The sequence below is a fragment of the Balaenoptera acutorostrata genome, chromosome 7 (assembly GCF_949987535.1).
Source record: "Balaenoptera acutorostrata chromosome 7, mBalAcu1.1, whole genome shotgun sequence".
NCBI classification, from domain to species: Eukaryota; Metazoa; Chordata; class Mammalia; order Artiodactyla; family Balaenopteridae; genus Balaenoptera; species Balaenoptera acutorostrata.
The window spans coordinates 19,163,916-19,308,094 of NC_080070.1; the positions used below are offsets into that span (position 1 = coordinate 19,163,916).

The following is a 144,179-nucleotide window of genomic DNA, read 5'->3' on the forward strand; positions in this document are numbered from 1 at the left end:
TTTATGCAATTAATTTGACTGATACAAACTCCAGCTGCGTCTTATTCCCCACCTAGGTCAGCATTACATCAAATGAAGTTTCCTCTCAAGTGGATGCAGGACAGTGTGGTTGGTGGATGTGCCCTTTTCAGTATGTGTGTGGCTAGAGTGAATTCATAAGAAGTTCTTGAGTAAACTCTCTGCAGCAAAATAGCTCCTTCTGGACTTCCCTGGTGGCGCAGTGGTTAAGAATCCGCCTGCCAATGCAGGGGACACGGGTTCGAGCCCTGGTCCGGGAAGATCCCGCATGCTGCGGAGCAACTAAGCCCGTGCGCCACAACTACTGAGCCTGCGCTCTAGAGCCCGTGACCCACAACTACTGAAGCCTGCATGCCTAGAGCCCGTGCTCTGCAACAAGAGAAGCCACCGCAATGAGAAGCCTCATACTGCAACGAAGTGTAGCCCCGCTCGCCGCAGCTAGAGAAAGCCTGCGCACAGCAACGAAGACCCAACATAGCCAAAAATAAATAAATTTATAAAAAGAAAAAAAAAATAGCTCCTTCAGCTGCAGTTGCTATCAAATGGCATATGTCTTTTGCAGACTGGAAGTGGGGCACTGGCTGTTTGGAGACAAGCTTATGTCACTTTCTGGTCTATGCTGAAGTTTTTAAGAACTTGGCTTTGCAGAGAATTAAATGAAGCTGTCTTGAAAAGGTAGAGTTTCCTTCATGAAAACACGATCGTTTTCGTGAACGTTGTTTTTAAAGTAAGAATAGACTTCAGGCTTAAGTGGTCAACCACAACATAAATAAAAGGCCAATCTTTAGTGCCAAGAGAACCTATTTGACTTCTGCTTTGGGCAATGAGAAGCATTCACTACAGGCTATTGACCCTCAGCAGTCTTAACAGAAGGAAGCATGGAGCAGCAGTAGAAATCATGGCTGCTTTGAGGTCACATGGATTCAAGCTGGGCGATGGCACTGAGCTGAGTGACACAGGGGACATGGGAGGTGGCCGCTGCAGGGAGCTAAAATCGAAGGAAACGGAGGCCCAGAGATTAAGTAGAGTTTAGGAGCCAAACGGTGGCATTAAGAAGGTATGCCATCCTAAGGTACTAAAAGATTAAAGTAGAAGGTTTTGTATCAGGAGAAATTCTATTTGTTCAGCTACAAGGTGATGGCAATCATAATCCTATTTTTGACTTGTATTAGCAGAGAAGCTAATTGTCTGATACATAACTGTAGCACTAGACCTAGTAGAAAAAAATGAGTGTACAACTTGTTTCTTGACAATACAGACTAAAGAAGTTTTTCCTTTACTAACAAAAACTGAGATTTCAAGAATAAAATGTATAGAAACCAGGCACCTTTATCCAGTCACTGCATATAGCGAAACATGTTTTAGTGACTGTACTTAATACAAGGTTGTTTTAGTTGCTTCTTTGTCAATATTTATTTATTTGGGGGGAGGGTTTATCTTGGAAAATGTCAAACCTACAGAAAAGCTGGAAGAATAGTACATTATTAACTCTTTCCTCATCAATTATAACATTTACTATATTTGCTTTCTGCATCTCTTGAAATATATAGGAGCAATTGTGTTGGCTCAAACATTTTAATGTGAGCTGCAGACATAATGACACCTCACCCTTAAATTTTTCAGGCCCCCAAAATATCCTCTATAACTTTTAATTAAAATATCGAATTAAGGTTCAAATCTTAAAACCCTAATCCCCGGTGTGATGGTATTTGGAGGTGGGGTCTTTGGCAGGTGCGCAGATTTAGATGAGGTCGTGAGGGTGGATCCTTCATGATGAGAACAGTGTCCTTATAAGAGGAAGTGACCAGAGCCCCCTCCCTCTCTACCACGTGAGGACACAGCAAGAAGGAGTCTTTCTGAGCACCAGAAAGAGGGTCCTTATCAAACGCTAAATCTGCCAGTGCCTGGATCTTGGACTTCCCAGCCTCCAGAACTGTGAGAAATGTTTGTTACTTAAGCCACCCAGTCTGTGGTTGTTTTGTCACAACAGCCTGAACAGACTGAGACAAATGTTCTATAACCCATTATTGTTATTCTTTTCTTTCATCTCAAACGGTCCCAGATTTGGCATTTGAAGCCAATTTCTGTGTCCCACCAGTCTTTGGGCATTTTTTTCTTTTCTGACTCAAGATGTTCTAAGCTCACCTTATACTTTATCTGCCTCCAACCTGGAATCAACGATTTTCCCAAACATGCCTGGGTCTGTGGAACAGTATTTAGAAAACAAGATCAAAGGAACTACATGTGCTCATTATTACTAGGTCATGGCTTCTAGGCCCTTTCAGAGCACAGAGCCAGAGCTGGGGTTGGGGGTTGGGGGAAAGGTGGGGTGGCGTTGGGAAGAAAGAGAGAGGAAAATGCACACACATTCCTACAGGTATCTCCAGCTCAAAACTAGTAACACGGGGGGGTCTTCTTTATCTTCCTCCACTTTCTATCTCCCTTCTCCCATTGTGAATAACCTAATTTACAATAACATCAACAAATTTGCTCAATTTTTTAAATCTATGAGATTCAGAATTACATCCTAAAAACACTCTCCGGAACATTTTCATCTTTAAACACTTGAATTTAACATCAGCGGTACCATATCATCCCAAATTATCCCGCAGAAGTCACACAGAGCAGACTAACAGCTCTTTAAACAGCAACAAGAGATAATGCACCTATATATAGGACTCGAATTGGACAACTTAGCAATGGCTGTTTCTTGAGAGGACCAAAGAGGACAAATTTAGAACAGATTACTGTGGCTTCTGCTTTAATTGGTTGAAGACTATTTGAGGTGTTTTCCTTTTCAAAATTTATCCTGTTTGATGTTTGGCATTTGTTTCAAAGCAATCCAGTGGACAGTGTGAGAAGATACACATACTGGTTAATGAGGTGGTAGTGGCTGATTGGTGAGTGTTCTTTGTGTTATTTATACTCTCAGCTCTTGTGGATGTTTAAAATTTTTTATAATAAAAAGATTTTTAAAAATATATTCCTGTCAGAGTAAGCATAAGCTTAAATGGCTAGCCCCAACTCAAATAAACGGCAAATAAGATGTGGCTCTATTATGTGAAAACAGGAAGTACTGATGACAATCTAGCTTATCTTTAAAAAATTGTCTAAGGAACTTTCATTTTTTTTGGACTTAAGTTCCGTGTCTTAAAGGCTAGTCTACATAGCTAGATTATCCTCCAATAAATAAAACTTCACCAATTGTGGAAAAAGATTGACTTAAATTCTGCCTATCATTTTGCCAAATAGCTTTGTCACTAGAGGGAGATTGTATGATTAAAATATTCTTATAGTATGGATGTTTCACATTCCCCTTGGGATCAAAGTCCCCTCACAGACCGATGTGGAAACCATCAGGCTATAGCATAACATGGCATCTGCCACAGCCAGATCTTCTGAGAGCCCAGGGATGATTTGATACAACGAATAGTGTTACATAAGTGAGCCCCAAACTTGCAAAATCCAACCATGCAGAAGACAAAAACAGGAGAAACGGTCAGGGTCTGCAATGTTGAGGCAATTTGAACATATGAAAGACTTTCCAGGTAAGAGGAAAGCTGAACTTTGAAAAGAGGCTTGCCACTTTATGTAAAAGCATAAAAATAATTAAAACTGACGCTGGGGATGATGAATCTTCTGTCTAGTAAAGCTGGTTCCCCTACCTCATTTTGTCATAAACACAAAGCAGCTAGAAGAATGAAAAACTATAACTACATAGTAGGAATGGGGGGAAATGTACATGACCTCTGACTTCTCTTTCCTGAGACTGTCATCATGATCAGGAGGATTTCTGCTTCTGGCCACCAAGTTGGCCAACTGCTGTCCGATGGGGATTGGCTTTAACCAGCTCACACACTAACCAAAAGAAAGCATTTTCACAACAAACCTATAGAGCCTGGGGAGGCTTCCCAGGCCAGAAGACAAATAACCACTGCCATTAATGTGCACATGGAGGGACTGCATTTTAATAAAAGTGGTCATGACCCAAGATGAGAAATAGTCTGCAAACTTGGAGCAAAAGAATCTGGCTGAGCTTGGAAATAGCCAGATCATGTTAAGAAATTTGCCTCGTACATCTTACCAAGGAAACATACACGACATTATGTACTCTAACCGAAGATGCTTTGTTAATTCAGTGCTCAAATTAGTACTGGATGATGCAAGAACTTCCATTTTCTGAGGCAGAATTTCTGTTCTTTCAGAAAAACAAAGTCTGAGTGTACTGGGATACACTACTCATCTGAGATATTTAAAAATTAAAACTCTAGGAGTAGCATCTTGCTATGGCTCTTTATCTCACCACACTGGACCTGCATGAAACAATCATTACAGCCTGGGCAAAAGACACATGTCTAACTGGCTCCAGGGCAAGCCCAACCTGGCAGCAGGATGGGCTGCCCTCTCCAAGGACCAAATTTCTGGATAAGCTGTCTATCATTTTTTAAATTAAAAAAAATCCCCATTTTTTGGTCCTAGCTTGACGTGGTACAGAAGGATGCCAAGATGAGGATGGAGGTTAGGCAGATTTCAAGATACCTACTTCAAAAATTCTGGATCCCTTGTAAGCCATGCAAAGAAAACAGATTCACTAGGTGGTCTCAAGGTTGAAGTGCTGGAGTCGTTAAAAATAATTTTACATCAAGTTTTCATAAATATCTCTTCATTTATTTCGGCCAAGATCTCAAAAACCAAATTGTACCAGAAAGTGTCAGCAAAAATGATCCCTCTCTTAGGAAGTCTGTAAGATTCCAAAGTGACTGGGTGTGAGCACAGCTCTGTGTGCAGGAGCACATCATGCTGCCAGGTGTCCACTGGAGGTGGATATCTAGATGCAGGACAAGGGAAGAATCCAGCTCTAGGCTCTTGAGCTGTGTTAAGACATGGTCACTTCTTGGGCTGGAAAATTCAGACGCCAATTCCAGAGATGAAGCTGTTCAAAAATGGTCTGAGTTGAAGCTTAGCCATAGGTTTGGAATTCTAGGAAGATCTGGTAGTTGTATTCTTGATCTCTGAATTATAAACAGTGTTATTTGGTTAGGCAACAGAACTGTGAAAAGAAGGACTATGGCAGAAAAGCCAGTAGCTGGTCAGGAACGTCAAGCATCCACATTCCATGTCCTTATGCGTCACAGATGCAGCCAGCTGTGAGCAAACCAGGTTCATTTCTTCTTTTCAGCCATCTTCATCAGCTGATGCTCTAAGTCTTGATTTAAGGATCAGTAGAGACCAAGCAGTAGCAAGGGTTTTAGAATTAGTTTCCTTCTAATGACAGTTTTACTATAAAATGGATACAAATAAACCAATCCACCAATGGAAAACCATGAAAAACTGGTGATATCTGTAACAGCTTTTATAGTTGTAAATTGTTTACATGACTTTATCACTGAAATATATGTCACTTGCTCTGAAATAAGGCAGTAGCTTAAAGAAATGATCACTTACCTATCTCCAGCATCTAAAAACATTCTATATCATTAAGATTGATAAGCAGTCAATTCTGTCTGTGGCCTACCCTGAATACTATAGACTACGTACCATAATGTTTTGCCCTCAGCAGATAAAGAACAAATGTATGTGACAAGTGCGAATATACCATTTCCCTTGTTCAAGTGAATAAAATTACACCCACTATATTCTACCTTCCCCTGACCCGACCTTCAATTTTTAGAGAATTAGGCATGTCTATGTGTTGAAATAAGTACAACTCTTTGTGTTATAGGAAGATAAGAGCAGAGAATAATTCAGCAGCCTATACTTAATATTTATGAATCATATGGAAATTCTTGGGATGGTACCATTTTCAGTCACAGAACTTATTTTTAAATTAATTTTAAAGACCCCAAAATTAAAGTTTAAAAAGCAAAAATAAAACAAAAAGAGAACACGAACAGCTATAGCTGTCTATATGCTGCTAATTCTAGCAGCCAGAGAGGAATTCCACCAAATGTCATGAGGCAAAGGGCCTTGGTGTTTGTTGTTGGCTGTCCTGGAGGAATCCATCCGTGACTCTCCCATTTAATGGGCCTCTAGTCTTAACCTATCAAAGCATCCCTTTCCCTAGAGGAAAAGACTAGTAATAAATACTTAAGTATAGTGTGTTATCTAATGCCCTTTATTATCATCCTAGAAAGTCTCAGTAAATATAAATGTGAACTACTTATTGGAGTAAGTAGTGCCTGTCAGTGGTCACTCTATACTGATTTATTGAATGAGGAATACCTTGAACTTGACCTCCACTTGTTGCTCCCCCATCTCGGAAACTTATGACATTGATTAAGCCCCACTGGTGACTAACTTAGTGACTAATTCAAACGGGGCCAGCAGGGGCTAACGCATAAGGCTTATGACATTAGCACTCAGGCATCCTAAAGCCTTTATCTGGGCCAACATAAGTTACCTAGTTACTTATACAAACTCTACCCCACAGCCTAGATCTGGGAAAATCAGGAAAAATCAGCGGGGGAGAGAAAAAAAAAAAAAAGCGAGATCAGCACCCACAACACACCGCATACCACTCCTTCTGCAGCTATCCCTAGCTAGCACGTGGGAAAGATTTTATTTGTCAGCGCGTTTCACTTTTCCTTGATCCTCTACTTTCTTAATGGCTGCTTGGATAGCCTCTTGGTTGCCCAGGAACTGGTGAGGTCCAACGGCATGCAGGTTCTCGTCCAGTTCCAGGAGAATGGGGACTCCAGTAGGAAGAGTAATGTTGATAATGTCTTCATCTGAGATACCTGGAGATTAAGAGAGGGAGGAGCAAGGCGTTAAAGACAACCCAGGAGGAAGCTGTGTTTACTTATTTAACTACACATTCACTTAGTCCCATATTAACTGCATGTTTGGAACCACTCCAGGTACTGTGAGGGATTCCAGCTATAGTTGCTGGAAGCCAAGGGCGTCCCAGAAGTTTTATTTATTTACTTACTTATTTATTTGGTTGTGCCAGGTCTTAGTTGCGGCAGGTGGGCTCCTTAGTTGCGGCATGCGAACTCTTAGTTGCAGCATGTGGGATCTAGCTCCCTGACCAGGGATCAAACCCTAGGCCCCCTGCATTGGGAGCGCAGAGTCTTATACACTGCGCCACCAAGGAAGTCCCTCAGAAGTTTTTTTTTTTAAAAAAAAAGCTAAGACAGAAATTCAAATTACATTAAATCTTGGGACAGTAAATACCTTTTGGGGCAAATTGTTCCTGGTTGTTTCCTATCTAAATCTTAAAGGAATGAAAATTATTCTCTCCATGCTCACATGCGTGTTACTGGTTCTCCACAGAAATCAATCTTGAAAAATCTGAACGTGAACTAGGGGGGTTTTCCGGTTTTTTTCCTTTTATATGTTGTCCCCAGGCTGGCTAAAATTAACCTCAAAATCTAGTTCAATTGATTAGAAAGTGGCTGGTTTTCCAACACTGAGTGAGCATGGGATGCCCTGGGCTAGACCCAGTCAAGGAGGAACCCTCCCCTAGGTGCTCAGGAAACACAATCAAGAGGAATCAAAAGAAGGTTGATCGGGCTTCCCTGGTGGCGCAGTGGTTGAGAATCTGCCTGCTAATGCAGGAGACACGGGTTCGAGCCCTGGTCTGGGAAGATCCCACATGCCACGGAGCAGCTGGGCCCGTGAGCCACAGCTGCTGAGCCTGCGCGTCTGGAGCCTGTGCCCCGCAACGGGAGGGGCCGCGATAGTGAAAGGCCCGCGCACCGCGATGAAGAGCGGTCCCCGCACCGCGATGAAGAGTGGCCCCCACTTGCCGCAACTAGAGAAAGCCCTCGCACGAACCGAAGACCCAGCACAGCCAAAAATAAATAAATAAATAAATAAATAAATAAATAAAAAAAAAAAGAAGGTTGATCGACATGCCTTGTAAACAGGTCTTGTTCCCCTGCTGTCCCTTAACAGCCCAATTGCTCGGACAGCAAGGTATGTGTAATGGACAAATCACCTTCAATTCTTTTTTTATTTTATTTTTAAAAATTTTTATTTATTTATTTATTTACTTACTTACTTATTTATTTTCGGCGTGCTGCGCGTCCTGCGGGATCTTAGTTCCCTGACCAGGGATTGAACCCACGTCCGAGGCAGTGAAAGCGTGGAGTCCTAACCACTGGACCACCAGGCAATTCCCTCAGTTCTTTTTTTTTTTTTTTTTTTTTTTAAACCTTGGGTTTATTTATTTATTTATGGCTGTGTTGGGTCTTCATTTCTGTGCGAGGGCTTTGCGGTGCGCAGGCATCTCATTATCACAGCCTCTCTTGTTGCAGAGCACCGGCTCCAGACGCGCAGGCTCAGTAATTGTGGCTCACGGTCCCAGTTGCTCCGCGGCATGTGGGATCCTCCCAGACCAGGGCTCGAACCTGTGTCCCCTGCATTGGCAGGCAGACTCTCAATCACTGTGCCACCAGGGAAGCCCCGCTCAGTTCTTTTTTAAATAGCCTGAATCAGGGAATTCCCTGGTGGTCCAGTGGTTAGGACTCCGCGCTCTCACTGCCAAGGGCCCAGGTTCAATCCCTGGTTGGGGAGCTAAGATCCCACATGCCGTACAGTGCGCTCCCACAAAATTTTTTTTTAATAAATAGATAACCTGAATCATAGGTTGTTCAATTTTGACCAGAAGAGCTGGAGTTGTAGCAAGGGTGGTAGCAGCAGTGGTCATGATAAGGTTTCTATTATTATGAGTGTTTTTAAAAAACAATAAACAGCTAACATGTACTGAGTACATTCCGCATGCCAGGTACTCTTCTAAGCACTTTATGTGTATTAACTTACTTAATCACCGTTGCAATCCTAGGAAGATATGCACCATTATTTTTCCATGTAACAATTTCTGACACAGAGAGGTTAAGCAAACAACTCAAGGTCACACAGGCAGTAAAACAGCAAAGCCTAGATTTAAATCCAGGTGTCTGTAACTAGTGCACAATATCTTTCAAGTTTCTCTGAGTTCAAAATGGGCAAAGAGAAGAGAGGAGACCTAAAGAGATGGAGTTAAGCTAATTAAAAGGTGACTGAAAGTATTCAAATTATCTACTTTAAAAACATACCTTTATTATATAGACTTCTAAATTCTAACCATATGCTTCTATTCTTTATTAATAGAAACGACCCATGGTAGAGCAAGTTCTGAGGGGAGTGCAAGGGTCCATCTTGGAAGGTGAGAATGGCAGAATAAGTTAGTAGCAGTTAGTTATCAATGCACTTTGTCATTTTAACTTTGGTCATAACTATGAGCACCAGTCACAGAATCATAGCACTGGATCTCAACCGCTGGGGTGGTTCTTTATTAGAATTTCATTTCTAGGTCCAGAAGAGCTGCCTAAGAACTCTTAGGCACAAACTGTATACTCAAACAGCTATGAAACAATGGAGAGGATCACAACTTGGAAGTCGGTCTATTCTAAGTACACATCCCATCTCCTCCTCTGCTAGTCCCCTTCCAAATACTAACTAGCATAATATATAACTTTAGGCGAGTAACCTCTCTGGGCCTCCACTGCCTCTGTCTAATTAAAAAAAGAAACACACACTCTTCTCTACCACTATTACAAACCGTGTGGGGCAGGAGGAATGGACTTGAAAGAGAACATACACGAGAAAGTATAGCCCAACAAGTGTTTCTTCTTTCTCTACTACGAATTCTCTTCTAGGTAGAAGACTTAAAGGGTAGGCTACTAAAACACTACTTTGCCCTGCCAAGCCCCCATCCCCACACTGCAACCCTACACAAGATTACCATCCCAAACTAAAGCTGGCAAGAACAGATAAATTCAGACCAGACAGCCAGCTGTTTAGCTGGGAGATGACTGCCTTGGATTCTAAAAGCCCTCAGGCTCTCTCAGGTCAGATCTGTCAGCTGGACGCATAGTAGCTGCCACACGCATCCCCTGGAGATAGCTAGAGCGGAATGCAACAGCACGTGGTTTAGAGCCAGGTGACTGCTAAGGATATAGAGAAACTGAAATCCTAAAACACTGTAAAATTAAGAGTATAAAATCCTGTGGAATCTTTGGATAACAGTCTGGCAATTCCTCAAACAGGTAAGCACAGAATTACCATGGGACCCTGCAATTTCACTCCTAGGTATATATACCCAAGAGAAATGAAAACACATGTCCACACAAAAACCTGTACACGAACCCTCACAGCAGCATTATTCATAATAGACAGAAGACGGAAACAGTCTAATGTCCATCAACTGATGAATGGGTAAATTAAATGTGGTAGATCCATGCAATGGAATATTATTTGGCAATAAAAAGGAAAGAAGTGCTGATGCATGCTAAACATTGACAGCCCTTGAAAACATTATGCTAAGTGAAAGAAGCCAGTCACAGAGTACATATTGTATGAGTCCATTTATATGAAATGTCCAGAATAGGCAAATCTATAGTGACATAAATAGATCTGGGGTTGCTTAGGGCCAGAGGGAACAGGAGGACTGGGCAGTGATAGCTAGGTATGGAGTTTCTTTTGAGGGTAATGAAAATGTTCTGAAATTGACTGTGGTGATAGATGGGTAACTCTGTGAATATACAACTCTGTGAAAATACAGCTCTGTGAAAAGCCACTGAACTGTACACTTTAAATGGGTGAACTGTGTGTCATGTGAATTATACCTCAAGAAAGCTGTTTAAAAAACTACTAAACAGATCCAGAGACGTTAAATAAAACTCTTCGAGTCACCAGACTGTTAAGGTAGTAAAATTAGACCTTTTTTTTAAATTCCCAAATTCCAGGACCTCAACTCTGGTCATCTGACTTGTCTATGGCTATTTCCACCGCAGCCTAAGGAGAGAGGAGAATGTGTTCATGCTCTGCCCTTGTGAAGGGCTGGGTGCTAACTGGACACCAGCACCAAGTGTTCTCATGTTTTCAAGACTAGTAAAGGGATCAACAGATTTGTCTGATCCCCTTGAAATAGCTAACACACTGGAATCATGATGGGCCAGGTTGAGGGTTTGCAGTCTGTGACCTCAGAAAAAAGTTCTGGGTCTTTGGCAGGGGGCGAGGGGCACACATGGAACTCATCTGACCATGGCCTCAGATCTAACCAGATCTAACAAGCCCTTTCTTTAAGAGCATCGCTCTCAAGCTCATGCCTATGGCTTAGATAAAAACCCACTTTTGTGTGGGACCAAATGGAAGAGCCAACTAACAAAGGCCACGAGAACTATAATGTTTCACCTATAAAGAAAGGAAGGCTCAACAAAAATAGAAATGTTTCCAATAAATAAAGTTGACATTCCACTTTAATGACTACTCAAGCCATTCACACAGCAGACTAATTACTTCCAAATATTTAAAATACTTAGACTGGTTAATAATCAGTCAATGAGACTTAAGTGACTGGCTTTTTAAAATAGCAAATGAGGAAAAACCACAATGAAGCCATTACTCATTACTCAGTTTTGGCATAAGCCACATTCTTTGTCCTAAGAGAGTTAAGCAAGCAGAACTCCTAAGGCTAGAAAAATGCATCTGCATTGGATTAAACCAAACTGAATCAATACTATATTATGTAATATCGTATTACAAATTCATTAACTGGAACATCGTATGAAAGTTAAAACGCATGGCCAGATATCACATCCTCTAATAACGGCTTAGATTGTTTTATACAGCATCCAAGAACGTTCTGAAGGGAAACATCTAATCCTGCATCAACCCATCTCTATCACTGCCCCTTCACCAACCCCCAACCATTGTCTTTAATTCTTGAATCTTCATGTAGGAGCGTCTGGGAGTTAACTGCTATCCATTTAAATGATTGGGATATTTTAAGTAAGAAATAATGAAAGTTTGGTGGTAAGTCAAAGGAGTAGCTCAAAGCCAAAACAGGAAGAAATTCAAACAACTTCATTTTCTGCATACAGGACTAACTTCAGAAAGTCAAATCTGTACCTTCGATGACTCCCCTGGGTCACTGTAGCAGGAACAGGAACCACAGACAGTAATTAAGATCACTGAACATATATACAGCACTCCCACTCGCCTTCTGTTAGAAGTGGCTGAGCAAATGCTCACTTCTCCCACCGGGATTATAAGGGACCATGTTTTATACATCCTTGTGTCACCCATGCTTTCAGAACAGTGCCTTATATGCTGCAAGACTTTAGTAAATGTTTGTTCTACTGTAAGGAATTCTATCATGTGTTGCTGCTAGGATCCAGAAATGATTTAGCTTTATGATCCAATATTACAACTATATGTATTATATGAATCCGCTTCTTACATACAAATAAAGGCTATTAGGAATAAAATGTTAACTAGAAACTCTAATGCCTAAAGCCTATATGTGAAAGCACTCTGAGGACTTTCTCGGAGGTACAGTACCGGCTACGTTTCAGAAGGAAATCAAAAGGGAGATGTATGCTCCTCAAAAGTAAGGACTTTGTATGTCCAATTCTAGGTGCTGTATCCCTGTACCAAGAATAGTACAGTACCTGATTTAATGGACCCTTGGCATATAGATGAAATGAATGAATCTGAACTCTCTGAGCTTTCAAATTAAATCTAGTCCTTTACTGTTGAAGCCTTGGTTAAAGATTGTGTTTCCTTTATTACCTTATTAAGAAAAACAGTCAAATTAAATTTGTCTTCTATATATATTTTCTTTGGTTTTCTCCAAACTGTGTGCTCAAAATCTTTGAATATCAGGAAACAGGAGGAAAGATGTTCAGGGAGACAGATCTGTTACAGGACAAGAGGAAACCCCAATTCCATAATGCTTATTTTTGAGGATGACAGAGAGAGAGGAAAACAGCTCCGATCAAATCATTCAGCTGTGAGGTTCCACCCATGCCCCGCTTCCCTTTCCCAATTGAGTTAGTCATGATCCAAATCCCACTGGTGGGTGATCTGTGATAAGAGTACTGTATTCTTCTATTGCCAAAGTAAGAGCTGACAGAAGAGATTCTGAATTCCATATACGGCTTACCTATTTTTAATTATAATTCTTTTAGGTTTGAATGCTATCCATGTACAACTTAAAGATTGGCTGGACAGCAATCAGAGAAGACAAAGAAATAAAAGGAATCCAAATCGGAAAAGAAGAAGTAAAGCTATCACTGTTTGCAGATGACATGATACTATACATAGAGAATCCTAAAGATGCTACCAGAAAACTACTAGAGCTAATCAATGAATTTGGTAAAGTAGCAGGATACAAAATTAATGCACAGAAATCTCTTGCATTTCTATACACTAATGACGAAAAATCTGAAAGTGAAATTAAGAAAACACTCCTGTTTACCACTGCAACAAAAAGAATAAAATATTTAGGAATAAACCTACCTAAGGAGACAAAAGACCTGTATGCAGAAAATTATAAGACACTGATGAAAGAAATTAAAGATGATACAAATAGATGGAGAGATATACCATGTTCCTGGATTGGAAGAATCAACATTGTGAAAATGACTCTACTACCCAAAGCAATCTACAGATTCAATGCAATCCCTATCAAACTACCACTGGCATTTTTCACAGAACTAGAACAAAAAATTTCACAATTTGTATGGAAACACAAAAGACCCCGAATAGCCAAAGCAATCTTGAGAACGAAAAATGGAGCTGGGGGAATCAGGCTCCCTGACTTCAGACTATATTACAAAGCTACAGTAATCAAGACAGTTTGGTACTGGCACAAAAACAGAAATATAGATCAATGGAACAGGATAGAAAGCCCAGAGATAAACCCACGCACATAGGGTCACCTTACCTTTGATAAAGGAGGCAAGCATATACAGTGGAGAAAAGACAGCCTCTTCAATAAGTGGTGCTGGGAAAATTGGACAGATACATGTAAAAGTATGAAATTAGAACACTCCCTGACACCATGCACAAAAATAAACTCAAAATGGATTAAAGACCTAAGTGTAAGGCCAGACACTATAAAACTCTTAGAGGAAAACATAGGCAGAACACTCTATGACATACATCACAGCAAGATTCTTTTTGACCCAGCTCCCAGAGAAATGGAAATAAGAACACAAATAAACAAATGGGACCTAATGAAACTTAAAAGCTTTTGCACAGCAAAGGAAACCATAAACAAGATGAAAAGACAACCCTCAGAATGGGAGAAAATATTTGCAAATGAAGCAACTGACAAAGGATTAATCTCCAAGATTTACAAGCAGCTCATGCAGCTCAATAACAAAGAAACAAACAACCCAATCCAAAAATGGGCAGAAGACCTAAACAGACATTTCTCCAAAGAAGATATACAGATTGCCAATAGACACATGAAAGAATGCTCAACATCATTAATCATTAGAGAAATGCAAATCAAAACTACAATGAGATATCATCTCACACAGGTCAGAATGGCCATCATCAAAAAATCTAGAAACAATAAATGCTGGAGAGGGTGTGGAGGAAAGGGAACACTCTTGCACTGTTGGTGGGAATGTAAATTGATACAGCCACTATGGAGAACAGTATGGAGGTTCCTTAAAAAACTACAAATAGAACTACCATACGACCCAGCAATCCCACTACTGGGCATATACCCTGAGAAAACCATAGTTCAAAAAGAGTCATGTACCAAAATGTTCACTGCAGCTCTATTTACAATAGCCAGGACATGGAAGCAACCTAAATGTCCATCGACAGATGAATGGATAAAGAAGATGTGGCACATATATACAATGGAATATTACTCAGCCATAAAAAGAAATGAAATGGAGGTATTTGTAATGAGGTAGATGGAGTTAGAGTCTGTCATACAGAGTGAAGTAAGTCAGAAAGAGAAAAACAAATACAGTATGCTAACACATATATACGGAATCTAAGGAAAAAAAAAAAAAAGGCCATGAAGAACCTAGTGGCAAGACGGGAATAAAGACACAGACCTACTAGAGAATGGACTTGAGGATATGGGGAGGGGGTGGGGTGAGATGTGACAGGGTGAGAGAGTGTCATGGACATATATACACTACCAAATGTAAAATAGATAGCTAGTGGGAAGCAGCCGCATAGCACAGGGAGATCAGCTCGGTGCTTTGTGACCACCTAGAGGGGTGGGATGGGGAGGGTGGGAGGGAGGGAGATGCAAGAGGGAAGAGATATGGGAACATATGTATATGTATAACTGATTTACCTTGTTATAAAGCAGAAACTAACACACCATTGTAAAGCAATTATACTTCAATAAAGATGTTTAAAAAAATAAATAAATAAATAAATAAATAAATAATAGTCAACCCATCAAAAAAAAAAAAAAAGATTGGCTGGGGAACAATTGGAAATGGGTTATTTGAATCATGTAACATGATGACAGTATAACGGCCTCTAATTTAGAATAAGGCCGAGAGAAGAATCCATTCTACATCTAATTTTATAGTTAAGTGGCCTACAACTTTTAAAAATGAAGGTTTCTATAAATCAATTATACTTATAATAAGAGAAAGCTTAGCCACACCACTAGATCAGCATTTGCTTCACAGAAGAGAGGCCTGACTGCTACTTCAGAAAATATCCCACTACAAAATGCCAAAGGTGACTGACTGGTCAGTCCCCATCCCCACAGCAAGTCCCAGCTGACCTTTCCTCCTTGAATCTCTAATTTTACCTCATCACTTCTTTGCCTTGTTATATGTGCAGCTGCACACAGTTCTTCAGGGGTCAAGTCTGTCTTGCATGCCACTCTTACTCCAAACTTGAAACTGCCTATTCCTTTCTTGAACCCAGACTAAACAATCCACTCCTGCTGGCAAGATGCAGACTACATCCAGTGCTTCAGTTCAGTACCTGGCTTCTCCTTCAGTGTGGGCCGGCAGGAAACAAACAGGAAGTGACTACGCCAACCGCAGAGAAAGAAACACACGCCTGTCTGGAGCACTAAGGAACAGGGTGTTGTTAGACACTAAGCCTGGGTTAGGAGTGTTTGTGGTGGTGCTTGGTGAGAGGTGGGCCCTGCTGTAATCCGGACTTGTTAGGCAATTATTTCTGCTGCCACAAATCAGTAAAGCAGTCCTTTAAGCAGGAATTTTCTCACTATATAATATTTCATATGTCTGTTTTAAGTCTTCTTTCTTCTGAAGGGATTAAGAACTACTATCAAGTTAAAAGTAAAGCATTCCATGGGACTACACCAAACTAAAAAGCTTTGGCACAGACAAGGAAGCTATCAACAAACCAAAAGGCAGTATTCTGAACGGGAGAAGATATTTGCAAACGATATGTCCGATAAGGGGTTCATATCCAAAATATACAAGGAACTAATATACCTCAACATCAAAAAACCAAACAACCTGATTAAAAAATGTGCAGAGGACCTGAATAGATATTTTCCAAAGAGGAAATGCAGATGGCCAACAGACACATAAAAAGATGCTCAACAGTACTAATCATCAGGGAAATGCAAATTAAAACCACAATGATATATCACCTCACACCTGTCAGAACGGCTATCATCAAAAAGACAACAAATAACAACTGTTGGCAAGAATGTGCAGAAAAGGGAACCCTGTGCAATGCTGGTAGGATTGTAAATTGGTGCAGCCATTATAGAAAGCAGTATGGAGGTTCTTCAAAAAATTAAAAATAGAACTACCATATTATCTAGCAATTTCACTTCTGGATATTTATCCAAAGAAAACAAAAACACGAATTCAAAAAGATACATGGAATTCTCTGGTGGTCCACTGGTTAGGACTCTGCACGTCCACTGTCGAGGGCGTGGGTTCAGTCCCTGGTCAGGGAACTAAGGTCCCACAAACCATATGGCGCAGTCAAGAAAAAATTTTTTTTTTCAAAAAGATACACATACACCAATGTTCATTGCAGCATTATTTATAATAGCCAAGATATGGAAGCAACCTAAGTGTTCATTGATGAATGGATAAAGAAGATGTGGTGTATATATACAATAAAATATTACTCAGCCATTAAAAAAAAGAAAGCTTGCCATTTGTGACAACATGGATGGATCTAGAGGGTATTATGCTAAGTGAAATCAGAGAAAGACAAATACCATACGATCTCACTTATATGTGGAATCTAAAAAACAAAACAAACAAACAAAATAAAATGCAAACAGTCAACAATTGCTCAAATGAAATTTAAAAAACATGACTTAGCTACATTAAATAGCAGAGTAAAGCAAAGTATTGAACAAAGTAAAAACACTGAACCATAGCTTTCCAGTGAGTTCAGAGACTTGTTCTAGTTCCTACAAGAAACACGATACATATGTAAAATGCCTAGAACTGCGTTTAGCACACAGTGTGCACTCAAAAAAGGGCCACCTGGTATAGCTATACTAGGGAGTGTCATTCACAGACCACAGTGTTAGGGTAACAGCAATAATAATGTAAGACTCAATTAGTTGCATGAAATTACCTTTTTATGGTTTACTTGCCAAAGATACTCTTGACTCAGTTTCTCACAACATACTGTTCCAAACAGAATAGATCAACGGAAGGGCTACTTTCTAGAAAAAATTTAAAACAAAACAGCCCAGGCGGTAATTGTGTGTGGAGACTCAGTGAACTGGGTTTAGGCGGAGTTCATGACTCCAGCTACTTATCGTGATCATGGCTAAGCCATCTGAGGTCTGTCTGGGTTTCATTTTCCTTCAACAGCATCTGTCTTCTTTCCCACAAATGGAAGAAGTGTCAGGCAGGACTTGACTGACTATAGGGTAAAATCATAGCACCAAATATTTGAAAAACAAAATAACATCTAAGGAACTAACAATACTCTCCACTGTTGAGGTACATACAATCTAGAGTAAATGAATAACTCTACTATACTCAAAGATCTTAAGGCACTTGGAGACTTCAGGGTAGACCAATTTCTTAATTAGCTATGTGACTGGGTCATCATTCTTCCTACTTCAAAGTTACCATAAAGTATTTTTATGATAGGACAGTATGCTGTCATTGATGCTATCAGTTACCACACTCCTCCCCAGCAGAAGATAAGATGCTTGAAGGCTGTCAAGCATTTTAAGGACAATATGGGGAAAAATTGCCCACTTCCTTGAAAGATCCTGTTTATATGGGAGAATCTTACATAAACATATCTAGAAAACATGACTAGGAATCAGATCAGTCTACAACCACATGCATTTTTACTTTTGTGATCAATGCAAAGAATTTAGCAACTTTCATATTTATAGGGAATATGCAATCTGGTCACACCCATTTCAAAGATTCATTCTTAATACAGATGAAAGCTAACTTCCTTATAACATGACCATATAATCCTCCAAGCTGGGCACTTTTGAAAGTGAAAGGAGATGCTGTTAATAATTGCAGTGGGATAACAGGTATTAACCAGAAAATAGGGGGGTGTGTAGTCATATAAATTCACTGTAAAAATAAATTGGCAATTAAGATGTTACACTTTATGACTTTTTTAACACAATAAACACATACACACAAATAAATTAGCCAGTAATCTTTCCTATAAAACAAAAATCTATATTTTCCCCTTAAAGTAAGGGAGATTCACTTAATATTTGGAGTCTTGGAAAGTCAGTATCCAAATTCAACAGGATGTTTTCTTTTAGGTTGAGAATTTGTCAAGTACCACAGGAAGCCTTCATACATGAACTCTTGAAAGTTAGACATGCGAGCAGAAGCAAGAAGAACTAAAATCTTCCAGCCTGTGGAACATAAACCACATTCACAGAGAGATAGACAAGACGAAAAGGCAGAGGGCTATGTTCCAGATGAAGGAACAATATAAAACCCCAGAGAAACAACTAAATGAAATGGAGATAAGCAACCTTCCAGAAAAAGAATTCAGAATAATGATAGTGAGGATGATCCAGAACCTCGGAAAAAGAATGGAGGCAAAGATTGAGAAGATGAAAGAAATGTTTAACAAGGATCTAGAAGAATTAAAGAACAAACAAACAGAGGTGAACAATACAATAACTGAAATGAAAAATACACTAGAAGGAATCAACAGCAGAATAACTGAGGCAGAAGAACGGATAAGTGACCTGGAAGACAGAACAGTGGAATTCACTGCTGTGGAACAGAATAAAGAAAAAAGAATGAAAAGAAATGAAGACAGCCTAAGAGACCTCTGGGAAAACATTAAACGCAACAACATTCGCATTATATGGGTCCCAGAAGGAGAAGAGAGAGAGAAAGGACCCGAGAAAATATTTGAAGAGATTATAGTCAAAAACTTCCCTAACGTGGGAAAGGAAATAGCAACCTAAGTCGAGGAAGTGCAGAGAGTCCCATACATGATAAACCCAAGGAGAAACACGCCGAGACACACAGTAATCAAATTGGCAAAAATTAAAGACAAAGAAAAATTATTGAAAGCAGCAAGGGAAAAACGACAAATAACATACAAGGGAACTCCCATAAGGTTAACAGCTGATTTCTCAGCAGAAACTCAACAAGCCAGAAGGGAGTGGCATGATATACTTAAAGTAATGAAAGGGAAGAACCTACAACCAAGATTACTCTACCCTGCAAGGATCTCATTCAGATTCGATGGAGAAATCAAAAGCTTTACAGACAAGCAAAAGCTAAGAGAATTTGGCACCACCAAACCAGCTCTACAACAAATGCTAAAGGAACTTCTCTAAGTGGGAAACACAAGAGAAGAAAACGATCTACAAAAACAAACTCAAAACAATTAAGAAAATGCTCATAGGAACATACATATTGATAATTACCTTAAACGTGAATGGATTAAATGCTCCAACCAAAAGACACAGGCTTGCTGAATGGATGCAAAAACAAGACCCATATATATGCTGTCTACAAGAGACCCACTTCAGACCTAGGGACACATACAGACTGAAAGTGAGGGGATGGAAAAAGATATTCCATGCAAATGGAAATCAAAAGAAAGCTGGAGTAGCAATACTCATATCAGATAAAATAGACTTTAAAATAAAGAATGTTACAAGAGACAAGGAAGGACACTATATAATGATCAAGGGATCAATCCAAGAAGAAGATATAACAATTATAAATATGTATGCACCCAATATAGGAGCATCTCAATACATAAGGAAACTGCTAACAGCTATAAAAGAGGAAATCAACAGTAACACAATAATAGTGGGGGACTTTAACACCTCACTTACACCAATGGACAGATCATCCAAAATGAAAATAAATAAGGAAACAGACGCTTTAAATGACACAATAGGCCAGATAGATTTAATTGATATTTATAGGACATTCCATCCAAAAACAGCAGATTACACTTTCTTCTCAAGTGTGCACCGAACATTCGTCAGGATAGATCACATCTTGGGTCACAAATCAAGCCCCAGTAAATTTAAGAAAACTGAAATCATATCAAGCATCTTTTCTGACCACAATGCTATGAGATTAGAAATCAATTACAGGGAAAAAAAAACGGAAAATACACAAACACATGGAGGCTAAACAATACATCACTAAATAACCAAGAGATCACTGAAGAAATCAAAGAGGAAATCAAAAAATACCTAGAGACAAATGACAATGAAAACATGACGATCCAAAACCTATGGGATGCAGCAAAAGCAGTTCTAAGAGGGCAGTTTATAGCTATACAAGCCTACCTCAAGAAACAAGAAAAATCTCAAATAAACAATCTAACCTTACACCTAAAGGAACTAGAGAAAGAAGAACAAACAAAACCCAAAGTTAGCAGAAGGAAAGAAATCATAAAGATCAGAACAGAAATAAATGAAATAGAACAAAGAAAACAATAGCAAAGACCAATAAAACTAAAAGCTGGTTCTTTGAGAAGATAAACAAAATTGATAAACCATTAGCCAGACTCATCAAGAAAAAGAGGGAGAGGACTCAAATCAATAAAATTAGAAATAAAAAAGGAGAAGTTACAACAGACACTGCAAAAATACAAAGCATCCTAGGAGACTACTACTAGCAACTCTATGCCAATAAAATGGACAACCTGGAAGAAATGGACAAATTCTTAGAAAGGTATAACCTTCCAAGACTGAACCAGGAAGAAATAGAAAACATGAACAGACCAATAACAAGTAATGAAACTGAAACTGTGATTAAAAATCTTCCAACAAACAAAAGTCCAGGGCCAGATGGCTTCACAAGTGAATTCTATCAAACATTTAGAGAAGAGCTAACACCCATCCTTCTCAAACTCTTCCAAAAAATTGCAGAGGAAGGAACACTCCCAAACTCATTCTAAGAGGCCACCATCACCCTGATACCAAAACCAGATAAAGATATTACAAAAAAAGAAAATTACAGACCAATATCACTGATGAATATAGATGCAAAAATCCTCAACAAAATACTAGCAAACAGAATCCAACAACACAATAAAAGGATCGTACACCGTGATCAAGTGGGATTTATCCCAGAGATGCAAGGATTCTTCAATATATGCAAATCAATCAATGTGATACACCACATTAACAAATTGAAGAATAAAAACCATATGATCATCTCAATAGATGCAGAGAAAGCTTTTGACAAAATTCAACACCCATTTATGATAAAAATTCTCCAGAAAGTGGGCATAGAGGGAACCTACTTCAACATAATAAAGGCCATATACGACAAACCCACAGCAAACATCAAAGCATTTCCTCTAAGATCAGGAACAAGAGAAGGATGTCCACTCTCACCACTATTATTCAACATAGTTTTGGAAGTCCTAGCCACGGCAATCAGAGAAGAAAAAGAAATGAAAGGAATACAAATTGGAAAAGAAGAAATAAAACTGTCACTCTTTGCAGATGACAAGATACTATACATAGAGAATCCTAAAGATGCCACCAGAAAACTACTAGAGCTCATCAGTGAATTTGGTAAAGTTGCAGGATACAAAATTAATGCACAGAAATCTCTTGCATTCCTATACACTAATGATGAAAAATCTGAAAGAGAAATTAAGGAAACACTCCCATTTACCACTGCAACAAAAAGAATAAAATACCTAGGAATAAACCTACCTAGGGAGACAAAAGACCTGTATGCCGAAAACTATAAGACACTGATGAAAGAAATTAAAGATGATACCAACAGATGGAGAGATATACCATGTTCTTGGATTGGAAGAATCAATATTGTGAAAATGACTATAGTACCCAAAGCAATCTACAGATTCAATGCAATCACTATCAAATTACCAATGGCATTTTTTACAGAACTAGAACAAAAAGTCTTAAAATTTGTATGGGGACTCAAAAGACCCCGAATAGCCAAAGCAGTCTTGAGTGAAAAAAACGGAGCTGGAGGAATCAGACTCCCTGACTTCAGACTATACTACAAAGCTACAGTCATCAAGACAATATGGTACTGGCACAAAAACAGAAATATAGGTCAATGGAACAGGATAGAAAGCCCAGAGATAAACCCACACACCTATGGTCAACTAATCTATGACAAAGGAGGCAAGGATATACAATGGAGAAAAGACAGTCTCTTCAGTAAGTGGTGCTGGGAAAACTGGACAGCTACATATAAAAGAATGAAATTAGAACACTCCTTAACACCACACACAAAAATAAACTCAAAATGGATTAGAGACCTAAATGTAAGACCGGACACTATAAAACTCTTAGAGGAAAACATAGGAAGAACACTCTTTGACATAAATCACAGCAAGAGATTTTTCGATCCACCTCCTAGAGTAATGGAAATAAAAACAAAAATAAACAAAAGGGACCTAATGAAATTTCAAAGCTTTTGCACAGCTAAGGAAACCATAAACAAGACGAAAAGACAACCCTCAGAATGGGAAAAAATATTTGCAAATGAATCAACGGACAAAGGATTAATCTCCAAAATCTATAAACAGCTCATGCAGCTCAATATTAAAAAAACAAACAACCCAATCCAAAAATGGGCAGAAGACCTAAATAGATATTTCTCCAAAGAAGACATACAGATGGCCAAGAAGCACATGAAAAGATGCTCAACATCACTAATTATTAGAGAAATGCAAATCAAAACTACAATGAGATATCATCTCACACCAGTTAGAATGGGTGTCATCAGAAAATCTACAAACAACAAATGCTGGAGAGGGTGTGGAGAAAAGGTACCCTCCTGTACTGTTGGTGGGAATGTAAATTGATACAGCCACTATGGAGAACAGTATGGAGGTTCCTTAAAGAACTAAAAATAGAATTACCATATGACCCAGTAATCCCACTACTGGGCATATACCCAGAGAAAACTATAAATCAAAAAGACACATGCACCCTAATGTTCACTGCAGCACTATTTACAATAGCCAGGTCATGGAAGCAACCTAAATGCCCATCGATAGACGAATGGATAAAGAAGATGTGGTACATATATACAATGGAATATTACTCAGCCATTAAAAGGAACGAAATTGGATCATTTGTTGAGCCGTGGATGGATCTAGAGACTGTCATACAGAGTGAAGTAAGTCAGAAGGAGAGAAACAAATATTGTATATTAACACATATATGTGGAACCTAGAAAAATGGTACAGATGAACCGGTTTGCAGGGCAGAAATAGAGACACAGATGTAGAGAACAAACGTACGGACACCAAGGGGGGAAAGCGGTGGGGGGTGGCGGTGGTGGTGTGCTGAATTGGGAGATTGGGATTGACATGTATATACTGATGTGTGTAAAATGGATGACTAATAAGAAAAAAAAAAAATAAACATTAAAAAAAGAAAAAGTTAGACATGCAAGAGAAGAGGACAGATGTTAGTATTCTTATTACAGTGAGCATATACATCTACAATAAATTTTAAAAGGGCTGAAATCTCACTAAATTAACAGAAATGATGGGAGAAATAACATACACTATTTCTTCTGATCTTTGGGAAAGTGACTTATGCTTAATTCTTAGAGCTGTGACATAGAATAGTTGGATCTTATTTTTCAGTACACACTGCAAGAGAATTCTATTAGTGGAGATTGGCCTTTAGAGGACCCCTAAAACAAAAGATGACAACTAATGTATGATGTGATCCTAAAATCTAGTCCAGTCCATTTCAGGCACATGAAGTAATTCTTCCATGTGAGGCATGGAAGTTACTACAGGGAATCTTAGCAACATCAAAGAATTTGATGAATCTTAACAACAGTACCACCAGGGGGTACTATAGGCCAAAAGGGAACAAAGTTGTTCTCCTCCCCAGGATGGCTGAGCTGAGACTACAAACCACTCTTATGTCTTCCTATGGACAAACCGCAATCCTCACTCCACTTCATTTGCTTCCCCAGCTACTGGCTTGTGCCTAGTGGTATATTCTGGCTTTTCTGCCAATTTTTTTTTCCTGAATGTCTGCCATCCTCCCTGGCCACCAGCCCTACCATTTCTATTCCCTGTCTCCCTCCCATTCACTTCCCTTCTCCTCTCCTTCAGGCATCTGCCAGCCTCACACCTTTCTCTACACATACTTCCTACTCTTCATACAATTTACCTCTTCCAGTATGAACACCACTGTTTTAAATCAATTATCCCCCAAATAAAAACATTTTCTATATAGCCTATTTATAGTGATAGGGATAGGAGTTATAATTTAAGGTTGCTTCTATTTCATTAATCTCTGAAAGTTAATTTAGTTCTGTACATCCAAATTAAAAAAAAAAAAAAAAAGACCTTCAGAAGAAAAGTTAAATGAAGCCTGAGGACAAATGCCTGCTTATTTCTCAGTAATCCCTGTAAATACATTTCTGCCCCAGTGGTCAAAGCTGTGTTTTAATTCTTTTCTTTATTCTATACTCCACATCCATGCATATCTCCTTTGTTATCTGTCACTTCCACGTATTTGCCCTAAATTATTGCTTTCTAGGCCAATGTCAAATCCTTTCATCTTTAAATCTCATTGGTTAAATTATTTTGCAGCTTTAATGAGATAATTCACATACCATACAATTCACCCACTTAATGTATACAATGGCTTTTAGCATATTCAGAGTTGTACAACCATCACCACAATCAACTTTAGAACATTTTCGCCACCCCAATGAGAAACCCTGCACATATTAGCAGTCACTCTTCAATCCACCCTCTTCCCCTCCACACCAGTCCTAGGAAACAAATCATCTATTTTCTGTCTATATAGATGTGCCTATTCTGGAGATTTTATACAAATATAATCCTACAATACGTGATCCTTTGTGACTGGCTTCTTTCTTTCTTTCTTCTTTTTAAACAGGGCAGACTTTTTTTTTTCTTTATTTAATAAATTTATTTACTTATTTATTTATTTTTGGTTGCATTGCGTCCTCGTTGCTGTGCGCGGGGCTTTCTCTAGTTGCGGCGAGCGGGGGCTACTCTTCGTTACAGTGTGCGGGCTTCTCATTGTGGTGGCTTCTCTTGTTGTGGAGCATGGGCTCTAGGTGTGCGGGCTTCAGTAGTTGTGGCTCGTGGGCTCTAGAGCGCAGGCTCAGCAGTTGTGGCGCACAGGCTTAAGTGCTCCACAGCATGTGGGATCTTCCCTGACCAGGGAGCGAACCCGTGTCCCCTGCATTGGCAGGCAGATTCTTAACCACTGCGCTACCAGAGAAGTCCTGGCTTCTTTCACGTAATCATGATTTCAAGATTCATCCATGTTATAGCATGTGTCAGTACTTCATTTTTTTTAAATGCAGAATAATATTTAATTGTATGGACATACCGCATTTAACTTATCTAATCACTTGTTGATGGGCATTTGGGTTGCTTCCACATTGTGGCTATTATGAGTAATACCGCTTTGAAGGTTTGTGTACAAGTTTTTGTGTGGACATATGTTTTCACTTCTCTTAGGTATTGTTATGAGTTGAACTGCATTCCCCCCAAAAAGATATACTGAAGTTAACCTCCAGTACCTCAGAACGTGACCTTTCTTGGAAATAGGTCTTTAGAGAGGTCATCAAGTTAAAAGGTCATTGGGGTAGGCCCTAGTCCAATATTATTGGTGTCCTTATAAATGGGAAAATTTGGACAAGAAGAAGAGACACACAGGGAGAACACCAAGTGAAGATGGAGGGTTGCACTGATGCATCTACAAACCAAGGAACATTACAGATTTCTGGACTTCCCTCGCAGTCCAGTGGTTAAGCACGGTCCAGTGGTTCTACTGCAGGGGGCACAGGTTCGATCGCCAGTCAGGGAACTAAGATCCCACATGCTGCACAGTGCGGCCAAAAAAAAAAAAACATTTCTAGCAAACACCAGAAACTACAAGAGGCAAGAAAGGATTCTCTCCTAGAGTCATTAGAGAGAGCAGGACCCTGCCAATACTTTGATTTAGGACTTCCAGCTCCCAGAACTGTGAGACAATTATTATCTGTTTTTCTAAGCCACCCAGTTTTGGGTACTTTGTTACAGTAGCACTAGGAAATGAATACAGGTATGTACCTAGGAGTGGACCTGCTGGCTCATATGGTACCTCTATGTGTCACCATCAAGAAGCTGCCAGATTGTTTTCCCAAGCAGCTATACCATTTGGTTGTTTTTCAATAAACTATTAATGGTTTCAAAACCTCCCTCAAATATAGACAGTCAGCTTTTCTATGTGTTACCTTGCCCTCGACAGGTAATCTTCCCTGCATCCCTACAATGGTGGCAGTCTTCTTCACCACCATTTGTTAAACCTTCCTATTTCTTTCAAAAATAACAGTAACAAATGGTTAAGTTACCAACACACTAATGGAAGGGGGTATCTAGAATATGCTATGGTCGGGGCTGCAGAATAACCTTAGTGCTCTAAACCTGAAGATGGGTAAATGGTGCTAACCAGCAGGAAACTGTCTTTAAAAGGAGGATTTCCTAGCTGAGATGGGGAAGAAAAGAGGATCCTGAAGGAGATGATGGCCTTTTCTTAAGGGAAGGGAATCTGGCCACAAAGAGATCTAAGTCCCATCTCTGGAAAAAAGGAATTGGCATGGAGAGAGAGAATACATCTTCTGGCAGAAACTTTGAAATTCTGAATTTCAGTTTGTTGTTGTCCTAAGAGGAGCTTCAACTCTTCTTCAAACAATAAAGTACTATAATAAATCCCGTAATGATGAAGTTATATATAGATATTTAATCAAATACATGACTATTCTGAACAAGGAAGAATAATACCCTTTATATAGTTGAGTAAATAAGATATATACACATACACAAACAGATCAAGTGCCATGTCTGGCCAATGATGTTTTAAATAGCCAATAAAGCCTGTTAGATTTTAGATCTCTGCACAATGAATGGAGGTCAGGTATGTGAGTAATGACTTGGCTCTTGGCCATGTTATAAAAATTAGGGGGGAAAAAACACATGCTAAAAGGTTTACATTAAAATCTTATAAAGAGCAGTTCATTTTGTTAACAATAACCTATTTTCACTTATTTCATGTGCAAGGTCAACTTTTTCATTTTTCACAGCCTCGTATAGAACAGTAAAGCAGGATGAAGAGGGAATGTTGGAGAAATGCATTCTAATGCCAGTGAGCTGACTGCTGACAGTGACGATAGACAGGAAAGCACCAGACAGAGCAGATCACTCAAAATGCACAACCGTCCGCGATTATTTAGTGAAGGGAGAAAGTGGAGGGAGAAACCCCCTGAAGGTGTCACTGTGCAATCACTGGTGCCCAAAACTGGTGAGCTCAAGTCCTCAGAGGAGTTCATTTAGTTCATGTCACTTAAGAGGAAGGTAACAACACAGTGCTTTCTAGAACATAACATCAAGGAGTTAAAATAAAATTAAGGCTACTAATTATCTCCAATAAGCCATCCTTTTATTTTCCTTCTCCTGAACTTTCTCCCAGTCGATGACTAAGCCTGGTCTGGAAAGAGAAGACTGGAACAAAACAATTATTCAGGAAACCTAGGCCTGAAAACACAGCAATGATTGTTTAAAGTTGGAAGAACGGGAGCAAAACTGAAGTCTATATGATTTTACTTATCTTGAAAGACTCAAAAGAAAAAAAAATTTACCTTGCATACCATTTCTACAAAAATTTCTTCCCTCCCTAGCCTCCTCTTACCTTGTTACAACAAAAGCCACAGAATCTTTTAGATCAGTGGTTCTCAAGCACTTGGAGAAGCCCCAGCATCAGTATCAGCAGCACCTGAAAATTCCTTAGAAATGCAAATTACTGGGCCACACCCCAGGCCTACAGACTGAGAAACTACAAGGGTGCGGCCAGAAACCAGTGGTGGTCCCAGCGCTCCCTCCCTCCAGGTGATTCTGATGCTTGCTGACGTTAGAGAATCACTGCTTCAGATAACACGAATGTAAAAGGCCCAGGATTTTTTGACTGACAGAACAAAAGGTTCCTGAAAAGACTGAAAGGACAAAAGGTAATAGGGAAGGAAAGTCTATTACGGAAACTGTGCATTATTAGCTTAGAAACCAGTTCCTTTCTAGATTAAGGCCCAGTAGCAACCTTCAGTAAGTAGTAGCATAAAGATGGTACCTTCCAGATGTTTCAGGAGTGCCCGGCTGCTATTTCCATGAGCAGATATCAGAATGGTTTTACCACTTAATACTTCAGGAGCAATCCTTTCATTCCAATAAGGAAGGAGTCTCTCCAGAACATCCTTTAAGCTCTCGGATCGTGGCAGCTGATCCAAAGGAATGTCGCACACTTTATATCTCCGGTCGTTGTAGATCTCGTGGTAGTAAGGATGGGACTCCTCTATGGGCGGTGGGGTCACACTGTAGCTCCTTCTCCACAGCCTCACTTGCTCCTCGCCGTGATTCAAAGCCATTTGCTCCCTGTTGAGACCGATCAAGGCTCCATAGTGACGCTCATTGAGACGCCAGGAGCTTTCCACGGGAACCCACTCCTGCCCCAGCTCTTCCAGGATCAGCCAGGCTGTGTGGATGGATCGGTTCAGGACGGATGTGAACACAAGATCAAACTCAAAGTTTAGCGCTTTGAGTTGCTTCCCACAGTTCCGAGCTTCTTCCATTCCTTCACTGTTAAGTTTCTGATCCACCCAGCTACAAAAACGGTTCTCTTTATTCCAAGCACCCTCTCCATGTCTTAACATAATCAGTTTGTACTTGGACATACTGATGGCTGAGCTTCTCTAGTGCTTTCCAATGGGCCAGTGTTCAGTGACGGCAATACATCTAGAAAGAGAAGAAACAAAAAGTATAAGTTATATTCTTCATTCAACTAACTACCTGGGGGTGGAAGCACAACTTTTCAACAGCCAGTTTCTAAAACACACTGGAATGGTTCCTTGAACAGTTTTGACATCAGACATCCGGCAACTCATACATACTATGTATGTCACATACAGGCAGAGTCCACAGATAATTAATTACAGGGAACCTAGTTAGTTGACAAATTTTCTGATGGCTGGGTAGTAAGTTAATTGTATGGCATAAAACAACAGAACACTTCATTCTATTGGCATGCTACATTTCCACCAGATAAAAAGGCAGTTTCTGCTTACAGAAGACAGGATTTAATAGAATGAGTTGTAGGTGTCTAAAAGGATGACTTGTAGTTGGGAACTCCCAGGTCTGAGAAGCTGACTCGAGATTGAAGGCACCCTTCTCATTTTGTTTTCCCTCTGGTGGAGAAATAATTTACCATTCTCATCTTATTATTGAAGTCATTAAACATGTTAATTCAATAAACCACCACATTCATCTGGTATGTAAATCATTGATTGGTGGCAACTAGTTCTTCAATGCCACAGGCTACACCACATACAAGAAAATCTAAGGTTCAACATTTAAACATTAAAATGATTTAAATCAACATTATCACCCAATATGGTACTCACCTAAATAATCTTTCACCTGCCTCAAGATAGAGTTTTTGGCAGGAATAAATCGGATGCAAAACAAGCTATCAAGTTAAGCAGCTGAGAGATGCTGCCTGTAGAAACAGATTACCGGGAGCAGGTCTGTAGGAGTGAGAGGAAGCACACTGATAAGGAGGCCTCCCTCTCCTTCTCCCAACCCTTCAGCTGTCCTACACATGCCAGCCACATCTCAGCAGGCGAAGACTCTAAAGTGGAACAGGCAACCCTAAAGTGTTTCTGAACTTCCTATGTGAAGCTGCCGGCCCAAAGATCTGCTGGGCCCACTCTGTCCCCTGGAGAATCTTCGGGCTGGCTGCATCAGCCTGCCTCGCTCTCCTTGCAGTGGACAGATCTACACTGACAAACGCTGCTCAGTTTACTTGCCCAGCACTTTCCACCACCAGCCCAGCATTTTCCACACTGGAGAGTAGAGATTATATGAACTTCAGGGCCTGGTCTTCTGCCATTCTTGGCAACTTCTATTAACTGGAGATTTTCTGTCCCACTTAAACTGTGATTCACCCACAGTTATATAACAATCAATGACAAAGTTAATTGGAATCTAGATCTAATTTCTTCCTTTCTTTAGTAATTCCTAGAGATTCTCAAGGGGGAAAATGTCTTTAAAACAAAGCTTCCAATTTCAGTGGAGGGCCAACAGAGGACCCAAGGGAGGAAGCAGATTGAGGTGATTTGCAAGTGGTTGAAAGGCTACAATGGCTAGGTTTATGACTTCCCTTTCTCATCAGGCATCAATAAAATTTGATGCTTTATTTAGTGCATGTGGAGTGGGGAAGCATCAGGTCACTGGAAGAACCTGGGCTAAGGACTCAGTGAAGGTACCTTGCAGAGCTAAGACTTTCCAGAGGGAAAGCAATGTCTCTATTCTCAGCCCAGATGGGCATCGGGTGGCAGAAGAACAGAGAATGGGATGAAAGACAACTGGGCAGTGTTTGGCTAGGTGATTACCAGTGCCTGGAAGAGGAATAATCATGAAACTAATGAAGCTCAAGCTTTAGGGCCCCTCACTTGAACAAACTCCTTCTAAGGCACTGGGAGAGACCAAATAATGAATTCACATGGATGAGAATGTGTGTGTGTGTGTGTGTGTGTGTGTGTGTGTGTGTGTGTGTGTAATCAGCAAAAGAAAGACACTTTTTTTTTTTTTTTTTTTTTAAAACCAGATTTTATATTTTATTCAAATCACATTTATTTTAAATTTATTTATTTATTTATTTATTTATGGCTGTGTTGGGTCTTTGTTTCTGTGCGAGGGCTTTCTCCAGTTGCGGCAAGCGGGGCCACTCTTCATCGCGGTGCGCGGGCTTCTCACTATCGCGGCCTCTCTCGCTGCGGAGCACAAGCTCCAGAGGCGCAGGCTCAGTAATTGTGGCTCACGGGCCTAGTTGCTCCGCGGCATGTGGGATCTTCCCAGACCAGGGCTCGAACCCGTGTCCCCTGCATTGGCAGGCAGATTCTCAACCACTGCGCCACCAGGGAAGCCCAAGAAAGACACTTTTGTATTGCTTTTTTTTTTTAAAGGGCCCACCCCAATCCACTAAGTACTAGAAGTTTCAGGCCCATCAAAAACTGGATCCACGCCCACGCAACATTTACTGTTTTGTTTTTGGTGGTGGTTGAGGAGGGGGATGGAGAAAAGAGAAGCTATCAATTGTTCTCTACCTCAGCCCTTACTGTGTCTTGTCAAACAAGAAGCTCCTTAGGCTGATGAAGCTACTTTCCCTTCAAATGAAGAAGGTGTGATGGACAAATATTATAGGCAGAGGCACTTCTCCATCATCTTTTGATTACAAACTATATGGAGGGAACCAAAAAAAATGTAGCAATAATATCATGAACACTGAGGCAACTATCACCAAGCTCTGCAGTATTTTAATCTGCTCTATTTGCTTACTTTAAAAAATAAAACAATTTCTGTTTCTTCCCCTCAAAATATATATATTGGAGCAGAGAAACAGTGCTACAGCCACAAGGACTCTACAAATACACACCTGCGCCTTACTCCGGTGTACAGAGGACGAATACAGGATAAGGTACCAAACTGGAGCATCTACCTCAGGTCAACAGAAAGTCCCTTCCCTCTCTCCTCCTTGCTATCAACTGATCTTTGCCATTTAATTAACTACTGAATATTCACAAAGGAGCTGTTGAGGTTTACAGTTTGCATTCTTTACGATTTAATCATTGTGGGAGCCGGTATGTCAAGTGTCAACAAACACAACACTGTAGTCAGTTTCATTTAAAGTTTCAGGCAGATCTGTGAGGAGCAGTGCTGCGGGGCTGCAAGGTGGTAGGAAAAGTGCTGAACTGCAGGGAACACACGCGCTTCTCTGATGGACGCAACTCGTGTGCCTGGACAAAGCATTTGTATAATCTGGTCTCGCTGAGCTAAGGGTACCATTCTAGAACTTTTCTGGAGAACAAGGAGAAGCTGGGGCTGCTGAAAACAAAGACTGGAGAGAACGCAAGACTCAGACCAGAGAGAACCTGTGGATTCTGTTTTGTTTTTAGGGTAAATGTCTTTTTTTTTAATGTGATCATTTCAGCTCTTAGAAGAGCTCAAATGAAAAATGAAGGGAGTAGCTGCTATGTAGCTCCAGCCCATTTCTCTGTGAGACTGAGGAACTGGGGTCCTCAATCTTCCAATTCTCAAAAGAACTGGAAATGTGAATTTTATGTGATATCCGATACAAATACTAGCAACTAATTTGAATACATTTTAAAAATGTGAGCTAAACAAGACATTTCTGACGGTAGATTGAGTCTGCTAGTGTATGACTGTGACTTAAAGAGAAACCTCCTCCAGGCCACAGGTGAATGAGAACCACCCCCCCCCCCAGCCCCACTGTCCTGCCCCCTGGAGCTGGTCAGACCCCAAGCCTCCAGGCTCTAACCCCAGCCTACCCCTGTGGTTGTCCAGCGCACTCTTTCAAAGGACAGACCCTCTAATCCCCACATGTGCCAGGCTTCCTTGTCCCTGACCCTCTCTTCACCAAAACTTCGCCAGTGCCCTGCAGAGTCCCAGCTCTGTAATCAAACTCCTACTCAACTTTGGACTCTTCTGGAATGTTTCCTGTAGCTCTCAACTTTAACCAAGCTGAAAATGAACTGAACACCAAACTATTCCCAGGTGTCTGCTTCTCTCTTCAGCAGGGGTGTTGGTGCCTCGTATCCTGGGGCAGGGGCTGCTGACGAGCAGGGTCCCGCTCCTGACCTCTCAATAGTACTTCCTGTCCAAATGCCTCCATCCCCACCATCTTTTGGGCAGGTGGGGGGAGCTTTGATTCTGAGCCTTGCAATAGTCAGCTGTAGCTCTCTTGCCCTCATGTATTAGCTACAAACTTCCTGAAAACTGAGTACCCTATTTAAAACCCTCAAATTACTTCCTGTTGATCTTAGGACAAAGCTCAAAATCCTTAATGTGACTTGCAAGGCTTTGGTTTTCTTTTATTTCCTTGAACATGCCATGTTCTTTCTGGCCTCAGGACCTCTGCACACACTGTCTCCTACACAGAACCCTCACCCAACACCCGCTCCCCTCCACCGCCGCTTCAGTCCCTCCCTGCTTTGGGGACCTGCTAGTTATCCTTTCGATCAGCTGTGTCCAATCAAAATGTAATGCAAGCCACATATAATTGGCTTTTTTAAATTGGTAATTTTAAATTTTCTAAAAGCCGTACTAAGCAGCAAAAATAGGTGAAATTCTAATAATACATTTTATTTAACCCTTTAGGTTCAAAAGGTTATCATTCTAACATATGATCCATACAAAATTCTCAATGAGGTATTTTACTTTCTTTTTTTCTTAGTAAGTCTTTGAAACCTGATGTGTATTTTATACTTAAAGCACATCTCAATTTGGACTAACCACCTTTCAAGGGCTCCACAGCCACACATGACCAGTGGCTACTGTATTGACTGGTGTAGCTTTAGCGCTTAGCTTAAATGTTATTTCCTCTAGGCTAGTCGTCCTCAAACTTTAATGTGCATCAGAATCGCCAAGAGAACTGGTTCAAACAGGCTGCTGGGCCCCACTTCCAGAGCCTGAATGAGGAGGTCTGGGGTGGGCCTGAGAAGCTGTATTTCTAGCAAGCTTCCAGGTGATGCTGAGGCTGCTGGTCTGAGGACAATGCTTTTAGAGCCTCTGCAGACTTCTCTGCGCTTCTTTCCCACCCACCGGGAAGCGGTGAGGTGCCTCCACAGCCCCCTGCTTGAGGACACTGGGTGCCGTTGTGATGGGTCACTTGTGACAGATCACTTGTTCCACGTCTGTGTGCCCTGTTAGACTGTAAGCTGCAACAAGGTTGGTCTGATTCACTGCCCCATCTCTAGAACCCAGCATGACACCTGACACATACTAGGTACTTAGTAGGTGTGCTGACTGAATCAAAGTTAGGCAAAAAGGATTAGCTTGTGCCAATAAGGCTAAGGCCTGACATTTTTAGGGGTAACTACCAAAGCAAAAACAGTCAGGCCCGAGACGTTAGGAGGCTTTAACTCAAGAATTCCAATGTATTTGATGGCAAAGGCAGAGCCAAGAATAATCATCCATTATATTTTTCTTTTGTTACAGTTTAGTATGTTCATGAACGGCCATAATAATCTCCACAGAGAAAAGAGAGACACTGATTGACTTGTCCAAAAACACACAGCCACTAAATGGAATTGGAGCTGCGATCCAGGTCTGTGCCTGACACCTGCCCTCTTTCTACCTCACCACAGAAGATCTGTGAGTCTGGGTGTGAGCATCTAGGCTCACTAGGCTTCCCTTCACAGGAGCATCTCCAATCACAGCTTGTCTCCCCAACCCAGGCAGACATTTCATGAAATGCGCACAAACAAGGTGAGTATAAAGGAGGGCTCGGCGTATGACTGCTCTTGAGAAGAACCTCAAATCACAAGGTCAAGTCAGGCAATAGTCACCCCCAACTTATAATAAGGTGCCATGCTAAGAATTAAAAACTATCCTTTTTAAAAATCAAGCTTTGTTTTTTTTTTGTGTTGCTTTTGGTAAAGCTCACCACGCTGGAGTTGGTTCTTAAAGGTCCTCATTTATCCGTTGGCAAGGGTTACTGGCACTTGAATTAAGCACTAATTTTAGTCAATGATTTACTTCATACTCCCAAAGGGCCACACGGGTCACTAAATTACCATACCCCAGGGTTCCTTCCTTTTTAAAGTATGGTGTGGCTCAAAGAAAAAAATTTACTAAACAAACATATCTTTTACATGACTCTGCATCTCATCTTCCTGCCGCTTCCTCTTGGCTGTTTTTCCCTTCCTTCTGGCCATTACTTTTTTAGTCCTCTGACACCTAACTGATACCTTGCCCACTCTACTGAAATGCTCTCTCAAAAGACTGCTGATTAGTTACTTCTTACTAAGTGAAGACCATCTTCACGCAGGACTCACACTGCTTTGACCCCTCTGAAGCTGACTACTTCTATCAAGGGAAGAAAAAATCTTCTAAGATTTTGGTGCTGCATTTCTCCCAGCTCTTCTATTGTTACGTCCTGGTGTTGAATCTATATTTTCTTTTTTTTTTTCCAATTTAATTTAATTTATTTATTTTTTATACAGCCGGGTTTTTTAAAAAATAATTAATTAATTTATTTATTTATTTATTTTTGGCTGCATTGGGTCTTCGTTGCTGCACACGGGCTTTTCTCTAGTTGGGGCGAGCGGGGGCTACTCTTTGTTGTGGTGCACCGGCTTCTCATTGCGATGGCTTCGCCTGTTGTGGAACATGGGCTCTAGGCGCACGGGCCTCAGTAGTTGTGGCTCACGGGCTCCAGGGCGCAGGCTCAGTAGTTGTGGTGCACGGGCCTAGGTTGCTCCGCGGCATGTGGGATCTTCCCAGACCAGGGCTCAAACCCATGTCTCCTGCATTGACAGGTGGATTCCCAACCACTGCACCATCAGGGAAGCCCCAGCAGGCTCTTATTAGTTGTCTATTTTATACATATTAGTGTATATATGTCAATCCCAATCTCCCAGTTCATCCCACCAACACCACCACCCCCCCGCCCAGCCCCACCACTTTCCCCACTTGGTGTCCATACGTTTGTTCTCTACATCTGTGTCTCTATTTCTGCCTTGCAAACCAGTTCATCTGTACCATTTTTCTAGATTCCACATATATGCGTTAATATACGATATTTTTTTCTCTTTCCTACTGAATCTGTATTTTCTGCCCGCCAGCAACAGTACTATGACAATGAAGACAGCATATGACACCATAGCCGCTACCTTTCTCAGAGTGCTCACTGTGTGCTTGGGACTATTTAAATCCTCAACCACCATTCTGCGGAGAAGTTACTATGATTACTCCAGTTTTACAGATGCAGAAACCTAAGAGGTGAGGTTAACTTGCCCAAGATGACAAAGATTGTACTGGCAGAACTGGATTTCAATCTCAGGCAGGCTGGACCCCAAAGCCTATACATATGCCTTGAACCACTCCGCTCCACCGCCATACTGTCACCCAAGGCTCTGTCCTCAGTCCTTGGAAACCCAACTTTTCTCACTACTTAAATTACGTTAAAATGGATGATTTATACATTGACATTCCCAAATACTCATCAGTCTACCATGTCTGGTCAATTAACTCATTCTTCAAACTGTTACAAACTCCATTTGAACATGGCATAATGCTAGGCCTGTGAGGAATATAGAATCCAACATGAATGATGTCTCCAAGCGACTAATGGGGGAAAGGATACATGTGTGTATCACTAAAGCAGAAAGTAAACCACAACATGAGAAACCAGTTCATGTATAAGGGAGATGGGAAAGGAGAGATTTTTTTTCTTGAATAATGCTTCATGGACATGGCACTATTTAAGCTGGATTTGAAAAGATGTTTAAGATTCAGATTTATAGAAAAAAGAAAAGGAATTCCAGGATGATTAAGATTCAGATTTATAGAAAAAAGAAAAGGAATTCCAGCCTAAGGGAACAGTGAGTAGAGGGCAAGGGAATGGGTGTTTATGGAGAAATGGTGAGCCATTCAAACTGGTTTGCCTAGAACAGTCTTGCTTTAGGCCTGTTTCCCCAACATACTTATTATAGGGCCCCTTTCACACTTGAAGGTCCCATCTGGAAAACTGTATGATCACCTTAAACTAAGTATAGGGTATAACAAGGAAGTAGGAGGAGACTAGTCTAAAAAGATAAGACTGAATAGTGGCCCCAAAAAGGGCCTTGTGCCAAAGAACGCAGGTTCTTCTGTAAGTACTGGGACATCATTAAAGGGTTAATAATGTGTATTTTAGGAGGATCAGGCAGCACCTACAAGTAAGAGAGATGGGAAAACCAGGGATTTGAATACTTGTGAGGCTTTTGCAACCATTCTGGTAACATTTAACGAAGACCTGGACAAGCATAATGGCTGTTGAAAAGGGGTAAAGGCGATGATGTGAAAAACACTCCAGCTTAGCTCAGGTGGGGACAACTTTTTCTGTAAAAGGCCAAAGAGTAAATTTTTTAGGTTTTGTGGGCTATGTGGTCTGTTACAATTACTCAATTCTGCTGAAAGCAGCCATAAACAATGCACGTATGAACAAATAAGGCTGTGTTCCAATAAACATACTGGAATTTTTTTGTCTTTTACATATGGACAAAGAAATTAGAATCTCATATAATTTTCATGCATGTGAAATATTGTTATACTTTGATTTATTTCAACCATTAAAAACCATTCATAGTTTGCGGGCTGTACAAAAACACGTAGTGGGCCAGAAGGCCTTAGTTTGCCAAACCCTGGCCTAGCTGGGATTACTCAGATCTACTAATCCCATCAGCATTTTGAACCTTTAAGCATCCTGTCATGGGATAATCCCAACATTATTAAATCACCTGCTTTCAGTCTTGACCAGAACTGCAAGTGCCTTGAATAATGGAATCCCATTCATAACTGTTTTTATCCCTCACAGAAGACAGTACTGAGCACATTTAAATCAGTCTGAGTAGTTTATTTTGCTTCATCGAATTATTTAATAATGGGTTCAAGATAGAACAAGAGGGAAAAAATTATTCATCTTGTTAACCAACTTCAAAAATATAATCTGTCATTTTGACATGCATTACTTTTATTAGACATCTTTATAAATGCTTCACACTTCAGGTGAATGTATACCTGCTCAGGAATGGGTGCTATGGAATTGCCTTGGCAAAAGAGAAACAAACAGGCGATTCGAAGAAAACACAATTTGCAGGTGACTCATATTTTCAAAGACCTTTTGAAATATATATACATATATGCATTTTTCCCCACCTAAATTGGCTACAGGGTAAAAAATATCCTTTCCATAAATGTCACCGTAAAATCGAGTTATGTTTCAAGATTAGCATCCTTTTGGCAAGGTAGGGATGGAGAGGGTGGGTAGGTAGGTAGGAGACTGGTACACATCAGCCCATTGCATTTACTGAGGTTACTTCTACAATACTTCCAGAATCTCTAGGCAGTATCAACAAATGTAGCTAATAATCTTGCTGCTGCCTCCTACACCTGCTCCTCATTAAACCATATAATTTCACGTACCTCTCCCTCACCCACCATAACTGAGTCTCGTCCTCTCTCCCAAACCAATGCTCCTGGGACAGTGCTTCCTCCTTCCCTCACGTGTTTGAAAAGTAATAATGTCTAATACTCCAGTATGGCAACTCATGAACAGGTGGGGAAAATTATAGGATAAAGTCCAGTCTAAACACTTAGTTTGTTTTCTGTTTCCAAAATTGAGTAAGAAACGTGATCAATGATATAATGTTGAAGTAATATAAAATAAGGCATGCAGAGCCAGAGTTGCTTTGAGCCAAAGCTTACCCTTAAATATTAAATATTCAAATCCGGGCTTCCCTGGTGGCACAGTGGTTAAGAGTCTGCCTGCCAGTGCAGGGGACACGGGTTCGAGCCCTGGTCTGGGAAGATCCCACATGCCGCGGAGCAACTAAGCCCGTGTGCCACAACTACTGAGCCTGCGCGTCTGGAGCCTGTGCTCCGCAAGGGGAGAGGCCGCGACAGTGAGAGGCCTGCGCACCGTGATGAAGAGTGGCCCCCACTCGCCACAACTGGAGAAAGCCCTCGCACAGAAACGAAGACCCAACACAGCCAAAAATAAAAAAAATAAAAAAATAAAAAAAAAAAACTCAAATCCTACCCTAGACCACTTGGATGTTTTCCCTGGTCCAAATCCTCACTACATACCTTTGAACAACTCTTAACCTCCACTGCATTAGGGATCTAACTCTATAAAGATAGGCTGGCTAGATTTGAGGATAGGAAAAAGGTTAACCGTGTTTCTGATAGATTAAAAAGGAACAGTTCTTAAGGGAAATGAAATCTGGAGCTCAGTTCCTTAGGGTCTTAAAATATGCCTTTCCCCAAGCCCAGCTCAATACGAAAAGTTCAAACATGACTATATCCAAAAGTACCTATTGTTCCATCATCTATTACTTTTCCTAAAGCTTTATGGTAACGTTTCCATTTGTATTTGCATTATAAGAACAACTCTTTACCAGGAGCAAATGCTATTACTTACAGGTGTTTTCCAGACACTATTACCCTGTCATTCTCCAACTTTATACCTATTAACCACTTGTTACAAAGGTAACAAACCATAGCAGGTAGACCCCTCTTCACAGGAAAGGGACACACATGTGTAATAACATATGTGTGTGCTTGGGGCATGTGGCCTGTTCCAGCCTGCGTGGCATCACCGATGTGCACAACACCCACTCACGACACCTCCTGCCTATCTAATTACTATTCTCAAGGGGCTATGAAGACTAAATGAGATTATGGTGAAGCGGTCTACCAAAGAGTGTGAGGTATTCTGGGTTGAATGGAGCAGACTTTGACTAACACATGAAGACTGACACAGACCTCAGGCCCTTGAGAGTGATCCTGCCTTGCTGATGTTATGAGCAGAAGCAAAAGCTGGGAATAAAGCAAAATGAGGGTGGCGGTAAGGAGAAAAGGTTAAATTAGACAGTGGCGGTAGGAATGCAATCAAATGTTGTGTGTGTGTTTCAGGAAAGAGGCGTTGACAGTAAGATACAGTCCTAGAAGCATACCAAATACTAAGCAATATTCTACAATCCAAATGCTTCAGGGAAGTGGCTAACATTTATTTTACATTTTATAAACTATATTTTATCCATATTTGTGGCCAAGTTTCAGTTAAAGAGTTTTGTTATTAAGTGATACTTTTAGTCCTATTTCCCCATATAAATATCCCTTCACACCAGATTTCATTCCAAGGATGTTCAAGTGACCTAACAGTTCAGACACTGGCGTGTCCTCTGTGCTCTAGGCACCAGACACACAAAGATGAAGGCACAGCTGAATTTAGATGTCATTACTTAAAATGAAATGTGCCACTTAATTTCAACCAACCATAGAAGGCAAAGGAGGAAGAGAGACTGAAAGATCTACCCGGACACCAACAGTGCTTGCCTCTGAGTGATGGAATAAAGGATGACATTTTCTGCCACATTATACTTCTGTACAATGTTCATTCTGGACAGCGGCCAAATTTTCTACAATGATCCACTTGGTTTGGTTTAAATATGGACACAAAAGAACAGGTACTACCCTTGTAGCTGGGAACTTTTATTTGCTAACAGACTGGTTAGGAATTTACTGCAATGAGATTTTGCTGATGTACTTGTGGTGGAAAACGTCTAAGGATCTTTAGTTTAAAACAGACTTTGAACGCAGGCATGGACCTTGGAAATAATCCAATGCGACTTCCACTTTTTAAAGATGAGAAAATTAAGAGCCAGAGAACTGAAATGATTTAAGATCACACAAATAGCTTCAAGACTAAAACCCAGGTGTCTTGACTGCCAACTCAGAGCTTCTTCCACGACACCATTTGTTTGAATTATGCTTCTCTCAACCCCACCACAATTGAGTAGCATCTGTGGTGTGCGAGGTGCTACAGGAACACAAAGATGGATCAAACCTAGTCCCCTGGCTTCAGGGAAGACAGTTTTAAAATAAAAGACAAAATGGCATGTGTTCTGCTTTCATTATAGAAAACCCTAGTAGCTACTGGTGAAAGATAGCATTTGATTTTTTTCCCCAAAAGTGTGCATTCAGTCAGTTAACATTCTGGTACCACTCACAAGCTATAAAGCCTCCATAATTTGGAAGGGAGGTGGTAGGGGAATGAGAGTTACAATAAGTTAACTAACAACCAATTATCCTTAAAACGTAACTGTGAACTTCACTTCCATTACACATTTCTATTGTTCTTCTCCAGTAATACGGCCCCCATCCCTTCGAAAGGAGAAATACTTACTTTTTCATTTGTAGTGGTTCGAAGAACCTGTGATTTAGCTCCAGACTAGAACTCTCCATGAAACCATTGCAGATATTCACCTTTCTCCTTTCATGACGTTCAAGTTTTTTCTATCTACTGAGACTTTTAGGGCCAGGTCTGCCATGGCCCTCAATATAGTGGCACAGCCCTGAAAACACACCGAGCTCCCTTCCAGTAGGAACCCTACTATTGACGGGGCTCTGTCACCCCGTGCCTCAGACGTCCAGGGGAGTTGAGTTCATCACTCCCTTCAACCCCTGTTTATTCTTGCCGTCAAGGTACCTCCACCAAGCGGAATTCTCCTTTCGGCTGTCAGACCAGAGAGGCTTATTCTGACAAAGGGACAGCTGAGCGGGACCTGGGGGATAAGTGAAGGTCGGAGCTTGAGGGGTCGACGCGCGAGTGCCAGACTCCCATCAAAGACTGAACCCGGGGAGGAAAGGAACTGGCCCTCCCGCACGCCAAAATAAACCACCACATCATTGAGAAATGGAAACGTTCGCAACAGCAATATTCCAAAACAAAACCACTCACCTGCAGAAAGACCACCAGCAGCAGCCGCTCCTCGGAACCGCCGAGCAGCCAGTACCTCCCAAGACTCATCACTGCTGCCGGCATCGACTCTCTTTTCTAGCCCCGGAGCCAGAAGGGGCAGGCCCTATGGCTCTGACTGTTGGAGGGTCAAGCTGTCACTCATTCACAGCCCCACCCTACTCCCAGGAACAGGTCGAGGGCTTTTCCGTTTTTCAAATCCCCGGCGTAGAAAGTAAGGCTCTGAATGGCTCGTTGAGGAGACGAGCACACTTCTGGGCCAGTGAGGAGCTAGCTTTGACGCTAGCGGGTGGGCTTCTGCCTAGGGAAGTAGAAAAACAAAGCCGTGAACGTCGCCACGGCAATTGGAAAACTTCAGGAGCTCTTAAGCGGTCGAGGTGCTAGAAAGTGTTTGGCGTCGTGAAGGAAATACCTGCCAACGTAGAGAAGGGTCGACGGGATCTTGGAATTGATGAGGTGATACCTTCCTTTACTCTTGGGAAACTGCAGTCTGCGGATGAAGGTGGGCACTCCTCGCGGAGGAAAGCTCCTGCTTTCCTCTTGGTTTTAAGTCCTAAACGGTGATTAAAGCAAAAGCCTTTAAAGTGCCCGATTTATGGGCAGTAACTCGTCCTCACTCTCTCCTAGTGTTGATACTTTTATAGGGATTTCCCCCTAGGCAATCCCCTGACATTATTTTGGTTGGGGGAAGAACAGTGAACATGGAAGGCACTAAAAGCTTACAGGACAGACGAAGAGAGGATGGAGTGATATGAGAATGATAAATTGGGGGGCCACAGTTACTGAACAAGAGAAATCTATGAAAATACTCGAAGCTTGGCACAGGGCCTTGTAAGCTTCTTCAAGTAGGATTGAACTACCACACAAGCCTTTGAAGCATAAAGTGTCAGAACCTTTGGGTGGGCGTGAAAATAGTAAGGATTGGTTTGTTTGCCTGACCACATGGGTGGGAAATTCTGCTTCTTGATTTCTAAAAGCTGTCCTACCTAGTGTTTAGTATCCTCTTTTGAGTTTTTCCTATTTCATCCTCATAACAAGTCCAGTAGATACGTGATGGCCAAGCAGGTCCTCAGAATAATTAAACATAAATTTGAAAAGCTAATTTCCACGTTTTAAACCCTGTGACACATTATGTATTGAATTCGTTAAGATGTAAGCATTGGTAGTTAGTTTTGTATCTCCTTTATCCTTCTTAGAGCATAACAATTCCTCCTAGGGTGTCAAAGAACAGATCCTTACTTCTGGGAGAGCACAAATCCAAGGCCTGACAGATCCCAGCAGGTGATAGGTACCATCTAGGGATAGTCAAATTAAACTTGTACGGGATTAACTAGAGGTCAGGTCAGAGCAACTGGAGGACGCGGCTTCTGGGCTTGACTCCCAAGAATGCAGCTTCCAAATCCTATACTCTTACCCACTTCCTCTTCCTTTTCTCTGTACCAGGTGAGGACAAAGTGAGGGGAAACCTTTTCTGCTAGTGTAACATCAAAGCTTCCTACTTAGAGTGCCCACCATGCATACTCTGGAGGATAAAGACAGGATAAAGACAAGTGTCAGTCTTACAGCATTTAGCGATACTTATCTGGACTTAAGGGCTCACTGGATTTTGTTTTACTGTTATGTATACCTGTGGAATGCTGGTTTGTCACATGGAACATTAACAACATCAAACATCACCTGCCTTTTAGAATCTCCTTGTACCGGTGAGGAATCTGAAATTTAAGAAATTTATTCAGAATTACTTAGCTGGTTGGGGGCAGAGCCTGGGCAAGGATCCAAGGTTGCTAATTCATAATTCTGGGGAAAATGCTTCCTCTCCTGCTGCCTCTTGCTCCCCCCTAGCACACACACACAAAAGCAATATTTTTTTAAATCAAGATTACTAATTTAATAGTAATTTATTAGTAATTTTATGGAAAATTTATTTCCATTAAGACCGGTCATGAAAATTTACTTCTGATGTAGCAAACAGTATAGATAGTATGAAAATAACTCAGGGTCCCAGTTCACTACTTCAAACAGCTTTTGGTGTAGTCCCACTTTCATCCAAATAAGAAATGAAAATGCAGTAAATTATTATAGCCATGTTGTCTTTCTTTCTGTTATGTGAGTGTATCAAAAAGTCAATATTAACACATATAGTACTTTAAGGATTAGTAGCAGATTGTCTTATTCAGGACCTGAATAAAATACAATTTTATCAAAGCCTACATACTGGGCCTAAATTTCACAGCCATTTACACAGGGCCTTTGCAGGTAGGGTTGAGCTGGTCCACCATGCATCAAAACATCATCCAGAGACCTAGGCTATTCTGCCTTGGCTCTCTCCTTCCCTCCAGCAAACTCCAGAAAGTAGTTGATCCTATATTCCCTTTACAGATTGTCTCCTTAACAATCTTATCATCATGATCTGGTTGTTTGCTGCTAGTATCTTGTCTCCCACCATACGCTACCTTCTTTCAGGGTCAGATTAAAATCTGCTCCCCGTAATCTAGTGTAACAGGCCCAAAGTGTTTGGCTCCCACCATTGACCTATTCAGTACACGACCCCTCTACTGAAACCAAAAACTGGAAATGCCCTTTGGGATCAGCCATGTAGAACCTTAGAAGAGACTTTGAAGCCATCTGTCCCTTCATTTTACAAGTTAAAACAGAATGCTCATCTCACAGAGTAGTGCAAAGAATAACTGAGGCCATTTTGAAATAGTTTTGCAATCTCTGAAGCACCTTACGTCTGCTACTTCCTTGCACTGGGAACTTAGGCACGTTGTCTGACCTCAGCCTGTGTCTTTATCTGTGAAATAGGGATAATACCTAAGTGGCCATTGTGAAAATTAAATGAGATAATGCGAATGTACACAAGGAAAGTGTTCAGTAAATGGTAGTTATTCTTAACAGCTACAGTAATGATAAATGTAAAGTGTTTTAACTACTTACATGTACTCTTGTTTTAAGAACTCAGGAAAGTCTGGGCTTTGTGCTTTCCTCCCCTTTCCCTGCTCTCTACTCACATGGAGACCTGGCCTCCTGCAGAGGCTATAGGACAGAAATTTCCTTAGTTATCTTGCTGCCACCCAGAGAGGTGACTGTCAAGATGTGAATGCCAAAGAGAGTACAGATGCACTGTGGGGCTGGGAGCCTCTGGTATTGGGAAGTCTGAACTATATGAAATTTCCCTACTGTACAACGTGGAGCATCATGGGGTGAACGAAGTTGTCATAATTTCTCCCTGTGGAGTTGTTTTTCAAATGCTATGTCAGATGTATGTATTATACTTTATATTAAAAATATTATGTTTATTGCATAAGGCTTAGAAAAGAAAAAATTTTAAACACCCACATTCCTACCACTTAGAATTTATTGTTAATTTTTATTTCCTTCTATTTTTTCCCTATAAATCAATTATTTTAAAAAGACGGGAATCCATAGTATATATACTGGTTCATGGCAATATTTACTTAATTCATTATGAACATCTCCTCATGTCATTTAATATTCTTCTTCGATTACAATTCCATCAGGTGACTGTGCCTTTGGGTATTATGTCTCACAGTTCAACCAGTTTCCTACTCTTGGGCGTTGAGGTTGTTTCAGTTTCTTTCAAAGATTCAGGGACGTAAATGGGCTGCTGCTTTCCTTAAATGACAGGGTGCTCTGGGAATGTCTGTTGAACCAAAGGTACTGGCTGCTGGCCTTCTCCGCAGAGAGGCTGATAAAGCCGCCAGGCATTCTTTTCTCTGTGCCCTGGAATTGCAGAGCTAAGAAAGCTGAAGCCAGGGAAGCCTGAAAGCTCCTGTAGGGTAGCCCCTTCACCCCTGCTCCCCACAGTTTCCTGCTCTTCAACCTGAAGAAAAGGTATTGAGGTGAAAGAAATTGAGGAAGGGGTTGGAAATCAGGGCTCAATTAATAAAACCTCACAAAACTCCTGGCATATGTGTCTCCAATTTACAGATGAAGAAACTAAGACACAGAGACGATCTGTACAAACCTGCACAGCTAATTAGAGAGTCCGAGTTTGACTTGGTTCTGAAATTTGAACTCTCCCCACCATGCTTCCTACTTCTTCTAAAAACCGATGGCTATAACTTCATTCTTCTTTTTTTTTTTCTGTGAGAAATTTGTTGTCAGTCTCCTAAGGTTTATTGGTTATCTGCTCCCTTAAAAAAAAAATTCCCTCCTGACTGTCCAAGGATTTCTTCTGCCTGTGGATTTCCCAAGTTGGCTCCCTCTTTGCCAAAAGAATATATCCTCATTCTTTGATGAAGAATCAGACAACGTAGCTTTTGTTCCCCCTCCCCCCACATTTGCTAGTTTTCTTACCAAAGTGTCCTCACTATATGCGTTGGAAGGTCAAACTCATAAAAGGATAGCTGCATAAAGTTAACAATGTTACACATAGTTCCTTAGCTTTTGGGATTTATAAAGTATGACTATATATAGAGCAATAAATCTTTTTTTCTGGTTTGGTTATAACCTGGTTCTAAAGGAAGTTCTAAAAGAGGCTTTACAAAATTGTTTAGAGCCATGCAGCATCATTAAAATGGGTGTATAACCTACCAATATGACACTTTGAAGGCAGTAACACATATTTGGAAGTGTAATTTCTGGAATGTTTTGTTCAAGGCTCTCAATATAATCTAATCAGAATCAGTTTCAATCAAGAAGATATCTTTTCTCTCTCTCTTTTTTTTTTTAGTATTTATTTATTTATTTATTTGGCTGTGCTGGGTCTTAGTTGCAGCACATGGGATCTTTGTTGCAGCACGCGGGCTTCTCTCTAGTTGTGGCACGGGGGCTCCAGAGCGTGAAGTCTCAGTAGTTAGTTGTCCCGGGCATATGGGATCTTAGTCCCCCAACCAGGGATCGAACCCGTGTCCCCTACACTGGAAGGCAGATTCTTAACCACTGGACCACCAGGGAAGTCCCAAGAAGATACCTTTTTTCCATCTTCCCTGCCCCACCCCCCATACTATACCAGCACCCTAGCCCAAACTACCATCACCTCCTGCATGGATTTTCTCAGTAGCTTCCTAACAAATCTTCCTGAATCCACCTGTGCTCTCTTTTAGCCAGGCAGTGTGATCTTTGTGATCATGGTACAGCTAATCCCCTCCTTCCCCCAGCTTGAAACACTGCAATAGCTTCCCACTGCCCCTGGGACTGGCCTTCTTTCCTCTTCCCTATGGCCATTAGACCTTGGCACAAGCATTTTCCCTACCTAGAATGCTCTTCCTTTCGAGGTAGTTAAAGCGCAGAATAAGAACCCAATTTTCCTAATTCCCGGGCTGAATCTCTAAGGTAAGTGTGTTCCTGGGGATTAGTTGTTGTCCAGCAGGGGGAAACATGATTTGGAGGTTCAAAGGAAATTCAGTAACGCAGGGGATAAGAGTGTGGGCTTTGGGGCCAGTCCACCTGGGTTCCAGTCCAGTACTAACCATATGATCTTGGGCAAATTTTTTTTTTTAACACCCTTGCCTTATTTTTTCTGTTGTATAATGGGCCATGGTAAGGTTATCTACCTCATAAAGCTATATTGTTTAAATAAGTTACCACATGGAAAGAGCTCAGTAAATTTTAACTTTAATAGTAGTCTCAACAATAGATTAAGGGCCCAATATAATTTCTTATGTAGAGAGTAAAATCAACCTTGTTAATTTTCTCTTGTTTTCTTCTGGAGAAAAACAGATACAGCAAGCAACTGGGAGGCCCTCCTAGGGCAGCGAAAGGCTGGTCCTAGCAGATAAGGCTTCAGGGGCTGCACTGTGTAGGGAAAGACGTATGATTACGTAGTCAAAACAGGTGCCAGGCCACAAATGCTAGTGAGCTGAGATAACATGAAGCCTAAAGGGTTTAAAAAATACACAAGGAAAAATAAATTAAAGAAATCTAAAATAGTATTAAAAAAATCACAACAGCGGACAAAAGATAATCTGTTTACAGATGAAATCATTTTCAGCTTCTAAACTAAGCCGTGTCCTATAAAATATCTTTTCCATGTATAATAAACATTTTGGAGGCTACCTGAGGTCCCAGAATTTTTTTACCAGAATGTTCTATGGTAGCTTTGAGATCTGTCATTTCTAGCTACTTGTACCTAGTAGAAGCTACTTTACCTATACACTGTTACTCCAGCTTGAGTTAGACAAAGTTCTTTATATTCCCCATTTAAATCCTTACAGAATCCTTATTAAATAAATTTAGAAAATAGTTTGACTGCCTTCACTTATTAGTGAGTTTTCAAGTAAAGAATAATGAGAATACAGAATTTGTTACCAGTTTGGTAACCATCAGTGACTTACGGCCACTGGAGTGTCGGTCTCTTTATGCCAGTTGAGTCTCCTAACTAGTCTCTGCCATCATCTCTCTGTGAGGTCAGATAAGAGGAACAGGTAAGTCTCCTGTCGGTAGCCACAGGATATAAAAATTAGCAAGAAAGGCTATTCTCACACGTGGTGTTCTGTAGACTATTATTAGACTTACGAGTAATGGCAGAGGCTCTAACACTTGATGGTTCTTGGAGAGATGATGGGCTGAAACTCCGGTTGTTGTGATCCATGATTATTCAGTGACAGCTGAAGCAGAGAACTGCAATGCCAAATGACCTACATTTCTTCACCTTCGAAACTTTAAGCAATTATATAAAGGCCAGGCATCTATAGCTTGCTAAAACTTCCCTACTGTTGAAAATTATTTTTAGGACCATTAGGAAAGAACCTATGTTCTCAGATTCAAAGTCAGTTATATTAGGCAAAATATTAATAACAGACCAACTTTTAACAAAATATTATGGTAAATATTTCATTTTTTATCCAAAACTGGTAACTGTTGCTTTATATATATATATATATATATATATATATATATATATATATATATATATATATATATATTCCTCTTTGCCTTAACACATATATTTCTTTATGCTTTGTTGCTTCTCTACCTTCTCTAAAATGGGTGAGAAAGAAGAACAAAAAAAGGAAAAGGAAGAAGGAGAAAATAAGTAAAACCTTCAGAAATGCACAGGTCTGGTCCCAACCAGCAAATCAATCCGAAAAGTAACCAATTATTCATTGAATGTTGCCTAATGTTTAAGAAATTGTATTAAGAAGTTCTTAAACTTCCTAATTTTGAAATTTTGAAGGAAGAGAATTAACAATATTATTAATGCCTACCATAAGCTCTGCCAGGAGCAAGAGTTATTAAGATAAATGAAACATGATCTTTGTCCTCAAGGAGCATGGCCCAGTAAGAGAGAAACCAACTCATGAACTATGAATCACGGTCCAACAAATACATGTGCAAGTGCAATCATTGAGGACTCACAGGGTGTTTTGTTTGGATGGGGGAGGGGGAGTTCTTAAGTGTGTGTGGGGAGGGGCTGGGGGTGAGAAGAGTTGGCAGGGATGTGAGAATTATAGATACATAATGGAAGAGGTAAAGTCTGAGCAATGTTAAGAAATGAGTAGACTTCCAGCCAGAATCCAAAACTGGATTGTGGTGATAGTTGCACAATTGTATTAAACTCGTTGAAACTCATTTGGATTATATGCTAAAAATGGGTAAATTTTATGGTATATAAATTATATCTCAAACTGTTGTTTTTTTCTTAAGAACACTGGCTTTAGAAACAGAAACACGGATTCCTGCAATTGGCTTGTTTCAGAGAGAAAGTGCATGAATGATCTTATCTGTAACGCCACTGCCCTTGCCCGATAGACCTCAGGGTCTAGTGCTGCCTGTCTGGATGGATAGTCAGTCTGTCTACGTCTGGGGATGGTATTAAGAAGCTTATTGTTGCCTCATACTTGAGCTACATTATCCAACAACTTTATCAGGCATACAGCTGATATTCTACTTCCTACCTTTATGACACCTATTTCTTTCCATACTTAGTTACCAATTTTACAACCTTGGACTGGTGAAAAATTTATGTTGAACTAAATTTAGACTGATAGAAAAGTTGCCGGAATAGTACAGAGTTTCATATATCCTTCACCCAGCTTCCCCTAATGTTAACATCTGACATAAGCATACTACAGTCGTCAGAATCAGGAAATTAACATTGGTACAGTACTACTAGCTAAACTGAAGACCTTATACAAATTTTGCCACTAATCTCCCACTAATGTCCCTTTTCTATTCCAAGATCTTATCTAGGATCTCACATTGCGTTTAGTTGTTAGTTATCCTTGGTGCCCTGAGGTCTGCAATAGCTCCTCAGTCTTTCCTTGTCCTTCATGACCTTGATATTCTTGAAGAGTGTAGATGATTTTGCCAAATGTCTCTCAGTTTGAGTTTGCCTAATGTTTTTTCATGATTCAACTCAGGTTCTGCAGTTTAGGTGAGAATACCATGAAATATTGTGTTCTCTTCACTGCATCGTATCACAGGGTTCATGATTTTGATGTGTTTTATTATTGGTGGTATTAACCCTGATCACTTGGTTAACGTGGTTTCTGCCAAGTTTCTCCACCATAAAATTACATCTTTCCCTTTGTAATTAATAAGTATGTTGGGGGAGATCTTTTGAAGTCATGAAACTTTGTTTCTCCTCAAACTTTTACCCACTAATTTTATCATCTATTGATGCAATTTGTCTACAACAGTTATTATTGTGGTATTTCATGGTGATTTTATATTTTTCTCTTTTCTTTTACATTTATTAATTCAAGTTCTACCATAAGGAAGAGTTGTCCCATCTCTACCATTTATTTATTTCATTTATTATTTTTATCAGTGTGGACTCATTTATTTATGGATTATAATCTAATACTATAATTATATGTTTTGCTGCTCAAATTGTTCCAGCTCTGGCACTTAGGAGTTACTTTGCCCCTGTGTTTTGTTTTGTTTTTGGAGCATGTTCTTACTTTCTGGCAAAAGATGTTCAAGGCTCATCTTATATATTACCTGCCTTGGCCCTGGAATCAACTATTTCCCCAAGGAACTCTGGTTCCTTTTATTAGAGAGTGGTGTTTAGAATCCAAGATCTGAGCACAAGGTGTGAAATGGGCTAAGATTTCTCACAATTCCAGGTTGATGAAAATGGGGACTAATTGGAATTCATACGCTTATGGGAATTGGTACAATCAGTTTGGAAAACAATTTGGCATTAGCCACTAAAGCGTAGGTAGGAACATTCCATGAGTCAGTAGTTTCACTGGAAGAACTCTTGCACATGTGCAACTGGAGTTGTATGCAGTTTTGTTTAGAATAACACATAACTGAAAACAATCCAAACGCCCATCAGGAGGAGAACAGATGAATAAAGTGCAGTATATTCATACAATGGAATATTCTAAAGCAGTGAAAATGAGCTACAGCTATACACATCAACAGGAATGAATCTCAGATGCATATTAGCCAAAAAGAATACAGACAGTATGATTCCATTTACAGAAAGTTCATCAATATGCAGAATAAAGCAATATAGATATTTGTAGGGATGCATAAGTGATAAGATGATAAAACTGGAAAGAAAAGGTAATGATAACTACAAAATCCAGGATAGTGATTACAGTAGGGGGTGGAATGCATGGGGCTTCAGAAGTATTGGTAGTATCATATTTTTTAAGCTGAATGGTGGGTTAATGGGCATTCATTTTATTTAGATCAGACATATGTATATGTGAAATATTGCATAATGAAGAAAGAGGGGGAGGAGCTGGGGGAAGGGAAAGAAGAGAAAAGAAGAAAAGAAGGGAGGGAAGGAAATAAAAAGGGAAGGACAGAGGGAGGGAAAGAAAGAAACAAAAGAGCATTCCTGTACATGATGTCTTAAGATCTGGGTGGTAGTTCAGATTCTGACACCAAATATCTCTTTGGCTTTGAATGAGTCACTAAACTTTCCAGAGCCTCAATTTTCACACCAGTTAAATAGGTAAAATGTACTTTGTCCTGTGTACTTCACAGTGTTATTTTGAGGAAAAAATGAAATATGTATAGAATAGTACTTCAAAGAAGTAATAACGTATTCTAAAATATAAAAGAAAAAGAGTTAATACCTCAAATTACCTTGCTTCCTAATGCCAGAAACCTAGTGTATCTCGATATTTATATATAATTTTATATTCAATCACTAACTTATATCCTGCCCACTCCTTGCTGAACTAACATATCAGGAGGAAAACAGATATTTTTCTTATGCCTTTCAAGAAGGTTGGTTTGCTCTTCTGACAAAATTCACGAAGAGTGGCTTAACCCGAGCATTTCTGAGGTCTCAGGCTGCAGAACTTAAGGGCATTTCTCACTTGGGAAGGGCAATGTTGATGTGCTCTCCGGTGGTCAGAGGAGAAAGCACGTGTGATGAAGGGGTTGGCGATTGGCCTCATTTTCAACAAATACAATAATAATCAATATAAGATAAGGGCTACTATGCCTTACTATGGGCCAGACTTTGTTCTAACTTCTTCATTTTCATTATCTCATTTAATTCTCATAACAACCCTGAGAGATATGTCACATTATCTCCATTTTACAGATGGGAATATAGACTCCGAGAGTTGAAGTAAATGACCCAAGGTCACCAAGTGAGTGACGAGGGCAGATTGCCTCCTCAGGGCCACCTGTAGCCAAAGCCCACTCTCGACATCTAACCCAAATGTCTGTTGATAAACTGAGTTCTCCTTAGAGATCTTAACATCTCACGGGTATAATCTCTGGGCTAATATGACTTCTCATCACCAGCCAACTTCACAAAGAAATCTGTGATTTTATTAGATATTACTAATTTTTTTAAAATTCCAGCTGTACTGGTAGCACACCAATGGGAGCCTCATGGGGAATACTAAACAGCTTGAATTATTTGTGCTAGGAAGGATCTTCCTGTTGTAGTTGAAGGACCCCTAAGGGAAAAAGAAAAAACAACAGGAAAGATCACCAAATGTCTAATTTACAGACTCAACCTGTATACTTTAGTTTTCTCACTGTCCCTGCTGTTTGCTTGGAATAACCCTCTTCACCTGTTTTGACTGGACCCCCTGGCTGCTTCTTCAGCCTCTGATTTCTGCTATAATGACTGGTTCCTGACCTTCTGCTTTTTTTAATCTTCTATTCTATTAATAAAATTCATTGGTTGATCACTTTATAGATATTCTAGTATTTAACTGTCTTTTAATTTCTGAAGTAAAGCATATTTGGGCGCACTGTGGTTTACAAATATGCCATTAGAATCAGTTGTTATATATTTTATTTATAATTTTTAGTTTATATTTTTTAAGAGGTTGTTCTACAGTTTTGAATGATTCTTGGCAAGATTTTGGTCCCGAGGTTATTCTAACCTTGTAAGATGAATTGGGAAAATGCCTTCTTTTCTGATGCTTTGGAATAATGTGAATATCACAGATATTACTTGCACTCTGAATGTTTTTTCTTTTTAAAAAAAAAAATTAATTTATTTATTTGGCTGTGTCGGGTCTTAGTTGCGGCATGTGGGATCTTTTAGTTAAGGCATGTGGGATCTAGTTCCCCGACCAGGGATAGAACCAGGGCCCCCTGCATTGGGAGTGCATAGTCTTAGCCACTGGACCACCAGGGAAGTCCCCTGAGTGTTTGATAGCATTCTTTTGATTAATCATTCTAGCTTGGAACTTTTTAGAGGGTAGACATTTTTACATACTTTTTACCCCTTCAATCCCACCTCTCACCCCTGGTGCAACCCAGTCTACTGAGGTTTTCTTTTTCTTCTTAAGTCAATTTGTGTAATTTGTGTTTCCTGTGTAATCATCCATTTCTTTCAAGTTTACGGCACCAACATTTTATGTAGCGTTCTCTTAGAACATTCAGATATCTTTTTGACTGTACTTATAACCCTTTTGTTATTCAAGTTGGTATCATTTCACTTTGGCTGCAGTTACCTCTTGACTAGTCCCCCCCATATCCACTCTAACCACACTCTCTCTGTGTGTATCTGCCCCATCTTTTATCATTCCCTGCTATATCCATCAGTGGCCCAATGGGACTATTTAAGTAGTAAAACAGGGGTAGTTTCTTTCTAGATGATCTGTTACAAATCCTGGCTGTGAGCTGTGGGACAGTCTTATGTCTATTCTTGGACATCCAGAGTTGTCATTATGTTACTTACATCTCTAGCTCTCCTCACCTATATATACATACACCTGTCCTTCATGGGTCCTTGCTCAACTCAGCGCAGCTGCATCTATCCTATACATCCTCCCCACCCTGCCTCCATAACTCATTTGTGTTACTGGGGAAGGAAATTAAGATGCCCTGTACACGTTCTCTTGGATTCCTAGTATTGTGTAAAACAACTGAGCACCTAATGGTCAAATGAGAGTTCATAGTGCTAAAAGCAAACCCTCGACCATGTGGCAGCCTTTTACTAAAGAATCGCTAAGGAAACTACAGTTCAGTTCTACTCAGTCTCACCATGAAGGGAGGTAGAAAATAGACAAAGACAGTGTACACTGAGTCTTCAACTCTTCAAAACTTCCCCCAAATCAGCTAAGCATATCCATCTTTTAGAATTTTAGGTCCCAGCCTGACTGCCTCACACATGTACAGCTCTTTCTTTCCCTCTTCACCTCTTTGCTATTTATGTCTCTGTCTGAGACACCTTGATTCTTATGCACAAATCAGCTCTTTCCTGATCTCTAACTGAAGTTCTATTTCTTGCTTACTCCTGGGCAGTATCCTTAACCACTGAGATTAGGAGTTGAACTATTACCAAAAAATTTTTTAAAAAATTTGGCCTTACGGTGCAAACTATTTTTTAAAAATATACAATAGAGTATTTATATTCATAGAAAATATGTGCTTCTTTCAGCAAACAAGGTTATGTATGAAGTCATGAGTTCTGTAAAAGGAAAAGAAGAAAAACAACTAGTTCAAAGAGAGGATTTTCCCCCTTCTTTTTGGTATGCAGTGCCACACACTTGAACAATTCATATTGACTCAATTCAATGATACAGTGTGGTATAATACACAAGCATGGCCTGGAGTCAGGAGATTTGGGGTCTACCCCCACGATCTGCTATACTAGCTGTGTGACCTCAGGATAAATTGCTTAAAACTGTTATCCAAGTTATTTGTCTGTAAATTTAAGATGTTAAACTACATAACCTTTAAAGATCTTTTTAATATAGCAGTCTTGGATCCCACAGAGTACATAAGTACTTATCCTATGTTGGGGCCCTGCGTAGTATGGGAGAAATATAGTCTTTATTCTCAAGAAGCATATCATTTCATGAAAATGTGACTTATTTTAAGTAGTCAGTTATAAGATGACATTTTTCTTTTTTGCTCTTTAGGGTGAATTTGGTTCAAGCCATTTTAGCCCCATTTATAACTAACTTTTCTCCATCTGTTCTGCTATCTCTCTTTCTAGCCCCCAGAAAAAGACACGTGATACAATCATGGTCCAAGAAACCAAATCCTGTTATTCAGCACATCTACATGGCTTATTATTTGTTTCTCACTTCTTTTTTCTTCCCAAGTTACAACCTTCAACTGATATGGATTAAAATTTTTCTAATGCTTTTCACAGCTGAGATTATGATGGACTAGACAGAATGACTCTCCCACTACTAGATGACTAGAACCTGGATAAGTTTCAAGCATAGTTTTTTTTTTTTTTTTTAAGGAACTCCTTTATTTATTTATTTATTTATTTGTTTGTTTGTTTGTTTTTGGGTGTGTTGGGTCTTCGTTTCTGTGCGAGGGCTTTCTCCAGTTGCGGCGAGCAGGGGCCACTCTTCATCGCGGTGCGTGGGCCTCTCACTATTGCGGCCTCTCTTGTTGCGGAGCACAGGCTCCAGACGCGCAGGCTCAGTAGTTGTGGCTCACGGGCCTAGCCGCTCTGCGGCATGTGGGATCTTCCCAGACCAGGGCTCGAACCCGTGTCCCCCGCATTGGCAGGCAGATTCTCAACCACTGCGCCACCAGGGAAGCCCTCAAGAATAGTTTTAATACATCACTGACATACAAGAAATAAGTGGTATCCGCATGTGCCAAAAATGGAAAATGAAAACAACTAAATTTGGAATGATGAGCAGTTTAAACAAATGAAAAGGCTAGGATTGCCTTGAGGGAAAAATGTCAATACCAGCACTGGGATTAGAAAATTAAGCCTTGGGATTTCTGCAAAGTGGAGAAATAGAGACACAGATGTAGAGAACAAACGTATGGACACCAACGGGGGAAAGTTGCGGGGGGCAGGGGGGATGGTGGTGGGTTGAATTGAGAGATTGGGATTGACACACATACACTAACATGTATAAAATGGATAACTAATAAGAACCTGCTGTATAAAAAAATAAATTAAATAAAATTCAAAAAAAGGCAGATTTCAAAAAAATAAATTAGAACCTTTATAAATAAAATATAATTATTGAAATTAATAGCTCAGTGGATGAAGTAAACAGCAGAATATATGCAGGTGAAGAGAGAATTAAATCTGAAGGAAATGCTCAGACTATAATGCATAAAGACAAGGCAGTAAATTTGAAAGAGAGGTCAGCTACATGGAAGATATAATGAGAAAATACAACACATCTAATTGGAGTTCCAGAAGGAGAAAATAGAAAAAAAAAGGCAATATTTGAAGACACAAAGGCTGAGAATTTCCCAAAACTGATGAAAGGACATGAATCCACAGATAAGAGTCCAAGACAGAATAGATGCATAAAAAGAAAGTCATACCCAGATATATTTTAGTAAAACCAAAGAATATGAAAGACAGAGAAGATCTTAAAAGCAGGCAGAAGAAAAAGGTAGATAATTTACAAAGGACAACAAGTAGATATCAGGTTCTCAATAGCAGCTATGGAATCCACAACACAGTAGAATGATAGCTTCAAAGTTCTGAAGAGAAAATAACCATCAACCTAGATTTGTAGGTTTAGCAAAACTTTTTTTCAAGGACAAGGGAAACAAAGACATAGTCAGACTGACATAGATTGAATTTACCTCCAAGAAACCTTCCCTAAAGGAACTTTTAAAAGAATGCACTTTAGAAAGAAGAAAAATGATTCTAAAATCAAGTTCAGGATACCCACATGCAAAAGAATGAAGTTGGACCCTTATCTTACACCACATACAAAAATTAACTCAAAATGGATCAAAGACCTAAATGTGAGAGTTAAAACCATAACACCTTTGGAAGAAAACATAGGGGTAAATCTTCATAATCTTGGAGTTGGCAGTGGTTTCTTAGATATGACACCAAGCGCACAAGCAACAAAAGAGAAAATATACTGGACTTCATCAAAATTAAAAAATTTTGTGCATCAAAGGACATTATCAAGAAAGTGAAAAGACAACCACAGAGTGGGAGCTATTATTTGCAAATTATATAAATGATGTGTCTAGTATCCAGAATTTATAAAGAACTTGTACAACTCAACAACAAAAAGACAATCAAAAAGTGAGCAAATGAGTTGAATAGATATTTTTCTAAAGAGGATGTGCAAATGGCCAACAAGCACATGAAAAGATATTCGGCATCATTAGTCATTAGGGAAATGCAAATCAAAACTGCAATGAGATACCACTTCATGCCCAGTAGAATGGCTATGATTATTTTTTAAATAAAAATAAATATCACAGGGACTCCCCTGGTGGCGCAGTGGTTAAGAATCCACCTGCCAATGCAGGAGACACAGGTTTGATCCCTGGTCCAGGAAGATCCTACATGCCGCGGAGCAACTAAGCCCGTGCACCACAGCTACTGAGCCCTCGAGCCCGCGTGCTGCAACTAGTGAGCCAGTGCGCCGCAACTACTGAGCCCATGTGCTGCAACTGCTGAAGTCTGCACACCTAGAGTCCATGCTCTGCAACAAGAGAAGCCACCGTGATTAGAAGCCCGTGCACCACAGAGTAGCCCCTGCTAGCTGCAACTAGAAGAAGCCCGCGTGCAGCAATGAAGACCCAAAGCAGCCAAAAGTAAATGAATAAATAAACATCACAGATACAGAAAACAAACTTATGGTTATCAGGGGGAAAGCAGGGAGGGATAAATTGGGAGATTGGGATTGACATATACACACTACTATATATAAAATAGATAATTAATAAGGACCTACTGTATAGTACAGGAAACTCTACTTAATACTCTGTAATGACCTATATGGGAAAAGAATCTTTAAAAGGGTGGATATATATAACTGATTCACTTTGTTGTACACCTGAAACTAACACAACATTGTAAATCAACTAGACTCCAATAAAAATTAAAAAAAAAAACAAGTATTGGTGAGGATGTGGATACATTGGAACCCTTGTACATTGCTGGTGGAAATTTTAAATGGTGCAGCCACTGTGGAAAAATGGTAGTTCTTCAAAAAGTTAAACGAAGAATTACCATATGACCCAGCAATTCCATTCCTAGGTATGTAACCCCCAAAACTGAAGACAGCTATTCAAACAGATAATTGGACACAAATGTTCATAACAACATTATTCACAATAGCCAAAAGGTAAAAACAACGCAAATGTCCATCAATGGATGATGGATAAATAGATCTGGTATATCCATACAATAAAACATTATTCACAAAAAAGGAATTAAGTACTGATGCTTGCTGCAATATGGATGAATCTCAAACACATGCTAAGTGAAAGAAGGCAGACACAAAAGGTCACATATTGTATGATTGCATTTGAAATGTCCAGAGTAGGCAAATCCATAGAGACAGCAGGTTACTGGTTGCCAGAGGCTGGGGAGAGGAAGGAATGGAGAGTAACTGCTTAACTGGCATGGATTTTCCTTTTGGGGTAGTGAAAATGTTCTGGAACCAGATAGTGATGATGGTTGCACATCATTGTGAATGTACTAAATGCCACTGAATTGTACACTGTAAAATGGTTAAAACTGTGAATTTTATATGAGTTTCACTGTAGTAAAAAAAAGTTCACAGATGTAATTAGCAAACGTGGGTAAATCCAGACATTGTATATTGTGATAAATGATTTGTGTTACTCTAAAAATGAGATAAAAATAGTACCCAACACAACATGTGAGTTGAGAAAGGGGTAATCAGTTAAAGCATTTTAAAGTCCTTATGAGACCCTGTGAGAGCCATTGACTTTCAAGTGCTTTTGACTGTAATCCAGTTAGAAAATTGCCACCCAGTGCACACACATACATATATGACTGAAACAAAAATTTCATAAAATAATGCTTGCTGTGTTATATGCTGATATTTTCTAATCTAATTAATTTCATTTTTTAAAATGCTGATTGTGTCCCACTTAAGTTGATTTCATGACCCACTAAACGGATTATAACCCACCACTTGAAAAAACTAGTGTAAAGAGCATGTGGTGACACCCAAGTAAAGATATGGGTAAGAAGAGAAAATAAAGAGAAGAAAGGGTCTTGAGCAGTTCAGTATTGACTCTAATAACTGTATCCACAAGCATCTGCAAGTGGTGAATTGGCAGTATTTTTCAAAATCTTTTGAAGATATCACCCTGTTCCAGTATTGGAATCTCCATGGGACAAAATATTTCTACTAGTGCACTGGGAACCTTTTGAACAGTTGTGTATTTGTATAGTATTCAGTGAATTGCCAAGATAAAGTTATCTTGAGTTATTCAGTATGGATGTAGCTAATGGAAAGCATTTCATATCCATGCACATTGCCAAATAGTCTACTTCAATTTGAGGCAATCAGAAGGTCTGAGTGGTGGTCTTACACCTTGTTACCTTGGACAAGTCACTTCATTTCTCCTGGTTTCAGCTCCCTTATCTGTAAATTTTTTCCTAAAAAAGAAATCTGTAATTCACTCTAAGTCTACAGAAACCCCTGACTTCACACACTTACACATATACACACAAATGCATTGCATTGAGATTAAGGAAATTTAATGTAAACTCTATGAACCACCCATGGCATTGGCAGTAATCTGTTTTAAAACAGAAAATGATGAGAAGTGATGATATATTAAGCATATTTTTTTCACATCTTTATTGGAGTATAATTGCTTTACAATGGTGTGTTAGTTTCTGCTTTATAACAAAGTGAATCAGCTATACATATACATATATCCCCATATCTCCTCCCTCTTGCGTCTCCCTCCCACCCTCCCTATCCCACCCCTCTAGGTGGTCACAAAGCACTGAGATGATCTCCCTGTGCTATGTGGCTGCTTCCCACTAGCTATCTATTTTACATTTGGTAGTGTGTATATGTCAATGCTACTCTCTCATTTCGTCCCAGCTTACCCTTACCCATCCCTGTGTCCTCAAGTCCATTCTCTACATCTGCGTCTTTATTCCTGTCCTGCCCCTAGGTTCTTCAGAACCATTTTTTTTTTTTAGAGTCCATATATATGCATTAGCGTATGGTATTTGTTTTTATCTTTCTGACTTACTTCACCGTGTATGACAGACTCTAGGTCCATCCACCTCACTACAAATAACTCAATTTCGTTTCTTTTTATGGCTGAGTAATATTCCATTGTATATATGGGCCACATCTTCTTTATCCATTCATCTGTCGATGGACACTTAGGTTGCTTCCATGTTCTGGCTATTGTAAATAGAGGTGCAGTGAACATTGTGGTACATGACTCTTTTTGAATAATGGTTTTCTCAGGGTATATGCCCAGTAGTGGGATTGCTGGATCATATGCTAGTTCTATTTTTAGTTTTTTAAGGAACCTCCCTACTGTTCTCCATAGTGGCTGTATCAATTTACATTCCCACCAACAGTGCAAGAGGGTTCCCTTTTCTCCACACCCTCTCCAGCATTTACTGTTTGTAGATTTTTTGATGATGGCCATTCTGACTGGTGTGAGGTGATACCTCATTGTAGTTTTGATTTGCATTTCTCTAATGATTAGTGATGTTGAGCATTCTTTCATGTGTTTGTTGGCAATCTGTATCTTCTTTGGAGAAATGTCTATTTAGGTCTTCTGCCCAGTTTTGGATTGGGTTGTTTGTTTTTTTGATATTGAGTTGCATGAGCTGCTTGTAAATTTGGAGATTAATCCTTTGTTAGTTGCTTCATTTGCAAATATTTTCTCCCATTCTGAGGGTTGTCTTTTCGTCTTGTTTATGTTTTCTTTTGCTGTGCAAAATCTTTTAAGTTTCATTAGGTCCCATTTGTTTATTTTTGTTTTTATTTCCATTTCTCTAAGAGGTGGGTCAAAAAGGATTTTGCTGTGATTTATGTCATAGAGTGTTCTGCCTATGTTTTCCTCTAAGAGTTTTATAGTGTCTGGCCTTACATTTAGGTCTTTAATCCATTTTGAGTTTATTTTTGTGTATGGTGTTAGGGAGTGTTCCAATTTCATTCTTTTACATGTAGCTGTCCAGTTTTCCCAGCACCACTTATTGAAGAGGCTGTCTTTTCTCCATTGTATATTCTTGCCTCCTTTATCAAAAATAAGGTGACCGTATGTGCGTGGGTCTATCTCTGGGCTTTCTATGCTGTTCCATTGATCTGTGTTTCTGTTTTTGTGCCAGTACCATACTGTCTTGATTTCTGTAGCTTTGTAGTGTAGTCTGAAGTCAAGGAGCCTGATTCCTCCAGCTTGGTGCTTTGTGATGACCTAGAGGGGTGGGATATATATCCCAATATATCCTTTGGGATAGGGAGGGTGGGAGGGAGGCTCAAGAGGGAGGGGATATGGGAACATATGTATGCATATAGCTGATTCACTTTGTTGTACAGCAAAAACTAACACAACATTGTAGAGCAATTATACTCCAATAAAGATGTATAAAAAATTTACAGCATGAGAAAGAAATATTATTTTCTTGGAATATAGGCACGAAGTTCCCATTGACGAGAAAGGCACTGCATTGTATTGCTGGCTGTGCTCTGTAAAGCTCCTCCTCTGACCTGTTTCCAATGTCTTCTATGAAGACAAGCAGAAATTTTCTCAAGCCTCTCTTAGCCTGACCTTCAGTGACTGCCTGGGGGTTGAGGAGAGGCATGCAAGGATCTGTGTGGGAAGAAAGTAGGGCTGCTATCACAAAGATTACAGTTTATGCTTTCCTTATCTTGCCACCCTTGGTTGCTCTGGCCTTTTGGTTTCCTCCCATTAACAGGAAGCTTAAATAGTGTGTTTATAATCAGTTATGCCTCTGAAGTAGATACTTTTGGCACCACTCACATCCCCTTGGCACTCAGTATTCCTGTACTGTACAGGATACTGATTCCTGTACACTGATAGCTTTCTATTGCCAGTACCTGCATCCCTTAGCCTGAGAGCTTCTCTGACCACACGAGCATGCTGGGTGCCAGGCTGACTGGAAGTGCCAGGGAGTTAACATCCTTGGGAACTGCTCCCATGACAGATGGGAGTTAGTAGCTAAATTCTCCATCTTTCTCATCCTTGAGGTGGGACAATTCTCAGGTGTGCTCTCCACCACCTCCCAGGGTTGCACAATAGAAATGAGCCCCAGTTCCCCATGGTAGTAACATACTTGTGAATGCATCCTCCTCTGGCTACCTTCCCTTCCCTGGCTCACTGCCTCCTCCCCTACCAATGCTTCTGGAGATCATCTTCCAAATAAACTAGCCTCAATCCTAGTCTCAGGGTCTGTTCTGAAGAAACCTATTCTAGGCTAGTTTAATATCAAGCAAACTAATAAAATAATATTAGAATGAACATATTGGGACTTCCCTGGTGACGCAGTGATTAAGAATCTGCCTGCCAATTCAGGAGACACGGGTTCGAGCCCTGGTCCGGGAAGATTCCAAATGCCACGGAGCAACTAAGCCCGTGCGCCACAACTACTGAGCCTGCGCTCTAGAGCCCGCGAGCCATAACTACTGAAGCCCGCATGCCCTAGAGCCCGTGCTCTGCAGCAAGAGAAGCCACTGCAATGAGAAGCCCACGCACCGCAATGAAAGAGTAGCCCCCACTCGCCGCAACTAGAGAAAGCCCACGCGCAGCAACGAAGACCCAACACAGCCAAATAAATAAATAAATAATGAACATACTGTTAATAAATCTTCTAACAGTTTAAATGCTTCACTTCACATCCAGCAATCCTAAAGACCTAGAATTCGCTTCGAGTTTACCTGGTGTTATCCCTTCAGTATTATTGTTAGAGAATTCTTTTCAGGTAAAGATCGAGTTTAAGGAATAATCCCCAAACCAAGGAAGTCTGTCCCACATATTTGAGTTCAGATGGATAGTTAGCTACTTGCTTTCTCAAAGCAAATTCGTATAATGTATATTATTTCTCAGCATATTAAGATACTTCTGTGTATAATAAAAGACATTCTTAACGTATTGATGTTTTGGTTTTACTCACCTTTGCCCATTTTTGGAAACAAAAATGGAAAGCGAGGATAACTTTGCTGAAGGAAGAGAGATGGCTAACGCTGGTGCATGTATAGGCATGTATGTATGTGTGGACCAGGAGTCCTCAGCATTCTTTGCCCTCCACGCTCTCTTCCTTCAAAAACATGAACACAACGACAACTAAAATATTCTGGCAAGTTTAGGTTTATGGATGTGCCATGAGTTAAGTTTGGTAAACAGCTCCACTTAATATTTTTATAGGTCAAGAATCGTAAGAGTATCACAAAATTGAAACAACATCAGGGTCCCATAGCCCAAGATGCTAGAAATCTTCTAGCACCAAGATAAATTTTACTCCCCAGCCATTAAAATATTTCTTCTTCAATCCCAATCCCGAATCCAGAGATTCAGGCCTGAAGCTTAGTTCCGTAGCCCGCTTCGAATATTTGTCTTCCAGGTAATTTAATATTAATTTCACTATTTTTTTTAACAGTGTAATTGCTACCTGATAAGGACTGAACCTTATTCTAATTTCATGTTTAATTGAATTACATATACTCTATGGTTTATATGAAGAAGAAGAAGAAAAAAACTCCTAGTGCCACAGGTTTGTGTCATAATACTTTCACAGAAATCCTTGAGTCAACATAGTGCAGTGCAAAGATACCTACTGGTCCAGTCCCAGATTTTCTAATTCTCCATCTCTTTGCTCATCAATTCACAATGAAAGACTTTGTACGCTTTCTGTAACCAGTATCCTTGTAAACATAACACCTTTCTTGTCCTCCCTTCCCCACCCATGTCTTCTTTCCAGAGGAAACTGGGGCAGGCGTTAATAAACATCTATTCTGGTTATTGTTTGAGCCTCCCCAGATCCATTCTCTGTTCTCCTCTGCTCTGTTCTTTGTACTGGGAGGCTGGCCTATGTGAACTGTGTCATCCTCTGACCAGTGGGAGGCACCAACAGTAGACCAGATTGTAGGAGGAGAGAGATGCCAGGGTGTTTATTCCCTCCCACTCACTCACTGCCTCAGTGTCGTTCTATCAGTGGCCTCATCACCAGAACTACAGCTGTGGTTGGGCAGTCCCCTCTTGACTCCAGCTGTCAACCAGGCTCTGGAAATAGGGTTGACTCCCCCTGCTGTTCAAGCCGGGGATTACAACAGCCCCCTCTGTCCCTAGTCTCTGGGGGAGTCTCAACATCCCTCGCTGGCTCCTCTAACTCTGCCTATATCTCTATAAATAGTTCCTTTATTGAAAAGCCTCTACACAGTAAAGTTGGGTATGCTCTCTATTTCTTGCTGAGCCCCTGGCTAACATAGCCTCCGACCTTCAAGTTTTCAGCAGTCCATGACACAGTGACAGATTTAGGGATCGCAATCATTTCTCTGAGCCTGGAATCAAGTAAGTACCTGTGCAAATAGGGACATCACATTTCCCTCTGAGCACTCCCAATGCTCAGAGGGAAACGATGTCAGAAATTTAGAAAAAAAAAAGAAAAATAGACGTGTTTGTCTGCAGCACACTGTGCCATTTGATCTAGAAGCTCATAGAAAAATATACTTGCATCTTTTAGGGTCAAGAATGGTATTTTCTGGGAACTGAAACAGAATTGGGGAAAATCTGGTCATTTATTTAGCTATTGGTATATATATCAGTTAGCTATGGCCCCCCAAATTCTGTGTAACAAACCACCCCAAAGCTCAGTACCTTAGAATAATAATCGTTTAATCTCACAAAGCTGCAGGTCAGCTGGGCAGTGGCTCTTCACCCTCCTTAGATGGATGACTAATTAAGACATGCTCTTCTCATGGTGAAGACAGAGGTACAAGAGGCAAGCCCAACCACTCAAGCACATTTCAAGCCCCTGTTTATGTCACATCTGCCAAAGCAAGTCACATGGCCAAGCCCAGAGTCAAGGGGTGAAAGGGAGAAGGTGTAAATATTTTTGACAATAATCTACCACAGCAGGTAAACTACAGGAAAGTCACTCAAAGGCAGGCTACAGTTTGTTCAGTTAAAGGGAGGAGAATTTTGGTTTCAGTTTTCCTCTCATTCATCACGGGTGAACTAGAGTGACTTTTTAAAATAGGCTAAATTTCTTGGCATCTACAAAGTTTCTTGGCATCTACAAAGTTTCTTATTACAGAGATGATATTACCCTAGAAATAGAGGCATTTGGAGGTTTCAAATATTAAGCAAATGTTATTGTTATGGAGGTTCCATTATCTGTTCATGACTAAACTGGGATTGCCAGACTTGAGACCTGAATCTAGCCTTGTCCATTTTTTTTTTTCTTGCAAGGTTCAGATCCCAAAAGAATTACTCTCATTCTGAATCCTGGGCTGAGAATCAGCACATCCCACTGAATATCCCTGTTTGTGATTCCACAATCTGGATAGCCAAAAAGAGGTCAAAGGATCCAAAATGAATACTTTCTTATCTACACAGGCTTTCCTTAATTAGTGACTAATTTGTACTTTAACTGAGGTTTATTCAATTTGGAAGGGGTTAAAGTTGAAGATTCTAACAGCTCTCACCAGTTTAGTATCCACTAATCTTTCTTAGCCCAAGGAGAGGGGAAAAAGTGCTTCCCTTGCATAGTATTGAAAAGGAGCAAAAAGTCCTTAGTTATCTTGGTCATCTTCGGGAAGGAAAGAATTGTTTAAAATGCTGAGCCCAGCAAAGAAAACAGCTAGAAGATCTGCAAGAAATCTCCGTTATGCTCCCAGCACAGTGTGTGAAGCCAATGAGTGTTTATAAATGATAAGTTAATTTCAAAAGAAACATTAGCTTGGGATTCTAGCTGTCGAGGGACAGTATAGAAATTCAGAGTAGAGAGATAGCAATATAGTTTGCAGTCATGACAAACCATGTAGTTCAGATGATACTGGGACTGGACTTGAATAAGTTGGTTTGAATAAAGAAAAAGGAAAATGCACTGGGAGACAGTATGAGTAAAGTTTGGAGTTATGAATAAACATGATACATGGGGTAGTCTGTAGGGGGTAGTGAGGAGACCATCTTGATCAAAATGGAGAAGCAGTCATGAATTAAGTGGGTTAGAGATTGTACTGCCAGATCGTGAGGGTCTTAATAGATGAAGGCCATTTCGATGTTATGTGGTGGATATTAGAAGCTGTTGGATTTCTTGGTGGGGAGATTATTTAGTGCAAACATCTCCAGTTGTCACAACAGGCTGGTTTTCCGTATGATGCTAGGACAGCTTTTGACTTGATAGTAATGATTGTGGTGGATGAAAAAGGAAATGATTCACATGTATTTTAACTTCTTTACAGACTTGTTTTTAGCCTGAATCATAGGAAGAGTCTGTAGCCTTTTCCCATGGTTTTTGTTGGCAGCAGCTGTATGTTCCCATGGGAACACACATACTTACCTATCCAAACCTTCCTCTTTTATTTATGCCCTCAGCTTCTGTTCACTTGGATGTTTTCATCTTTTCTATGGAGCATATATACATATAAGTTTAGAGCACAGCCCATTTTTCTTTTGCAACTGAGGATTCATTCTGAATATTTTCAAATATATAAAACTCCAGGTAAAACTCCAAACCAAATATGATGGGAGGAGGCATTTGGATAGACCATAGAGTGATAACATCACTTTGAATACCATCTGTGGTAAACATTTTAGCTTTCTTCAGTGACCAGATAAAGGAAAGATGGCTCAGAGTGCTTCTTCGGTGGCTAATTCTGGAAAGACTTTGCTAAATTTTAATCCAAAATAGGAAGACTCTCCCTCCCTCATGTTCAAGAAGCTTGCAGTGCTGGGGGTGACATTGCCCTTTTCATCTCCTGGAGAGAAGTTCTCCTCTGATCATAACAGCAAATCAGCAAACACTTACTGAACTCTTTACTCATAGAGGACACACTAATTTCTATGTTACTTTGTTCCTTGCCAAATTCCAATGGCTTGAAATCCAAAATAGATGACGTTAAATAAGAGCAGTTGTATGTTTTCAAGAAACTCTTGAGTTTGGTTACTGTATGTTTTCTAAGATATTGCTTTCTTTAGTTTATACCAAAAACATCTATTGAGCTAGCTTCTAGACTAAGTGCTGGTGATTCAGACATGAATAATACTTCCTCTGGAGTGTTTCAGGTAAGACAAATACATAATAAGCTATAATAAAATTTAATAAGTCCTTCAACAGAAGTGCACAAGTTCTGTGGGAATGTTGAAGAAAACAATTCCGTGGTTCCAGGGTGGCCTTCACAGAGCAGAAGGCATTTGGGCAAGTCTCAAAGGGTGAGTAGGGTCTCCCTAAGTGGAGTAGGAGCACTTAAGGCAGAGAAGAGAATGAATAAAAGCACCAGTACATCAAAGTGCAGTGCTGGCTGTTATTTCTTTTCATTCCAGATGACACAAGTCAGGACTCCAGGGAGAGACAAGTGTCTGGGAGGCTGCCCTCCTCAAGGATGGTCTTCCCAGCTCAGCCCTGCTGCAAGCAGAAATTTCAGGACTGCAGAATCAGGCTGATTAAATCATAAGGGTAGGACTTCCTGGGGAGCAAAATATTTGCAAACACTTTCATGGAAATGGGACAGTGGACTCAAAATAACTGCAGGTTTTCCAGACTATCCGGAAACATGATTTCTGGAGGAGGAGCCATACTCTTCTAGAAGGAATCTAATGGAAATGCCACAAGGTTTTAAGAACTTCAGGTGGTCCCAGCCTCCTTCCATGGTCCCAGGAATGCTTCCTTGTGGTTTTCCTGACCATGTATTCTTCACTTTACTATGAGTTCACTCCCTGTATTGTTTTCCTAGGGCTACCATAACAAGTTACCACAGGCGTGGCTTAAAACAACAGAAATTTATTCTCTCACAGTTCAGGAGGCCAGAAGTCTGAAATCAAGGTGTCAGCAGGATTGGTTCCTTCTGAAGACACTGAGGGAGAATCTGTTCCATGCCTTTCCCCTAGCTTCTGGTAATTACCAGCAATCCTTGGCCCTTATAGATGCAGCACTCCAGCCTCTGCCTCCATCTTCAAAATGCCTCCATCCCTGTGTCTCTGTGTGTCTTAAAGCTCCCTCTCCCCTCTCTTTATATGGATACTAGTCATTAGATTTGGGGCCCATCCTAAATCCTGGATGATCTCATCCCAAGATTCTTAATTACATCTGCAAAGATCCTATTTTCAAGCAAGGTCATATTCACAGGTTCCAGGAATTAGAACTTGGACATACCTTTTGGGGGAACAGTATTCAACTCACTATGTCCCCCCTTTCATTGCCCACATCTGGTGGCTTCTGAGCACTTATAGCTGGGCTGTTAGACCTTGTCCAGAAACTGGATACTGGGATGGAAAGACACAGTACCGTAACTCCCATTGGCGAGGAGTAAAACAAAGGTCCAGATTATCCAGAGTTTTCTTACTAGAATCTTTGACCAGAGGCTCATCAAAGATGTGAGCTCAACCTGCAAAAGGACCAGAGTAAAAATTTTTACTAGAGAAAGGTGGGGCTACTTCAAACACACCTTTTTTGCTTTTTACAATCTCTGTGGTTGTCATATGTTCATCCTCTTGTGAATGGGAACAGATTATTTACAACACTAACAGTTAAATGGAATGTTGGCTTCTGATCCCTTAGCTAGTAGGCAGCTGCAGGGTCCACCAGAGCCAAGAGGCTCAGCGAGGAAGGCTAGTTCACAACATTTATTGAGGGTAGAAGGGTTAGCCAATTGCTTCCTGCAAAATCCCAGATGAGTTTTTGTAGAGCAACACTTTCAAAATGGATTGAGTAAAGCTACTTCTACCTTACTTTCCCACAAATCACTTTTCTTTCTTTGCTTATAGCATATTCCCAAGAATCTTGGAATTCAGGATGACTTTGCCAAGAAAGTTTTATTTCTTAGCTAATTACTATATAATTTCCTGGAGCAAAATCACAGGTTGGGGGTCATAAATAAAGCCTGCTCAACCTTGGTCAAATCTAATTTCCCCTATTCCATGCCTGCATGCAACAGCTGAACATGGCTGGAGAAAGACCCAACCTTGCTGACTGCTCTCACTTTAAATTATGATCGCTAAGCTCAAGTGGGCCTTTGGTGCTACTTGGCCATCTCTCTCCATTTCTCTCATCTATTCCCAATCCTGAATGACTATCCCATACCTTCTTCTCTCTCCTCAATCCTCCAACAACTCTTCCTCCTCAATTCTCAAATACCAGCTGACTTCGTTGCTTCTGTGAAAAATATTGCAATTCAGAAGAGAATCTCTACACACTCCCCCACTCTCTGTGGCCATAGCTTCTGCCTTCTCTCTTTTACCCTCGATGAACATGTGTTCCTAAGGAAGCCCCCTCCAGTTGTGCACTGATCCCATTCCCTCTCATTTACTAAGGATATCACTTCTGTAGTTTTCCCTCTTTTTCCTGCCTCATCAGTTTTTCCCTCTTGACTGGATCAGTCCCATCAACATGCAGATGTGCTGCAACATTTCCCATTTTACACACACACACACACACACACACACACACACGCAGACTCTCTCTCTCTCTCACACACACACACACCCCTCTCTTTGAGCCCCACATCTCCCTCCAGCCACTGTTCAGTTTCTCCACAACAAAACTGTTTGAAAAAGTTGTCTGTACAGGCTGTCGCCGATTTCTCTTCTCTTTGGTACTCACTCCCTATCCTGAAGCACACCTCCAAAATTGATCCTGCCAAGGTCACCATGGTCTGCAAATTGCTAAATCCAACCATCAGTCCTCAGTCCTCACCTTAGTTGGCCCTTCTGCAGCACGTGACACAGTCACTCTCTTCCTCCTGCTAGGAGCACTTTTTAAACTTGCCTTCCAGGACTCCACTCTCTTTTTTCACCAGCCTCTCCTCAGTCTCCTTTGCTGGTTTCTTCTCATTTCCTTGACCTCTAAATGTTGGCATGCTATAGAGCTTTGGACAGCTTTTCTCTCTAACCTCACTCGCTTTTGGGGTGATGCTAGATCGTTTCATGCTGTGGCCGCCCCACCTGTATCCCTTCAAGACTCGCCAGTACACACAGAAGGCTGCTTGCTGGCAACCTTTCTTCTGAGCCTCCCTGGGTTAGGGGAGGGGTTAATGGCCCCCGGGGCGAGGGGCTGTCCTGTGAGGAAGCTGGAAGTGCTGGAAAGTTAATGCCCCCAGAGCAGCCCTCAACCGAAGATGGACGGTAGTTTGGTGGATAATTAACCTCGCTTTCCAATCCCTCAGTTAGGATACCTGTCACGGAGCCCAAGCTCGCTCTGCTCGCTGCACAACAGGCCAATAAATTGGGAGACGAGTTGTTGGGGCAAGGAATAACGACTTTAGTCAGAAAGCCAGCAGACCAAGAAGATGGCAGACTAGTGTCTCAAAAATACCGTCTTCTCTCAGTCCGAATTCGGGCTCCTTTTATACAGAGGAAGTGGGGCGGGGCCCACGGAGATGCCAACCAATGGCTGAGCGGGACTGCTAACGGTCGCTTGCTAACGGTCGCTTGGTAACAGTTGCTCCCTAACGGTCGCTCGTTTGGGGGAGGGGCCCCCCTGCGATGCCGACCAATGGCTGAGCGGGACTGCTAACATCGCTCGCTAACAGCCCTGAGCCTGCCCCGGCCGTATTACATTCCTTGGAAGCCTGTTCTACACTCTCTCCCAGAATTCCACAATGGGACAAATTTCAGTTGCCGACGGAGGTAACTTCTTTTGTAATGCACATTTTATTGATTCTCTTCCTTTTCCTGTCTCACTTCTCTTCTCTACTGGTAATTCTTGAACTCTCCTCACAAACTACTTGCGCTCAAATTCTTGTCAAGGTCTGCTTCTAGGGGAGCCCAAACTAAGACAAGTACTGTTTATATGCCCGTGACCACCGCACTTACATCTCCGGTCCAAACATCTCCCAGCTTCCAGAATCACTGTTCAATGGCCTTCCCGCACAGCTGTGTGTGGGTGTCTAATAGCCGTGTCACACTTCATATGTCCCTAAGTGAGCTCCTGGTTTCCCCTCCAAACCTGCACTCCTCAAGCTGAGGTCAGTTTGATGCCAGTCCTTCTTTCACATGCACGTATAACCCAACAACGACGTCTGTAGGCTCCATCTGCAACATAGATGCAAATCTTAACCTCTCCTCTACCTTTTGGCCCTCACCCAAGGTACCTTGCCTCGATTATTGAGATAATTTCTAAACCGTTTTTTCTCTTGGTCTCTCGCCCCATTAAAGTTTCTTTTCCTCACAGCAGCCACAAGGATCCTCTTAAACCATAGTCAGATCATGTCACTCCTCTGCTCAAAACTTGCCAATGACTTCATCTCAGAGCAAAAGCCAAAGCCCATCGTATGGCATATAAAGCCCTATATGGTCTGCTGCCTGTCTTTCCCTCTGATCTCATCTCCTACCACTCCCGTGCTGTTTCTGTTGTAGGATCATTCGTTGCCTGTGCCCCTAAACATGCTCTTCCTAGGGCCTTTGCACTTTTTCTCCTGCAACCTGGAACATTTTTATTCCAAATATTTGCATGGTTTGCTTCTTTACTTCTTTAAAGTCTCTACTGAAATATCACCTTATTTAGAAGGGTCTTCTTTGTGTGGTATGAGGTGCATGTTCTCTGGTCACGCCCTTGCTCAACTCTGCTTTCTCCTGCATGCTGCGTTTCTCAGACTCCTATGTTAGCTGGCTTCTGGTCAGATTCAATCAACTCACAAGCTTGGAGAGTTGGAGGAGGGAAAAGGGAGGGAGGGATATTTTCTCCTGTCTCAGGCTGCATCTCCAGGCAGCAACGAGTCTCTCCTATGGCTCCAGTTCCCTTTGAACTAGCTTCTAGCTTCTTCCAGGACACTCTAGCCTCCGGAATCTGATAGCACAGTATTTTTTGTCCCTCCATCATAGGGATGGTAGTGGCTTCCATCTGTTGCTGATTTCTGGGTTCCTTTACTCTTACTTATTTGGCCTCTCAGGTCTTCCAATATCCATGTAACCAATTCTTTCCATTAAATTTCTCTCTTTTAAAATACTCAGAACCATTTCTATTTTATCCATTGAATCCTGATTGACACCTTGTATCAGTTTCAGTCCCCAAAGGAAATTTGTAATTTGAGGAGAGTTCAATAAAAAGGACTATTTACATAGGTGTTGGTTTGGTTTTAGAAAAACAGCAAGGGTTTGTACAGTAACTCTTGGCTAGTAACAGGATCCAATACATAGAAAACCCCAAAGGATCCACAAAAAAACTACCAGATCTAACAGATGAAGCAAAGTGGCAAGGTACAAGATCAACACTAAAAAATTAGTCATGTTTCTATACACCAGCAATGAACAATTTGTAAAGAAAATTAAGAAAACAGTTTCATTTACTGTAGCATCCAAAGAATGAAGTACCTAGGAACAAATTTAACCAGAGAAGTTAAAGACTTGCCTACTAAAAACTACAAAACATTGTTGAAAAAATTAAAGAATACCTAAATAAATGAAAAGACATGTTCTGTGTTCATTGATAAATGACTTAATATTGTTAAGATGGCAAAATTACCCAAAGCATTCTACAGATTCAATGCAATCTGTATCAAAATTTTAATGACCATTTTTGCAAAAATAGAAAATCCACTTCTTAAATTTATATGGAATTTAAAGGGTCCCAAATAGCCAAAGTAGTACTGAAAGAGAAGAATAGAGTTGGAGGACTCACATTTCCCAATTTCAAGACTTATTACAAAGCTACAGTAATCAAAGCTGTGTTATTGTTATAAATATAGACAGGCCAATGGAATAGAATTGAGGGTCCTTACTAAAACCCATACATCTATGGCCAATTAATTTTAGACAGAGGTACCAAGATCATTCAGTGGGGAAAGAATAAAAATCTCTTCAACAAATGGTACTGGAGCAATTTGATATCCACATGCAAAAAGATTGAAGTTGGACCTCTACCTCACACCATGTACAAAAATATAAAATAGATCAACAATCTAAGTACAAGAGTTAAATCCATAAAACTGTTAGAAGAAAACATGGGTATAAGTCTTCATGACCTTAGATTTGGCTACAGATTTGGGGTATGACACCAAAAGCATAAGAAATAAAAGAAAACATAGATAAATTGGATCTCATCAAATTTTAAAAACTTTGTGCATCAAAGGACATTATTGAGAAAGTGAAAAAACAGTAAAGAGAATGGGATGATTTATTTGCTAATCATATAAATAATAAGGGTCTAGTATCCAGAATATACAAAGAACTTTTACAACTCAACAACCCAATTTAAAAACAGGCAAAGGACTTGAATAGACATTTCTCCAAAAAGGTATACAAGTGGGGCTTCCCTGGTGACACAGTGGTTAAGAATCCACCTGCCAATGCAGGGGACACAGGTTCAAGCCCTGGTCCGGGAAGATCCCACATGCCGCAGTGCAACTAAACCCATGCACCACGACTACTGAACCTGTGCTCTAGAGCCCATGAGCCACAACTACTGAGCCCACGTGCCACAACTACTGAAGCCCATGCGCCTAGAGCCTGTGCTCCGCAACAAGAGAAGCCACCACAATGAGAAGCCCGCGCACCAGAACAAAGAGTAGCCCCTGCTCCCCACAACTAGAGAAAGCCCACGTGCAGCAATGAGGACCCAACGCAGCCAAAAATAAATAAATAAATAAATTTATAAAAAAGATATACAAATGGACAACAAGCAAATGAAAAGATGCTCAGTATCATTAGTCATTAGGGAAATGCACATCAAAACTGCAGTGAGATACGACTTCACACCCACTAGGATGGCTATAATTTTAAAATGTAAAATAATTAGTGTTGGCAAGGATGTGGAGAAATTGGAACCCTCTTACAATGCTGGTGGGAATTTAAAATGGTGCAGCCACTGTGGAAAACAGTTTGGTGGCTCCTCAAAAAACTAAACATAGAATTACCATATGAACCAGCAATTCCACTGCTAGGTACATACCCAAAAGAATTGAAAACATGTACTCAAATACATGTGCATGCATGTTCATAGCAACACTATTTACAAGAGCTGAAAGGCGGGACAATCTAGTTTCCATCAGTGAATGATAAATTGTGGATAAACAAATTGTGGCATATTCATATAATGGAATAATATTCAGCCATAAAAATAATGAAATTGATACACGTTACAACATGAATTGTAACAAAAACATTATGCTAAGTAAAAGAAGCCAGGCACAAAATGTCACACATTGTATGATTCCATTTATATGAAATATCCAGGACAGGTGCATCCACAGAGACAGAACAGACTGGTGATTGCCCAAGCCTGGGAGGAGGGGGGATGGGGAGAAACTGCTTAATAGTATGGAGTTTCCTTCTGGGGTGAGGAAAATGTTCTGGAACTAGATAGAGGTGATGATTGCACAGCATCGTGAATGTACTAAATGCCACTGAATTAAAAATGGTGAATTTTATGTTATGTGAATTTTACCTCAATCTAAAAAAGTCAAGTATAAAATGCTCAGGAACTTAAAAGTTACCCCATTTTTTTTAATGGCTTTTTTTCTAGTAAGAAGAAAAGTAGTAAAAAGTATTAAATTATTAATTTAATTATTTAGTACTAATTAAGGTATTAAAATGATTTGGAAGAGGAAAGTATATGTGTGTTAATGTAAGATGGGGAGAGGGTACGGGGAGGGACAATATAGGGTAGGAGAAAAAAGGGTTATTATGGGATTACATGAAATCATCTGTGTGAAGCTTTTGAAAATTATGAAACACTATAGGGACTTCCCTGGTGGTCCACTGGCTGGGACTCCACACTCGCAACGCTGGGAGCCCGGGTTCGATCCCTGATCAGGAATTAGATCCCACATGCCACAGCTAAAGATCCCGTGTGCTGTAACAAGACCCGACGCAGCCAAATAAATAAATAAATACTTTTAAAAAAGAAAATTATGAAGCACTATAGAATTTTAAAAATCTTTCATTCAAAAAAAAGTAAATAAATAAAAATATATAAATACTGGACTGTAATAAGAAATATGTTCTGGAGATTTAATATATTCTCCTGAAAAAAAGTTTTGAGTCTAGCATGTTGGGAAGTTAACAGAGACTAACACTGGTGAGTTATATGGCTCGTGGGTCATTTTTGTTAAGAAAAATACAGCGTATGTCTTTTCTATGGTGTTTTGTTGTTGCTATACTCTGCTGCTAGAGGGGTTTCCGTGATTTGATGTTTTGGGCCTTAGTCTGACGTCTGTATGCCAATGCACTGCATTTAATTTTTCACTTACGTAACAAGAATTTTTATATTGTGATAGGCTAGAATGGAGAAAATTAATCTAACAAGATGGAATTTAACAGACATGAGAAGTCCTTTACTCAGATCTAGAACAATAAACAGCTGTCCAAGATCTGGGTGGGGGAGAGATGGTTTAACAGTATCACATGGAAAAAAAAAAGGCTCAGGGGTTTCCGTTGGCTGGAAGCTGAATATGAGTCAATGGCAAGTTGTGGCTTCTTAACAAAACATAGCAAAACAAAACCCTAAAGAAATCTTAGCTTGGAAAAACGGAATTGTAGTATCTAGGCCAAGATGAAGAAACCTTTTTGTTTCTCCTTCACTAATCAGCCCATACCTGGGGAACTGAGTACTGCTTCAGGCATTGCATCATAGAGGAACAGCATCAAGCCACAGGGGTCCAGAAGAAGGGGAAGGGAAGGTACAGGCTCAAACCATCCACCTGCGTGTCCGCAGAAATGGCGAATATAGTGAGGGGTATATCTGCGCTGGGCAGGGAGGTTCAAGGAGGGAGTGTGTAAGAGATCAATTACTTACTCTATGCCACTCCCTTCTATAGAAAAATGATAGAAAGGGAACTTAATATTGAGTGTCTACTCTGTGCCAGGAAGTGATAACCACTTTACACGTGCTGTCACATTACTTCCCTGCACCAACTCTCTAAGACAATTATCGATATGTTTTCAACACCTTAGCAGCATCCTAATAACTCTCTTCCATTTGAAGATCAAGTATATGCTTGCTAATGTAAGCATAGTCTTTTGATACTGGGCTCCAGTATTCAACGTGAACGTTAAGCAGTCAACTTCAGAAGAAGGCCCTTTGCTCCCAGGATCTGACACAGTGGTGTACCATTCACTTTCTGTACTCAGACCAGGAGCAGACTGGGGCAGGGCCAGAGGTGGACTTCAAGGAAAGAGGGATTTACTGGAGGATGCCAAATCCAGAAGCAGTGCCTGAGTAAGAGGCGCCCGCCTCCTTCCACCTCAGCTGTTGCTGGCTGGTGGACAGAGACCGATCTTTAGGGCTCTCTCTGTTTGCCAGGTCTTTCCTATCTGAGCGGCATGGTACAGCCACTCACCCCCCATCACCCCCCCTTCACTGCTCTGCTTCAGCAATTACCTGCCCACTGGCTCCTTAGCAGATTCTTACTCCCACTTGCTCTGTCTTGAGACTCGGTTTAAAAACAACTTGAAAATCATATTCAGGAAATTCTTTGAAAAATACTAGGGCAAGTATTTGAATTTCAATCAATCACTCCTGTGCCTCCATGTGAAATATAAATCCTGCTCCCTGCTGTCCAGGACTCTCCAGGTACAAGTCAAATATGTTTTTTTCAGGCATAGTTTTCCATGACATCCCTACGTGGATGTAATGTAATGTTTGCCATTACAGTCCTTGTTTCATCTAAATTGAATTTCTCATCCCTAGTAACACACTACTGTGCCTTTTCCTGTCGTTCGACTTGGAAAGACTTCTTTTTACATATCTTTCAAAATCATACTCAGAATTTCAAGTCCTTTTAAATATCATCTGCTTCATGAAAGCTTCTTTGACCAGCACCCCCCATATCATGGTTGAGGTTTTCCCTTCATTGAGCTCCAGACCTCATGTCTAAGACCTTTGTATGGCCCTTATGTCACTACTTCGCAACTTCTAAGACCGGTTCACATATTGTGGTATGCAGATTTAATATATTTTGTTCCCTGTGTTTATAAAAACAGAATGCTTAGTGGTTTCACTTGCATAATGGCTCATTGTAGCCCATTTCCTAAATGGAAAAACCAACTCAAAGAACTAGAAGGTAGCAACACAATTTTGCACTTCAACACTTTTGCAACTGGTTGTTTGAACCATTAATTGATAATGTACAATGAGGGATCCACTCTATTTTTCTTTTACCTTTGCCTTCAAAAACACTGTTGGCTCTCCCTTCCCTCTTCCTCAGAGATACCATGGGCAGATCCAATGGCTCCCCGTTCACTTTCTATTCACTGTTGGGTATTAAATAGTCTGATTTTTCAGGTATTAAAAGGTACTCTCCAGCCAGAAACTTCAAATTGTCATCCATTTCAAAGTGTTTCCCCTCCCTCAGCTTAGAACTGATTTTGGGTTTGAGGATTTACCAGTGGGAAAAGCTATGTGGTCTGTTCTTTCACTCTCCTTGCTCTCTGCTTTCTCCTCCCCCAGCTTGTCCTGGCAAGGGCACCTGGAGCCACTCCTAATAAACTCCTGGAATATCTCCTCAAAGTTTGGGAAAAAATGATGCCTACAGTAAATGAGGTGGAGATGATGGAAATTCCTCGTCAGAGGAAGGGATCAAAGGCTCAGAAAGGCAGGCCTGTTAGAACTGACTTATTTGTGCAACACCAAAGAATCACCAGATGACTATGTTTCTCAGGAAGGTGAGTGAACTCTCTTTTCACTAAAGTAAGAAGTGATGCTTCATGAGGGAGACACTAGAACCTTAACAAACTCAGTGTTTTCTGTCCTCTGTAGGCCATGGTTGTAGGCCAAGTAGGAAATACTGCTGGGAAAACTGGGCTCCCTGATGTCAAGGGGGATGATAGAATTCTGGAGTAGAAGAAGCAAGTTGAGAGCATATAATTGTCAGAGCGAAGGTAGGATTGGTGGAATTAATTTGCTGTGTTAATTGCTACAATAAGTCTAAAGGAAGACAGGTTGGTGTGATTATCCTAATGGATAACAAGGTCAGAGTGACGACCAAGGGGCCTTGAACCACAGGAATCTGTGCCAAAGACTAACAAACCATGGTATCCTAGGAACAAACTATAAAGGCAGGCAACTGCTTGATTTATATATCCAAGAAAGATCTTGAGTCAGTCAGCACCACAATGGAAAATCATGGTCTCTTGTCTAGTTTCAAGAGTTGAGGCAATTTTCAGACTCAGAATCCATTGATTGAAGAGCCATGTCCCCTTGAAGAAAGTCCCTGAAACACCATAGCAAGTAGTTATCATAGCTATGAACAATCCTTCCTCAAAAGGGCCTGCAGACATTTACCAGATTAACTACACACTGGGGAAAGTGAATATTCAGGTATTTTGAAGGCTGCGGATAAGTCAACACGAATACCAAGCAACCCAAAATAGCATCAGCCTCCTTATTAGAGTGGGGATGATTAGAGGACAATTGATAAATGGAGTCCTACCCCAAGTCGGGGGCTGTGGAATATTTAGCAACTGGAAGAACCCTCACATTGGTTCTCTGTGGAGTGAATCTTTATGGCAGGAAAGGCTAAGTGGAAACCCCTAAAAGTCCTCTCCTGATCTAAAAGATAGTAAATTGAAAGGACATCCTGCAGTGATTCATGTCACCCTCAACCACTTAAAGGATGCAGGAGTGATGCTCTCCATAGTACCCCATTCAGTTCACCAGTTTGATCATCACTTAAAGTATATAGATCATGGATGATAATGATGGACCTTGATTGCCTGGACATTCTGGTCACTGGTCCACTGTATTGATGACACCATGCCAGTTGGACCCGGTAACAGAAAGTGGCAAGAGCTTTGAATACCTAATTAAGAAATGTGCACCTCAGGCGATAGGAAATAAACCCTACAAAGATTCAGGAACCTGAAAGATCTGTGGAACTTTTAGAGGTAAAATGGTCTAGACCAGTGGTTGGCAAACTATGGCCTGTGGGCCAAATCTGTCTATTTGGTATGGTCCACAAGCTAAGAACGGTTTTACATTTTTAAATTGTTTTTAAAAATCAGAAGAAGAATATTTTGTGATGTGAAAAATATTTGAAATTAAGGGTTAGTATATGTAAATGAAGTTCTGTTGTAACACAGTCACATTCATTCACTTATGTATTATCTATGGATACATTTGAGTTTCAACAGCAGTGTTGAAAAGTTGCAACAGAGACCATATGTGGAACTCTCATCACTTCATGCTTATCACTCAATGAGTCATAACTCACTCAAAACAGTGTTACAAATGCTAAACATTTTGTTATACCATTTTATTTTATTTTATTTTGTTCTATTTTATGTTACCAGGACATATCCTTCATGTCTAAACAAGAAAAGTGGACTTCAAATGTTGCACTTTTAAATCACTGGTAGAGGGTGGTTTGTTTGTTATTGAATTATATTTATTAGGCAATGACACTATAACTGTGCTAAAATAACACAAGATATGTCAACATTTCCAGGTTAAGCACTCATCACAATATCCCAAACTCACAGGAAAGCAACAGTCGGAAAAATTAGGAAATTTAAAATGGCATACCTCATTATAGCAGAATTTCTTCACAAGAATTAAAAATGTAAATGAGGCTGCAAACAAAGTGAGTTTCTGAGTGGCTCACTTGTTAGCAAGCAAGGAAAGCCATTTACCAATGGCAAGTTAATTAAATTGTGTTTGATCATAGAAGCTGAATAAATGTGTCCGGAGAAAATAAACCTGTTTAAGATGATCAGCCTTTTGATATGAACAGTTGTTCGGAGTTGAGGACCTTGGTAGCAACATCAATAGTTAGTTTTAAAAAAAAAAATGTTAATGGTTCTGAGTATTCTTCCTTGTATCTTCATGAATTGACAAGATGGTACTGATGCTGGTCAGCTGTTGTATACTTGGACGTGTCAATGCCAAGTTCGAAGTGACTGAAGAACTGGCTTCTATGAATAGTCTGTGTTGAGCTACAAGCAAGAATATTTTCAAAGAAGTTGAGAAAATTTCGAATTTAGTACAACCTGCTAAGATGTATACAACTCCTGGTGATAAAAATTGGTGTGGAGCAGGAAAAGGCTTAGTTGGACAAATTTACAAAGCTTGTGGAAAAGAAGGATATTAAAGATTGTGATTATTCTTTGTGTGATTCATCAGAGATACTTCAAAGGCAATATTTGAATCTAATATGAGTTATTGAACCAATACTGTAAAAAAAAATTAACTTTATTCACTCTTGTGGACTTACACAACTTCAGTTCTATTAATTTTTGTCAGCAATAGAAACTGAATATCCTGACTTGCTCAACTAAACAGCAGTTTGATAGCTTAGCAATGGTAAAGTTTAATTCTGGTTTTTTTTTTTCAGCTTGAAATTTTTCTGAACAAGAAAAACTACCCTCATCCACTATTTAACCCTGAATGACTCTGGGAATTTTTTGCTAATTTTTAGGTGGGAAGTGGTATTAAGAATTCTTATCTTTTAGAGATATATACTGATATATTTCCAGATGAGAGGATATGATGTTTCAGATTTGCTTTACAGTCTATTTTTTATGTTTATTTATATTTAAAATTTATTTTCTTTATTTTTTTGGCTGCATCAGGTCTTAGTTGGAGTACACGGGATCTTCGTTGTGGCGCACAGGCTTCTCTCTAGTTGTGGCATGTGGGTTTTCTCTCTCTAGTTGTGGCACGTGGGCTCCAGAGTGCATGGGGTCTGTAGTTTGCAGCACACGAGCTCTCTCATTGAGGCGCACGAGCTCAGTAGTTGTGGCGCGCGGGCTTAGTTGCCCCGCGGCATGTGGGATCTTAGTTCCTCGACCAGGGATCAAACCCGCATCCCCTGCATTGGAAGGTGGATTCTTTACTACTGGACCACCAGGGAAGTCCCTCGGGTTTGCTTTAAAATAATCAGGGTGAGGAATGGAAAGCAAGGGGGTACAGATGAAATCATATTGGCCATAAAATGATAACTAAAGTTCAGTGATCTGTACATTACATTCAATATACTATTTTCTATAATTTTGTATATATTTGAAACTTTCCATGATAAAAAGTTAGAAAAAATAAACAATATCCATGATCATATCTGACAGAGAGAAGTCATCTGATAGATAGGTTGGCCTGTAAAGATGTCTCAAGAATCAAGAGGCAACCAGAGTAGTCATCAAAGTGTTCACGGTATCAATCACCCTTCAGGCAACTAGGAGTCTGGAGAGCCACTGCAAACTTTGGCTATTGAGCTAATGAGCCACAGGGAAATTAAATCAGAGGGTCAGCAAGAATGAGTCAAGCAGATGATTTGGGGCGAGCTCTCAGCAGAAATGTAGAATCCACTACGTAAGGAATTAAAATTCTCTAGAAATCCTCTACCCTTCAGGGAATAGAGAAGGGAATCCTTCTGGTTCGGCCAACGACCCAACTGACTGAGAACAGTGTGGTCAAGAGCAGAGCTACCCAGGAAGCGTAGGTACAGGAATTCCAAACTTCCCAGGAGAAGTATGGGAAAGTAGAGTAATTAACTTCCAAAAACTTTTACAAACTCAGAAAGGAGGAAAGAGGTGATGGAGTTTGAAGGGTACAGAAACTTGCCTGAGATCAAAGGAAGTCAAATTGCCTAAAGCCAGGGCTCTTCTTTCATAGGCCACACATTCCTTTAAGAATTATTACTTTTTTTTAATGAGAGAAAGTAAACAAGTATTCACAAGCATAGAATTTTGCATTTGATTTCAGGGCCTCCCCAAAGCCTGGGATCCATGACCACTATGTTAAGAACTCCTGGATGAAAATCTTCCTTACAGAAAGTTCACAGTGGAAAATAAATGGCAGGGAAGGTAAGAAGGGCAATTCTGAGTGTGGTTTGCCCATTTCAGGCAATGAGCGCGTAGCAACATCGTGGATGGATGCTTTCTCGCCCTAGGAGAATATACATGAAACTGTAAAGTACCACGTAAGGGGAGACTTTCCCAATGGCCATGTGTTGGAGCAGTCACTGAAAGGTTGAAAGCAGCTACTTAACTTGAGAAAGCCAAGTATTTGAAACTAGCTCAGCCAGATCCCAGTCGTCATCTCCACTCCACCCCCTGCAATCACCATTAGTGATTTTTCAGCATTCAAACCAATTCAACCAACATTTTGTAGACAATGTGTTGGGAAGTGTGGGAGATGAAAAATATTATTGAAACATGGACTCTAACACAGGGACGTTCATCTCCAAGTGGAGAATGTGAATGGTGCTTGCAACAACCTGGCCCTGGGTTCTTTGACCTTCAACTTTATTGTCTTCAGGACATTTTTAGAAGCACACAACCACGGCTACTCCTTTGGTATTGATACTTAATACTCCTCTGTCATCAAGATTTTAAACTCTGAAATTCTGTTAGGCCACAAACTCTTATTTTTCTGTCTTTCTCATACCTACTAATTTTTTCTTTACCCTCATCATGGACTCCAGACCCCTTGAATGCTCATACCCGAGTATTCAGGTATGAGTATTCAGCTCTGTCTTGGTTTCACTTGCCTCTTCCTAGCTTGGATACCGTGGACATCTGAAGTGACCAAGGACCACCAGGTGGCAGCAGAGTCTCAACTAAATTGTCCACCAACTTGGGCACCAAGTCAGGTATGGTAATTGTTATTTATAATGGGAGCCTCAAGTTTGAAGGGGAAGTGGAATTAAACAAAGGATAGAGCATACAGGGAGATCAGCCAGCAGGGGACAAGAAGATCTTGATCCTCATTTAAGTATAAACCAGAGAAGTGGCTAGACCCAAGCAATGGGGGAGATGGCAGGGTTCTCCCAGTTTCATTGTCTGTAACCATTTCATACCTATACACGTGGGTAGTCTCCTCCTGCTTTGAAACATCCCTTGCCCAACTGCTCTGAAGCTCTTTCTAGTTAAGGGTTAGTTACTTAATGTCAACAAGCCTCCTGGAATCCTTTGCTCTTAACTGCCTTGCCAATCCCCAGTGCTAGATGGAATCGACCCTCTTGTCTCTCTCCTTCCAGGCGGCCAGGTGCTCCTGCAGAAAATTACAAAAGTCTACACATTGGATCAACTCTAAATCCATAATATGTAACCTCAGTGGTACCCTCAAGGCTGCTGAAGTTTCCTCTTTTCATCCTTAGTTAATTCCTTGGGGCATTGCTCATAGAAGCAATTCTAAGCCTTCTCCACTCCCTGAAGTCCCTTTCTGCATTTCAGCTCCTCGACCACAGCAGATGACCTCACATCCTCCTTTGTCTAGAAGACTGGGACCATCCATCCAGTCCTCCTCTGCAGGCCCTCTCCGCTGTAGACAGAGCACAAGACCTACAGAGTCCTCCATGGTACATTTCTTGAGCTGAATGGGAAAGACATCAGAAATTTCATCCTTTTCAAGGCAAAGTAAGAAAACAGATAGCCTACATCTCATCTCAGAATCAACTTACTACTCTGAATGATATGTTACTGTCTTAGTCAGCTCGGGCTGACAAAATAACACAGCCTGGTGGCTTAATCAATAGACATTTATCCTCACAGTTCTGGAGGCCAGGAAGTCCAAGGTCAAGGTGCCAGCCAGTTCGGTTCCTGGTGAACATCTTCTTCCTGGTTTGTAGACAGCCACCTTCTCCTTATGTTCTTATGTGGTTTTTCCTTGGGTGCGTACAGAGCGAGAAAGAGGTCTCTCTCTCTCCTCTTCTTATAAGGCCACCAATCCCATCATGAGGGCTTCACCTTCATTATCTAATCTAACTCCTATGGCCTCATCTACAAATACCATCACATTGGGGATTAGGGTCTCGGCATATGAATTTGGGGGACACAAATATTTAGTCCAGAACAGTTACAAATGTTGATGGCTGGAGTGTTTCCTAACTTAGTACTGGGGTGGCAGCTCTTACAAATCTCATCTGCAAAGACAGTGCTTTCAAACTTTTCATTGAAAAATTCACAAACTAACATAAAATCTATTCTGTCCAATTTTAATTGACCTTGTTCTTCCTGTGCAATGATTTCTGATTCATTTATTCAGTCATTCAATTAGTAAATACTTAACTGACTTGAGCCAAGACTCCTAACTACTACGTACTGCCAAGTACAGACATGTGATGATAAAGCACATTTGTGGCAGATAAAGAATATTTGACAAGAAGAATCATTCATCCAGAATTTGTCAGACTCCCCCTTCAGCACTATGGAAAGAGAATCCACTCACTGGCCCACAGGCATAGGCCAGTATGCTCAGCTGGGTGCTCAGTCAAGAGGTAAGTGCCTCAGGCTAAAGTTTTTTATAATCTTAATAACTATAAAGTTATTATAATTGCTCCCGATATTCAAGTAGTTTTCAAAGGCTTTCTATCTAATGAAAAGATAGTGTGTGACTAGCAGATACATGTATGTTCTAGACTGCATGATGGGTACCTCTCTCAGAGCAGTCACTTAGAATCCTGCCCCATTTATCTGTTTGTTATGAACTAGATTATTATGGATTATCCCAACTCAGATCACTCCTGAGTAAACTAACAAAGATGAACTTTTAAATTTGCAACACTGTAGACTAGACCTTGGCTTCACAATGACCTCACCAATGCGCTGGCTGGCATCCTCGAAGGTTCAGCTTGATCCTTCTTGTCTCTTAAAGCTATCAGTACTAAATTAAAGACACATCCATTTTAAACTGTATTAATTGAATTTAATTAATTAATTTACTCTTTTGATTTAATATTAAAAATTAATTTATGAGATAATAAATGTATTAATAAATTAAATTATTAAAATGAATTCATTAGTTTAATTTATTTTTTATTTTTTGAATTTTTGAATTTTATTTTATTTATTTTTTTATACAGCAGGTTCTTATTAGTTATCTATTTTATACATATTAGTGTATATATGTCAATCCTAATCTCCTAGTTCATCCCACTATCACCACCCCACCACCACTTTCCCCCCTTGGTGTCCATACGTTTGTTCTCTACATCTGTGTCTCAATTTCTGCCCTGCAAACCAGTTCATCTGTACCATTTTTCTAGGTTCCACATATATGCGTTAATATAGGATATTTGTTTTTCTCTTTCTGACTTACTTCACTCTGTATGACAGTCTCTAGATCCATCCACATCTCTACAAATGACCCAATTTCATTCCTTTTTATGGCTGAGTAATATTCCATTGTATATATGTACCACATCTTCTTTATCCATTCATCTGTCAATCTTCTTTATCCATTCATCTGTATCAATTAATTGGTGATATTTACCCAAAACAACTGGGTATAACATAGGACTATAACAGCTATATCAAATATTTGTAGGGCTTTCACAGCATTACCAAGTCCAAACTCGTACTGCTGACTGCATGACAGGCCAATAAATTGAGAGACAAATTGCTGGAGCAAGGAAATAGCGACTTTATTCGGAAAGCCAGTAGACTGAGAAGATGGTGGACTAGTGTCCCAAAGAACTGTCTTGCCCAGGTTTGGATGCTAGTTTCTTTTCTAGAACAAAGAGGGGGAGATGAAGAGATAAAGTAAAAAAAGGCAATAAGTTGTTGCAAATATTTCCTGGTTCTGGCCAGACTCCAGAGGGGTTATGTTAATTTCTTCTTTCCTGCAGCCATTCACAGGTGGGCCTGGTCAGGATGTTTCCCATGAGCTAAACAAAGGTATTTTAGCTTAATGCTCATTGCATGGGAGGCACGGTTCCCAGAGATAGGCCATTATGTATATTTTAGGCTATAGGCAACATCCCTTTAGTGATTAACTTGTAGCAAAAGCAATAGAATACAAAGGTTAAAATAAAAGAAACAGATCCAATATGGAGTCAGATTTGTTCTTCCTTATTACACAAGGATCAGGATGCTGTGTGGTCACAGCATACAGACTTGAGATCTATAGGTGGAAGATATAGGAAGGCACATTTTACCTCAGCATAAGAAAGACCTCTCTCAACACAAGATTTTTCTGAATGCTAGTTGGCAGAAGTGAATTCCCGGCCACTAGAGAAGGCTGGGCATTAGCCAGACTGTGATGTTTGAAGACCTGGAAGACCTTCAGTGCCTCTAAGGCCCCACCAGCATTGATAGCCTGTGAGTCTAGCCTGGCTGGTGCCGGGTGAATCTCTTACATCAGCCCTATCATTTCTGCCGCAGCCCAAAATGCACAGCTGCACTTTAGCCTTGGGGCTCCCTCAGCTGCTGGCTCCGGCCTACCTCATACACAGAAGCAGGGCATAACTCCAGAGAGACAAACCTATTTGTTCAGCAGAGCTTGTAGAGGATGCAGCTGTGAATGTGCCACTTATCCACTGGTAGATTTGCAAGCAGAAGAAGAGCAAAGAGTGTTTCGCTCACCATCCAATTCTACGAATATTAACCCACTGCAGTGGCTGACCAACAGTGCATCCCTTACTTCAGACAGAAGAGACTAAGGCGATAACAGGGTGAAGAACTCTGTGCTCCAGACAGAGGAAATGAAGATGGTTAACAGGATGCTCTGTGCTTCTGACGAGCAGGCCCATTAGATAGTTAGATGTATATCTCAGGAAGAACTTTAATGAATCCAGCTTCTTGCATTTTCCCATATATAGTAAAGCACTAAAATCATTGACTTGAGTTACCTGTTCTTTATGACTAGCAGCAATCTTTTACCAAAATGCGTACTTGACTGCACATATTCCCCAGCCCCCTCCACAAAAAAAAATCATATATGAACTAGCCTTCCCTCCTACCTCTTCGGAGTACTTTCTCAGAGCTACCAAGAGGCCATAGTCTCCTGGGCTATAGTCCTCAGTAAGAACATGAATATAACTTAACTCACAACACTCACATTGTGCGGTTTTCTTTCAGTTTACAGATTCATAGTGGATGATGTTACACGGTTGATAGTTAGGATGAAGCAAATATTTAAATCCTTGTCTGGGTGCTTGGCTTCCAGCTTATAGGTAGAAATGAAATAAGTTATGGAACATTAGCACACAACAGTTACAGCAGTTATTTTCTGCTTTTGAATATCACCTGTTGGTTTAGAAATAAACCAAGCAAATCTGAAAGAAGCTGCACATTTGAAGTTCTGAAATCAGAGAAGAAAGAAGTAGAGGGATGTATTTTCCTGAGATCATTCTTTTTCCTCTGAAATCTCAAGCAGAAATTAAGGAATTAGTTCAGGAGTTCAAGGGCCCTTAGGACTAGCTGGTTTCAAATTTTTGCCAGGAAGTGGGAAGTGTGGGGTCCAGGAAGAGCTACATCATCTGAGAGGCAGGCAGAAGAGAGGGAGCTTTATTTTGGCACATGTACAATTATTAATACTTTCGGAAGAGTTGCAGGTTCTAACTTCAATCTACTAACCTGTTTCTGGACTTACAAGAAAATACTTGGTATTTGATTTACTGTGAAGAATATATTTGGGTGATGTGTGTGTTGCTTTATTACAATAACTAACATCAGGAAAAAGAGGTTGTGAAAAGAAAGAATGAGCTGGGGCTTGTGGATAATTTGATTTTCAGAGGCCTGCCGCCTCTGACTCCACTGCCCTTGGCTTGCTGGGAGAGAGAGCGACAGCCTTGGATCAGAAGGCCAAAGCCCCAGATGCAAAGACAGGGTGAGGAGGATGCAAAGTCATGGTGTGGGGAACTTGGCCAACCATGTAACAATTGATAAGATTGTATTGATATTTGGACATGGTAGTGCAAAGTGCAGAGAAACAATACACATAGAAGGCAGTGGGGCTGCTCAAAAAGTGGAACCTCATGACCTTGTTTCTGGTCATGTCTAGAGACTAAGGTCACCAAGACAATAAAAAAAAAAAACAGGGTGATTTTTTTTTTAAAACAGAAACTAAAAAGTAGTCCTATGTATTTATTGCATGCTGAATTCTAGAAGAAATATGTAAAAAAAAAATCAGTAAATATTAATTCCTTTTAAAATTTAAAAAAACTATTTAAAACCCTGCTTATTGCTGTATAAAGGAGTGGCCTGGGACCTTGACAAAACCCTTGGCATTTCTGTGTACTTTGAAAAACATTAATTACATTCTTAATATGCTGTAGAAAGGAATACTCTATTTTTCCATCCCTTTGAGCTTCAGCTTTGCCATTTTGATACATAACCACTGATTTTGTCGAACAGCTCTCCTGATGGGATTGTTTGATGTTTCCTCATGTTTATATTCAAGTTATACAACTTTGGCAGGGATATCAGAGATGTGATGCTAGCTTCTTCTCATTGCATCCTAGCAGGTGATACATAATTTCAATTTGTCCTATTACTGATAATGTTAAACTGATCACTTGATTAAGGTGGGGTGGTAGGCAGAATTTTAGGATGGCCCTATGACCTTGGCCCATGGTGTTGCTGCCATGATTTTGCTTAGTTATATGGCAAAAGGAAGATTATCTGGGTGGGCCTAGTCTAATCACATCAGCCCTTAAAAAGCAGAGTTTTCTCTGGCTGGTAGCAAAAGGGGAAGTCAGAGAAATGCAAAGTGTGACAGGGATTCAACTCCAGGGAGGTCTACCTTGTTGAGTTGGAGAAAACCCATGGCAAATAACTGTGATTGGCCTCCAGGATCTGAGCGCAGCCCCCAGCTGACAGCCACAGGGAAATGGGGACCTCAGTCCTACAGCTACAAGGAACAGAACTCTGCCAACAACCTGAATGAGTTGGAAGGAAAATTCTTCCCCAAAGCCTCCTGATGAAATTCCAGCCTGGCCAACACCTTGATTTCAGTCTTGGGAGACCCTGAGCACAGAACCCAGTTGGATCTGACAGAGCTGTGAGATCGTAAGTGGATGTTGTTTCAAGCCATTTGTGATGATTTGTTACACAGCAGTAGAAAACTAATACCAGAGGTATCTGCCACCTTTCTCTGCTGTAAACTAACTCTTTCCCCTTAGTAACTGTTTTAGACAGCTTGGGCTGCTATAATAAGTTACCATGGGCTAGAGGCGGCTTAAACAACAGGAATGTATTTCTCATAGTTCTGGAGGCTGCAAAGTCCAAGATCAAGGTGCCAGCAGATCTGGCACTTCCTGATTTGCAGATGGCCATCTTCTCATTGTATCTTCATATGGCAGAGAGCAGAGAGAGAGAGAGAGAGAGAGGGAGATCTCCTGTGTCTTCTTATAAGGGCACTAATCCCATTCATGAGGGTTCTACCCTCATGACCTAATCCCCTCCCAAAAATCATATCTCCTAATACCATCACATTAGGAGTTAGAATTTCAACATATGAATTCCATAACAAACATTTAATCTATAACAGTAATTAATACAATTTATGATTAGTTGTAGAGTCCTTCATAGAATCACTTCAGCGTAGGTAGGTAGGTAGGCACCATGGGTTGTAACAATTAAGAGACCTGGTTTCAGTTTTGTCATCTGAAACATCAGAATAAAAATAAAATAAAAATAAACAGACAAAAATTCCTGCTCTCATAGAGCTTACATTTTATTAGGTAGAAACAGAACAAGCAAGCAAGCAAACAACAAATAAATAAAATACATAATATGTTAGGTAAATAAATGCTAAGGAAAACAGAGAGGAGAAAGAGGGAGCACCAGAGAAGATGGATTAATTTTAAATAGGGTGGGGAAAGAAGGGCTTCCTGAGAAGATGATAAATGAGCGGAAGACCTGAAGACTATGAGGCAGAGAATCACTCACACTATCTGAGGGTAGATAAAGCATCCCAGGCATTGAGAATAACCAGGGCAAAGGCCCTAGGCCACAAACACAGTGGTAACCTCAAACCACCTATCGTGCGTAACTTTTAAACAATGGTCAGTCTTCTCCTTGGTCTTTCCATCTCTCCCTAACTGACGTGGGGCCTGACCATTTTGAACCAACAAAAGTGGTCAAACGCAGCACTTCCCTGGAGTTGCTGGGAAAACATTTACCCTACTGACAACAAATGAGAAAAAAACAAACTGGATAGAATTTTAAATACAATGTAATCAAATTCCACCGTGTAATACACTCAGGGTGTTTGTTTACTAAAGTTGAAAGACCAACTGAATGAAAATAACTTCAAGTAAAAATGTTTCTTTGATTTGACTTTCCCCATAGGTGTGTGAAATAACTGATTGAGTTGGATCCTTGTTATTTTTTTTTAATGCTTAAAAAATGTTTAATGTTTACATCTCTGATTGTAAACATGAATTTCCTATTTTAGAAAATATGAAAATTATGTAAGAGAATAACAAACATGAAATTCACTGGTTACCACATAGAAAAAAAAACCTGCTTACATATTTATTTTGCTAGATAGATTTTTCTTTTATTTTAAGCTTTATTGATTTGATAGTATAGATAGCTTGTTATAATTTGCATTTTTGGTTACTAGTATGAATAACTTTTCATGTTGTTTATTGGCCAATTTTCATTCACCAACTTTTCTTTTGACATCTTAGATTTTTCTTACTGATTTGAATAAGCTTTTTTGATTGTAAGAAAATTACTCATCTGTTTTCTGTCACATTCATGGCAAATGGTTTTTTCCAAGATTCTTTACAGCCTATTATTTTTGCATGGTTTTTACGTTCAGTTTTATGTTTCACTCTTATACTCATGTGCACTCAATATTAAAGCAAAGAAAAAATGCTTATTTCTAACAATGTTCACTGATGAGGGTCCTTTCAAATTTTACTGGAAATTATTTTCTACAGGAGCCTCTCTCTAATCTGTACCCCTTTTAACTCTATAACGTATAGCAAAATCTCACCATAATGCAATAAGTAGGGTACAAAATTCTAGTCATGTAAAATGCAATTATTGCAAGTTAATGAATGACTAAAGCAGGCCTGAGAGTTTGGGCATTATGGGGTCTTATTGAGAAAGTCAAATCCCTCCAGGTCCCAGTTGGAGTTTGGCACCATCTGGCTGGCATTTACCAGATCTGACTTACTCTTTTAAATCTTCATATCCTCAAGATGGCAGAGTCCCCGTGATCAGATCAGAGATACAGCTGTGCTCAGATCTGACAGGACCTCACCGGCTGCTCCCCCAGCCCATCCTTGGTCGTTCATCTCAGCTCTGAGGTCAGCTCCCTGGCCTGAGAGATGGCAAGGCGCTGGGAAGGGGGAAAAGCCCACGGAAAACACAGGGACAGCATGAGAGGCCTGGTGAGGGAATCTCTCCCGTCCCCTCCTTCACTGAGAAAACCAGGACCAACCAGCTGGAATCTTACCTGAAAGTTCTCAGCGATGCGTGCTGGCATCACAGACTTGGGAATTACGACCACGTTCCTACTGATATGGAACCGGATCAGAACCCGTGCAGAAGGGGACGTGGTGTTTCCCCTTATCTACAAGGACTGCTCCCTCTGCATTTTCAGAAAAATAAAACATCTCTGCCACTCACTGTATCTTTAGTACAGCAGCTAGTGTTGACTGAGCGCTTTATAACTACCAGACGCTTGCCAGTCCTCTGCCAGCTATCTCCCTTAATCCTCACAACAACTGCATAATCTTCCTTTTTTAAAAATAAGGAAAGTGACTTGGGACAGTGTTTGGGGTCATGAGGCTGATAAGTAGTGGAGCTGGGATCTGAACCCAAATCTTTTGGCTGCGTAGCCATGCTCTTCTTCCTGGACAACAGGACTCAACAGAAGCCGTTAGATGCCATCCTTGTTTCAGTGATAACCATGGGATTTCCTGGAGTTCCAAACAAACAGGCTTTCAAGGAAGGGCCTTAATGGGCTTCCTGTCCTGTTTTTTTCACCTTCAAGGAGTTAAATGAAGACAACACAAGGAATAAAACACAAGACTGATCTGCTGGACGGAAAAGAAACTATGTACCTTGTACCTGGGCTGTGGATTTTTTGTGCTTTGCAGCAATCTCCTTAATCTTGGGATCCTCCAGTAGGGAAGAGTCCTAGATTAAGGACCCTTGGCCCTAGAGGGAGAAAGATGGCTGGTGTGAATAATCACCATGGCTACCATATGTAGATGAATATTACTCCAGCGATGGTCCCAAGGTTGATCATCAGTCTTCTCCATGTGGGAGACAAGGCAGCAGGATTTGAAAGCTTCATGTCTTACCCATTGGCTTTGAAGCGTCAGTATTTTTGCAAAGGTTGATCCAGTGCTGGGTGGCTGAACCGGAGTAATTCCAGAGGGTCAGGCATGTTGCTGTTTTTTTTAAAGTTACCATATTTTCCCCACTGTTTGAGTATGCCAGGCACATTGCATTACACGCATTTTTCTTTCTGATGGCTTTTTAAAAAATATATATCTTTATTGGAGTATAATTTTTTGGAGTATAATTGGAGTATAATTTTATACTCTTTATTGGAGTATAGTGTTGTGTTAGTTTCTGCTGTACAACAAAGTGAATCAGCTATATGTACACATATATCCCCATATCCCCTCCCTCTTGAGCATCCCTCCCACCCTCCCTATCCCACCCCTCTAGGTCATCACAAAGCACCGAGCTGATCTCCCTGTGCTTTGCGACAGCTTCCCACTAGCCATCTGATGGCTTTTCTTAAAGAATGTCAAGAGGAAGATCAGATGCCTCACCCAGGTCTATCTGGAGAGCCCAGAGGGCTGTAAGCCATGACAGTGATGCCCTTGGACTGGCAGTACTGGATCAGTTTCTCCTGCCTGAGGAATGGGTGACACTCAGTCTGTAAAAGCATTTCCTCATCACTAGGAAAGTCTACCTGCTTTTTGAGCTGCTCACAGGGAGTTCTACACACAAAAAAAGACTGTCAAGCAAAAGCCAAACACTGCCCACTGCTAGCCTGGCTAAACCAGACCCCAAGAGCTGTCTCACATGACCAACAAAGTACCTGATGACTGACCTTCAAATGAGACTCGGTGCAAAGCATTGAACTTGCCTCCAAATGTTTAAGAAGTAATAGCGCAGGACCCTTACCCTTTACTAAACAGAATTTACCTGGTAAGCACTGGTTTGTATGTCAGTCTAGGTTTGTTCAAGAGCCTTTCGATCTGGAAGTGGTTGAAGTTGGAGATCCCAATGTTTTTCACCAGCCCCTCGTCCACCAGTTCCTCCATGGCCTGTCATAGAAAGGGACACCTTTGGGCAGTGCTAGAGGGACCCCAGGGATTCTGGCTTGGCTTAGTCCTCTCTGGGACAGGAGTACCTGGTACAGGATCCACCGTCGTAAGGATTAACCAAAGCGTGAAGAGGAATTTTCCATTCAGCCCATGGATAGAGAGGAAAGCAGGAGGAAAGGCTTTGAGGTGGGAATAAGCATGAGGTGTTCAGGGGACACTTCAGCTAGTGGTTCTCAAATGTGGCTGCAATTTGGAATCACCTGACAGCTTTAAAATATACTGATGCCTGGGCTTCCCTGGTGGCGCAGTGGTTGAGAATCTGCCTGCTAATGCAGAGGACACGTGTTCGAGCCCTGGTCTGGGAAGATCCCACATGCCGCGGAGCAACTAGGCCCGTGAGCCACAATTACTGAGCCTGCGCGTCTGGAGCCTGTGCTCCGCAACAAGAGAGGCCGCGATAGTGAGAGGCCTGCGCACCGCGATGAAGAGTGGCCCCCACTTGCCGCAACTAGAGAAAGCCCTCGCACAGAAACGAAGACCCAATACAGCCATAAATAAATAAATAAATAAATAAACAAACAAACAGACAGACAAACCCAAAGTTAAAAAAAAAAAAAAAAGACTAAAAAAAAAAATATATATATATACTGATGCCCAGATCCTACCCCCAGAGTTTCTTACCAAACTGGTGTAGGATGTGGCCTCAGTGTTGGGATCTTTAAAACTCCCCAGGTGATTTTAATGCATAGAGGGCCACTAGGGGTAGATGATGTTGGTCTTCGAACTGGGCCAAAATGTTTACAATTGATGAGATCACAAGGTCCCCGAAACAACTGAGTTGGGCAATGACACAATGTAACAGTTTCTGTGTACCATAGAGAAGGTATAGGTGGGTGTATGATACATCTTGACATCATTACACTTTTTTTCTCCCGTCTGCTTCAGGGTGTTCAAGAAGGTTTCTATTGAACTGGTTGTGGGTCCACATAAACATCAGTTGCTTCAGTCCTGCCTTTTCATCTTAGATCCTCTGACCTTGGTCATCAAAATCTTTTCACACCCTCAAAATCTTTCATTTAGCAGTCATTCTCAAATCCATTCTAAGGATACAGCACTGTGAAAATCAGGGTACTTTTTACAGAGAACAATGACATAGTTGCCACAATGAATACTATTGTTACGAATGAGGGCAAAAACTCTTGTGGAACCAACACTAGAGGTGTGTTAGTCTACATATTCCACAAAGAATAATTCCTAAGATATTTCAGAGGTCATGTTTTACCAGGGTAATATATATGACAGAGCCTTCTCGTCAAATTTAGTGCAAAATCTGAGTCTACTGAAACCTTAGGCTATGTTGTAGGTTTTGCCACAATTTTCATTCTCAGGAATAAAACATTCATTGAGTTGAGTCCATATAATGCACATAAACCATTATATCATTCATTAAGTCATCATCGTGAAATATTTCTCTTACAGGAGGTTGTTTGTGGTAGGAAAATAAATATGTTGCCTTTTTTTTAAATATAGTTAAGCACCAGAATTTGCATTTCTTTTTATGGCTACAATTTTGTCACTAGCAAAAAGAAAGTAATATATTTTCTTGAAGATCCAGGCTTAATATATTTATTTTAGTGAATATATCAAACAAGTATTTAAGACTATGTACTTGGATAATGACTTGTGTGGACATTAAGGTAAAAATGAATATGTAAAAATAAGAAAAAACAGCATTTTTCAACTTGTAGTTTGAACCCACTTTTGAGTATGTGGGCTCAAACAGCTCATGCCTTTTACAGCAGTGATGTTCTGTCACATTTGCCATGGATTTATATTTAATTATATGCTCAAGATAGCAGAATGTATGACAAATAGATGTCTTCATAAGATTTTCCCAAGACTATTTGATTTACTTCCATGTATAGTCTCTTGCTCATGAGATATGATATTGCCAATAGGTTATTATTTAGTATGGCTCTTAATTACATAAATCATTGCTTTTTTTTTTTTTTTTTTAATTTTTTGGTCACACCACACGGCACACGGGATCTTTAGTTCCCCGACCAGGGATTGAACCCTTGCTCCCTGCAGTGGAAGCACGGAATCTTAACCACTGGACTGCCAGGGAAGTCCCTGCTCTTTTATTATTGCTAATTTTGACTTACAGAACCTAACTGCAAATGATAAATTCTTGTCGAGGAAATCAAATGGTAATTCTGAAGATCTTTATCATATGGCTCTTGATCCGGCTGGTAGTTTATGTTTCCTTTTTTGTTTTCCTTTTACATACAACCTAGAGAGCTTCATAACAGTCTTAAAAATTCACACATAGAAATCCAGGGAGTTTTCTCCATACTTCTTTTTAACAGCCTTTCTGCTGCTAGAAGGCATATTTAATGATTTACTTGCCAAAGACAATTCCCTTCAAATACATTTACAGGATTGCTCACCTTGCCATCATGAAATGATGGCTTCTGTGCCTCATAACCCTTTCCCTCCATCATCAAGTCAATTTTGCTACCTAAATTTTCTTACTGTTACTTGTTAAAATTCAAAGCCACAAGAATGCTGTGCTTACAAATAAATACCTTTGAACAAACAACCCACAGAAAAGTTATATTTCATTTAATTATAACAATTCTAAGATTTCCAGAGAGGTTAGGCTTAATACAGGTTTAACCTGTAAAACACAACACAAACTCATAATTACATGTGCCCCCAAACTGAAAGCTGGCAAAACGACACAATGAGCTCTTGGAGTTTTTGTCACTATTCATCTGCAGTTTGCTCATTCACTTTGTTCTCTCCTAGCATTGGCAAGAGATAACAACGGTTTCAGAAAGAAATGATCAGAGAAAGACTTCCATTCCTTAATTCAGTTTTGAGTACGAATTAGGTGGAATAGATCATTATTTGTTCTGAGAAGCAGGACACTTCTCTCCCCTGATGTGAATGTGTATATTTACTGTGTGCTGAGCACCATGTTAAGGGTTTCAGTGGCTGTGTTTTTGAGACAGAGACACTGCTCTGTCTCACACCATACATGACCTGAAAAAGTCACCAATCTCTACGTCTCAATGTCCTCATTTGAAAATGAGGATGATGCCAGTAATTAAATAAGCTATGACTTCCTGCACTCCATATGTGTCAGCTACCTTAATATTTAAATTACCATATCCTAAAAGATATATATTATTAGTATCTATTAGAAGATTTTTTTTTAAGAGGCAGGAGAAACTGAGGCTTGGAGGAGTTACATAACCTATACTAGGTTACTTAGCTAATCAACACATGCAAACCCAGGTGAGAGAGCTGGGAATTCATGTCCCTCAGCCTCTCGGGCACAGGCAGGTGCAGAGCCCCAGGCAATGAGCTCTGTTTCTTCACTGAGGCCTGGCTACCATACTTGGGCACGACCATACTTGGGCTCTTCTCCAAAATGGCATTCCCAGTGCTTTGGTTAATGAGAAGGTTGAGTCCTGAAAAATTATTATGTAAGAGCTGCCCTGGGAGGGGAACTCTCAGCATGGAATCAGGACCAAGGTGACGTGGCAGTTACGGTTTGCCTGGGCTGCCAGAAATCATAGTTCTCTCAGACATAACAGAGAAAACCAAGGCACGTGGTCACCTCCACAGCAGTACATGGACTCGGTCTCCCTTTCAGGCCAGTGCATTTCTGCTCCACTGTCTCATCCTGACAGCCTTCCCATGAAGTCCTGAAGTGCAAGACCTCCTGCTTCGGCTCCCCCTGGTCTCCAGCCCCCAGCTCCCTGGCCCCCAGCCCTGGCAAAGGTGCTATTTTCCAGCACCTGCTTGGGAACTAGAGATTGGGACAGGGAGTAGCTTCAGCCTATAATCCCCATGGCCAGTGAATAAGATAGAGGTCCAGATAGTCCAGTTTCAAATCCTTGAGGGTCTTCTGACAGGCTTCCCTCACTAGATGCTTCTCCAAGAAGGTGGGCCACAACTGCAGAGAGCACAGCATTGAGGTGTCAGCACTGGACAAAGAAGGGGCCATATCATACTCGCTCTCCCTGCTTTTTGACCTTCACCCTGATCTAACCCGGGGGCACGCTGTTTACAGCACAGTTGGTTAAGATGCACGATCCAGGGATCCAAGGTCACCAGGTTGCTCAGGAAGTCAATGACCTCTCTTAAGTGTCGAGGGCAAGTTATCTTTTCAACTCTCCTGGTGTTCTATGTATCTTTTACATTGCATAGCATATTTGGGCATGGATTCAGTGTTTGTTTACATGTACCTTTCTCTTCCTCAGCTGTAGGCTTTCTGAAGTCAGGAATTGCAACCAGCTTTTAAGTTCTTAAGCCTTTGGGAGCAGGTGGTCCTCTCTCTGCTCTCCCATGTGTCCAAGCCCACGGGCTCCAAGTGATGACTCTGTAAGGAGTTTATCCAGACTCAACCACTGCATACAGTGGAGTCTATTTGTCCCCCTATAGATACATGCACTTTCCAAGTGCCTGTAACTAGTGCCTTTTAGCAAGTTGGATATAATACAGATTCAGTGATTCTCAACCCTCTCTCACTCAATCCCCCCACCTTTTAAATAACATTTTGTAACTTGCCTTTTACTAGACCGAACTAAAATGAAATTCATATATGACAATAAAAAACGCTCCCACCATTTTCCAAAATACCTGCTGGCTGAGAACGTCTGGGCCACAACCACTGAGACCGCAGTGCTGAAAGGTGGAGCTTCAGGATCCATTTCTGACTGCAGCCTTAGCTTTTAACTGCCACGGGGCAGATGGAGCCCACTGATGGGGAACGGGGACGCTAAGGGCACTGCCATGGCTCAGTGGAGCCATCCCCACAGAGGGAAAACCCAGTCGAGATGGGTAGGGTAGCAGCAGCGTCTCTGCACACCAATACTGGGCTAGAGTGTGGATGTTTGTATCCAGGGATGTTATAAAGGCAGCAGGGGAAATGAAGATGGCTGGGGGAAATGACCAGAGTACTTAGAGCAAAGGCTGGCAGAGTTCTGGGTGCTGACCAAATCCAATACTTCCGCCTGCCTTGAAGTGCAGTCCTCCCACCTCCTGCTTCACAACTTTCTCTCGGATCTTCTCTTGGATGGCTTGCCCCACCTCATGCTCGTTCTCGTAGGCATAAGCACAGTCCAAGTGGCGATATCCTACGTCAGTGGCCACCTTCACAGCCTCTCTGACTTTGCCTGGGGTAGACCAGAAGGAAAAAGAAAAGACCATCATAGACTCTTATCCCCAGACCACCTTCAACAGGCTCTCCTATACAGCCCAGCTTCTCCAAACCAAGGTTTCCCTGGGGTCTCCTTTTCCAGGGGACACCTGGGAAGAAAACGTGCTTTGGAAAACTTTTCAAAAGAGAAGGAAGGAAAGTGAATTAACTTTATGATTACAGCCTCATGTCGTATCCTAGCTCAAGCCCACTCCCTTCTAATCCAGGTTCACCCTCCAGCCAGGAAGTGTCTCCAGGTGTGTGGAAGAGACTGCAAACTCTTTTTAATGACCAGGCTGAAGACTGGATTTTGAAGTAACTCAAAGGAATCTTCAGAGAGAGAAAATGGTCATTACTGCATAAATCCAGGCTCATCGCATACTAGGTGTGTGGCCTGAGCAGATTACTTAACTTCTCTAAACCTAGTCTACAAAATGGGAATAATAACAATAGCACCGGCCTCATGAGGTCATTGTGTTAAGGGCCACAATGAATGTCAAGTTTGCAGCACAGCACTGAGCACACACCTAAGAGTCAATGGATGCAAGGCATTATATAACTGTTGTTTCAGAAAAAGGAGAAATAGAAAACCTTGTAAGAATGGGGTTTATTCCTCCCCCCCACCCCCGCAAGGCAAGAAAGACAGAAAGAAAAAGAAAGAAAGAAAGAAAGAGAGGGCTTCCCTGGTGGCGCAGTGGTTGAGAATCTGCCTGCCAATGCGGGGCACGGGGGTTCGAGCCCTGGTCTGGGAGGATCCCACGTGCCACAGAGCGACTGGGCCCGTGAGCCACAATTACTGAGCCTGCGCGTCTGGAGCCTGTGCTCCGCAACAGGAGAGGCCGCGATAGTGAGAGGCCCGCGCACCGTGATGAGGGGTGGCCCCCCGCTTGCCGCAACTAGAGAAAGCCCTAGCGCAGAAACGAGGACCCAACACAGCCATGAATAAATAAATAAATAAATAAATAAATAAAGCAAATAATTTAAAAAAAAAAAGGAAAGAGAGAGAGAAAGGAAGAAAGAGAGAAAGGAAGAAAGGAAGGAAGAAAGAGGAAGAAAGAAAGAGGAAGAAAGGGAGAAAGGAAGAAAGAAAAGAAAGAGAAAGGGAGAAAGAGAAAGAGAAAGGAAGAAAGAAAGAGAAAGGAGGGAGGGAAGGAAGGGAGGGAGGAAGGGCATTAAAAATACCACATTCTGTCTAATCTAGCAAAGCCAAACAGTGAAAAAAAAGCACTTAATACTGATCTTTCACAAAATCTTTTTCAAACCTCTTCTATCATCATGAAATAATAAACACATTCAGAAGCATCCCTGGGGACTTCCCTGGTGGTCCAGTGGTTAAGAATCCACCTACCAATGCAGGGGATGTGGGTTCCATCCCTGGTTGGGGAAATAAGATCCCACATGCTGTGGGGCAAGTAAGCCGGAGCACTCTAGAGCCCGCGCTCCGGAACCAAGAGCCCGCGCACCGCAACCTGCATGCCCCAACTAAGACCCAAAGCAGCCAAATAAATAAATAAAAATAAAAGAAAGAAACATCCCTGGATGAACCTCCCAATCACTACACCCTACTTTACCTTCACTGGTAAACACATAAGCCTTAAAAATTACATCATCCCTACACCTTGAAAATGTTTCCCTTCATAATCCTTACATCTAATTCTGAAATTCTGAAAATAATTTTTTGAGTAAACTTTTTTATTTATTTATTTATTTATTTATTCCAATGAAAAATCAGTTATTAGAGTAGATCCAGTATTGCTTTGTAGGGCTAGAAGAAGAAACATTGATGAAGCATAGTTGAACTTAGTAATCCAACTTTTAAGTTGTCTTTTCAAAAGTAATTATTGTACAAAAATAAAGACCAAAAAGTACATAGTATCTTTGATAAATACTTGGTATCAAATACTTGGCATCACATTGATTATATCTTTATACAATACTGCTTTGAGTGCTATATTCTTTTTTTTTCCGAATTTTTGAATTTTATTTATTTTTTTATACAGCAGGTTCTTATTAGTTATCCATTTTATACATATTAGTGTATATATGTCAATCCCAATCTCCCAATTCATCTAGCTTTATTTTTTTTCAGATTAGTGGGGTTTTTAAAATAAATTTATCTATTTATCTATTTTTGGCTGCGTTGGGTCTTCCTCATTGTGCGCCAGCTTTCTCTAGTTGCCGCCTGCTGAAGCTACTCCTGATTGCGGTGCGTGGGCTTCTCACTGCGGTGATTTCTGTTGCGGAGTACGGGCTCTAGAGCGCAGGCTCAGTAGTTGTGGCACACAGGCTTAGTTACTCTGTGGCATGTGGGATCTTCCTGGACCAGGGCTCAAACCCGTGTCCCCTGCATTGGCAGGCGGATTCTTAACCACTGCGTCACCAGGGAAGTCCCCTTTTTGGGTAAATTTATACGAGGTGAGCAGATTCACTGGAGATCTAGAAGCAATTATTTGTCACATCTGTGTCAAAGTCAAAGCTCTGATTTGGAGAAAAGCAGCCCTGTTCAAGCAAGAGAAGCTGGGATGAATCAAGCTGGAATTAATCTGCTCGCCCAGATTATCCGAGAGAGCTTCCTGAGAATGACCCAGTCCCGGGACTAGGAGGGAGCCTACCTGCAAACCCAAGAGAGGAGATGAGAAAACCAGGTGCAGAGAAGGACAGAGTCAGAGGAGAAAGACTCAACAGAGGGACAAGAGAGAAGCAGGTACGTAGAGAACTGGAACTAGTTAGGATGGCGCCGTCACGGACGGAAGTGAGAGCGAAGGCAGTTAGAAAACGATGGGAAGACACTTTAAACTTATCCTAAGAGAGGCTCGGGAATCTGCTTCCCTGAGCACTGGGAGTGCCTTTCTGGGTTTTGCCAGCTCACTCTAGCAACACCTGGGGAACCCGAGCTCCCCGACTCCCAGCCCAGGCGCCCCTCTCTCTGGGACCGACCTCCCTGTGGCCGCAGCCTTCTCAGACTCTACTATGCTCTGGAGATTGTTAAAGAACAGGTTCCAACTCAGTAGCCTGGGGTGGGGCCTCAGCTTCTGATTCTCAGCACTCTCCCCGGGAGTGCTGATGCTGCCCGGGCAGGTTCCACCCTAGGCAGCGTGAAGTGCCAGAGCCTCCTGAGCCCTCCCAGCCCCTCCTCCCAACCCCCCAGGCCACAGCAGCCAACCCAGGGCCCTCTAAGTGTCCCAGAGCCAGGGGGAGTTGAGAGGGAAAGGCTGCTAGGAGAGAAAGTGCCCAGGAAAGCAAGTGTGTTTTTTAGTCCCCAAACTGCTTAAAACTTGATACTTGCTAGCAAAGCTCTCACCACTGCTGGAAAAAGCCAGTCCTGGAGCTTTGCAGCCTGAATCAGCCCTGAGAAAGCAAAGCAACCTCGGTCCTGCCTCCAGGGCCCAACATTTACCTCTCCAAACCCTTGCCTCTGAGCTTTCCCTACTGACAGGAGAAAATGCCCAAAGCCCCCTCGAGGGAAGTAGGTGTCCAAATCCTTGCATACATTCCTTCCAGGTGCCCAGGCCCAAGATGGGCATCTTGGCCTTAGTACTGAGCTCCGCAAAGGTTGCCATGGTAAGTGCAAAATAGTCGTGAGCGAGCAGATTAATTGTCTTCTGCCCCGCTTAATGGTGCTGACTCTGGCTGCAGAGGGAGGAGCTAGAGGCTGGGTGTGGGCAGACACTTCCAACCCTGGAAGGAACAGGAAAGTCCTTTCAGCCTTTTGTAATACTGATTCATGTGAATGAACTTCAAATATTGCAACCTTGTGTCCAGTTCTCCCTGATTCAAAATGCATGGATTATTTTATGAGAGTGACACTTAGAGATTTTATCCATTTTTATTTTCTTTTGCTAGTTTAATAAATGGAAAATAAAAAAGGTGCATGTATTTTAATTCGTTCCTATCTAACTGCTCAACAGTTGTAAATTTTTTCGCCTCAGAGCATGGAAATTACAGAAGTATAAGAATATGTTTATCTGTTAACCACCTGGACAGGATGCTAATACTCTTCGTATATTTATTTAGTGATTCTTGTCACTTCCTTAAAGAAAAAAAGCTTTGTGATAACAAAATGATATATGCTCATTATAGTAAAACTAGAAAATGTAGATTATAAGTAAGGAAATATTAATCACCCATATTCTCACCACTCATGATACCATTACAAGAGTGCTGTTTCTGTGCATATATATACAGGGAAAAGAGGAAGGGGCTACGTGCTGAGGAGAGGCTTGTGGGGTGTGTGATCAGCTCATGGACATTCTTCTGATAGGTTGGTGGTGAGGAAATCGGGAGTCAACATCATCAACCTTATTGGTTCCAGCTGGTCTAGGGTCTCCGTGCTTGTGGGCGGCATACAATTAACTTCTTACACTTGATGGGGGTTTCAGTATCTGGAAAAGAGCTTGAAGGACCTGGCTCAGAACGTTATCTATAGCCCTTGAGGAGGAACTAAAGGTCCTTGACTTTGTTAAATGGTTAAACTATTATTATTGTTTCTTGCTTGACTATTTTCCTTTCTGCATCTTCTCACTTCTCTGATTAAATTTATTCTTTGGCTAAAGTTCTTCTACTGACAAGGGGCAGGCAGAGGACATGGGGGGAGGTCAGTTCCAAGAAGGCCCCATAGGGTCGTGCTCAGTTACACATATAGTTTTAAATTTAGGACCACAAAATAAACTTTTCTATACGTTCATAAATACTCTTCTTAAAATTGTTTTTACATCAAACATTTTTAGTTGTTGTAAAAAATTCTGTTTTATGCTTATAATGTACTCAATCATTCCCCCTATTCTTAGACATTTAGTTTATTTCTAGTTTGTTTCTATTATAAATAATATTTCAAGGAATAGCATTGTGAGTAAAGCATTGGACACATTTTGATTAATTTTAGGCTTGCTCTCCAGAAGCAGGATTATGTGGTCAAAGGAAATTTGTTTTAGTTTATCATGTGAAATGTGGTTCAAAATTGAGGTTTTGTTTTTTTTTTTTTGCATTACCATTTATAGAATAACACACCCTACTGTTTGTGATGTTTCAGTAATTATTGACAACTTTCATTTTTTAATATTATGTTCTTTGTAAAATATAAAAAGAAAAATCAGTAGAGAATGCAGAATAGATTAAGTAAGAAAATAAAACCCATCCATAGTCCCACATGTAGAGGTGATTATTGTTAATATCTTCAGGCATCTGTGGATACCCTGTTGAGTTGGGACGTCCCAAAGCAGAGGAGAAATGTGCCTCGTTTCCCGGCGTGAGGCTGTGGAGAAGACACCAAGTCTAGGATGGACTCTCCTGGTTCCCAAAACCTGGTTCCCTGTTTCTCGTGGATTGCCACGCCCACAGGAGGTGTCCAGGTGAGTGGGCCTGAGGTAGTCTCAGGGTGTCCCATGAGCCCCAGCCCAGTGCTGGGAGAGCCAGCCGGGTTACTGATGTCCACTGGCAAAGTTGGCTGAAAGGAAGTGTAACCGAGCAAGTGGGGCTGTTGCCCTGTGTAACAGCAAGACCAAAAGAGGCAAAGGTCTTTTGCAGAAAGAGAAAAGCTTTATTGCAGGGCAGCCAAGTGAGGAGACAGGAGGCATAGCTCAGCTCTGTCTCCCCGATGAGCTTTTGAGTGGGGTATTTATCGTGGAAGTAGGGAGCAAGACAGGGAGGGGGTGGAAAGTAAGAGGAGGTTTCAGGAGTCCTCTGTGCAGGTGTGACTGTCCTTCATGTCGCTTCATGAGTGGCATGTGCAATATCGGGAGAGTTCCATATGTTACGCTTGGTAGATTTTCGGCATATGATGTCCAAATTTCATGATCAATCATTCTAGTCCCTCAATGTGCCTGTGTGATGCTCAGTGGAAGGGGCTGTTAGTGCTTCCATACCTGGTTTCCCTGGTACTCTGCAAGACAAGCTTGGGGGTCTCTGTTAATTATTTTGTTTCTACCATATAGGCCTTGAGTGTGTTAGTTACAGGGTAAGGTTTCAGAAGGAGCGTGAGCCCCTGAACATCTCAAGGCTGAGACTGTGAAAGCTGTGACGTGTACAAGTTCATCCTGCACATTATATTCAGGGGAGCTGGATGGAGGTTATAGAGTGGGCTGTATGGCTAGGGATTTGATGAGCATAAGGACATCTTGGATGACTGCACAAAGGGATGGATGATCACCCCTAAGCACCAGGTGTATGAGTCACATCTCACGGGAAGCCAATGTATAGATGGTGATCCACACCAGGTACCCTTCCCACTCTGTGGGATTTTGCAAGTCTCCCCTAAACCCTGCTGATACCTACGGAGAAGGAATCCTAAATGTAGTAGATTTTAATCCTGAAATACAAGGAAATCAAAGTAAAGACTTTGACTTAAAGGCGAAAGGCAGTGTAAGCTGGAGGTGTAACACAGAAAATTTTCAGAAGTGGATATAATCAGCCAGAAGCAGTTGCTTGCAGCCCATTTTTTAGTTCATGCCATCAGAAATTAATTTCAAACTCATTTATAAAAAAAAAGTAAGTTTTAGTTCCGTGATGAACTGAGGAATATCTGCTTCAGAATTTATCTCACAGGAAGAATGACCCAGGCACAAGTCTTACCTAGCTTAAAACAAACAAAAAAAAAGCCTTCATTGTCAGGTGAGGAGAGAGGTGATTCTGATTATGGTTTGTATTATTGTTATTACTGTTAACAGGCCTGTGCTACATAATATTACATGTATTTGCTCATTTGCTCATTTACTCTTCCAGTAGCCTCATGGGGTAGATACGTTTATTATCCCCATTTCATAGATGAGGAACTGACACATCGAGATGTTAAGTAATTTGTTCAAGGTAAATGGTGGAGCTGGGATTTGAATACAGATTATTGGGCTCTAGAGCCATTTATTTGTTTGTTTATAGTTAGGTGCTGTGCTAAGTGCCATACACATTCTCCAATTCAATTGTCACCGTGCTATAAGGTAGATATGATTATTAATCCCATTTTATACCAAGGAGAAAACTGAGAATTACAGAGGTACAAGGTCAACTGGAAAAGCCAAGATGCAAACAGGCCTTCAGAGTCCAGAGGCTCCACGACTAACTCTTGTGCTATTCTGCTACCCTCACGCCCCAACCCCTGTATTCCACTTATTGCTACCCCTATAAACAAACACCAAAGAAGGAGAGAGACTGTAGCATCTGGTGGGGGATGCCACTGGGGATTCTTGGGGACACGATAACTAGTGGAGGTGGCTGACATGCCCAGAAATGGTGCCAACGCCTGCAGGTTTTACACACTCATTCGACGGAGTGGTGGTGCCTGGCGGATGGCAGATGATGGTCAACAGGATGTGTCCACGAGCATGAGAAGGGTATTCTCTGCTGTATTAGTTATCTGCTGCTGCATGATAAATTATCCCCAAACCTAATGGTTTAAAGCAACAAACATCTATTTTCTCATAGTTTGTGTGGGTTGATGACTTACAATGATCCATGACCAGCAACCCAGATGTCCAAACTGATCAAGCACGTATTCAACTTTGTAATTAAGGAAAAATGAGTCATCTAGAGCATAAGAGAAAACATATTTGGGGAAAAGATTGCCAGAACAGGAGAAGGCTCTCAAGCTTCATTTCTGCTTCCCAGAAAACCATGTTCTCATGAGAAGGGGTCCTCAGGTATGGGGGTCCCAATAGTGTAGGAGGAAATCAACTGTATTGGATTCCTGAGCTTTTGTCTTTGTTTCCATAAAAAATACACAGTTCTAAATATCAGTGTATGTTTTCTCATTCATGTGTTTCTGTGGGGTCAGGTGCATGAACTGACTCCATGGAATATGAACATCATTGTTTCATACAAAGCCCTCTTTTGTCTGTTGGATTTACATATTTATCCTGTTTTATTTCTATTGCTCATGCTCAGGCCATCATGCTAACATATTTGGTCAATGCTTTCATAACGCTTATTGGTGTGGAGTGTGCCTGTGTTTGGAGTTTATGTAAACAGTGTTGTGTTATGCACATTTAGTCCACACGGTGCTCCACCCCGTGCATTCACCACGTTATGCCTGCAAACTCCATCTTTATCCAGGTAAAGACACCCTTTCTTCTCAAGGAGGAAGACAGCCCAAATGGTAGAGGATCCCCTGAGAAAGTCTGTCAGGCAAGGGAGAAATCAGATAGAAGAGGAACCACCCTGGAGAAGGAGAGAAGGAAAGGAGGGATGCGGTCAGCATGATGCCGAGTGCTTTTGTGCAATTTTCCCATTTAACATCCAAAGTAACTTTACTGAGTAGACATGATTATCAACCTCCTATGATAGAGGAGGGGGCTCAGAGAGGTTAGGTAAACTATTCAGGTCAGTCAGTTTATCTGAGGGGACAGTTTTTCACCTTAAAAGTCACACAATTAATAAGTAAAAGATCTTTGCTATAGACCCAGATTAGGCTTTTTCTAGAGCAGTGTTTCTTGACCTTAGCTGTACAATAGCATCACCTGGAAACTTATAACTGCAGACGCCTATGACCTCCCACCTACATGCGCCCGCACTCACACAAGACATTCAGATTTAACTGGACTCGGGTAGAGCCCAGACACTGACTTTTTTTTTTTTTTTTTTTAGCCTTAAGTATTAATAGATATTTGGTTGAAGTTTAACATACCCTTCAAGACCAGTGCTCAGAACCTGGGCATAGGCTGATGAATTTCACACAGTGAACACTCCCACGTAACCACACCCATAGCAAGCAACTGAACATTACGGACACAGAAGCCCCCTCACGCCACCTCCCCAGACCCTCAAGGACAGCCATTCTCCGGACTTCTAACACCATAGAGCAGTTGTGCCTCGTTTTGAACTTTACTTACATGTTTTAATGGAACCGTACGTTGTACATTCTTGTGTGTCTGGCCGCTTTCACCGAAAAGTATGCTTGTAAGATTCATCCATGTTGCTGGATGAAGTTGTAGTTTGTTTATTCCTATTGTTGTGTAGTATTCCACTCTATGACATCTTGTTCCACGATTGATAAGCATTAGGATTTTTCCAGTTTGGGGATATTATGAAGTAGTGAAGCTTTAAACAGTCTTGTATGTGTCTTTTGGTGAATATTTCTGGTGGATATTTACATGGGAGTGGAATTGCTAGTCTGAGGGTAAAACACCAGCATTGTAAAAAGCTCTCTGGGGGATCCTAAGGTGCCCTAAAGGTGGAGAAACCCTTCTCTCCACTAGAGATTATACCTTGAGCACCATGAAGATACAGTAAGTTCCTTACATACGAACCTTCAAGTTGTGAACTTTCAAAGATGCAAACGTGGAGCTTATTAATGAAGACGTGATGGAACTGGAGGCCCAGAGAAAGGATGAAGAGAGACAAGAGAAAGAAGAAGTAACTGAAGAACCGAAGAGATTCACAATGCAGGAAATGGCAAGGGGACTTTCTTTATTTGAGGAGGCACTGTTAGTTTTTGAGGCACAGCACCCGAACGTAGACAGTACACTAAGGTTGCAGCAGCTGTTTAGAATGCAATCCAGTGCTACCGTGTTGTCCGTGGCGAGAAAAAAAGAGCTACTACCCAGACATCACTGGATCATTTTTTCAAGAGGGTAGATAGAATTGAATCCAGCAAGGAACCAGAACCTGTGCCATCAACATCAAGCATGAATGAAATTGCAGCTTGCCCTCCGTCTCCTATTGCTGACGATCCTTCAGCTCTGCCATCTCCCACCTCCTCTCCCTCCTCCAGTCAGTAACTCTTCTTGCCTCTTCACTCGATGCCAGCCCCTGTATGCCAGCTGTTATACTGTACTACTGTACTACTCAAGGTACTGTACTGTAAGATTAACAATGTTTTCTTTATTTTTTGTGTTTGTTTTTATGTATTATTTGGGTGAAAAGTATTATAAACCTATTACAGTACAGTACTGTATAGCCGATTGTATTAGTTGGGTGCCTAGGCTAACTTAGACTTACGAACAAATTGGACTTATGAACGCGCTCTCTGAATGGAACTTGTTAGTATGTTGGGGACTTACTGTATTTCTTAAAATACGATCTACCAGTCACTGGCACCTAAACCAACTCAAATTCTTGTTAAAAATGAAGATTCCTGCATCCACTGAACCAAAATGGGGAGGGGGGAGGTGGTCCTTGGGAATCTACCTTTTTTTTTTTTTTTTTTTTTTTTAATCAGATTCTATTTATTTATTTATGGCGGTGTTGGGTCTTCTTTTCTGTGCGAGGGCTTTCTCTAGTTGTGGCAAGCGGGGGCCACCCTTCATCACGGTGCGCGGGCCTCTCACCATCACGGCCCCTCCCGCTGCGGAGCACAGGCTCCAGACGCGCAAGCTCAGCAACTGTGGCTCACGGGCCCAGCCGCTCCGCGACATGTGGGATCTTCCCAGACCAGGGCTCGAACCCGTGTCCCCTGCATTGGCAGGCAGATTCTCAACCACTGCGCCACCAGGGAAGCCCCGGGAATCTACCTTTTTAACAACCCCCCCCAAGTGATTCTTACACACATCTAAGTTGGAGAACCACTGTATTATATCATGTTGCAAAGAAGTCAGATCAGACCCAGTAGTATTTCTCGACCCAAGATCTTTTGAAACCGATGAAAATGCAACAACTAAATGGAATGATGGTTTTAATTGCCTTCAATGAGGATTTATGGGTAAGACCTACTCCTCTCAGGCATTGTTAATTTTGAAAGTTTGCTACAAGAATGGAGATAAAGACGTTTATAAGCTTTTGTAACTCATGAAAGTACTCTTTGGTTGGATTGCTTATCTCTGGGGCTGATAAAATATGCTTCATTTACTCACATAAAATGAGAGGCATGAGATGGATCTAAGTCAAGGCTGTAGCATTCTTATCTGTGATGGACGAAGAACACACACAGGTTTTCTGCCGGGAATGATTTCCTGTTTGTGTGTGTGTGTGTGTGTGTGTGTGTGTGTGAAACACAAACAACCACCAGGAGTGCTTTCCAGGCCTGTTCAGTCTCGACCCAGCCAGAGAGGAGTCTTTCCCTCTGGCATCCCCACACCCTGAGAACAGGACTCTTCTGTCTCAGCTGGTCTCTGCTTCCAGGAATCCAGCTCCCACCTGGACGTTCCTGTGTAATTGGTACTTAATACCTTAGTTCCTCTGAGCCCAGCTTCTTATCCTACACAGAAAATACTCTAGCTTCCCACCCTCTGCCCCCAACCAGCCCCATTCTACTCCCACTCATGCAGTTCCTAATTTGCTTTTTACTTTTTTTCCAGTAGGCTGTTTGCCCAGGCTTCTTCAAGAACAACCCCAGGCCCCTTCTTTTCTTAACATCCCGGCTCTGTATGAAGCTCTTAGCTCATTTCCAGCTGAGTCCCAGCCATGGAGCAGGCCCACACCCAAATTCACTGGGTATTATGTTTCACGCCCACACAGCAAGGACCTTAGTATAACATTTGTGGGCCCTGGACACTTGTGCCTTTATAAGCCCCTTCTCCCATCATATATTTTAAAGTATATTTTATGACTGAGGTGGTATAAAGCCTGGATATATGATTATATTGAGCTGGCCGAAAAGTTCGTTCGGGTTTTTCTATAATATCTTAAGGGAAGATGTTACAGAAAAACCCAGCCCAATATATGTATTATTATATTCATGTTTTCTTCCTGAGTTTTAAAGAAATTAAAATTAAAACATCTTTGTGGGTCCCTAAGAAACATCATGGGCCCTAGACCCTGTGCCTGCTGGGCCTCATGGGTATGTGGGCCCTGCACGTAGCCCGTTCCAAGACGGGACAGCCTCTTCCTTTTCTTATGACATTTTTTTTTTTCATTAATAGGGTTCATTTTGGGGGGAAGTTTTAGGTTTACAGAAATTATCCATACATTATTATTAACTAAAGTCCATAGTTTATATTAAGTTTCACTCTTTACGTTGTACGTACTGTGGGTTTTGACAAATATATAACAACACATATCCATCATTAAAATACCATACAAAGTATTTTCACTGCCCTAAAATTCCTCTGTGCTCTGCCCATTCATCCCTACCCCTTTCCCCTTCAACCCCTGACAATCACTGATCTCTTTACTATCTCCATATTTTTACCTCTTCCAGAATGTCATATAGTAGGAATCATACAGTGTGCAGCCTTTTCAGGTTGGCTACTTTCACTTAGAAATACTCATTTAAGTTTCCTCCATGTCTTTTCATGGCTTGATAGCTCATTTCTTTCTTCGCCAGTATCCATCGTATGGGTATATCACAGTTTGCTTACCCATTCACCTATTGAAGGACATCTTGGTTGCTTCCAAGTTTTGGCAATTCTGAGTAAAGCTGCTGTAAACATTCATGTGCAGGTTTTTGTGTGGACATAAGTTTTCAGCTCATTTGGGTAAATACCAAGGAGCAAAATTGCTGGGTCATATGGAAACAGTATGCTCGGTTTTATTCTTATGATATTTTTTTTTCCTGAAACCTTGCGTTTACTTTTTACACACCCAGCGCACCTGTCCAAGGTATCAAAACACCCGCTGTGATTTTCTCTGAAAAGTGTGTGCTTGCTCCCACAATAAGAGGCCTTTCCCCTCAGCCCCAGCATTCCTTTTTGACTCCATCCTGCTGACAAGTCCATGGGACTTCTAACTACATGGCCTCTTTATTGCTGTCTGGGGGATGCTATTTCACTGATGAAAACAGGGGAGAAACAAGATCTAAAGGGCCCATTTCTGTTCAGTCAGGTTTTTGCTAACAGACCTGAATTAAGTTTCAGAGCCCTAGATCACATGTGCAATAGAAGTTTCTATTTGTTCATGGTATTGCAACAAAGTCAGTACAACTGGAAGTTGGAAAGGTGGACTTCTGTGTAAAAGGATCTCAGCTAGAGGAGAGAGAGAGAGAGAAAGGGAGGGAGGAAGGAAGGGAGGGAAGGAAGGAAGAAGGGGAGAAAGGGACTCTTCTTGCCTTGTGATTGTTTCCTCTGTGAAATGGAGTCTAGAAGAGGAGAGAGGAATAGCAGTGCCATCAGTGCTGAAGGTTGCAATTCCAGGCTTAGTTGCGAGATGGCCAAATCCTGATCTAAGTCAGCTGTGACTAGTTGGGTCGTCAGCAATACAGAGGACATGACAGAGACTCATGGCATGGCACAGCATAGATTTCAGCCTGCGGGTAGGGAGGTCTTCTGTCTTTGTGTTCTCACTTGTTTGTGAGTTGGCTTTGATTGACTCTTGAAGTGAACATTAACCTCTAGACTGTGGATTATGACATAGCTCGTTGGAGTCAATTGGCATGATATTTGCACCTATGAACGGAAAATCTTCAGACTCCATTAATGTTTGTTAAATTGTCTACTTCAATATCAGGTAACATACGCATGTCTCATAACTGTGGCCACTGGGTTTTAGTAAAATCTCGTGAATCCACGTAGGGGCATCTTACTGTCCCAGCACATAATGATGATATGGCAATGCAAGAATTATTGAATTAGTAAATTCTTTGTGACTCACAGAATACAGAAAGGTGTGTGATCCCTCCTGATATTTCTTCTAGAACCACTTAAACTATGAGCCAGTGAGAAGGGAGATCTTTATTGGATAACTGGGATTAGGAAGGTGTATCAGCTGTTTCTTCGTAAAATATGAGCTCTTTATAACAACAACCATTTATTTGCTCATGATTTTGTGGGTTGGCAACTTGGGCTGAAATCCGTCAGTAATCCTGTCTCTGCTCCACGTGGTTCAGCTGGGCTCACTCATGTGTTCAGCTTCATTTGGCTGCCGGCTGCCAGCGATGACGGCTGAGACCCCTCTCCACACATCCGTCATCCTCCAGGAGGCTAACTTGGACTTGTTCACGAGACAGCAGCATTTTAGGACCTATTCTTAGAACATCTGCAGTGTTAATTCCAACACATTCTATTAGTCAAAGCAGGTCAGGGGGCCAACACAGATTCAAGATGTGGGAAAACAAACTCCACTTCTTGTTGAGAGTTGTTACAAAGAATTTGTGGCTATTTTTGATCAACGCCAGGAGGTTTAGTAAGAGCTTTGATTAGGTACTTTCCAGCTTCATGATTTTATACTTTTAAGAAACTGAACTTCTCTTTTATTTGGTCTGAGGAATATGTATTTATAATAAGTTTTACTTTGTATAAAATAAATACAAGTTAAGAGAAAATTATTTTATAGAAGAATGAGTGAGGGGCAGTGACCATTTTTCACCCTCTGTAATATTCCCACATCAATGTATCCAAGAGGGAGAGGAAGCAGCAACTCATGTGTCTGTTAGAAACAAGGAGGAAAGGAACAGTTCCAAGAATAGTGAGACACAGAACTTTCTGGGCAGAAGAATAGTATAAGCCAAGGTCCTGCGGTGAGAGACCCTGAAATTCATTGGAGGAAGCCAGTGTGTGGACACTTCAAGAGCAGAGCTAAGGATGAAGCCAGAGAAGTATAAAGAAACCAGATGGTCCAGAGCCACGAAGTCATGTTCACAGAGGTAGATTTATGATGAAACTTAAGTTTCAGTTGCTCTTATCTTTTTTCTCAATAGACATTTTTATTTATTATTTTTTCAGATTTATTGAGGTATAATTGACAAGCACAGTTATAAGATATTTAAACTGTACAACATGACAGTTTGACATACGTATACATTGTGAAAGGAGTCTGCTCATTGAGTTAGTTAACATATCCATCATTTCACATATTTACACTTTGTGTGTATGTGTGTGTGTGTGTGAGAGAGAGAACATTTAAGTTCTATTGTCTCAGCAAATTTCAATTATACAACACAGTGTTATCAACTATAGTCACCACGTTATACATTAGATCATCAGACCCTATTCATCTTTTTTTCACTCAATAAATGTTTATTGTTATTTTTAAGTAAGCTAGAAATGCTTGTGATAAATGCTAAATTGGAAATGCACAGGTTTCTGGGGTAGACAATTCTGGGGCAAGGAGCTGTTACATATCACATAAACCTACAGATATTTTTAATTGGAGGAATTTTTAAAAAATTACTATCAATTCAAAAAAGAGCAAGAAAGACCAAAGAGAAAAAGTGGAACTAATAGAAAACAAAAAATAAGATGATGAAAATAAAACCAAAATAGCATTATTAAAATAATCATGACTGGTCTAAAAAACTCAGATATATCATGTTTAAGAGTGTCAACCCTGGAACATAAGACTGTATATACAAAGGTTCTAAATAAAATTATAGGAAAATATATATCAGAACAAAGCATACAAAGGAATGAGCTAAAGTCTTTCACAAGGATGCAATAATCAAAATCCAGAATATGGGGAGGTGTATAGGAAAAACAAGACAGTTTTCAATAAATAAAATCCATGGAAAAAAAGAGAGAAGTTGGGAGCAGACATCTTAGATTAAAAGAGACATGAGAGATATATTAAGCTATTGCAGTAAAAGGATCTTGGTTGGAGGATTTGAGTTCAAACTAAGCATTTTAAAAGATGAGACAATAAGTGATATTTGAATAATGATGGATATTTGATGATGTTAAGAAATTCAGACCTTATTCATCTTATAACTGAAAATTTGTACCCTTTTAATAACTTCTTCCTAATTCCCCCACCCCCCAGTGCCTGGCAGCCACCATTCTATTCTGTTTCTATGAGTTTGGCTTTTCTCATAGATTCCGTATATAAGCGATACCATGCAGTATTTGTCTTTCTCTGTCTTATTTCACTTAGCATAATGCCCTCAAGATCCACCCTTGTTGTTGCAAATGGCAGGATTTCCTTCTTTTTAAAGCTGAATGGTGTTCCATTTCATGTATGTACCACATCTTTATCCACTCATCTGTTGACATACACTTAGGTTATTTCCAGACGTTGGCTATTGTGAATAGTGCTGCAATCAACATGGGAGTACAGATATATTTTTGAGATCCTGTTTCCATTTTCTTTGGATATATACCTAGAAGTGAGATTGCTGGGTCATATGATAGTTCTATTTTTAATTTTTGAGGCGCCTCCTTTTCCTTTTCTATTTGGCTGAACCTATTTACATTCCCACCAACAGTGTACAAGGGTTCCCTTTCCTCCACATGCTCACCTTGTGTCCTGTCTTCTTGATGCTAGCCATGGTCTCTTTATCTTTGATTTTTGATAGGTTAATTATAATATGTCTTAGAGAAGGTCATTTTGCATTGCGATAAGGGGTGATTTATTAGCTTCCTGAACTTGGATGTTCATGTTTCTCCTCAGGGTGGGGAAGTTCTCAGCAATTATTTCTTGAAATAAACTTTCTGCTTCCTTCTCCCTCTCTTCTCCTTCTGGAAACCTGATTATTCTGATATTTGTATGTTTTCATTGAGTCCCATAGATCATGTAGGATTTCTTTGCTCTTTTTCATTCACCCTTCTTTGTTCCTCTCTGGGTTATTTCAAAGTTCCTGTTCTCTAGGTAACTTATTCTGTCTTCCTTTTGATCTACTCTATTGCATTTTTCATTTCACTCATTGAACTCTTCAGCTCCAGAATTTCTGTTTGGTTCTTTTTTTATGATTTATATCTCTTAGTTAAATTTCTCACTTTGTTCATGTATTTTTTTCCTGACATCATTGAATTGTCTTTCTGTTTCTTGTAGCTCATTTACTTTGTCAGAACAGCTATTTTTAATTCTTTAGCAGCTAGATCACAAGATCTTGTGCCTTTGAGCTTGGTTATTGGAGGATTATTGTTATTTTTTGGTGCAACGTTTCCTTGATTCATCGTGTTCCTTATAGCTTTGCATTGCTGCTTTTGCACTTGAAGTAGCCGACTTCTCCTCAAAGCTTTACTAGTTGCCTTCAGATGGGGTGTATTTTTCATTGGGGCTATTACATCTGGGGTTTTCTGTCTGCCTTGATATGGATCTACCTGCTCCACACATCTTGCTTTCTTTTGTGGCAGGATTCTTAAGCTTTTCTGTCTTCTCTGGTTCTTAAAACTCACCTGGCTGGCTGCTGAAACCTCTCTTGTTTTCCAGAAGGTGGCGCTATAGCTCAAGTTTGTGGCTTCTCCCTTGCCCGCAGATCCTGGTCCGTTTTTCTGATAGCACTGCTTTTACCAGACTCTCTCGCCACCGCACTCAGAGCCAAGCCAGCAACAGAGTGAGGGGAGGTGTGTGTTTAGTCTTGGGGCCTTGGGGGTGCCTGTGGCTGGTGGAGAGATCCTCAGGGGAGGTGCTCCCAGTGGCTTGTGGGCGAGCTTCCTGCTGGAGTCCTGAGCTCCGTCAGCAGCAGTTGCATCCCTTAAATGGCCTTTGATGTTTTCATCTGCCCCTTTCCTGATCTCCTCCCTCCCACCCACCGTGGAGGTCCTGCCTCTGTGCACTGGGCGCTTCTGGAGAGAAATGGGTTTCTCCAGCTGTGTTCCTCACAGCTGGGGGTAGCTGGGCACTCACTCACTACTCCCCTTTCCCCGTGGGAGAGGTCCCGGAGGGATAGCTCAGCCCCTCACTGTGTTGTCCTGGAGGGAGAAGCAGCTCTGGCAAAGTTCCTCTTACCCTCTCCACTGTGTACAAACTCATATAATTTTTTTCTAACAGAATGCTGGAATCTCCTCTTGGGAAGGCTGGACTTCAACAAATTCTCTCTCATCTTTGGGTATTTTCCCAAGTCAGCACTCTCCAGGTCTTCCCTGGCCACAGGCAAGAGGGTTTGGGGCAGGATTGCTGGCTCCCCTGGTCCCATGGCCCTTACTGAGGTCTGTGTATTACCAGATGCACAGGTGCACAGACTCCTTTTGGGTCCCTTGGTGTATAGTGCTGGATCCCACAACTCCCACAAGGCATTTTTATTCATGGATGGATGCCTAATTAGGTGCTTTAGAAAGGGACAAAAAGGGAGGGACATCCTATGCTGATATAAGAATTTTAAAAAGATGCCCACACATTACGTAAGTCAGAGAAAACGTTCAGTTCTCAGTTTTACCGATTTATCTGAACCTTTTTATTTGGGACTTTAAAATATTTAAAAGAAGAATAGAATAATGTTGAAACAAGGTTATAGAATTTCTTTGCAAACTTTATAGTAAATTTTAGTCAGGAACTACGTCGACTTTTCTTGTTTTTATGATTGTATATGCTTTTTATAGATCAACTGACTGATTCCCTCTCAACCTCCTTTCCATTGAAACTGTACCACCATGTCCATGTTCAACTGGATCCCTGAAATAGCTCCTAACTGGTCTCCATGGACCTATTCTTGGCTCTCTCAGAGCAGCAGTTCTTAGCAGAGTGGGCCCAGCCCAGTATCGGCATCACCTAGTATCTTAGTCAGGCTGCCATAATAAAGTACCACAGACTGGGTGGCTTAAACAACAGAAATTTATTTCTCACAATTCAAGAGCCTAGAAGCCCAAGATCAAGGTACCAGCATGGTTGGGCTCTGATAAGGGCTTGCTTCCTGACTTGTAGACAGCTGCCTTCTCACTGTGTCCTTACATGGCACAGAAAGTGAAAGGGATGTCTCTTCTTATAAGGGCACTAATCCCCTCATGGGGACCCCACCTTCATGACCTCACTGAATCCTAATTACCTCCCAAAGGCCCCATGTCCTAATGCCAACATGCTGGGGGTTAGGGCTTCAACATACAAATTTGTGAGGGACACAATTCAGTCCATAGCACCTAGAACTTGTTAGAAATGCAAATTCTCAGGCCTCACCCCAAACCTACTGATTCAGAAACACTGGAGGTGGGGTCCAGCAATCTGTGTTTTCCCTAGGTGGTTCTGATTCATGCTAAAGCTTGAGAACCACTGTTACAAACCATTCTCTTCACTATACCTTTTTAACAATAAAAATGGATTATGTTACCCCCTGCTTAAAAATGCATCGAGGAGTTCCCACTGCACTCACAGTGAAATAGAGCCTTCAAGGCCTCTGCACTTTGTCCCTTTACTGCCTTTCCTCCCTCATCTTGTGACTCTCCCTTGGCTTATCATGTGTCCCACTTGCAGGCTTCCTCGCTGTTCCTCAAAGATTCCAAGTTCTTTCCTGTCCTAGGGGTAAAGAAAAAAATGTTGCCTGCCATTCCAGTACTACAAAGATCAAACCATTAGCCCCTTCAGTCGCCTTCAGGGGAATTCAGGATGGAGAAAAACAGGAAGCATTCTGTGCTTTGAATATACCGGCCCCTAGATAGTTCAGATATATATCTAAGGAAAAATGTCCAATGACCCCAGAGTCTTACATTTCCCCATACATAGAAAAGCACTAAAATCATTAACCTGAGATGTCTTGTTCTCTGTGATTAGCAGTCATCTTTTGATGCCGGACTACATTTTTTTTCCAAGCAAAAAAGAGTTCAGAGACATCCTGGCTCCTCTCTTACCTCTTTGGAGCAGTTCCTCGGAGCTCTCTGAGTTGTTGTCTCCCAAGCTATAGTCCTCAGTAAGCTCCGTGAATAAAATTTAACTCACAACTTTTACATCGTGTGTTTTTCGTTTAGTCAACACAGGGCACAGGCAGTTGCTTTTCCCTCTGCCTGAAATCTTCTTGTCTGGCTCTTAGCAGAGCTGACTGCTCTCTGCCTGTCTCAGCAAAATTGTCTCCTGAACTGATGCTTCCTTCCTTGACCAACCCACGTAAAGTGGCATGTTTACCCGCTCCCCCCAACTAGTCTCTACCATCAGGTTTATTTCTCACATCATCTCATTACAACCTGAATTAGTGTGTTTACTTGTTGTCTCTTTCTCCCATCACAAGAATGTAAACTCCACGTGGAAGAAATCTTATCTGTCTTGTTCACTACCGTCACTGCCTGGGAGAGTACCTGGTACATAGCAGGTATTCAGTACATACTTCGTGTATGAATGAATGAATGAATGAATGAATGATTGTGGCTGGTGAATGTCTTGGTCTTCAAGGGAGTGGGCTACACAGCCTGCTATATTGCTTCAAAATTTTGAGTCAGTGCAATTTTTTAAAAAATAGCCAACAACTCTGTCTTCCTGCTGCTTTACTCTGTATCTGTTATTTATCATTTTTTTCCGTGATCAGAGGGAACTATTTACCCTCTGAAGCGGGTACTCCCATTTCTTCTCTGTATGCAGCTGCCACCACCCAGCATGGCTGATAGTGGAAAGTTCCCAGAAGATAAATTTGGTATAAAAGGTGAAGGAAGGAGTATCCAAGAAAGAGCAAATAAAAACTGAATGAATGAATGGATTGTAGAACATCCAAACCAATAGAAAGAGAAACCATCAGGATTAAAGGAAACTTTTTTAATAGGGAAAAAGTCAGCAAAGCATGACAAAAATAAAATAAGGTTAGATAATAGAAATTTGAAAAGACATTACAATAATATGAGTATGTTTAATTTACCTATTAAAAATCAAAGAAAACTGTCATCTTTATATGGGCAGGGACACTGTCGTATTCACAATTTTTTATTACATAGAATAACCCTTGTTGAGCACTTACAATTCTTCTCGAATTGTGCTAATGCTTGTAAAACAATTAACCTTTACAATAATCCTCTGGTATCTTTTAAGGATTATGCATGATAAATATTTATTGTATTAATATGATTAATTCAGTACATGATCAAAGCCTATCAAACTGGGTTAGAAAGCTAAATCTATGCAACATGTTTTTAAGAGATAAATAAGGATGAGTTACAATAGCAAAAGAGCAACACCTCCCACTAGATTAATGAGGAAAACAACAAGGAAGTCACAAATACTTATCCCCAAAAATAAAAATGGAAAAATCACCACAGATACAGTGGAAATTTTAAATTTTTTTGAAATTATTTTACATAATTCCATACAAATAAATTTTAAATTGTGAAATATTTGTATGTATAAGTTGCTAAGGTGTACTAAAAAAAGTAGAAAACCTAAACCTATAACTAACTATGGAGAAGATGAGAAATTTGTCAAAGAGCAGTATCTCTTTCCCTCCTACCCCCTGAAAAATTACAGGTCCAAATGGGTTTAGAGGTCAATTTTCTTCTAACCTTTAACAAACGAATAATTCCTCTATGTTTTGATTTTACCAGAGAAAGAAGAGAAGCTTCACAGTTTCTCTTATGAATTCATCATGACACTGTTACCAAAACTTCACAAAGATAGTTCACCAAAAGAAAACTACAGGCTCTGTGGCAACATGGATGGACCTTGAGGGTTTGACGCTTCGTGAAGTAAGTCAGAGAAAGACAAATACTGTATGATCTCACTTATATGTGCACTCTAAAAAAAACCCAAAAAACAAAACTCATAGAAAAAGAGATCAGATTTTTGGTTGCTAGAGGCAGAGGGTGGGTGTCGGGGGAACTGGTAAAGGGGGTCAAAAGGTACAGACTTCCAGTTATCAGATAAATAAATCCTGGGGATGTAATGTACAGCACCGTAACTATAGCTAACATTGCTATATGGTATATTTGAAAGTTGCTAAGAGAGTAGATCCTAAAAGATCTCATCACCAGGAACAAATTTTTTTTAGTAACTATGTGAGGTGATGGATGTTAAGTAAACTTATTGCAGTAATCATTCCACGAGGTATACGTATGTCCAGCTATCATGTTGTACACCTTAAACTTTGCGTTGTATGTCAGTTATATCTCAGTAAAACTGGAAGGAAAAAAAAAAAAACTACAAGCCAATACACGTATGGGTATTGGTGTAAAAATATAGAATTTTAACGATGTTAAAACATAGAATCTAACAACACTTTTTCAAAAATCTACCTTATGATCAAAAGGAGTCCCATTCTTAGATCATGTTTTAATAGGTTAAAGGAGAGAAAAACAGTATGATCTGGTGGCTAGGAGTGGAGGGGCCAGGAAGAGTGACAGGGTACCAGCACAAGGCTCCCACAGCTCTCAGAGGACACTGACGGATTAAGTAGGGAGGAGACCAAACCCTCTCTCAGACTGGCTGCAGCCTGAAGAATTAGGGAACAACTCCAGCCCGGGAGAAGCAAGATAACTCCATGCCCTGGTGCTGGGGGCCCATGGCTTTTAGTATATTCCATAAAAGCCCTGCCACCCTGATAGTGTTAACACAGGAGCTGGGGCAAGATGGTCAGAGGTCAGAGGGTGCCTCGATAGCTGTAGTGTGATGGCTGGAGAAGACCCAGGTGGGAGAAGTGGAGCAGGCAGAGAAACAGGACGTTACTATCAGACTGCGCCCCCTCCGCCAACACTTTTGGTAATGATCAAACATTTCCTTTGCTGAGTATCTGAGTTCAATTAAGGAAAGTCTCCTCTTAAATAAATTAAGTAGAGCACTTGACACAAAGGCCACCCCTTCCAAGATGTCAGTCCTCTTGCCCTCTTTACAAATAATTATCGCCTTGTAATAGTGCAGAACTACAGACGTCTGGGTGTTAGAGCTTTCTGTAACAATCACTGGTCTCGTGGTTCAGGCATTCCTTCTGCGCCTGCCCCCATCTCTTCCTGCCAGCCTTCAGATGATCTGATTTCATGATAAACTCCCACTGAATCTGGCTCCACTGTTTTGACTTCAGAAGAAAGGTCGCTTAATCAAAACTATGAGCAATCTACAAGGCCAACAGCAAGCATGCATGTTCCTTCGTACTCCCCACTGCCCATGGCCCTTCTCCCTCAGTCTCTCACTTTCTGTCCTTTTCTGCTCACCTAGCAAAAGAGGGAACAGGCACAGGTGATGGTGCTGCCACTCTCATCAATTCACTTTTTGCCTGACATTTATTAAGCCACCAAGTGTCCACCATGGGCCAGCCACTCAATGCCAGGCTGCAGTACCAGCCCTCCAGAAGGTCGTGGTTCCCCACACAGGTAGCGGAGGGGGATGAAGGGCTCGGGCCCATCCCTCCCCACAGGCCACAGCATGGCTTTGGCCCCTCAAGGGCTGGGGGCCACCAAGAGCAAAGCTGTGGCGTCAGGACAGTGTTCTCCCAGAACAAGGCAGCCTGGACAGGAGAGGGAGGCCAGGGCAGGAGGCCGAGGGCCCCCAGGTGCCTGAGCAGGCCCGGGATCAGGCTGGTGAGCCTTGCAGTTTAGCCTACGTGACTTAGTGCAATCTAAGAGAAAGCATGACTTTAAGCTGTTATTTTGTTCAGAATCTCAAAAACAGGTATTCTTTATAAATGGTTCAGGGACAATCTTAAGGTCAGAAGAAAATAAGTGAAAAGGCTGTATTTAGGGAAGATTAGACGGCTCCACGGGACCGGGATCAGCCGTGGGGTTTTGATGGTGATGGTCCTGAGGGCAGGAGTGGGGCCTGGACCCGAGGAGGAGCAGCTGATAAGGACATTTCCAAGGGCCTTCCCCACGTGCTCGCCATATCTCCAGCTCTTCTCACTCGCCAGGATCAAAGACGGCCAAGTGCACTTTTCTGTGTTCGTTTTTTTTGCTCTCACAGTTTCGTCCTTCCCTCATTCCTCCACTTTGCTCAGAGTTTCTGGCCCACTTGACATATAAGGCTGAAGTCCAATAATCAAAGAATCTTCCCTCCTTTCCAACATTCTGCTCAGAAACAAAGTACAAACAGCAGCGGATGCAAAGCCCTCTTACAACATTTTCCACAAACACCAACCCTGACCCTGGCTCAGGCCACAGTACATGAGCACACACTGAAGGGAAATCTGTTGGCTGTCCCATTCTGTAATAACAAGGAATAACTGAAAACTATGAACCAAGGCAGAGTATGCTTGCTGATAGGTTTCTTGAAGACCTCATCAGCAGAGCCGATGAGCTTTGCCCTCTCTCCTGTGAGAAGAGAACGAAGGTGGGTTCATCCAGCAATAAGTTCACACTGATCTACTAGAGTTTTTGCTCAGCTCCCTCTCTGCCCTTCCCTGACCGGCAAGAGCACAGGCAGCGGCCTCATCAGATCTGGCAGCAGGCACTTAGTCTGCGCCCCAGACGGACGGGTCCAGCCTCTGCCGCCACAATCTTCTCCCCTTCCGTTGTCCCCATTCACTCCGATACGCAAATGTGTAGAATGGTCGTGTTCTATCTCCCTGCCTCCTTCCTCACGTTCAAACATAGTCCTAGCATTATTGATTCTTTCTTTAAAGTGTTTCCTATCTCAATCCATACCTTTCTGTTCCACAGAAACAGAACCATATAGAATCACCCAAAACCACTGTCATTGCCCTTTGCTTCTCTCTGGCCCTCTCTTCCTCCCGCTGCCATTAGATTATTAGAGAGTTGCCAAAAGCGTGTCCCAGGGAATAGATGTTATGTGGAAAAAAAAAAAAAATGGATGTATTCAAAAGTTTTTTGAAAATTCAGGGTTAAACAAATGTAAACAGGTCACTTTTGCACAGGACTTGTCAGAGCCTTTAATACACTAATCATGTGCATTGTGAATCTTGAAGTGAAGGTATAGATGTGGTTTTTCTAAACCTTTTTGATCCTGGAACACCATCCTCCCATTTCTACGTACTTTTGTTAGGAGATCGTCCTTGACACGAGTGAACTGCAGAGCACACGATGAGAAACAATACTAAAGAAAACTTATTCCTCAAAAGTTATGCTCTATAGTCCAGGGTGCTCTTACTACCTGCTTAGAATTTTGTGTTGTATGGAAATAGAAAGTATTCTTTGATACTTTATAATACATAAAAATGCATACCACATTTCGTACCTACAAAAGAATAAACATAATGTACGAATAAGCTATAAATACTAGATAACCAACAAAGACCTACGGTATAGCACAGGGAACTATGCTCAATATTTTATAATAACCTATAATATATGTATAAAAATATGAAAAAGAATATATATAGAGAGAATAACATATATAGAGAGAACTGAATCACTGTGCTGTACACGTGAAACTAACATGACGTAAATCAACTAGACTTCAATTTTTAAAAGAATTTTTTAAAAATTATAAAATAAAGGATGCTTGTGCCTGCCACCTCACCTCCACACCCCCAGCTTGATGAACTAAACCAGGGGGCAGAAAACTTTTTCTGTAAAAAGCCAAAACTTATCCAATGAGCAAATTAGTTTGGCCCATGTGGTGTCCACATATTCAACTCTGCTGTGTAGCATGAGAGCAGCTATGGACCATACGTAAATGAATTGGCGTGTTGCAAGAAAATGTTAGTTACAAAACAGGTGACAGGGACTTCCCTGGTGGTCCAGTGGTAAAGAATCCGCCTTCCAATGCACGGGACGCGGGTTCCATCCCTGCTCAGGGAACTAAGATCCCACAGGCTGCGGGGCACCTAAGCCCGCGCGCCTCCACTAGAGCCCGCGCGCCGCAAACCACAGAGCCCACGCGTCCCGGAGCCTGCGTGCCACAACTTGAGAGAAGCCCACGTGCCGCAGCGAAGATCCCGTGTGCCGCAACTAAGACCTGATGCAGCCAAAAATAAATAAATCTTTAAAAAAAACAAACGAGAAACAGGTGACAGGCTAAATTTGGGCCATGGGCTGTAGTGTGCCAACCACTGCACTAGACCAGTTCTGGAGCTCCTGGGTACACCAGCCCTTTGGCATATTTTGCTCATGCCAAGGGTCAATCCTCTTAATGGACATTTGGTTTGTTACACTTAAAAAAAAATTTTTTTTTGGCTATTTTGAAAATGCTACTGTGAAAAATTTTGACAGTTCTTCTAATACACCTAAGTAAATTTCTTTAGGGCAACGCCTTCCAATTTTTCACACTTTTCCAAAGAGGATTTGGAAAAAAATATGAACCTTCTCACACTCTTTATGTTGAAATCTAATGTTTTTGTCCAAAGAAATGTTGCAGAATATATAATTTTTGAAAGAGTTGCAAAGGACATAATCCTAGTTGATTATCAATATTGACATTTTAAAACAAAAACATCACTCCTAAATGTAAGATTTTCTTTAACATTTAGAAACTTTTCATCTTGCCTTTTGCTCCTTTACTTCATAATTCCAGGCTTCCACCCTCATGGAATTTTATCCTAATGTAGTACCTTTTTATGCTCGAAGCATTTTTCTTGTTCACTAGATCATGTTTCTCTCCAACAAAAGTAGAGATTTAAAATTTTAATATGTTTTATTTCCTGTGACCATGAAATTTGAAAGGTTAGGAAGTTTTTCTTCTGAATTGAGTTATCATTAGCATTAATATTAGCACAAAAATGATTCTTTTAAAGAAACATAAATATAATTTAAACTTTTTATAAATCATTAAAATCTGTAAAATTTCACTGGAAATTCATCTCTTAAAAAAGACAAGTGGAAAAAAAAAAAAAAAAAAAAGACAAGTGGAGATTATTTAAAAAGCAGTTTATGTATCCATGTGTGCTGTGAGAGTTAACTCCATAGGCCTGAATGGCATAAAATAATAAATGTGGCTACGTGGCGTGTGGCTATGTGTTGCTGGGCATGAAAATAATGATTTAATAGTGTTGCTTTGTAACCTTGGGTCTGAGGACTTTCAAGACAGTTTATACCAGTTTGTCAGCATTGTTTGCTGACAACAATGAAATCGATGATTTTACACCTCAGTGTAAATTTTCCTTTACTGCCAGTTATGTAAGTGAGAAAATGCTGATTAAGCCAGTAAGGTATAAGAAGCATTGTCTGAGATCCCATTTGGACCCCCTCATTCCAAGGGATTCTGTACATAAGTTGGTGGTTCTTGATTCAGGAGACAAAGTATGTCCTGGTACAGCCCTGATAGTGGGAGAAAAATGGGAGCTCAGGAGTCTCTGCAGACCCTCTGCTGTGAGGCAGGCTTTGGCTGGGATGGATATTCTTACTTTGATGCTGTTCTATACCGTATCCTTTTCCTACAATAACTTGTAGATTTGTGCATTGCCATTTTGGATCCTGTGAGTCTAATTTAGCATTTGAACCCCATCTGGCCATGTAAACCCAAGGCCTTTTACAAACATGAGGGTAAAATAGCCTGGGAGTGGACAAGAAACTCTTTCAAGTCTATTAGATGCAAGGGCAAGCTATACATTTCTGCCTGAGCCTCAAAATGAGCTATATGGGGAGACAGAATTAATTTAGGGAGACATGGGGGGGGTGTTAATGTGGACCATTAATTGAGATAATGAAAGTTTAAGAAAGGTATTGGCATATAATGGTAGAAGACTATCCACTGCCTGTCTTATCTGCCAGAATACTGTTTATAAAAATAGCTGTTGTGGGTAAAGAAATCCATGCAGAGGTAGAAGTACAATTAGCGTACTTGGATCACTGACAAAGGAAAACAATTAGGTATAACTTGATGGGCTCACATGCCTCAGGATGAAAAGACAAAATTTCAGTATGGTTGGCTATGAGGAGCTCTACAGAACACACAAACCAAAATTCACTTAGGGGTCATTGCTACTCATATGATCTTAGCCTGAGGAACTCAATCTTTCGGGGTCTTCACTTTATTTCCTAACTGTATTAAAACAGTTAGTACTAACCAGCAACAACATGTCTGGAGGATCAAACAGCATTCAGCCCACTCAAAATAAGAGACCTTAAGAGAATTAGGAGCTGGGCTAAGAGAAATGGGCCAGGCAGAATTCATTCTTCATGAGGAAAGACATATTGCAGAAAAAGACCTTATAACATAAATAGGGCACCTGGAAGGCATCCTATTCCAGGGAGGAGGACAAACATAGCAAGTCACCTGGGATGATAACACAGCACTGATAAAATGGGCCCTGTAATTAGGGCAGATATTAAGACAACATGCCCAAACCCAGCAATGAAAACAAGCTGGCAGGTCCACACAAGCTGGGTTATTAGATGTCTTCATGCGAATGGAGTCTGAGGTATCCCAGGCACCATGGCCAGGGGTGCTCAGAGCAGAAGCCCAAGTGAATACTTGTGGGGGACTTATAGGCCCCCCATTCCATGAAAATGTTTAATTGGGGAATGCAGCCTATTGAGACCCTCTTTCCCAGGGTCAGCACCATGACTGAGTGCTAACAATTCTTTCCCCCATCATGCAACTCATGGTAATTGGACACATTTTATTTACTTCTTTATTTATTTTTGGATAATATCATGCACTTTTTGGACAACTGTTTTGCTGAACAGTATCTTGGACATGTGAACATAATAGTACATGTAATATAACAAGGTGTGTACTGGAAAAGTAGTTAGAATTTTGGGTCTAAATTCATATGAGATTAGCCAATAGTTTTCTTTTCTTGCCCTACACTTTTTTTAACAGCATGTTGTTTATGGAATTTAAAAACACAGGCATCAAAACCCATTTTACAAGGTTGCAAATATACTAGAGTGCTGGCCCGTGACAAGGTCTGGGAAGGCGACACGGTGCTGGCAGTAGGGTTGAAGGGCAAAGGGAAAAAAATGAAAGTGAGAACAGATGACAAATTGAGGAGCCTTGCATGAGCCAGTGGGAATGTGCTGTGCACTGAATAATACTTATTTGTTATTGGGTTTTCTAGTCTGATAAAACAATTGGCTGGCTTCTTTCAATATCTCTTTTTTCTTCCCTATATTTTGGAACAACTTATATGACATGACAATGATCTGTTCCTTGAAAGTTTCTAAAACTCATCCTTAACATTGTCTGGACCTGGTGCCCTTTTTATAGGTAGTTGTTTTATTACTCTTTCCACTGGACACATTTTAAACAGACAAGAATGTTTCCCATGGATCCTGTTGTGGACCTTTCTCATTGGGCAGGAGTATTTATTTAAGACATATACCCAGAGGAAAGGAATTTGGCTGTGTACTCAAGACTTTTTATTTTTTTACTCAGACATTTTGAATCCTGGAATAACAAAGACATGGCCTCAAGTTCCTACTCTGTTGAGAAATAATACATAAGGAATGGTAGGCAAAATAATGAAACCCCCAAAGGTATTCACGCCCTAATCCCTGGAACCTGTGAATATGTTAGGTTACACGGCACACGGGAATTAAGGTTGCAGATGAAATTAAGTTTGCTAATATGCTGACTTTGAGATGGGGAGACTACCCTCGATTATTCAGGTGGGCCCAATGTCATGACATGGGTCCTTATAAGTGGAAGAGTTTAGGAAGAGAGATGAGAAGAGAATCCAAGAGATGGCAGCACGAGAAGGGCTCAGCCGAACATTGCTGGCTTTTGAAAATGGAGGAAGGAGGCCATGAGCCAAGGATGCAGGCAGCCTCTAGAAGCTAGAAAAGGCAAGGAAACAGAATCTCCCCTAGAGCTGCCAGACAAGAAAGCAGCCCTGCCAACACCTTGCTCTTAGCCCAGTGAGAACCATGTCAGACTTCTGACCTATAGAAGTGTAAGATAACAAATTTGCATTGCTGTAAGCCATTAAGTTTGTAGTCATTTATTACAGCAGCTTTAGGAAAGTAATTCATATACCATATCAAAGATAGATTTTGTTGAGAGGGAAAAAAATAATTATAATGTGCTTATATCTGATTCAGATTGTAACCTTATATCCAGAGTACTACTTGCTATAATTCAGGAAGCATAGATAAAATTAATGTCATTGAAGCTAATGATACTTATGATAATACTGATGTTGATAATCACATTTACTGGGAAATTGAATTAAAGCCCCTGAAGGACGTTATCTCTATGGAGGAGAATTGGTCTGAAGACTTAGATTTAATTAGTGATTGATTACAGTTCTTAACCATTCAACAGATGTATAGCATAAAGTGCATATAGCTAAAGATCAGGGAGGTAAAAGATTTGTAAAAGTTACTACAAAAATATGAGATAGTTTGTGCTAGAATCCCTGAATGCTTCACCTATTTGTTTAAATCTAAAAAGAACCCCTCACCGGCTATTGAAAATGTTTGGAATCTGTATGTACTGTTTGATGTCTATCTGATTAGGCAATGTTACAAGGCAAATAAGTACTGTCAAACTAAGAGTGTTTGTTTTATCATAAAAAGGCCTTTGACTGCAGATTGGGGGTGGACTGTGCTGTTAGGGTTAATTCCACCAGGCCTGGAATTAGCCTGAACAGTCTTACGAAATAAGAAATGCAACTCCGTGATGATATGCGTGATTTGCCCCTGGTATTGGTGAGGCCCCCAGAGGAGTATGGCACGGGGGCTGGTTACATAGCAAGAATGTCTGCATGACCTGCTTAGGCAATGCTGGGGCTCCATGAGAATCTGGGAACTGATTCCCTTAAACTATTCGTGTTTTCTCGTCCCTTAGGAAGTCCTCATTAGGACCCCAGTCATGTCTCCTTTTGCAACTGGAAGGAAGCTTCTCTTGGGCGTAGGACAGCAGAGGGGGGAGGTGGTGGACATGACCGTAGGGAGAAGGAGGTGGTGCTTGTCCATTTTCTCCATGTATCAGTGTCTCTAAACATGCATGGAGATCATCCGCTAAATTTGAAAGGAAAAGTGTTGGTGATTTTAGGAGACAGGAGAAGGCATTAAAACAGTTTTGAAGGAGGGTAAGCAGTAAAAGACAGAATTGGCCTCTTGGATTTTTTTTTCCCACCAATCAATTTTCTTTTGCCTCTTTTCTCTTTGGCTGCTGGAAGCCGTACTGTCTTGTGCTTTTCTTTTTGGCCCTTTTCCCCACAATCCGTCAACAGGTCCCTTGTGGCCTGCTGGTGAATCTCTATTCACTGGGTTATGTGCACAAAGCTTAAGATCACAGCTGAAGTTGCCCTTCATTGTAAGATGGAAATTGAAGGATCTTGTTTTTATTATTTACAAGAAGAGGGGTTTCTCATGATCCCTTCCACCCCTGTCTCTCATGGTAATCTTTAAAGGAAAGTCCTGGGGCTTAAATTCCCAGTTCTAGGGTTTCTCAGTGGTCATTACTGGCACTGTCCTTGACAAGGGAAGCCTGGAGACAGCCACAGCTGAGCTGCTGCATTAAAAATAATTAGGAGAGGGGCTTCCCTGGTGGCGCAGTGGTTGAGAATCTGCCTGCCAATGCAGGGGACACGGGTTTGAGCCCTGGTCCGGGAAGATCCCACATGCCGCGGAGCAACTAGGCCCGTGAGCCACAATTACTGAGCCTGCGCGTCTGAAGCCTGTGCTCCGCAACGAGAGAGGCCGCGATAGTGAGAGGCCTGCGCACCGCGATGAAGAGTGGCCCCCACTTACCACAACTAGAGAAAGCCCTTGCACAGAAACGAAGACCCAACACAGCCATAAATAAATAAATTAATTAATTAATTAAAAAAAATAATTAGGAGAGGCTGCCCCGCTGCCCTGCTGCCCGTTCCTCCCTCCTTCTGACCAAACAGATTTATTGGGCAGGAGGGGTTGGTGTAGCTCTGAAGGGGAGCTCCATCCTAGTCTTGAAGGGGACTGACCAGCTCCTCACACAGAGCCATGACCTGGGCTCAAATGTGAGGGGGCAGATGGCATGACATGTTCTAGCGCCGGCTTTTCCACTGTCAACATGCCCTATCACTTAGCCTCTGTGAGCCCTCAGTTTCTTCATATGAAAAATAACAATGCTGTGGTGATTCTCAGCAGAGAGAAGGGGCTGCCTGCCAGAACAGCTTGGAATGGTATTCTTGTCTCTTGGGAAAAAAACTTCAAAGTCATTCTGACATACCCACCATCCAGTACTAAATGGCCATGAAGGGTCCCTAACAGATCTAACATGTAGTCTGGAGAACCAACTCTGCAAGAGTAACCTGTGTTAAAGCTTGAAAATGTGGCTATCTAAAGGCTTGATACAGAGTGAACCTACACGTTTGAAGGAATGAATCTAATGACTTTGGACATGGACCCAAAATTGCCCCATCCAGCTGAATGTGCATGCCAGACTTTGACCAGCAGAGGGCAGCACACACCTACATACCTGGCTTTCCAGACAAATCTAACACAAAACTGGCCCTCAGGTATTGTTTCTGGGGAGAGACAAACTAGCTTTAACGAAGCCTACTTGGGTGTATCAATTAAAAGCCATTTAGAACACAATCTGGAACTCAAGCCCAGGTCCAGAGCTAGACCAAGGCCATTTTCAGAACCGGGAAAATCTTGTCTTTGAATCCTCACCACCTCCTGTTTTGTCCCTCTTTTGCTTCTCAAAGTATGGTTGGGGGCCTGGCAGCATCAGCCTGAACTAGGAGTTTGTCAGAAATGCAGAATTTCAGGCCCCACCCCAGATCCACCGAGTCAGGTTCTGCATTTTCACAAGATTCCCAGGTGATTTGCGTTCACATGGAAGTTTGAAAAACACTAGGGTAAACACCCCTTCTCTGCATACACCCCCCCCACCCAGAAAGCCACCCCAGCCTCCCTCCCCACCCTCACCCACACACCCTACAACACCACAGAGGCTTTCCTGCTGGTTTCAGGCTGGAAGAGGGCCAGTGGTGTGGCCTGGAGTGAACAGCTGTGAGATTCCCTCTTCAGGACCTCAGAGTGTTTCCACCCATCCAGCTACGTTTGTCTTTAGGTAACTGCTGAGCAGGGGAACGCTGGGGCCAGATCCCCAAAGACACTGAAAGCCTGTCCACAGCCCACAGTCCAGAGCTGGTTTGCATAAATACAGAAATAAATGGCTTATGAGTCCAAAATGATTGCTTTGTGTATTACCATTTGGAACTTTATTCCTTAAAATAGTGGAAAGAAACAAGCCAGCCCCCTTTTCTTCTTTATGTCACCACAGGGAGCATGTCTCACACCTTGTGTTTTTCCTCCCCAGTTGCTCAGTGCATCTTTGAGGAAGGATCTCTGTCCGGAAAGTTTCTCTCCCTGTCCAAAGCCTACGTTCTGGCAGAGAAGTTGCCATTAGCTTGCTGTGGAGGAGAAAGCAAATGGAAGCAAATTCCTCTTGGGGGGTGAGTACTTTTTAGGAGCTTCTTCGGGGGAGATTTGTCTTTCTGCAGAATAAGGGATTTTAAGTTGTAGCCTCATAGTTATTTTGGTGAGAGAGTGTTTCCCCAGGACTGTCAGATGGGTCCTTGGAGATGGGTGCCCGGCCCCGGGAATGTGGGAGAGGCCCTTTGGGAAGAACGGCTGTCACCGTGGGAGCTGCTGCTGATACTGTGTGAATGCAAGGCGCTGGCCTGGGAAGAGCTCGGCCTCTCCGAGGGCAGTGTGGGATGGAGGATGCCCCCACAGGTGCGAGACGCTCTGTGCTCAGATAACAGAGGCAGGGCCTGCTGACACCTCCCCAGGCATCTTCCCCTCATTCCTCTCAGCCCTGCCTTTAGTCTGTGCCTTCCTTTCCTCTCCCTTTTGGGGGGAGATGGCGGGGGGTGGGGCAGGGGGGTAGAAAAAGAATACAAGACAGGAAGAAAGCCACCGTATGAATTCCCGAATTCCCTTCCTTCAGGAAGTACACGCAGGAGAAGGGGAGGAACTGATAACAGGCCTGCTCCAGGCCCAGACTTGGAGGTATCTGTGAAATAGGAGCATTTTCTTTCTTCCTCCCTCCCTCCCTTCCTCCCTTCTCTCCTTCCTCCCTTCCCTCCTTCCTTCCCTCCCTTCTGTGTCCCTGTTTTCTCACGCTGGGCACTTTCTTCCCTGTTTCCTCTACACTAAGAAGCAATTACAACATGAACTCATCCTGTCAACAGGGCATGCCTTCGTGTGTCGTTTTCCCCAATCCCTCCTCCCTACAACTCACCTGAGTGTTCCAGGTCTCTCAAGCCCAGACCCATGGGTGCTCTGCTCTTTTCTTCATAAACAAACCCATTGGAAATGTATTCACCTTGAGCCATAAATGATCCATGGATCCTCGAGCTACGTCTTTCCAGCTATTTGCATTTAAAAGCCTGGAGCTGATGGGACTTCCCTGGTGGTCCAGTGATTGGGACTCCAGGCTTCCACTGCAGGGGGCGGTGGGGAGGAGGGGAGGTTTGATCCCTGGTCGGGGAACTAAGATCCCACCTGCCAAGCAGCACAGCCAAAAATTTTAAAAAAACAAACAAAAAATAGCCTGGAGCTGAGTTGAAATCTTGAGAGTGAATTGGTAGAGAAGGTCTGAGAGGTGAGGCAGGTCTGTTATTCCATCTGCAGAGAAGGCTGGATTCCAAGGGAGAGTATATGGGGAGGGGGCGCTGAGTACGTCACTGATCTCAAGGGTATTTGCCTCTTCCTATGGCCCCTGCTTTTGAATTTTCCCACCTGGAAAAGGGCTGGACCTAAGGTAGGCATTCAACCAATATTTCAAATGAAAAATAAAATGGAATATATAGTGGCAACAAAACTATAGTCACGGTGGTGATGGTGAGTTCTTGGGTAAATAATGTCTATTGAAAAAACTGACGTCGTGAACACTGAATTATTGATATGACATCAGAGATGGATGATGTGCCTTGCCATCAACATAGCAACCCTGGCCATTGAACCCCTGAGTCTAACAAGATTTGTCAGGGTAAACACATTACTTGTAAACAATCAGAGAAAAGTTGAAAAAGCTAGTTTTAGTGTTTGTGATATTCAGTACTGTGTTCCATGACATGTGGAAGGCCCTGCACCCCCGTGACAAACCCATGGCCTTTGCTTCTGTGACTCACACTGACGCCTTTGCATGGTCTTGCACAGCCCCTAACATGACTGCAGCTCTTCTGTTCAGGCCCTTGTGTTCTTTGCTCCCCCTGCAGAGGGCCTGGGACAGGGCCTCACATAGAGTAAGTGCAGTCCTTGGGGAATGAATGGGCCCAGAGTCTTCTGCTTCCTGGGTGAGGATAGAAAACAGCCTGTGGGAGCTTCCCTGGTGGCGCAGTTGTTGACAATCCGCCTGTCAGTGCAGGGGACACGGGTTCCAGCCCCGGTCTGGGAAGATCCCACATGCCGCAGAGCAACTAGGCCCGTGTGCCACAACTACTGAAGCCTGCGTGCCACAACCACTGAGCCCGCATGCCACAACTACTGGAGCCCGTTTGCCACAACCACTGAGCCCGCATGCCACAACTACTGGAGCCCGTTTGCCACAACCACTGAGCCCGTGTGCCACAACTGCTGAAGCCCGTGTGCCACAACTACTGAGCCCGTGTGCCACAACTACTGAGCCCGCAGGCCTAGAGCCCGCACACCACAATAAAGAGTAGCCCCCGCTCTCAGCAGCTAGAGAAAACCCGCGTGCAGGAGGGAAGACCCAATGCAGCCAAAAATTAGATAAATGAATAAAATAAAATTTAAAAAAAAATTTTAAAAAGAAAACGGAAACGGCCTGCATAGGGTGGAAAAATGCCTGCGAGCAGGGGAGGAGGAGGCATCACTGGGCGGCCCCAGGGTGTTCAAGCCACCTGTCGGCTTTGAGGTCAGAGACTGCCTGGGCCGCGGTGGTGACAGTCCTATACCATTGGTGAGATCCCCAGTGACACCTGTCTTCGCCTTCCCTACCTGGCAAGGGTCTCTCGTCCGCTAGGCGTAGACACCATGTCTCCTCCCCTGTGAGGCCCTTCCTGACCGCTCCGGGCAGCAGCCAGGAGTCAATCACTAAATCCTTTGTGCTTTCTCAGCATTTTGCTCAGAGCACCTGAACCTTGCTAAGTGTGTCAGCTTTAGCCTCTTCCACTAGCCTGAAGCGTCCTAAGAGCAGGAGCCACGCAGTTACGTTCTCTCGGCTCAGCGCTCACCCGATGAAGACAGTCAACGTTATCTGATGGGTAGATGAACGAGTTAAGAACTGAAGAGATACAGTATCCATGGTGGGCACAGTGGGAAAGCGACCGGGGATACCTTTCCAGATGATCTTTAAAGGCTTTACAGAAGGAAACTGGGGAGATGCTGGCAAGGCACATAACGGATCATTCTTCAACCGCAGAAGTGCTTGAGGTAGATACAACCTGTGCTTTTTTTTTTTTTTTTAATTTTATATTCTTTTTTTTTTAATTTTTATTTATTTATTTATGGCTGTGTTGGGTCTTCGTTTCTGTGCAAGGGCTTTCTCCAGTTGCGGCAAGCGGGGGCCACTCTTCATCGCGGTGCGCGGGCCTCTCACTGTCGCGGCCTCTCTTGTTGCGGAGCAGAGGCTCCAGACGCACAGGCTCAGTAGTTGTGGCTCACAGGCCCAGTTGCTCCGCGGCATGTGGGATCTTCCCAGACCAGAGCTCGAACCCGTGTCCCCTGCATTGGCAGGCAGACTCTCAACCGCTGCGCCACCAGGGAAGCCCACAACCTGTGTTTTTTAGTAAAATCTGTGCCCCTTTATGGACACAGGCTGGGTCTGAATTTCTGTTCTACATCTCCATGGCTCTCCTACTCACTCTGACTTTTATCACATTCATCTCCTGGGTCAGACCTAGTACACCACGTTCCAAGTCATGTTCATAGGCAGGCACAGCACATCATGTATAAGAGCAGCTCTGCTTCCCTTACCAGCGCCTACCTCCAAGTAGATGCACCCAGACCAGTTATCAGTTCTTCAGAGAGAGACAGAGTGACCTGTGGCTAGGAGCTGACTTAGGACCAGACCTTTCCTGGATGACTCTGCCTTGTTACCGGTGTTACCCAGTGTTGGCTGGGTGTGAGAGCCCTCTTGGGAGGGGCATTTACCTGCAGCCAGGCTAGAGGCTGAAGCTCTCATTGCCAGAATGCAAGATGCTGAGCAGGCCTTTCTGAAAGGAACTTCAGGACACCCCTAGAAGTGCCTGATGGCCAGCTCCCAGGGAAAGACAAGTTGGCCTAGGGAGACACTGTCCCCAAAGAGATTGATGTGTTTTATTCATGGGGGATTGTTTGAGGTGTAGAATAAAGGTTCAAAGCTTGAGCCGAAGCCGGCTCCAAGTGATAAGGGCACAGGGAAGAGGAAGTGTCCTCCCCAGCAGCCCTCTGCAGCCCACCGAGTCTGCTGCTCGGGTCAGGGTAGGCCCAATCTGAGAGGCCTGAACATAGTTTCTTATTATCCAAAAACTGATATAGGTTAACAGAAAAGAGTCGAGAAATGAAAACAGTCCTGTGTCTACTGTAAGATAAAGAAGCAGCTCAACCCTGCTCCCTCAGAAGAGTAAGCAAATAATCAATGCAGGGTGTTTCTGTAATTATAGCATCTCTCTTCAGCATATAATCACATAAATTATATGAGCAAAACTAGATTAGGGCTTGGGGTAGAAATCGCTTTTTTTAAAATTTATTTATTTAATTTTTGGCTGTGTTGGGTCTTCGCTTCTGTGCAAGGGCCCTCTCCAGTTGCGGCAAGCGGGGGCCACTCCTCATCGCGATGCACGGGCCTCTCACTATTGCGGCCTCTCTTGTTGCAGAGCATAGGCTCCAGACGTGCAGGCTCAGTAGTTGTGGCTCACGGGCCTAGTCGCTCCGTGGCATGTGGGATCCTCCCAGACCAGGGCTCGAACCCGTGTCCCCTGCATCGGCAGGCAGATTCTCAACCACTGTGCCACCAGGGAAGCCCTAGAAATCACTTTATCCTTATAGTAACACCATGAAAATTGTTATCAGTGCAACTAAGCTGGGTCTTGGGAATTATTATAGATATTATTATTAGAGATCATTAAATGCAGTGGGATCCTGAGAAAGCATGATCTGCACCTGTGGCGACCCAGGTAAATGCTGAGGGGGCCCTCAAGAGCCTCTGCATGGTGTTATGATCCATTTGCTGGATAAAGCCATGAGGGGACATTTTGGAACCAATAGTCAGGTGTGAAAAGAGAAGGAAAGACCAGGCCTCACTTTTGAGGGGCAGTGTATGGGGTGGGCAGGGAACTTTCCTGGGGTAGAAGCAAGTCGAGGTGTCAAGGCTTAGGGACTCTGACTTGATTATGTATTCAAAGTATGACTGGGATGGGAGAAATGTACTCTCGGGTTGTCCTCCATCTGGACCAACAAAACTAACTCCAAGTTTTAGAAGAGATGTGCTTGTCTGACACTGAGGGATGAGCTAAAGAAAAATCATTTTAAGAAACTAAAAGGGAGACTTCCCTGGCAGTCCAGCAGTTAAGACTCTGCGCTCCCAATGTAGGGGGCATGGGTTCGATCCCTGGTTGGGGAACTAAGATCCCACATGCCAATCCGGCATGCCACGTGGCATGGCCAAAAAAAAAGACACTAAAAGGGAAAGCCCAGTAAGAATTTTAGCGATGGCAGGAAGAAGACCCTTGGTGAGCATGGCCATAGAGTGGCCTGGTCAACACAGTGATGACGACTTTGGAAGGAAGGACACAGGAAGGGAAGGTAGGCCCACAACTGCTGAAGTCCCAAGCAGTGGAGCCATGGCAACACTGTGTGGACAAGAACACCCCACACAGAAGGCGAGCACATGTCCAGCATCAGAAAATCAGCAGAGCCGGGGACTGACCTAGAGGTCCCAGCCAAACAGAGAACACCAAGAATCCTGGGGACGTTGGGAGAGACGCCAGGGTACTTGTCATAGATGGGATCTGAATCTGAGAAAGCTTTTGTTTAATCTTAAAGGACAAGTTGTCCCCACCAAGCAGGAAGACTTGAGGACATAGAAGTATGAGCCACTATGACTATTATAGATACTATGGTTGTAAGGCATAACTGCCACAGGATTTCAGAGGTGTAAATTTAGCTGCTCACTTCTCTCTAGGCTTAGTTTGATCATCTGTAGATCAATGAGTTTGACCGGACAATATCTGTTTCCTTCCAACTCTAATGGATTATGATGCTTAGAGTTTGGAAAGGAAGGAAACTCAGTAAAATTGGATCCAATGAAAAAAACATGACAAGCAAAGGAGAGGTGAGCTTAAACTTCTTAAATAAATACGATAAGGTCACTTGTCAGGAATAATTCTTACTAAGGTGTCCAAACCATCTCTGCTTGCCTGGGACCATGGAGGGTTCCTGATCACAGGACTTTCAGGGTTTTTTGTTTTTTAAAATTTTATTCATTTATTTATTTTTGGCTGCATTGGATCTTTGTTGCTGCGCGCAGGCTTTCTCTAGTTGCGGTGAGCTGGGGCTACTCTTCGTTGCGGTGCACGGGCTTCTCATTGCGGTGGCTTCTCTTGTTGCGGAGCATAGGCTCTAGGCACATGGGCTTCAGTAGTTGTGGCTCGAGGGCTCAGTAGTTGCAGCTCGAAGGCTCTAGAGCGCAGGCTCAGTAGTTGTGGCACACGGGCTTAGTTGCTCCATGGCACGTGGGATCTTCCCGGACCAGGGATCGAACCTGTGTCCCCTGCATTGGCAGGCAGATTCTTAACCACTGCACCACCAGGGAAGTCCCAGGACTTTCAGTTTTAAAACCAGAAAAGTCCCAGGTAAACCAAGATGAATTAGCCACCCTACTTAGGACCTCAGATGCCCCCAAAATAATATTGCATGGAGTAAACATAGGAATGAGAACTAGGTAGTTTAATACAAATAAATCGGAACTTGATAAATGAAGGATGTGTGTTCTTGTAAGAAAGCACACTTAATAGAAAGATAACACTGCACTACAGAAGGAAAAAGCACACCTGAACAACAAGTCTATGACCCTCAGAGAATATTTGGGTGTGAAAATAAAAGGAGAAAGAAATAGATATTGTATTATTCGGGGAGCATACTTCCAAAAGCCCAGCCAGGCATACAATATGTATGATAGTTTACCAAGGCAAATCAAGAGCTTAAACAAACCCTAAAATTATTAGGCAAATTTTAACAATTCTAAGAGTAAATGCCTTTCTGTTTTGAGTTGAAGGAAGAGGAGAGTACGGTTTGCTTATTTTGTCTGGGGATCAGGAAAGTTGTTTTTCATGGGCTATCGCTAAGAGAGTATTACATGCAAGTTCAGGATGGCACTGCTGGGACCTTCAACTTTTAGATTGCACATCTGAGGCATAAAGTTGTTTGTTGTGTACTATGTTTGGTATAAGTTTGTCTCACTGTTTCTCTACTAAGAACTCTTTTTAAGTGCAGTTTGTTATTGTAGCACTTTTTACAACGAAACTCTACTTGAACAGTTCCAAACTGTACAAACTGTATGAAGCTTCTCCTCTCAATGGGTTTCTTATTTCTATGTGGAATTTCATATCTTACAGTGTCATGTAAATAAATGTTCTTGGATTGGAAGAATCAATATTGTGAAAATGACTATACTACCCAAAGCAATCTACAGATTCAATGCAATCCCTATCAAAGTACCACTGACAGTTTTTATGGAACTAGAACAAAAAATCTTAAAATTTGTATGGAGACACAAAAGACCCCGAATAGCCAAAGCAGTCTTGAGGGAAAAAAACAGAGCTGGAGGAATCAGACTCCCTGACTTCAGACTATACTACAAAGCTACAGTAATCAAGACAATATGGTACTGGCACAAAAACAGAAATATAGATCAATGGAACAGGATAGAAAGCCCAGAGATAAACCCACGCACCTATGGTCAACTAATCTATGACAAAGGAGGCAAGGATATATAATGGAGAAAAGACAGTCTCTTCAATAAGTGGTGCTGGGAAAACTGGACGACTACATGTAAAAGAATGAAATTAGAACACTCCCTAACACCATACACAAAAATAAACTCAAAATGGATTAATTATGTAAATGTAAGACCGGACACTATAAAGCTCTTAGAGGAAAATATAGGAAGAACACTCTTTGACATAAATCACAGCAAGATCTTTTTTGATCCACCTCCTAGAGTAATGGAAATAAAAACAAAAATAAACAAATGGGAACTAGTGAAACTTCAAAGCTTTTGCACAGCAAAGGAAACCATAAACAAGATGAAAAGACAACCCTCAGAATGGGAGAAAATATTTGCAAACGAATCAACAAAGGATTAATCTCCAAAATATATAAACAACTCATGCAGCTCAATATTAAAGAAACAAACAACCCAATCCAAAAATGGGCAGAAGACCTAAATAGACATTTCTCCAAAGAAGACATACAGATGGCCAAGAAGCACATGAAAAGCTGCTCAACATCACTAATTATTAGAGAAATGCAAATCAAAACTACAATGAGGTATCACCTCACACCAGTTAGAATGGGCATCATCAGAAAATCTACAAACAACAAATGCTGGAGAGGGTGTGGAGAAAAGGGAACCCTCTTGCACTGTTGGTGGGAATGTAAATTGATACAGCCACTATGGAGAACAGTATGCAGGTTCCTTAAAAAACTAAAACTAGAATTACCATATGATCCAGCAATCCCACTACTGGGCATATACCCAGAGAAAAGCATAATTCAAAAAGACACATGCACCCCAGTGTTCATTGCAGCACTATTTACAATAGCCAGGTCATGGAAGCAACCTAAACGCCCATCGACAGACGAATGGATAAAGAAGATGTGGTACGTATATACATGGAATATTACCCAGCCATAAAAAGGAACGAAATTGGGTCATTTGTAGAGACGTGGATGGATATAGAGACTGTCATACAGAGTGAAGTAAGTCAGAAAGAGAAAAACAAATATCGTATATTAACGCATATATGTGGAACCTAGAAAAATGGTACAGATGAACCAGTTTGCAGAGCAGAAATTGAGACATAGATATAGAGAACAAATGTGTGGACACCAAGCGGCGAAAGCGGCGGGTGGCGGGGGGCGTGGGTGGGGGGGCTTGTGATGAATTGGGCGATTGGGATTGACATGTATACACTCGTGTATAAAATTGATGACTAATAAGAACCTGCTATATAAAAAAATATTTTTTTAAAAATGATTAAATTCCACCCTTTTCTTTACTTCAAAAAACAAAACAAAACAAGAGGGTTAAGCATTGCCCCATGTCCTCACCACCCCAGCTCCTTCCCTACTGCCTCCTGTCATGTGGGTTGGTTTGAGCTCCTTTGGAGGGAGAGGTTAAATGTAAACATTGAAGAAGTTGCTTTGGTGAGAAACTTTGTAAGACTTAGGGCTCAAAGAGTGGTGCTTCAGCACCCAAGTGGTAAAGTACAAGACAAAGTGGGCAGAGAACTTTCTCTCCACTTCAGTGTGGAACCCAGTTTCACGCTGGCTCCCTGAGAACTGGCAGCTTTGGGACACTTAGGAGATGGCAAACTCCCCAAAGACATTGATATGTCAGCAGTGAGGGGTGAGATGCCCTCAAGGGACTCTATGTAAAGTGTCCTTAAGAATATACATAGGAAAATGATTCAGTTATACATACATATATGTGATGGCCATTATGACTGGTGTATACCACACTATCTTAATTACTGTGTAATAAGTCTTAAAACCAGTTAATGTTAATCCTCCAACTTTATTCTTTTTCAAAGCTGTCTGGCCATTCTATGTCCTTCCATATGAATGTGAGACTCAGTTTGTAAATTTCTATCAGTTTGTCAAAAAACCTGATGGGATTTTGATTGACATTGCATTAAACCCAGACATCGATTTGAGGAGAAATGATATCTTAAGAATATGAGTCTTCTAACCAATGGACACAGTTTATCTCTCCACTTATTTAGAACTTCTTTAATTTCTCTGAGCAATGTTCTGTCATTTTCAGTTTGTATCTTGTACATCTTTTGTCAGTTTGATCCCTAAGTCATTCATATTTTTGCTAGTTTGCTGATAGTTTTATTCAGGAATGGATGTTGGATTTTTTCAAATGCGTTTCCTAAGACTATTGATATGATTGTGTATTTATTTCTTTTTTAGTTTATTGATGTGGTAAATTAACTGATTTTCAAATGCTAAAGCACCTTTGCAGTCCTGGTATAACCCAATTTGGTCATGGGGTTTTATCCTTTTTATATATTGTTGAATTTTATTTGTTACAATTTTGTTCAGAATTTTTGTATCCATTATCTTGAGCAATATTGGTCTGTAGTTGTTTTTTTTTTCCTGTAATATCTTTGCCTAGTTTTGGTATCAAAATAAAGCTGGCTTCATAAAATGAGTCGGGAAGTATTCTCTTCTTCAGTGTTCTGAATGAATTTGTGTAAAGTGGATATTATTTTTTCCTTAAATGTTTGGTGAAATTCATCAATGGACCTGGAGGGTTTTTTGGCAGAGAGAGGTAGATTCAATTTCCTTAATAAATATGGGGCTATTCAGGTAACTATATCTTCTTCTGTGAGATTTGAGAGTTTGTTCCTTTTTCAGAATTTGTTCATTTTATCTAAATCATCGTATTTATTGTCAAAATATTGTTCATAATACACTATTACCTTTTAATATCTGTAGAATGTGTGGTGGTATCACATCTCTCCTTCCTGATATTGGTAATCTGTGTCTTCTCTCTCCCTCTCTCTCTCTTTTTAAACCTGATTAATCTGGCTAGAGATTAAGCAATCTTATTGATCTACGTTAAAAAAAAAAACAAACATATTTTGGATTCATTGATTTTCTCTATTATTTTTCTGTAATCCATTTAATTTATTTCTGCTCTGACCTTTATTATTTCCTTTCTTCTCACCTCAAGTTTCAGGGTTTGTTTTTTCCCCTACTTTTACATGGTAGAAATTAAGGTTATTAGTTTGAGACCTTTATTCTGTTTAATATAGGTATTAGCCTTTTAAATTTCCTTCCTAAGTACTGCTTTTACAGGATCCTATAAATTTTAGTATGGTATGTTTTCATTTTCATTCAGTTCTAAATACCTTCTAATTTACCTTTGATTCCTTCTTTAACCCATGAGTTATTTAGAAATATTTAGTTTCCAAATATTTATTTGAGTTTTCTCCAGAGATAATTCTGTTTTCTTTCTTCCTTTCTTTCTTCCTTCCTCCCTCCCTCCATTCTTTCCTTCTTTCCTTCCTTCCTTTCTTTCTTTCTTTCGTTCGTTCATTCTTTCTTTCCTTCTTTCTTTCTTTTCCTTCCTTTCTTTCTTTCCTTTTCTTTCTTTCTTTCTCTTTCTTTCTTTCTTTCTCTTTCTTTCTTTCTTTCTTTCGTCTTTCTTTCTTTCTTTCTCCCCCCTCTCTCTTTCCTTCCTTCCTTCCTTCCTTTCTGCAGTCTCATGGGATTTATTTTGCCAGTTAAATAATACATCACCTTTGTGTCTGTATCAGATGGAATATAAGTATATTTTAACTGACAAATAATACAATATTATGGCATCTACTATAGGTTTGCAGGACTGGTTATGTTGTGAGGGTTTTTTTTAATTTTTAAATTATTTTTAATTGAATGAAAGAGTCTTTAAATTCTATAGTGCTTCACAATTTTCAATTTTCAAAAGTTTCACATACACGATTCCATAAAATCCCATAATAACCCTTTTTCCCCCTACACCTATGTTGTCCCTCCCCCTCCCCTTGCCCCACTGGTAACCACTAGTTTGTTCTCTATATCTGTGAGTGTGCTTCTTTTTTGTTTTATTCACTAGTTTGTTGTATTTTTAAGATTCCACATATAAGTGATACCATATGATATTTGTCTTTCTCTGTCTGACTTATTTCACTTAGCATAATACCCTACAGGTTCATCCATGTTGCTGCAAATGACAACTTTTCATTCCTTTTTATGGCTGAGTAATATTCCACTGTATATATATGCCATATCTTCTTTATCCATTCATCTGTTGAAGGACATTTATGTTGCTTCCATACCTTGGCAATTGTAAATACTGCTGCTATGAACATTGGGGTACATGTATTTTTTCGAATTGGTGTTTTTGTTTCTTTTGAATATATGCTCAGGAGTAGAATTGCTGGGGCATATGGTAGTTACTATTTTTAGTTTTTTTGAGAAACCTCCATACTTTTTTCCACAGTAGCTGCATTCCCACCAACAATGTAGGAGAGCTCCCTTTTCTCCACATCCTCACCAACATTTATTATTTGTGTCCTTTTTGATGATAGCCATTCTGACAGGTGTGAGGTCATATCTCATTGTGGTTTTTGTTTGCATTTCCCTGATGATCAGCAATGTTAAGCATCTTTTCATGAGCCTGCTTAATTCTGGTTTGGTCATAGAACATACTTTGTATGACTTGAATACTTCTAAATTTATTGAGAACTGTTTTATGGACAAGATTACTGTGTATCTTGGTAAATATTCCATATGCATTTTAAAAGAATATATATTCTCCTGTTGTTGGGTGGGGCATTCTATAAATTTTTATTTGATCAAGTTGATTTTGTTGTTCAAGTTTTACATATCCTTACTTATTTTCTGACTACTTGTTCTATCAATTATTACAAAAGGAATATTGAAATCTCTTATAGTTGCAGATTTGTTTACTTTTCTTTTCAGTTCTATCAGTTTTTGCTGCACATATTTTAAAGGTCTATTATTGGGTACGTAAAAGTTCAGTGTTGTTATACCTTCCTGATTAATTGACCTCTTTATCATTATGAAATAACCTTCTTTATCCATGAAATATCATCTGCTCTGAAGGTAAGTTTGTTTGATGTTAATATAGTCCCTCAAGCTTTCTTTTGATTCGTCTTAGCATGGAATATAATTCTCACCCTTTTTCTTTTCACCTAATTGCTTCCTTATAATTAAAATGCTTCTTATAAACAGCATATAGTTGTATTGTGCTTTTTATCCAATCTGCTGATCTTTGCCTTTTAGGGGTGTTTAGACCATTTTCATTTAATGTGATTATTGAGGTAGTTAGGTTTAAATCTGTTACATTGGTATTTATTGTCTATTTGTCTCAGCTGTTCTTTGTTCTCTTTTTTTCTGCATCTTTTAGATGAACTGAGTATCTTTTATGATTTCAGTCTATCTCTTTCGTGAGATTATTAGTTAAAGCTCTTTGTTTTATTTTTTAGTGGTAGCTTTAGGATTTAAAGTATACATTTTAAACCTACACAGTCTAAATGCAACTTTTTTTTCTTTGGCTGCATTGGGTCTTAGTTGCGGCAGGCAGGATCTTTGTTGCAGCCACAGGCTTCTCTCTAGTTGCGGTACACAGGCTTAGTTGCCCTGGGGCATGTGGGATCTTAGTTCCCCCACCAGAAATTGAACCCATGTCCCCTGCATTGGAAGGTGGATTCTTAACCACTGGACCGCCAGGGAAGGCCCTCAATGCAACTTTTAAAAAAGGTTTCATGTTCACTGAAATTTACCAACATTAGTTTTAATTTGAGATTATTCTTCAGAGCAATTTATCCAAATGTGAAGAGTATAGCACACTAGCTAGCCTTTGTTAAAAGTTGTATTGAATGTTACTATTGTGAACAAAAAAATACCCAAAGAGTGTTGTTTTAACCCACCAGTTAAAACACACCAGCTTTAACCCACCAGTTCTACAAGGGTTAAATTGTAACCCACTGCAATTGCCAGACAGTGCACCCTGAGAGGAAGAAACACTGGATGAGGGCCTCTGTGCTTTGGATAAACAGACCCTTAGTTGGATGTATCTCAGGAAGAATTTCAGTGACCCCAGATTCTTGCATCTTCCTATACATAGAAAAGCACTAAAATCCTTAACTTGAGATATCTGTTCTTTGTGATTAGCAGTAATTTTTTACCAAGATGTATACTTGACTGCATGTATTTCCTAGCCAAAAAAATTCATATATAAACTGACTTCTCCCTTACCTCTTTGGAGCAGTTCCCTCAGA

The 144,179-nt window shown here is 41.2% G+C and overlaps 2 protein-coding genes and 1 long non-coding RNA gene across 3 annotated transcripts; 1 reads left to right on the plus strand and 2 right to left on the minus strand.

The window, feature by feature from the left end:
* Positions 1-1,471: 1,471 nt before the first annotated feature.
* BPGM (bisphosphoglycerate mutase) lies at positions 1,472-41,723 on the minus strand. Its single transcript, XM_007177136.3, has 3 exons — positions 41,591-41,723; positions 28,361-29,022; positions 1,472-6,755 (listed from the first exon to the last, which is right to left on the minus strand). Exons 2-3 carry the CDS (start codon positions 28,959-28,961, stop codon positions 6,577-6,579), a joined length of 780 nt encoding a protein of 259 aa, XP_007177198.1. The 5' UTR covers positions 28,962-29,022; positions 41,591-41,723; the 3' UTR covers positions 1,472-6,576.
* Positions 41,724-41,943: 220 nt separating this feature from the next.
* On the plus strand, positions 41,944-84,451 carry LOC103010082 (uncharacterized). Its single transcript, XR_009008877.1, has 5 exons — positions 41,944-42,110; positions 77,268-77,482; positions 81,516-81,616; positions 82,313-82,404; positions 82,988-84,451. It is a non-coding gene; the product is annotated as an uncharacterized LOC103010082 (long non-coding RNA).
* Positions 84,452-90,782: 6,331 nt separating this feature from the next.
* LOC103005435 (aldo-keto reductase family 1 member B10) lies at positions 90,783-101,553 on the minus strand. Its single transcript, XM_028165170.1, has 12 exons — positions 101,484-101,553; positions 99,222-99,227; positions 97,813-97,970; positions 96,648-96,748; positions 93,655-93,751; positions 92,671-92,781; positions 92,553-92,564; positions 92,281-92,387; positions 91,910-91,922; positions 91,566-91,633; positions 90,948-91,032; positions 90,783-90,830 (listed from the first exon to the last, which is right to left on the minus strand). The coding sequence occupies exons 1-12, from the start codon at positions 101,551-101,553 to the stop codon at positions 90,783-90,785; spliced, it is 876 nt and encodes a 291-aa protein (XP_028020971.1).
* Positions 101,554-144,179: the final 42,626 nt, after the last annotated feature.

Bases quoted from the DNA above. Each gene is read 5' to 3' on its own strand.
- BPGM (XM_007177136.3), bottom strand. From the start codon at position 28,961: ATGTCCAAGTACAAACTGATTATGTTAAGACATGGAGAGGGTGCTTGG. The intron at 6,756-28,360 runs GTACCATCTTTA...CTTAATCTCCAG, and splicing joins ACTCCTGAAACATCTGGAAG to GTATCTCAGATGAAGACATT.
- LOC103005435 (XM_028165170.1), bottom strand. From the start codon at position 101,553: ATGGCAACCTTTGCGGAGCTCAGTACTAAGGCCAAGATGCCCATCTTG. The intron at 96,749-97,812 runs GCAGGCGGAAGT...TGCTCTCTGCAG, and splicing joins TGGGAGGACTGCACTTCAAG to TTGTGGCCCACCTTCTTGGA. The intron at 90,831-90,947 runs GTAAGATTCCAG...CCCCCTTCCCAG, and splicing joins GCATCGCTGAGAACTTTCAG to CGCCTTGCCATCTCTCAGGC.